The sequence below is a fragment of the Penicillium roqueforti genome, assembly GCF_015533775.1.
Source record: "Penicillium roqueforti strain LCP96 04111 chromosome Unknown scaffold_05, whole genome shotgun sequence".
In the NCBI taxonomy this organism is placed as follows: Eukaryota; Fungi; Ascomycota; class Eurotiomycetes; order Eurotiales; family Aspergillaceae; genus Penicillium; species Penicillium roqueforti.
The window spans coordinates 1,690-140,975 of record NW_024067569.1 but is presented as its reverse complement, the minus strand read 5'-3'; the positions used below and the strand labels follow the sequence as shown (position 1 = coordinate 140,975).

Sequence of the window (139,286 nt, the reverse complement as noted above, 5' to 3'; positions counted from 1 at the left end):
CTATGGCGACGCGAAGCTTTGTTTGACCAACAAGCCGTGGAAATGAAAGCATTAAGTTATGTGGCTTATGTATCAACATGGCTATGAAGACGATCGAAGGGATGACAACCGTTTTATCGAGGGTATGATCCGTCTAGTAGTCTCCGAGGGTACCCGAATAGTTGCCCGTAAACATCCGTATTGAAGAGGGGACCCTGCCACGGGGACAGGGGCACCGACAGCCCTGCCTGCAAAACAGGTGTGAGAGCAGAGTATTCACTGGGAGTATTAGGTTGCTAGAGAGGAGAACACCATGGGGTGACTACCGAGAAGAGAGGTGGAAAGGTGTCTGCGTTGCTATCTATGCCTCGGGAGTGCTTTTATATCACATAGCCGCTTAGTCATCCTGCTCTGGGAACCCCCACTGCAATATAAAGTGCAGGTACCTGATTGGCCCAAGGGGCCATATGAAAAAATCAATAGACATTGGGACGAGGTGTCAAGGCCTAAGCGGGACGAAAAGGCATACACACGAGTAACTAGTCAGGGGCAGACATCTTAGTATCTTCAAAACTGCAGTGGGGGTTTCCAGAGTAGGATGACTAATCGGCCATGTGATATGAAAGCACCTCCGAGGCATAGATAGCAATGCAGACACTAGACACCAGACACCAGACACCTTCACTTCCCAGTAGTCACCCCATGATGTTCTCCTCTCTAGCACCCTACTACTCCCAGTGAATACTCTGCTCTCACACCTGTTTTGCAGGCAGGGCTGTCGGTGCCTCTCAGGGGTCCCCTCTTCAATATGTAAATTAATAAAAAGTATGCTAAGTCCTCTTTCTGTAGAACTTGCTGAAAATAATTGATATCTCAGACCCCGTTTCTGTAACTTTCATTGCAATTTCAGACAAATATAGTAAACTAAGGAGAGGTCATTCAGTCTAAACTCCCGAACTGATGCCCAAATCTCTATAAAATGCCCTCAAATCGGGTTGTCGACCAAGGAATTCTGCCATTGTCGTGTTCTCATTTTGACTGCCTCCTTTTTCTAGAGCCAAGTGCCTGAATCGTCTCATTGGGGTGTGATTCAATGGATTTGTTTGGAAATAGGATTGAAATATATCGACCGAATAAATTCGCGAGCTGGAAAGTGTTAATATGAGCAAAATCATAGACTTGAAAGCCAGCGAGACCAAATATCTTACTATATGTATCCGTAATACCTAGCATCATAGCCTGAGACAAGATGACCGAAGTTTGCGTATCCATGCCCCCAGTCATCCTTTTCATCGCGCACACAGGAGCTATTCAAACCAACGACTTGGCGCTGGAGGCGATTGTACAGCTTTGAGATGGAGGTGGTGTTAAGGGCTTCTGAATCGCCGATTTGATGCACTGCCATGTCAAAGGTTGCGAAATGGATTTGTTGCAAGGTTGAGAGGACGCGATGTGATCTTTTTGCGTTAATGAAATTTTGGAGCAATGAGAATGGAGATATCGATGATGTAGAGGTATTGACATTGTTATTATGCGTAGGTCGGGTGGTGGAAGGAGACAAAAGAGAAGGCGAGCTGATAGAATGCAGTATGGACTCTTCCCAACACCAGCTTTCGAGTAATAGGCTAGGGATCTCGACAAAGTCCCTCGCCACCCTAGTGCCATGGAAACGAGAGAACGTGGTTTTTGACACCAAGTTGTGAACAGCATGTCCAAATTCATGGAATAGAGCAATCAGATCATCGAATTGTAGATTGGCTTGGTTGCTGATGGTAGGTCTTGCAAAATTACTGAGGATTGCAGTAACAGGATACCACCTGGTTCCGTTTGCGAAAGTGAAGCCAGGCTGGAGGAGAAAGTTGGCGACACGACCACCGAACTTTCCTGCCCTCGAAAAGAGATCTAGATAGAGATAACCCAGAAAGGGCTCTGTACAGTTGACTGCGTCACTGTCATCCCAAACTGCGAATAATCGGACGTCCTCATGCCAGACAATCCCATTCCGATCTTTCGACTCGGTTATCCCTTCAAATCTGATTCCGAATAGCCTTGCTACCATCTGCATAACACGCCGTAGAACATGTTCTAAAGGGAAGTACGCCGATACCAGTGCGTCAATATTGGTGTGAGCATCTTTGTTCGCTTGCAAGCGGCTGTAGAAGTGGTGGTCCCATAACTGATAAGAGTCACTAAAGGTCTCTGACATTTCCTCCAGATGAATCCGTTTGACCTCCTTCAAAAAGGCAATCTCTTCCTGTCCGGCAGCATTGAGATCTTGCTTCAGGGCCCAGAGCAATTTATCCACATCGCGGAACGATCTCACCATATTGCCTACCAAGGCACCGTCTGCATGATTCTGAAATCCTGCTATCCTGGCCGCATCATTGCGTAAATTGACAATTTCTGCAAATATTGCCGCATTCTCGTGATTCTTGTTCTCATTTGCCACGTACACCCTCTCCCGTGTGTGTGATCCCGTCGCAGATCGCAGCACAAGCGAGACCTCCGCTCGTCCCAAGGGTATCTTGAACAAATTATCACCTTTAGAATCCGATTCCAACTTCCAGATGGAAAGCCACTCATCCGATACACCTTCCAGCTCTGCTCTGCTAAATTCCAGCGTCGGTGGTGGATGCTTCAGATTCTCCTCATACGCATATTGGAGTTCGCTGAGCCGTGTCTGAATTTGGTTATATTTTGTCTGTTCTGATGGGTTCAGATGAAGACCATGTTGTCGAAAACATCTCAACCGATCATCAAGAAAATGCTGCTGCTCTGGGAGGAGGGTCTGTCCCCTTTGCGCTACAGCGGAGACGAGTCTGAAGATGCCGCTATGTTGGCAAGATTGCCTTTCGAAGCTCTCTATCATCTTCATGGACTCAATAGAAGCGTTGTGCACATATGTGTTGCTCGTCACGGACTTATAGAATCCAACAATATGGTATCTGAGTCCGCACAGATTTTCAAGGTTTGCTATGGGCAGCAAGACGTTCTCGAACGTGGCTTTCGTTTCATTGACATCTTGTTCAAGGGAATTATATAATTCTCTGCTCGTCTCAATACAATATTGAATGTCTTCCATGATGGATGATGGGGTTCCTAGAAAGGAAGGTGGCGCCTGTGGCGGCCTGCATTGCACATTTGCTGACGGCTCATGGAATGGAGTGGAATTCTTGGAATCGGATATTGCTTCACCTGCAGACGCTTTGGCAAGTTCGGATGATAGGGTTGAAAATTCTTCGGCCCAAATATAGAATAGAGCGGTGGTTAGAAATATTATGCCGCCGAAGAAGATGAACGAGACGCGAAGCGGCGGAGCCATTAGACTGAGTTGTGAACGACAAGAAGATATGGTTCATGGCAAATAGGAATGAATATAGGGGTCTTCATTTGATTGTGAGCATCTGTGTTCAAATGTTTTGCTTAGACTGTCACATCATAGGCTCCCGAGGTCGGGCCAGACTAATGCATGATTACATCCTTAGTGCCCCATAGGGTAATCAACCTTGGAAGTTGCATGAATGATTACCCGTAATCAAGTAACACCAGTTGACGGAAATATATAGTACGACAAATGTAAGGCTACCTTCGGTGGTGACTAAGTAAAACTAACGGGTTGACGAATTGTAGCGCGTAGGGTCGTTTTGGCCTAATTGAGGCTCGAAGAAAAGTAAGGATTTCTGAATTACCATTGCAGAGAGCTTAATAATCCGCCAGCCTTAACTAACTAGATTGGCAAAATGGAGCTTTTGGCGCCATAGAAGTTCACACATCACTACTTTTTGGGGTGGTAATATATGAATCTTTCATGTTCATGGGGTCATCGGGCCTGGTATTGTTACGAGCCAATTCGATTCAGAAGAAAAAAGTGCAATTCAAACCAAATTCTAAGTACGAAGAAGAAAGGAAAAAGAGAAACTATCTGAGTGCGCGTTCTCCCCTTCTTATACTCTTGCGTTTGTCTCGTTTAATTCCTGTTTGTCAGTTTGGGAAGGTACGAGGGCGTGGTCGTTCCTTCCTCGTTTGGCAAGTACGATCCTTCCCAGATCGTCACAGTTATTCCGTCCCGGCAAGGGTGTAAACCGATGCCCAAAAGCGGTCTAAATTGAGGCCAAAAATCAGGCATTAAGGCCTCATTTAGGCCAAAACGACCCTATGGGATAGTTGACTAACTAACTAGTTAACTAGTTACCCGCCATCCTATCTACTAGTTTGTCATCCAAGGACTAGTTTCAAGTTAGTCAAGTCTACATCGTAACTAGTTGACTTTAAAAAAAGGAATAATTTTCGCATAAGGCAAAGCACGAAGAGACTGAAAGCAACCAGATTGAAATTTCAAGAAAGTAGAAAAAAGTAAAAGGTACTGGGGTAACCAAATTTACCCTACGCTTGCTCCACAAGAAGGGTTGTAGAGATGTAAGATCTCAAGGAAAGAACGCCTGCAGTCCGAGCATCCAAGTATATCTTCCGGTCCAAGTATGCCAGAGTCTGGTCAATCGCCCAAAAAATGAACAAGCTAGTCGATATGTAGGTCTCAACAGCATCACATCGGGTGATCGATTCACCAAGATCCGTAAGCAACTGAGAAAATGACCGAAGCTCGTCCCTCGGTTCAGAAATTTGGTAGGGATACTGTTCAGCTGCTTCTTGTAGATGCCCCGCAACTAGAACCGCACAGTTTTTCAAGACGGATGGCCTCATGATGTCCAATGGCGTAAATTCATAGCCTACAACATCAAGAAACCATTTCTCAAGGCGATTATATATGGTATCCCGCGTGAGACAAAATATGTGCTTGCGAGCAGGCTTCCGGATTTCTTCCCGGCCGTCTTGATAGAGCTTCAGGTCTAAAAGCCCATGTTTATCGTATGACATGACGTTCGTCAGTCGATTCAGCAGGCATGATTTTTCCATCCGATTTTGATCAGAAGTCAAGAAACAACCCCGATCAAACTTGACGGAGGTGGTTGAGGGCGCGCTGATAACAGCCTGTTTCCATCGGCCAAATGCTTCGCCGCTGAGAGTGAGCCTCGATGCATCCAGCAATTTGGACATGTGACCATGACTAGAAATCTCTAGGATTTTTTTCTGAATCACGGAGGCCTCTCTCGCGAGTACTGCCACAAATTCGGAATTGGAATTATTCTCCCAACGACCTAAGATCATATCGAATATAGAACTTTGCCGACCTGCGTCTCCTTCTTGGACGGGGAGCAAGGAACCGGGACTGTCGGATATGAGATGAAACGCCGCAATAATGCAACTGCGAGCGCTCCCATACTTAGTCCGATAGCGATGGTGAACCAAAGAACCAGCACTGAATGCAACCGTTATCGGCTGGTCTGGGTATTGTACTTCAACAACACATGGGCTTTGATTGTATACGCGCTTCTGAAACCCAAAGACGTTTTCCAAGGAAGTTTCTGTCAAGAATACACTGTCGTTTTCTGTCGACCAAGGTCTACCGACTTCATCTAGGCGGATGCGGCGATTGCCGAGATGTGTCCCGGGAATATAAGTGAAGTTCTGGCCCGTCGGGCCTCTGGGAACTCCCTTTTTCCACCCGACAAGAACCTTGAACTCATGTCGGAATGGAGTGTTGTCAATGTGAAGCATGTTGTCTTGGGCATTGACTGAGATTGGTTGGGTGTCTTTTCCTCGCACATCAGTCATTCTGATCGCACCGCCCATCGTATATGCAATCAGAGCAACCAAAAGTGGGTGAATGAACGCGTCATTATAGATCTTGTTCTTCAAAAAGCTTGGATGTTGGGAGAGATTGAGGAACGAATGTAAGAACGCCTCACTGCCGGATGTCGCCATCGCTTGCGTGTAGTCCCCAATCAAGGTAGTGAATCGTGCTTTGTCAATGAGACCAGCAAATACAGCACATCCCTCGGTTTTCAGAACCTCAACTAGCTTTAGAAAGGCACTGGTAGTGCGGGGGTCGTCCCAGGCACCAGACAACTCGTGGATGAGTTTCTGTCGGAAAGCTTCATTTTCTTCCTCGTTGTGGTGCTTTCTGTACTTGTTTGTTTCGAGGCTCACAGCAGGACTAGGTGGCGCCTGGGCAAGATGCTGAGCAACTAGATTTTGAGGGTCGATACTAGGTTTGATTTGAAAATGCAGAGGAAAGGTGTTGTCGTGTGTGGTACCGTTTGTAGTCTCATCAAACACTCCAGTTGTCGATTGGTGATAACCATATGGGTGTTGGTGCTTCCAAGTTGCCTCCATGATGAAAACGAATGAGATAGTGTTTGTTTGTGAACTTTGGCTAGTTGGAGATTCCGCCTCTTCTGTCCGTATATGTAAGTGCTTCTCGTCATGTAAAACCGTAATAAACACGTGGGTGTAAGCTGATTACTCGGTGGAGAGACAGTCAGCTCCCGAGATTGTTACCTGCATAGATGATTATCAGGTAATCAAAGTAAGCAGAAAAAAAAGTGCTGCCATGACGATATGATCGCATAACGTGATTTGAGTCTGACAATGCATCTTTTTATATCATTGAGTTTTCTATAGGAACTTGAACCCGCTTAGGAGAATTCTACGCCCTGACATAATCGGTTTTTCCACCTGTTCCTTTACAATATGTTCTCGAATCAAGAATATGTTCAGTTGAGAATGGAGATACCAGCAGAAGACTGTGATCAAGACGACAAATGTTCGGTCACCCGGCACAGAATACTCAGGGACTGGTGGAAGATTCTCATTCTGGTCACAGCAACTTCTAGCCTGATTTCATTTGGTTCTTTCTCTCTCCTCGGATACCATATGGGAAAAGCCTCCAGGTCCAATGATTGGCAACATCTCTCCAACATTCAATGTGGCACCACGTTATCTGAAGCTCAAGAGCTAGGATGCGAGTTTGACCTCGTCACCAACAACTGGATGCCAAAGCAATGCGCGGATCCCGATACAACCAGAGAGTTTCGCGAGTGGGTGGCTAACAATGCACGCCTTCACCAGTCGTGGCCTTACTACCTTGATGGCAAAGGAGAAAGGCAAATCGCCTCAGAAGAAGATATGTCCAAAATGATCGGCCAGCGACTATACACAACCACGGAGAACCACTTGGGACATTGCACTTTTCTCATGCGCCGATTGCACCGCTTCATAAACAACGGTGCCAGTATTATATCGCAAATCAACCTAAATCATACGATTCACTGTTCCTCTGCAATTTTGCAGGCGATTGGTAGTCCTGATTGTGATGATCGTGGCAAGATTACATCGGGATTCGATGTGGGCATTGGTGGATGTTAGAGTGTGCAGCATATGGGATCCACATTGCGAATGTATTCTGTGAAGGATGCTATCCTTCTATCACAGGAATCCGTAGCTGAGCTGGTAATGGTACGCAAGCTTATCATGCATAGTTATTATTATTCTCTTTTTCGGGGCCAAGGCTGAAACAATGATCTCCATGTATGTAATTCAAAGACATAAATATTTAATCCGAGTGATTACCACCGAGGTCAGGATCCAGAATTCCCTCACTAAATCCATGGAGTTCCTCGGGCCTCCCGTCTGCCATCCACACTGTAGTGTCTACTCCCGGTCTCAATTCTTTCCGCAGGGTGTTGAGTCTGTGAGAAATAGCGATGGTGGTGTGCCCTTGATTCGTAAAATAATCTCTCAACATTTCCTGCATCTTGATATCCGTTTCGAGGTCCAAAGATGAGCTGGCTTCATCCAGGAGGACGATTGGCTTTCGTTGGCTAATCACGGGGTCAGGATTCTGAGTTGATGACTGGACCCTTAGTAACGCCTGTGTGAAGGCGAGCATCTGCATTTGGCCCGTAGAAACGGGCGCAAAACTAGCCAGCGGTTGGTCGAGGAACCCTGGGTTTGTGGTATCCAGAACAATCCCGTTCGTTGTCCTTCCCAGGAAGGTGTCTCGGAGCTCTGAACGAGATGCCTTTGACCAAAGTCCAGTCTTTGAAAGCATCTCGAGAATGGTATCATCTTGATGTTGATTGTAGGGATCGAGATTGAATCGAAGGCTTGCGTCGGGAAGTATGAAAGGGTCCTGAGGTAAAGCAACAAAGCAGCGTCGCCGTACAACATGTACTGGCAAGCGAGTGATATCCACGCCATCAACCTCAATTGTTCCAGTCTGGGGCCTTAATAACTGCAGCAGCGTAAGAAGGAGACTGCTTTTCCCACTGCGACCAGTGATTAAAAATTTCCAGTCAGCTTCGAAAAAGGAGAGTGATCAAGAGCTTATCGCGACAACTTTAAAGTACCTTCCAGTTCGACCACACAGAATGACACCTGACCCACCCCGAATGTCCATATTCACCTCACGAAGGACGGGCACATGGGAACTGCAAAGAATCTTGTCAGTCTTCGGTCTGCTATGTCCTTGTAAGTGAGACTAACTTATAGCCTGCTGATACGTGTTTTATTTTCACGGAACCCATATTTGGCCACTCGGGAGAGGGCTCTAAGCAGTCCCAGGATTTATCTTCCGAGGGGGTGTCTTCATCAACAGATCGCAGCCGTGAAACTGCGCCAAGGGAGGTCTCGAGGGTTGTCCAATTCTCAACCAGGCGAAGCAATGTTGTGTTTGCAGCAATAACCATGTTCAGCGCAATGCCCATGTCAGCACCTGTGGCTGTGCTTCGAAATATCACTGCCGAGGCAATTAAAATCACAGCAATCCCTGCAATTAACAAATCTAGAACTACATTGAGCCACCTCTGCAAACAAAGCAGAAGATACAATGGCCTCTGTGAGATATCGAGTTTCTCGACGTTATTGATCGCAAATCTTTCTTCCCATCCAAAGCCACGAATTGTAGCAATTCCTTCAACCTGGTCAGGAATTAGCACTAGTCAGAGTAGGGCCCGGTATCTTCTGCGTACTGTCTCTAGGAAACTTGTATAAAGTTTTTCCTTTGACTCTAGGTCAATGAAACGCAATTGCCGAGAGGTTCTGAGATATGTTTGTTGAATGAAGTATACACAAATAGTGCAGAGCGGTAAAGTCATTGCTATGGTGGGCTGAGCCACAAATAGGACGATAGACTGCATGATAAGCTTGAAGATCTCTGGCACCTCATGTTTAGCATGAGAAAGTGGCTGGCACATGTGGTACTGGACATACGGTTGCTGAGATTTGCGAAGGCTGAAGGCATTTCCTTGTCGACCAATTGAATATCTTGACCGAATCTGGAGTATTTGCAATTTAGTAAATCTGCCATCGTATGAAATTAATTTGCCAGACCTATTCAATATGGTACCAATATCAAAGGTCGAAAAGTATGAAAGCGGTGCACTATTCCAATATCAGTGAATTGCTGAGGAGGCTATTTTTGAAACATACTTCATTATTTTGCCGAGAAGTCGAGAATGCAGAGTAGAACCGGATCGTGGAGCGATGACTATATGTGTTGACCTTTAAATCCGGTTCAGTCAGACAGCTGGATTGACAGAAGAGAGGTAGACAAACCACATGGTCCCGTTGGTCGCTATCCAAGCCATTAGGGATAGTAAGAAATAAATCAGAATATACAACGTTGAGTTTGCATTGTCGGATTCAGTCCACCACTTGAGAATGTACTGTGCGAAAGTAAGACAGAATGCATATATCGCAGTGCAGGTTGCCATGAGCAACATATTTGAGATGCCGGCCGAACCAAAATAATAGCCTTAATTTTGCGTCAGATATTTTCAGCGTAGGACTAGAGGTAGAACTTACCGTAGACTGCCAAATCCCCGGTTCTCCTTAATTTATCGGCAGCGGCATCATCTATCTGTGTTCCGTCTCTCTGTGATTTTACCGCAATTTCTGATTTATCAGCCTCTGATGTACGTTGTAGAACATGGCTCGTCCTCATCTCTGGCTTTGTCTGAAGGGTAAAATCAGAGGAGCTCTGGACTTGTACTTTCCCTTCATTGAGCAAAATTATCGTATCGGCCAGGTGGTAGTACTGAGCTAAGCCATGTCAGAAGGATAAGTCACGGACAATGAAAGGGGCCGAACGCACTGCCACGAGTGATGAGAAAGACGGTGCTTTTCATTTTGCGCAAAATCCCTTCAGGACCAAGCAAAGCATGAAAAATTTGACTCTCGACTGCTGCATCAATGGGACTAAACGGATCATCCAATACCATAGTACGGCAGCGAGAGTAAACTGCACGGGCAAGAGCCTCCAATAACCTTCTTAGTGGTTTGATCACTGGATGGTCTGAAGAAGCCAGAACTTACAATGCGAGATTTTTGCCCCCCAGAAACATTAATACCACCACTTCCGACCCACGTCATATCTCCGTCGACCAGCGATTCTAAATCGGCAACGAGACGGCAGGCTTGGATGACAGTCTGGTACCAGTCCGCATCAAATTTGCTTGATTGTCCGCAAATGACATCCCGGATGGAGGCATTAGGAAGCCAGACAGAAGAGCTGCAATATGCTATTCTATCATGCGAAATAGTAATCCTGCCCTCAGTGGGATTTATTTCCCCGAGAATTGTCAATGCCAGGGCTGATTTCCCACTACCAATGGGCCCTGAGCATATGCCAATCGAACCTTCGGTCATCTGAAGGTGAACATGCTGGAGGACTTGATGTGAGCTAGAGAGCTGTATGCTGACATTTTCCAATGTAAATGCCAGTTGAGGACCAGGTTGTGGTTTGTCTTTTGGCCTGGAGGTGAACACACGCTCATCTTTTAATGATCCCTGGGTCAAGTAGCTTTGTATTCTTTCGAAGTTTGCCAAAGATGCAATCACACGAGGTACTATCGTCATGACCATATTGGCTGGGTGAGTGACTAGACCTAGGAGAGCGATCGAGGTGAAGACAATATCCGCATTTGGGGCATCATTTTCACTGCGAGAAACTGCAAACAGCACCAAAGTCAGAACCGGGGAGAATATTCCTAGCGCATTAGCTAAAGAGATGGACGAATAGTCAGCTTCAATATATTGGCTAGAGATTTCGTGGCCATGAACACCTAGGAATAACAGAGTCGAAAAGAATTGTTGGTCTTACCGCTGGCGTTGTATGCTACCATAATCCATCGCAATCTTATCGACTTCGCAATCTCTCGAGCTCTTAAATTGGAGACAAGGAAGCTAGTGGCCTGATCGAGACCTAGAATCTTCATACTTTTGATACCCCGGAGGACCGAGGCAAGCATTGAAAGGCGATCCTGAGTTGCAACACTCCAATCCTTTTGTTTTGCCTGAAGATGTTTTGCGACATATGCGCTCATTTGTGAACACCCTAGAGTTAGTTAGCGTTTGTCTGGATCACTGGTGTCTGGTGTGTGACTATATCATACCAAATATAATCAGCAGGGGTAGTAGTGCAAACCATCCAAGTTGTCTTCCAAGGAGCGCGGTTCCGACCAATACTTCCACGACTTGCGCCCAAGTCTCATGGAGCATTTCTGCAGAAGTGTCAAGGCTGTCAACATCTGCACTCATAAGTGTTAAGGCATTTCCGTCATGTATAGGAGAGCTTGCGGCCCTAAGTGACCTAGCATGAAGAAGGCTAATAAGAGCCCCACGCGCCATAATCTGCAGTCGGTTGAGCTTGTGTCGATATACCGATGTGGAAATCTATATAATCTCGTTAGATATCATGATTCGAAGTGGCTCCTTAGAAGACCTACTGCTAGACCGCAATATATGATAGTGGTTAGCACGATAAGCCAATATCCCGAATCAGTGCTCTCGTGTTGAGGACCGTCAATCCGCACAAAAGTCATAGCAATCTTAATCAGAGTCGGCTGTGAGTACCGAAAAACTATCAAGAATAAACGCGGTATGATAGGTGATAGACACTCTACCCGAAAACAATCAAAGAGAACACAAGGCAAGGTGAATTTGGTCTCTGGCTTTGCTGGACAAAGCGTTAATGACCTCATTATTCCAACATTGTGGTAGGCGATACTTACATCTCTGTGTCCAAGCCCGTACGAGCCGTTTCCGTAAGATCCTCGAGGATAGAGCTCGGTCGACTTTTGGTAGGTCATCTTGTGTCAAAAGCTCATGGTAACCCTCCTTGAGAATAGGGTTGATCCACCAAAACAGCGCACGGCCAACAATTCCTGTAAGTTCCTCGGGCGCAAGATGTTTATAGCGAGGCTTTAGTATTGCGAGCTTGTTTCGAAGCTCCACTACTAGTAGGCTGAACTCCAGCACCAATCTTATGCTCAGGAGCATTAGGCCTGCAGTTCTGAGATCGCCCGATGGTATGGTCAGGGCAATGAGATCCTTGACAGAACACAGGGCCACGTATAGAGTGACCGGACTAGATGGCCGCACAGTCCTGCGGTGCTCAAAGAATGACAATATAAAAAGCTCGAAAGTAGCGAAGGTTGATGCGAATAATGGAGCCTGGGAATTGAAATCATCTGAGAGGTTTGTTATTTCGATGAGGGAAATGATTTGGGTAATGGTAAGCCCCAGGACTAGGATCTATTGACTCCAGGCAGATGCATTAGCAAATCCGAAGAAATTTTTGTAGAAAGAAGAAGTGATATCTGACTGTTTTGATATGGCCTTGAAGATTAGGAACCACCTTGGTAGCTGAACCGCGTAGATCCCACAACTGCAAAGACGCGTAGAGCACGAAGGTCACTGATACCAACAATGAGTACAGATTGAGCCAGACAGACATGGTTTCGAGGAACTATGTTGCGTGTAAGATCGATTTCAGTGGATTGCAGAGTTGTGAGTTTATGTTTCTTCGACACATAATTAGAGCTTCTCTTGTCACCGCCATTTTTTTGTCTTACAGAGGATTGTAATCGTGGCTTCTGAGCTAGGCCGCATGATTACGCGCTAGATAAATTACTCGGTCCCACAAAGTACAAAGAGACCCCTGCTAAGATGACGCAATATCGGGCGTTAATTTGTAGTTGGAGCCTTGGAATGTGCATTTTCCAGGTACATAGATGTTTCCCACCATTGCGAAGGGTATAGCGGCCAGGGGTCGGATGCAATGTTTTATTATGCGTTGATGCCTGAAGTAGGCCTTATTTTTAACTCCCTTTACACCGCTCTATACAGTACTGTAAATGAAGCTATTCATACTATACAAATTCCTGTCTTCACCGAATTTCAGGCAGTGAGAGCAACGCAGACACCTTCCACTTCTCTTCTTGGTAGTCACCCTATGGTGTTCTCCTCTCTAGCACCCTACTACTCCCAGTGACGACTCTGATTTCACACCTGTTTCGGAGGCAGGGCTATCGGTGCCCTTGTTGTCCTCGTTGCAGGGTCCCCTCTTCACTATGTAGATTTGCTCAGTTGAGGGGGGTCTATAGCATGTTCAAAAAGTTTTTGACATCTCATAATGATTCTGAAATGAAGTGTTAGAATAAAAGCACGACGCTCTATAATTAGCGCCTCAATGTGACAATTCATTCATGTGTATCCCGTACACTTGAATTCATTCCTCGGCTATTCTACATTATGGAACAAATATTACTTGTGGCCAAGATCATTTCTTACAACGTCTGCTTTGTATTATTTATCAAATACCCCAGCGAAGTTCTCGCTAATGTATCGCAAGGCGTCCGCACGATAAGTATCCTGAATAGTCAACCCAACGTTTACTTCGTCGAATACCAATGTGTCCCTGTTCACTGACTCATACTTAGGCCAATTATAAACACCTTGCTTTAATCCCGCATTTGGATCTAAAGTCGTGATAAAGCCAGCCCACATCGTACCCATCAAGCTCGACATTTCGTAGTAACCAGGCCCCTTTCCATGGAATGAATTCCCGTCAAACCCCAGTCCATCAAGATTCTGAAAAATAGGGGCAATCTCAGCACCATGAGGAACGCCTACCCGAGAGTCACGCTGCCAGGCTGGTGTCGCATTGAAGATAAAGTTAAAACAAGTGGCAGAAGTTGAGAAACTCTCGCAAACCAGCCGTTGCGCTGCGTTCATTTCGATGTCTCCAATAACTGTTTTCACTCTTTCAAAAGTATCCTTGTCGGAAATAGAGCCTATGGGAGGTTCGAGAGTCTCTGCGACGCCACTTTCCGGGTAATAGCTTAAAAGTCTTTCGCTGACTGAGCTGGGGTAGCCGCTATCTTCTGCCAGTGGCCGTTGGATTAGAGTTGAATTCAAACTGGGATATAAGAATTCAAGAAACTGGTCGAAATATTGATCGAAAAAAAGAAAGAGACTTCTGTGATACATACCAGTTAAAAAGATGGCCAAGTCTTTCCATGTGGATATTTGAGGCGGGATCCATGTTGCGGCTTCACTGGAGACAATTCCACTGAGGATGGGAACTGGTACATATCGTCTCTCTGTTATTGCTAAGCTCCCATATCCTTCAACAAAGTTTCCATCTAGAGTTGGAATGGCAAAACTGGCCATCATCTGGCTGTTAGCCTGTGCAGAGTCATTGAAGGCTGCATCTATATCATTGAGTGGAATATGCCTTAAGCATTCCAAAGAATTCTCCACGTCTTTGCAATTGGAGGCCACTGAGAGCCTCTGATACATTTCTTCCGGGGTGAACGATGAATAAGATGTCTTCACAATTGGACCTCCACTTTGCATAATGGCTGCTCGGAACAAGCCATCATCGCGTCCACCGTATGCAGTGAGATGGAGGCCAACAGAGTCAGCACCGGAGCTGCCTCCCCAGATTGTCACCCGACTTTTGTCTCCTCCAAAAGCTTCGATATTTTCTTGAACCCAGTGCAGGGCTAATCTTTGGTCGTGTAATCCCAGATTTGTGTTACGGGTACCTTTGATTTGGTCCCCAGAGATGAACCCCCATATCGATGACCGATAGTTGAATGAAACTCCAATAAACGAAAGATTCTCCTCGGCCGCATGTGATATCAAGTATGACAAATTATACCTGCCGTCGCCTGATCCTCCCCCATGGCGCCCTCCCCCGTATATAAATACACCAACAGGCAAAAGCCCTTGCTTATAGCTCGAAGGGCGGACAACGTTCAATGTGAGACAATCTTCCGATTTCTTGAATTGTTCTTGGTGGTCCTACGTTGTGAATAATGTCAGATATGAAGAACGCGTGTCGGATGTGACTCACTCCGTATCCAATGCAATGAGGCCCATATTCAAGTGCAGGTTGAATATGATTCCACGAGACGTTGATAGAACGAGGATAATGGAATCGCAGGTCTCCGATAGGTGCCTGAGCATAAGGCATACCAAGAAAAATATCTTGATCAAACCGAAAGTTGTGGGTTCCCGCAAAAGTCCCATTCCGGGTTTTTGCAAGAGGCTCATGGTGGGGATTTTCCCTATGAGTGTCGAAGAATTCGGGGACAAACCACAAAGCCGACGCTAGGACTACCAGAAAAAGAAGAGATACAGATATTGAAATCCTTTGTTGACAAATGTGGTTTTTTCGCCTTTCGGGGGCCTGCATGGCGCTGCGTTCCGATTCTAATGGCCCGTATTCAATCATTTCGCATGGGTTTCGAGGGTAACAGAGGAAATATCCAGTCTACCGTTGTCAACGAGCAAGAGCCAAGGATTTCCAAGAGTATTCTAGCATGAGATGGGTGCTTATTTTGTGTCTCATGCTTGTGACTTAATCAAGCCAAGGGTAAGCAAGGCGAGAAGTGGACGCCAAGCCTGGCGATTACATTCGAACTGACCAGGACCCACAGTAATCATCTTTCCTATTTGGGGGATATTTGACATTCTTTGGTGTAGTAAATCATTCAAAAGCCACGGCACGGTCGTTGGTAGCTCTCACTAATGCCACCATCGATTAAAAATCTCCCCTTTTTATAAAAAATGATCAACATCAGAATACCAATGCTCATGACATCATCGTGGGAGAGGCAAGGATCAGTGATTCGGGTTTCGTAGGTAACCGAAATGTGTCATTGAAAATATATCTAATGTTTGAATGAATAGCATGTGGCTATTTCTGAGTGTATCCGTTGTGCTATCGAACAAGTGGCTAGTAACCGATATGAACTTTAGTAAGGCAAATCCATCTAGTCCCGACTTTTAATGACAAATAATTGACCAGAATTTCCAGCATATCGTAAGATTGCTTTATACTATTTCATGTTTTGTGTCAATACTAAGATCATGATACAGCGGCATTCCTAGCTACCTCCCATATGCTATTTGGCACCATAGCGATAAGTGTCTTGAATGGTTTGAGGCCGACGTCTTCGCTTGTTGTCACTGATATGACATTGCGCAAATACGCATCAATCATCATCCCCGTGGCAGTGGCATTGAACACGAGCATCATCTGTGGCAATGAAGCCGTTGCTTATATTAGCATTACAATGATTCAAATTCTCAAGGGGCTTTCACCTGTCACAGTCTATATGATGTCTTTGTTTCTTGGTATTACCCAATTCAGCAGAATGATCACCACTACACTGCTTCTTATCTCGCTTGGAATTTTTCTTGCATCTTTTCAGTCTGTCCAAACAGATCTTTACGGCATCTCAGCGCAATTAATTGGAATTGTCTCTGACTCATCCCGACTTGTACTAATGCAAAAAATATTCACCTCGCACCCATTCACATTTGACCCACCAACCTTATTCTATCACCTCGCACCATTTTGTGCACTCTTAGGGGCTATCATCACAGCCTTTACCTCATTTCCAACTACTTTGGAGCTTCAGAATGTATGGGCAATGCTACTCCTAAATTGCACCCTTACCTCGATGCTGAACCTGGCTGGACTTTTTGTTGTAAGTAAGATCATCTTTCGGTACAGGATGTGGCTGATGTTTGCTCAGATACAGAAGACTTCGTCTCTCACCCTCAGTCTCTGCGGCATCTCGAAAGATATCTTTCTCATAACAGCGACCACACTGATTTGGAAAACCGAAATCAAAACTTTAGAGATCATAGGTTACATGATGGCAATAATAGGCCTGGTTTTATACCAGAAGTGCAGTAGCTAGCCAGCAGTCGAAGACAGCTCATTACGATAGGAATAAATTTGTTCATTTTTTTCCTGTATTTTAGATTATTGGTTTTCAACAGAGTTGTTCCGAAGGCCCTGTGCCTAACTAACGTAATCGGTAAACGAGTGGGCCATGTAAACGAGTGGCGTGACATGTGAAATGTAAATAGACATCGGCAAAGCCCAGCATGGGCCCAAGATTTCAGCCCATAGCCCAACCCACATGGGCTATGGGCCCAGCTCCCCTAGGCCCAGCCCAGCCCATAGCCCAGTGGGCTAAGCCCATAAACCTATAATGGGCCTATTTTAGCCCATTTTTGTATTTTATATAGGTCTTGGCGCTCATAAGTCAGATTATATAAGATTAATAAATTACAGGTTTTTATCACTTGTTTTAGTCTGGTAAAAAACATGATTACCTTACCAATTCATCTAATCTATCTATCTATAAATGCCAAAAATGATGCTATTCCTAGATCACCTGACTAGTTTATCTAATCTACGCACAAATACTAAAAAAAATGATCTATCCATAAATATTAAAAATGAAGCTATTCCCAGATCACCTTACCAATTCGTCTGATCTCTGTATAATGCAAATTCGTCTGATCTCTGTATAATATAAAATCGTCTGATCTCTGTATAATGCAAATTGGTCTGATTAATTTAACTACTACCAATAATTGTAAAGGTATACGTTATGTAGGTATACGGCCTATCAACTGGGTAAGATATAAAGGGCTTTGTAGAGGGAATACAATATATTAATAATATACCAAGACTAATTCTTACTAGTCTCAGAGGGGCCCCTAGGAGGTCCTAAACTATAAGGAAATCTATCTACCTATATTTATATAATAAACCCCTTATAGATTAATATCGAAATAGATATATAATATTATAGATATTCCTTTCTAAGCCTATATAGGTTTATATATATTTCCCTCTTATATAGACTTTTATCTATTATAATTATCTCCCCTTCCCTATATAGATATCTATATCTATATATAAATAGAAATATTAAAGGATAAAAAGATAAAGAATTAGGGAGATATTAGGGAGTTTCTATAATAAAGAAAGTAAAGTAATAGATATATTAAAGAAGATAAGGTAGTATATAATAATTTAAAGAGAAGGTAATTAATAAGATATATACTCTATATTTTATATTTCTTTTAAAAGGATAGCTATATAATTATTATATTTCTTTAAGACTAATAATATATAGATATATATTATCTTTTTAGTAGAAAGATATTATATAGACTCCTAGAATTTACTTCTAATCCTATACTAATTCTCTATTAGAATATATATATTTTATAAAGACTATATTCTATAGGATATTAATATTTTTCTATAATATAAAAAATATCTAAAATAGTTTTTTATATAGGATTTCTAATAATAGGGAATTTAAAGAAATATAAATTTAGCCTCTATAGCTATATTCTTTATAGATATTTATATAAAGAAATATACTTATAATAGCTATTATTTAAGATATAATTATATTTCTTTAATAGATTTATAGTAAGTAATTATAGTTATAATATAATTACTACTCTTTTCCTTCTATTTTTCTATAATCTTTAAATCCCTTCTTCTAATTATTTTACCTATATAATAATACTAAATCCTTAGTATAATAGTAAAGACTACTAATTTAAAGGGAATATATTAGAAAACTATTATAAACCCTATTTTTTATTAATAGGCCTAGTATCTTTTATATATATAAGTATCTAACTAAGATTAGGGTAAAGATAAGGATAATTATCGTTTCCCTTTAATAATCTAATACTATATCGATATACTATATAGTAAATCTTATATATATTATTCGAAAGTATACTATATATATAATTTAATATATCTTTTTAACTACTTTAGCTATATTCTAATAGAACTTATACTAACCTTAGAACTAGGTTCCTACTAATATTAAGAGGAATTATTTCTAATTACTAGTAATTCTTTCCTAAGTAAAGTAATTTTAATTAATAATTAGAGGATCCCTTAGAGTAGCTATAAATATATTAGATAAAGATAATAAAGAAATATAGTTTCTTTTCCCTTTTAAGTTTATTAAAGTAATTATAAATATAGTTTATAATCTAGTTATAGCTTTTAATATCCTTATAAAAGTATATTATAGAAACTATAGTTTAAATAGGATATATATTCCTACTATAAATATTAAGATAAATCTAGTCTTCCCTATAATAGTTTTACTAATATTTCTTCTTAATCTATTTATAATAATTATATAGCCTTTATTACTAAATATCTTATAAGTAATTAAGATACTTATACTACTATTTATCCCTAGGATATCTTTATAATATAGGCTTTAGAATAACCTTAATTTATAAATTTAGAGGAATTACTTATTATTTAAATAGATACTATAATTTTATTCTAATAAACTTACTTTAAGATAGTAGAATTACTTAATAATCTAGATATAGAGGTAATACTTAAGGAATATATAACTATCTTTCCTTATAGTAATTAAATACTATAGCTATAATAATTTAATAGTAGCCTAATATAGATATTATTTAGGTTAATTTCTTTTATATCTTTTATACCTTTTTATATTTTATAATAAGCTTTAGTATATTAGTTATTATACTCTTTAGGATCTATTAGTTATATTTAGAAGACTAACCCTACTATTTAACTAAATAATATAATTTATCTTTAAAAATATAGTTATTCTTAATCTCTTTAATCTCCTATTTATTATTATCTATTAATTCTAGTAATAGTAGTTATTTTAATTCCCTTTCTTTTTATTTTTATAATTAAAAGAAGGAAATAAGGAAAATATTATAAATTATAATATATTTATCTAAGAGTAGGAGGTAGTATACCTACTTTCTAATATATTCTAAAATTCTAAATAGTCTAATCTATTAAAGAGATAGCTTTTTAATAATTTCTTCTTTTAACTATAGGTTTTTAGTAAATAAGGTTATAAGGTTATTTTTCTTAAAGGATATTATTTAATAGTATTTATTATACTAATTTACCTATACTTTAGTAGCTTTTTACTATAATATCTATAGCTTCCTATATAGTTTATTTAGTTTTTTAAATCTATATAGTATAATTAGTACCTCTCTTTTAATATAGGTATTCCTACTATAAATTTAGAAGTTAGGATTAAAACCTAGGAATACCTAGAATAAAGATATACTAGTAGTTATATTAACTATATTATTATAAGTATATTTAGCTAAATAAAGAAATATTAACTATAATTTCTATTACTTATTAATAAAATACTTTAGATAGTATTTAAGGGTTTAGTTTATCCTTTCTATTTAACTATTAGTTTATAGGTAAAATACTATTAAATACTAGAGTTTAACTTTAGAGAGATAATATAGTTTTAACTAAAACCTACTTATAAAGATAGATCCTTAGTTAGATATAATACTATTAGATAGTCTATATCTTAGTTTAATCTTTTAATAGAATAGTTTAACTAATTCTATAGTATCTATTATAGTTAAAACTAGGAAGAAAAGGTACTACTTTAAGAAATAATCTATAATAATTAGAATAGTATCTACTATCTAACCTTTTTAGATTAATTAAAGTAATCCTATAATAAAATCTATTAATAACTTAGTAAATAGCCTAAATAGAATTAGTAATAATTTAAGCTTATTATAGGGTTAATACCTTAATACTTATATAGTTTAATAGACTTTATAAGACTTAATATATTTTTTAATATCTTCTTATATATTTACCTAATAGTAGTTATATTTTAGTAGTTCCTCTATTTTTATATAGCTAAAATACCTTATAAGAGGTTTATTATAATATAATTATAAAAGCTTTATATATAGGCCTTCTTTTTTAAATATATATATATATTTCTAATACTATAGTAATCTAATTATATTAATTTCCTAATCTTTTAAACCTAGTTTTTAGGCTAAAATATCCCTTTTTTAGTAGATTATTTCTTAGTCTTTTTATTAAAGCCTAATAACCTATTAGAAAATATCTTTAATATTTATACTAATAGATTAAATAACTATCCTTATAGTATCTTTAATACTAAATAGTATATCTAGATTATTATAGAGTTTTCTCTATTTAGACTAATTATTTAATTCTATACTAATATATTTTATATTTATCCTTATAGGTATATTAGATCTAGGACTTTCTTATATAGCCTTAGGCTTTAATCTAAATTATAAGTTATATTTATTTAATATATACTCTAAGTTATATTTCCTTAGATTATACTCTAGATCTATATCTAGATCTTTTATCCTTATAATTCTTTAGATTATAAGAGTAATAGTATCTTTAATCTAACTTTAGATTAGAAGCCTTTTATCTATAATTTAATTTTAAATTAGGATTATTAATTCTATTCCTAAAGCTATTTACTTAGAATTTAGAATTCTAGATAGCTTATCTATAGGGTTTATCTTACTTAACCTATATTTTATAATAAAGTTAAAAGATATAAGAAATATATACTAATATACTTATCTTCTATTAAGTTTTTATTAGATTATAAATATATATAAATTAATATAATTAAAAAGAACTTTAATAATATACTTACTATTATTAAAGTAGTATCTCTAATATTAAAAGGAATATATAATAGTAAATAGTTCTTAATCTAATATTATATAGTTTAATTCTATACCTAAGAACTTTCTTAACTAAAAGGTAATTAGATACTATTATCCTTCTAGATCTAATTATAAGAGAATACTTCCTATTCCTTTATTTAAGATATTAGTTTCTAATTAAATAGATTACTTAGGATTAAAATAATAAAGGAAAGATATAGATTTAAATATCTCTTTTAGGTTATAAAATACTACTAATTTACTACTAATTAGTATAACTTAGCCTAATTTCTTTCTATTTTTACTCTCTTTTAATATAGATATTAGAGATAAGGAAATATATAAATATCCTTTAATAAAATACTAATAGAAATTATAGAATCCTAAAAATACTTAGATATTATAGTAACTTTAAGGCTCTTTTTATTCTTAAATAATTTAGATATAATCTAGGTCTATTTTTACCTTATCTCTATTTATAATAAAGCCTAGGAATTTAACTTCTCTTTAATAGAAAGTATATTTAGAAGGTTTAATATAGAGCTCTACTTTTCTTAGTTACTTAAAAACCTATTATAGTACTCTAATATAGCTTTTATAATTAAGTATAAATACTAAGATATTATCTAGATATACTATATAAATAATATCGACTAGTTTACCTAATATTATATAAATATAGCTTTAAAAAGTAGCTAGTATATTTAATAAACTAAATAATATAACTATATATTTAAAATAACTATATCTAATATAGAAAGCTATCTTTTATTTATTACCTTCTTATAGTTAAATCTAGTAGTATATATTCTTAATATTAACTTTACTAAAGTATTTTACTTTAAAAAGATAATCTAGGATTTCTAAAATAAAGGGTAATAGGTAGTAATTCTTAATTATAATATAATTAAGACTTTAATAGTCTATATAAAGATATAGACCTCTATCTTTCTTTAATATAAAAAGGATCGGTATACCTATAGGACTTTTTAATAGTTAGATTTACTTCTTTTTAATATTATCTATAAGGTAAGCCTATAATTCTTTAAACTCTATCTTAGAGAGAGGATAGATTAATCTATAAAGAGGGATTTTACCTTCTTTAGTCTTAATTATATAGTTAAATAACTTAGTTTATAGGAAAGTTCCTACTTTTTTATAATTAAATATATTATAATATACCTTTAATTTAGGTAGAATCTTAGAGATATTAAGATAAAGATAGTTATTATCTTTATCTAATAACTAGATTTCTTCTAGTATTTTAACTAAGGTATAAATAATAGTTATATTCTATAATACTTTTATAAACTTATATAGATTTATTAACTTAAAAGCCTTAATCTTAAACTACTAGTAATCTATACTTAGTTATAGAATAATATTAAATTTATTAATAAATATCCTAAATAAGAATATAGGGCTTCTTTCTAAATATAGGTCTCTTTTAATACTAATATATAGCTATTTTATAACTTTTTTAGTATTCCTAAAATCTTTAATAGTAAATTTAACCTAGTATATACTATATATATATAGCCTTTCTAAGGTAATTCTTTTTAATAATAGAGAGAATAATAGGATAAAAGGAAGTTTTTAATTATAAGCAAATTCTTTATTAATTATATTATATTCTATACTAGTATTAAAGTCTATATATATTTTATTACTATTTTTAAGGATAATTAGTATATATAAGTATATAGTAGTCTTAATAAATAGATATTAAGCTAAAGTATTAGGATTTACTCTAGCTCTTTTACTTTTCCTAATACTTAGGATTTACTTTCTTTTATTATTTAGACTAATATTTAGATAATAGCTTTCTAAGGATATTTATTTATCTAGTAATTCTTATCTCTATAAAGGAAATATATCTCTATTATAATAGCTTTAGTACTATTTCCTTAGTCTATTATTAAAGTAGTATTTATTCCTAAGGTATTTAATTTTATATTTTAGTATTCCCTATATCTATAATCCCTATATTAATCCCTTCCTCTTCTATAATTATCTCTATATCTTTCTCTAAAAGTAGTTAGATTAGTAGTAAAAGAGCTAGATTAGGATTAGTTTAAGGTTATTTTAGTAGGGTTTTCTTTTTATTTCTTAAATTAAGACTACTATAATTAGTCCTTTCTTTTAAAAGGTAGAAAATAGATATAAAATAAGATAGATACTAATTTTAATATTTTACCTCTAGTCTTTAGTAAAATACTATTACTAGATATAATTATTATATCTCTAAAAGGTTTCTATAATTTTATAAAAAAGGTTTATACTTTTTACTTCTTAATAGTTTCTAATAGGTAATATTCTAATAATTTAAAGTAGGTTTTAAAGATACCTAGGTCTTAGTATAAGTATATCTCTACCTTATTAAATAAAACTAAGATATTTATAATAATATTATAGGAATTTTAGAATAAAGTCTTAGTTTAATCCTTAAATACTTCCTAGTTCCTTATATCTCTAGGATTATTTTACTTATAAATTATCTATTTTCTTTTATAATCTATATAAAGGAAATTTATAGTAGCTAAAACCTTTTATTTTCCTAAAATATATTTTTTTAGAACTTCTTTAAAAAGGGTATTAAAGTTATTTAACTAGTTTTCTCTATTTTTAATACTATAGTTCTTTTTAAATATTATAATATCTCTTTTAATCTTATCTTTCTAATTATATTTACTTTCTAATATTAAATTACCTTTATTTCTAAGTTAGTTTAACTCCTTTTTTCTTTAATAATTCTCTAGCTTTCTTTAGTTTACTTTAATAAATTCTTTAGTAATAATAAGTCTCTTTTAAAATACTACTTTAGCTTTAAAGACCTAGATTCTTTCTTAGATAAATTAGGTAGTTTCTATAATTACTTTAAGAGGATTAATTAGATTTTCCTAGGTCTAGGATTCTATTCGTTTAGTTCTAATAGTTATAAAAGTAGTTCCTATTTTATTTCCTAATTAAGGCTAATTCTTAGAGAGTTTAGTATTTCCCTAGGATTACCGATAGGTTAAGAGAGCTATTATATCTTAGGTAGTTAAAAAAGAAGAATTAGAATTATTAAGATATATATTATATAGGTATATAGCCTATTAACTAGGTAAGATATAAAGGGCTTTTTAGAGGGAATATAATATATTAATAATATACTAAGACTAATTCTTATTAGTCTTAGAGGGGCCCCTAGGGGGTCCTAAACTATAAGGAAATCTATCTACCTATATTCATATAACAAATCCCTTACAGATCGATATCAAAATAGATATATAATAATATAGATATTCCTTCCTAAGCCTATATAGGTTTTCATATATTTCCCTCTTATATAGACCTTTATCTATTATAATCTATTAAAGGAATATAATTATATCTTAAATAATAGCTATTATAAGTATATTTCTTTATATAAATACCTATAAAGAATATAGCTATAGAGGCTAAATTTATACCTCTTAAATCCCCTACTACTAAAAACCCTATATAAGAAGCTATTCCTAAACGTTTTCTATATTATAGAAAAATATTAATATCCTATAGAACATAGTCTTTATAAAAACGTATACATTTTAATAGAGAATTAGTATAGGATCGAAAGCGAATTCTAGAAGTCTGTATAATAACTCCCTATAGAGAAGATAACGTATACCTATATATTATTAGTCTTAAAGAAATATAATACTTATATAGCCACCCTTTTAAAAGAAGTATAAAATACAGAATATATACCTTATCGGTTACCTCCTCTTTAAATTATTATATACTACCTTATTTTCTTTAATATATCTACTACTTTACTTTCTTTATTATAGAAACTCCCTGATATCTTCCTGATTCTTTATCCTTTTATCCTTTAACGTTTCTATTTATATATAGATAAGGATATCCGTATAGGGAAGGGAAGATAATTATAATAGATAAAGGTCTATATAAGAGGGAAATATATAAAAACCTATATAGGCTTAGGAAGGAATATCTATATTATTATATATCTATTTCGATATCGATCTGTAAGGGGTTCGTTATATGAATATAGGTAGATAGATTTCCTTATAGTTTAGGACCCCCTAGGGGCCCCTCCGAGACTAGTAAGAATTAGTCTTGGTATATTATCAATATATTATATTCCCTCTAAAAAGCCCTTTGTATCTTACCCAGTTGATAGGCTGTATACCTGTATAATATATACCTTTATATAATATGATAGTAGCAATTTTCGTATATCAGTAGCATTTCTCTTATAGGATATCTATATAAAAATAGAGGAGGATAGTATTAGTAAGTAAAAGCTAAGTAATATACCCTAAGGATTAATATTAGATAGACTACTTAGGTTTAATAACTATATTTATATCCTAAAAGAGACTATAATCTTATATAAAATTATAAAGATATATTATAATAACCCCTAGGGAGACTATTATACTAATAAATATATCCTTAAAGCTATTTAGTATAAGTTCTATTAGTATAGAATTATAAAGGATATAAGGGAGTATATATATAATTATATAAATTATTAATATAATTTAGTATATAAGTATAAGCTATATAGATTATTATAGCTATTACTAGTACCTAAGAGGCCTAGTAAGTAGTTTAATATAGATTTTATTATTAAAATATCTCTATTATAGTAGAATAGTAAGGTATATAATATAGTACTAGTCCTAATAGATATATTTATAAAGTATATCCTTTATCTTCCTTATATAAAAGAAATTAATATACTTAAGTTAATAGATTTATTATATAAATATATAATCCTAATCTTTAGTATATTAAAGAACCTAATAAGTAATAGGAATAGTCTTTTTATTAGCTAATTTTAGTTAACCTTCTACTTTCTCCTTATAGTTAAATACTAGTTATTTACTATATTCTACCCTTAAATTAATAAATAGACTAAATATTAAAACTAGATATTAGAGTACTTCTTATAGTTATATATTAATTAGAAATAAGATAATTAGGTATACTAGCTCCTTATTATAATATTTATATATAATATAATAACTTATAGTATAACTAGAAAGTTATTATATAAAGTATTAATAGGATATAACCTATCTATCTAAAATAGTATTAAAGAGTACCTTAAAGAATATTATATAGATATTATATAAAGGGTATAAGAAATCTAAGAGATAAAGAACTTTATAAAAGAGTGACTTTCTAAAGTAAAAGAATTAATAAAGTACTATATAGATAAATACTATATAGATAAATCCTTTAAAGTTAATAATTAGGTTTATCTTAAGAATAAGAATATAGAAATAAGTAGGCTAAGTAAGAAATTAGATTATAAAATATTAAGTCTATTCCTAATCCTTAAGAAAGTTAGTATATAAGTATATAAGCTATATCTATTCCCCTATTTTAGATTACTATACCTAATATACTATATATTAGTATTAGAATTATATTATAGTAATACTTTAATTAATAATAATACTCTTAAACTAATTAAGATTAATAATTAGGTAGAGTATAAGATTAAATATATCTTATTCTATTAAAGTAAGAAAAATAAGTCCTATTTAGTTAAGTAATATAGCTATAATAATATTAAAGTAACCTAGGAACTATAGTCTATAGTTAAGGATACTAAGGCCTTTAATAACTATAAGGCTAGGTTAACTATAATAGTAAAAATATTAAAGAAAAATAGGACTAAGAATATATACCTAAAATATAAGAAGCTTTAATTATAGATTAAAATTTAGTACTATATTTCCTATATTTATATATAGGTATAGGTAGGGTTATTATATCTAATTAGACTTAAATATTAATAGAGTAATATTAAAAATATAATAGAGTAGTAAAATAGACTCTATACTTAGGGTATCTTAAGAAGTAAGGGCTAAGTTTATAAGGATAAATAAAGTATTATTAGGTATATTTATATTAGGAACTATACTTTTCTCTATAATATTAATAGGAATATTAAAGAATTCCTTAACTTTAGAGATTTTCCCTATATTCTCTATAATTCCTAAGGCTCTAATAACTTTAGTAATTATTATAATTTCTATAGCTTTTATAATAGTAGTAACCTTTTTAACCTTATTAGCTATATAGGTTAAATACTTAATATTCTACTTAATAATATATATTTAGGGTATATAAGTATATATAGGTAATATATTAAGAGTAATATAAGTAATAGACTAAACTTTAGAAAGAAGCTATACTATTATTAATAATAAATTCCTTCCTATAATAATATAGTTAAAACTTATAGGAATATAACTATATTTTATAGAAGAGTAGTAAGTATATTTAGTATAACCTATAAGGGTCTTATACTTATAGTCTAGGTAGCTTTATAACTAGAAAAAGTACTATTAATAAGGTAATAAGCCTTTAATAAGCTTAAGGGTTCCTAAGTATAGAGGTAGAGTTATAGGCCTATAGCCTACTAAAAGATAATATTATACCTATAGATATAGAGACTTATCTTTCTTAGAGAAGGATAGTATAGGATAATAATATACTATTACTATTTTATAAATATAGTTAATATATAAATATAAAAATAAGGCTATTTTCTATAAAGAAGGGATAGATATAATATTAAAATTTCTCAGTATATTATATAGAATATAATACCACTAAATCTAAAGATATATCTACTATATTTACTAGCTAATAGTAGTACCTTAATTAGAATAATATTATTTTAATAGAAGTATAATTAGATATCGGTAAAGCCTACCTGGCCTATAGCCTAGCCTAGCCTAGCCTACTAATAGGCTAGGCTTTAGGCTGACTTCTTTAGCCTATACTAAATTATAGGCTAATACCCTAGGCCTATAGCCTATAATAGGGGCCTATATAGGCCTTATATAATATAAATAGGCCTTTAGTATATAGATATATAACTAATATATTTCTAACCTATATTATTATATATCCTAGTTATAGCTAGAATATTAGGAAAATTTAAAGAAGGGAGTAAAAATTAAGAAGATAGTACTATTAATATATTTTAATAATATATATAATTATTATCAACCCTACTCTTATACTTCCTCTAAGATATATAAAATAGAGTAATAGACTCTAGTAAATCTAGCTAAACTCCCTTTATCTTATTATTACTATTACTACGTCTTAACAAAAAACATTTGTGCAGAGGCGGCCATTTCTGGCCTCAAAGGGGGCCGAAAGTGGCCTCCTCGGCACAGTTCTTCCGCACACGCACTTTCGATCCCAGAGCCACGCGCTCCTCGCCCGCCCCTTGTAACGTGCACCGTCACGTTCTTGTTCGGGTCATGTTGGTACCTGGGCGCGTGGCTCCCCTTCCCCTGCCCTCGAGCCCCGCTCCTGCTTTCCATCGACTTCTACCCACCTCCGGGCCTGCTCCTTGAGCGCTACCATGACACCTCCGTTTTGTGAGGTCGCCAAAAATGGCACACTCCATCCCAGGCTCATTGGTCGCTGGGGCAATGGGGTCCATGACTATAAAGCTGCCAACAGACCCTCCTCACTCTCCTACCCAGCCCTCCTCTCACCTATCCTTTGCCAGTCCTTCCCTCAGCGCGTGCCTCACAGTCGTTCGTCATCCCCGTTGATTTGTCTACCTGCCTGGAGCGGCTTCGCGCACATCTTAGTTTCCCCAGACGCAGCATGAGCGACGTTGCAGATCTATCCTCTGCGACCGACAGTGACACTTCCGGGGTGTCTTTCCAGCCTGATATCGATGCGACCGATGACTCCGATTCTGGGCAAGCCTCAAATTCAACCGAGCTGACAACTCCGGAACCCACCTGTCTTCCTGACAATTGTAGCAGGCCTTCCACCCGTCCAAAACGACCCGTGCGTCGTCCAGCGGACGCTGGTGTTCTGCCCGATTTCAGCGATGACCCTGATGACGACACGGACGAGGACATTGCAAACGTACCACTTGATTATGGGCGCTCAGAACAAACCAAGGTTCGGGGTCGACGAATAGAAAAGCGCTGGGACAAGTGAGCATTTATTCAGACCTACGCAATGGGGAGGCGAGTACTGATGTGAGGCGTAGGTACTGCCGAGTGAAGGCTGCTCAGGCTGGTGCGCTGTTGAAATGGGATGACCCAGTGGAGGCACTGCGCGAGGTTACTCCTAATGACGTGCATCGTTTTTTCAACTACTGCATGAAGCTGAAGTATGGCGAAGGCGGTCGTCATCTGAAGGGAACATCGAAAGCGAGCGCCCTGAAAGCTGATTGGAAAGGATTTCGGGGTTACTATCGGAGAATTACACGGACCAGGATAACTGCCGAAGATAGCGAAGAGATCAATGCGGTAAGTTAATCCTCTTAGTCTGACGCTCTGAGCTGACTGGGTTCTAGGGCATTCGGAAACTCGTCGATAAATTCGACCTCGATACACAAGAACGGGGCAAGGAGCCGGTGTACGTCCAAGACTTGACTGAATTGAACGAGACGATTCTCCGAACTCAGGAAAGACGATTTCATTTTGGATACGAGCGAATCCAGCTCTGTCTCTTCAACATGCTCGGTATTTATACCGTGAACCGTCTGCATGCTCTTCTTTCGCTACAGTTCCACCATCTACGTTTCTCCGTACAAGATAATCCGGACGGGGGCCCTCCCGTACTTTTGGTGGAGATCAAATCGGAGCATACAAAGCGATTTCTCGGAACTTCCCAAATGTATGTATCGTGCGTTGAACCCGGGCAATGATGATCCCAATATTAACACTACTTCTTAGTAACAATTTTCCTTTCCCTGAAATCATCAACGATCCGTCGCTTGTCTTCAGCCCTCATACATTCATATTCGGTATACTTCTTTGGCTCCAAGCCTTCGAAGTCCCTACGCTTTCCTCCATGGAGCGCCTTCGAAAGCTGTTCGTCCAAGGTGGCCGACAACAGATGGAACTACCATTGAAGCGCGAAGTCGAAGGCTATTATGTCTTCTGCAAGACAGACGTAATCAATGGACGTCCAGTTCTTCAATAGAACCAGCCGATAACCGATGGCGCCATGTCTAGGCGTCTAAGAAATCTAGGGGAGATTCACGGCCTCCTTCAGTCAATGTTCGCCCATCGTTTTCGCTATAGAGGGGGAAAGATGTTAAACGAAAGCAGCGCGGTCAGCGAAGCACAGCAAAATCTGATCATAAAACACGCTGACACCCGCACTTTCTTGAATCATTATCTTCCACAACACATCGACACCGATATGCAGAACGTTATAAACGGCCGCGAATCTAACAAGTCTCTGATGCGCGCGATCACCCGGATGAGTAGGTGGATTGACAAGAGACGCCCTCGGCATCTTACTTCGGAGCAACGAGCGTCCCTTCGCGAACATCCAGAATATGTCGAGGCCACTCGGCGAATGAAAGAGCAAGCCGAGGAGTGCAAATGCGATCCCAGTGCAGCGATGCAATCGCGATTAGAGAAATTGAAACGCGAAACCTCTAATACATTCGGCCGGTTGGAAAGAGCACTGAGACGGAAGGTGCGCCATGAGTTCGACCGCAAACAGGCCATCATAGACATTGAGCGACAGCTCTCAGGGGCTGCTGTTGATGACGAAGAGGCGAAGAAGGTACTTCAAGTCGAAGACCAGATGCTACCGGAGCAGATTGATCTTCTAGAGAAATTATTCACATGGCCTACCTCTCAATCCCTGGAGGCGGAGTGGCAAAGAAGGAACGCTGCCGTGGCTACGATCTCCCGATACTGTGGTTTCCTTGAAGGTGGACCATTGCGTGGGCGACGTAAACGGGCTGCACCAAGTGACGGGTTCGATGAAGAACAGACCAGCGTGTTACCAGAGCCAGCCAAGAAGAGTTGCAGCTCTCCGGAGCCTTCGCAGCAGGATATTCTTCTTGTGAAAGCCGGAAACTACATCAAAAAGGCAAAGAAGCCTCGGCGATGTTTTCAATGTTATGGTGACACCGAACTTCCCATTCATCGCCGCACGCAGAAATATAGCGAATATAAGTCGACTCTACGACACTTTCGAGAGAAGCACTTGCAGGATCGAAGGTGTCATATGTGTGACGAAGATCTACTACATGAGATGCATCTTCGCAGGCATGCAGAAGAGGTTCATCGCCTCAGCACTGAACGGAATTACTACACCAAAGAAGATACGGGATCGGACATTGATACCGATTAATTGGGAGGCTTGCAGGTGTTCTGTCAAATTGAAGTACTCTATTTTGTCTTTGCTTAAGAATCAACCTCGGATCTGGATAATATTTTCCGTGATAGTGCTCCATTTTCCAACTTCTTCAACTGGAGATAAGTTCTGTTTGATATATACTCGTCGCATTAGAAAACCCCTTATAGCAATTTTAGCCTTCCTATCTACAGCAGCATTCATGGACGTAAAAGAACAGACCCATAATACGATAGGTTTTGGAGACAACGACAGCGCCCGACGCCGAAGAGTAGTGAGCATGTCTAGGTTCATAATATCAACAGGCTATTTAATGTTTCCCTTTTTACGTTATTGAGAAGCGGTCTTCCTGGATTTGATAACTTACCTGCTTTGTTCAGTATGTACACACGAGACAATAATAACAAGCCTTGATGGCAGAAAATCTGAATCAGAAGGCTCGAGGGGTCGCAGTTTCAAACCGCCAAATACCCGTGTCCAATTAGCCTTCCGGAGAACCACAAGTTCCCCACTATCGTGTGGCCGAGGGTCTACTTGGAGTTCAAGGATACTTTCAAGTTCGCGGTTTAGAACAAGCTCATTCAAAACCACTGTCCTGGTCTGGTCTTCCAGTAGCCTTGCTGCCTGAGGCTTCACGAATTCTCATCTTCTATAATTCCCATCCTTGTTCAGTTCCACGTGCTCAATTATTATACACACGGTCATGGAGCCATACCCATAAAACGATAGTCTTGCTGTTGTCCGAGTGTAGCTGGGAATGTTTCCAAAAGGCTGGGACAGACTATGGATCAATTGATCGATCGATTGGTATGGGGTTTCATAGATCCCAGTCTAGTTCCACGAAAGTGTCAAGGATATACATCAAGCACACGGAACGGATGGAGATATGATCTGCGCGGGACCCACATGGTGTATATGAGTTCCCCTGAACGCGAGGAAGCTACCTTTCTTTTGCTTCCTCGCACTACGTCTTGTATCTAGAGTCAACTATAGTTGTTCCTAATATCGATTACTCATCTTGAGACACTATCCACCCCTATGTATACGTGAGACCCTCACAGAAAGCAGCATCTATTCCAGGAACGCAGCATCTATTCCCAGGAACGTAGCTGATGGTCTGGAGATCCGTTAACTCCTGGGAACTCATATGTTGGCCCTGGGAGTCTTTCCACCACAGCATATGTTTATTGCTACTCAAGCTAAGAACACAAGTTCGTAGATGTAGACTAACCAGCTAACCACGATACTCCAGTTTACGTATTAGGGAATGAGGCGGAGTATGATATCATCGAACTCTCTATGGAAACAAACGAATTTAACGCTGTAGTACGCACTACATTACGGTATCATTATCAATACCTCCCTCGCACTGGCATCCTCTGCAGTTGAAGTTCGAGAAGAACATTCTCATCAACTTTTTTTTAAGAACCGCAATAGCAATTGCCGGCAAATCCGTCAGAATTGCGATACTCTCATCATTGTTCAGGTATTCTTGGGCGTGGCATGAAATTGCCTTGATTATGGCATCCCGAAGCTCAGTCTCGAGAGGTGGAAGAGTGACCCAGATCTCTCGCACAACAAATGGATGTCTCTGGGCATTTTTGTCAATTCAGTTGATGAGACGAGTTCTTGCAAGCTGTTTTAGGGGCGCAATGTCAAATTTGTCCGCTGCCATAAAAACTCCGAGGTTGTTCCACAAAACTGCGTGGGAATCTTTAACTTCGCCCGAAACAGACTTTTTGTCCTCAATGTCTGGAATGCCCGTGTCATCATAATCTCGAATATAAAGAAAAGTAACCAACTCGTTGAATGGTTGCTAACTCATCATCAGGTAGGTCGATTTGCGATGAAGCAGCCTCCTTACGACAATGTTACTCATGGCCGCCAACCTTGGCTTAGACGGACACTATTTACCTTGAATCCTCCTTTGACTCAGCATCGAAAAATGATGACTGGCAACAGACTATGGCGCGGTGTACTGCGAACTTACGGCCTTCGCATGATATCGTTAGGTCGGAGTACCTACCTGATTCCAGGAGGCTTTGCAAGAGTGGTTGAAGATCTGGAAACCCTATATTAAATGGAAGTAGATAAAATAACATGAGTTAGACAACGTACCGGGCAACTATCATCCGATGGTTTTAATTGCCCAGCTATCCGTATTCCTCGAAGGTATAGACGTCATCACCACGACACCACGACCCCGCGTGTAACGTAAGTGGAAATTCCGGCGTGTCGTGGCCAGATGATGCCATGTGTGCTTCCTTGCCGTTCCGATTTACGTTACTGTTCCGCTCGCTCTGGCCTTTCGATGCACACATAACGGAAGAAGCTAGAAGGCTCGAGGGGTTGCAGTTCCAAAACCGCCAAATACCCGTGTCCAATCAGCCTTCCGGAGAACCACAAGTTCCCCGCTATCTTGTGGTCGAGGGCACTCGTGAAGTTAAGAATACTTTGAAGTTCGAGGTTCAGAACAACCAGATCCAAAACCTCGGCCCTGGCCCTTCCAGTGGGTGGCAACAAAAGCGGTCGCAAGAATAGCGGCATCCAAGGCCGCAAGATCAAGGAAAAGGAAAACCGAAAACTTCAAGAAGAACCAGACCCACGCCCAGTCACGGACCAAGCAGGGCGCACCCAGTTGCAGCAAAGTAGGAATCAGGCATCCCAAGCGCCCGAGAAATACTAAGTTCTCAAAAAAGCCAAGATATGCCAACCACCCACCCAATGGTTGGAAATATCTTAAATGTAGAACATGGTATCCTTGATGCTCTCGGATACACGACCACCACTTTCGCCGGCCACACTACCCGTCGGAGTCGCAGAGGGAGTCGGGTCGAACAGATCACTCATGTAGCAGCGAGCACGGGTGCAGACGAGATCGGCGTAGTAGGCAGGCGGACAGAGATGTGAAATGCAGGTCCTTCGATAATGATGGATAGTGGGAAGGCGTTTTGAGGCTGTGCAAATCTGGCAGGATGGCGACCACTCAATCAAAAGCCTCCCACTGGGCGCGAAAAGACGTGGCTGATTTAAGGTTGATTTTTGCGTAACCATAATATGCGATTAAGACAACTCCTTAACAGGCCCCAACTCTTTATCCCCCCATTGATTGGAGTCCGCAAACACAGCAAACATATGGAGTTCCCTGTTATCCTCGTCTCTGTAGAATAGAACGAAGTCCATCGTTGTGAAACAGCGACGAATGAGTATCAGCCAGCCCTTCGCGGGGAATTGGTCCAATGTGAGAGATTTTTGCGTTCTTTTGAGTTCCTTGGCGACACGATGTCTTGGCGGCGAAGGTCGTGACTGGCCAAGCATTTGCCAAGCCACTAAAACCCGCGAAAACATCGCATTACACGCGCTCCGCACTCCTGAGGCGATGAAAGAATGAAAAAGACTGAAGTTGAAAAAAAAAGGAGGGAGGGGGGGGGGAGGGGGGGAAATTGGATATGTTCGAAGGTTCTCGACTCTCAATTCTTGCCTCTCTAGGTTCCTCTCATCATTGGCTTAACGCCAAATTCCCTCAGTAATCTAAAATATAGTGACAGAAATCAAGGTAAGGCGAGCGTACTGGTAACATTCACAGTGGTAAGATTCTCTAACTAAAATGACACTGCCCGGATTTGACAATTTGGTTGGACATAATTAATAAACAAAACGCATAGTCAATCAGTCACATGTTTCAGCCGTAAAAAGACCGGGTAATCAATGTAACACCTTGTTTCTTGACATATAGTTAAGCCCATTTGCCGAGCAGTGCCATGAGTCCTGCACCAAGGCAGAGCAAAACAAATGCCGAACAAACGGTGCAAGGAGAAGCCCGACGCATATATGAGCTGAACAGGAACTCGCGCGCTATTAATTCAATAAGGCCAGTGTAAATAAGGATGCCTGCCGAGATAGCATCAAAAACGCCGTTGATTATCAGTGTCGTCCGACCACTAGGTGGGTAGGTATTGCGCACTCCCAAGCCAACTGCGATGGCAATGGGGGTAGTCAGACCATAAACTACGCCCAGAACGTAAGGCGTCCACCCCCTGGAAGTCGGCCATGGAATCATGGCGAGGCGAGATCCCAGACCTAGTCCCTCGAATGTCTGGTGGAAGGTGAGAACGATATAGAGCGTGGTGAATTCAGAGCCCGCAACTGCGAGTGTCAGGCCTATGAATATCGAATGGAAGATAATTCCAAATTCCAAAATGAAAACCCCGATAAGCTGGGCTGCATAGTCATCCACGAATGCGAAGTTGCCTTCAGCCATCTCTGCCTCTTGGTGCTCCTGGGGACGGCTCAAATTGTCTTCAATCGGCAGGTGACTCTTAGCCTGATCCCAACCACCAAAGTTATCAACGCCGCGAAGGCACCGACTTCCGTTATGGACGATGTCGTTCTGTTGACTCAAGTCGAGATATGAATGGCGCATAATCATCAATTCCACCAAGAACATGGTAACAATGGTCATGAGAATGATGCCCTCCACCCAGGGATACCCCGAGATAGGACCAGTCAAGCAGTCATCCCTTAGAGCCTCTTCCGCTGGAGCAAGCAAATGAATAAAAGCAGTTGCAAGGATGACACCAGAGCCAAAATATTTGGCTATAAAAAAGGCCCAGTGTGTGATTCGCTCCCACTTAGCACCCACTGCCCTCGAACGTATCACTAGCACAGGGAAAACTGCTGCTATCATCGAGCCAGCCATGATGACGAAAATAGATGAAACACGGAGGCTCAGTCGACCGTTATACTCATTTCCGGTTTCACAGGTATCAGTAATGTCGCCGGTATCCCGCTGGAGGAGAGAGCGTAACAGTTCCGCGTCCATCCTGATAAGGAAATATTTTGAGGATTAAGTTCCAACACGGGCAAAGATGGGATTGAATGACTTGAAAGAAAATTCTGCAGTGATACGCGCACTGAAATCGGACTTGTTTGCGACAGTGCACCAGAAAGAGTTGATAGAAAATTTTATAATAACTGTCTTTAGTCCTCTTTTAAATATGCCATCGTCCACCAAGGTCCTCGCTTCGCAAGAAGGATGAGTTACTCGAGGTTTTTTTTTTTTTTTTTGGCAAGAGTCTATGAAGGCTTGGTCAAGGAGGTGGACGTCGGTAAAAGAGAGGCAGGCTCATAGGTAGGCATATGATTGGACAAAGGGCTAGAGACTATGGATTCCATATTAAACTTCGCCAAGAGGCGCTAAAATCCGCGAAAACACCGCATAGAATGAATGTCCTTGACCGTATAATCCTCTGCCTTTGCTTCCTACGATTGCAAGAACATTTGATCACCCTCAGAGACATCGAACTCTTCATAATTATCTTTTTCCACCAAATGCCAGGCTTTGCATTCCAGCTCCGCGCAATATGCACCCTTCTTGCAGTACAAGCTGCTCTTGGTTCCCTACGAACGTTCAACTTCACCGTTCATAGCGCCCAGCGCAGCCCAGGTTTGCAGATTGATTCCTTGCCTTCGTCAGACGCTAATCTTAGTTACCGATAGATGGGTACTTCCGTGAAGTCTACGTAATCAATGGACAGCAGCCCGGTCCGATGATTGAAGTTGACGAAGGGGATGATGTGGAGGTGTTCGTTCGCAATGAGTTGCCAGTTAGCACTACTATCCATTGGCATGGTATGTTATCGTCAGAGTATACGTGGCGGCTTAACTAAGCACATTAATCCAGGGATACTACAGCGTGGAACGCCAGACATGGATGGGGTCCCAGGAGTAACACAGGTGCGCACTACTACCTTCTATCACCCTTCAAGCACTGAAGACAGTCGTCACTAACCTGGGTCTGTAGCACCAAATACCACCTGGAGGAAATTTTACGTACAGATTTTCCGTGAAAGACGAGTATGGGTTCTACTGGTATCATTCGCATTTCCGCGCATACTACAACGATGCTATACGGGGCCCACTCATGATCCGACCAGCACCCTCTCGTCGTCGACCGTTTGAAGACATGGCTGCAAGCAGAGTTGAGCGTGAACAGCTGCTACAGGCTGAGAGGGATGCGGTATCTATCCTCCTGAATGACTGGACACACGATCTGTCGGACACAATCTTTAGCCGGTACCTCGAAACAGGTGCCTTCCCCAACTGTGTTGACAGTATTCTGGCCAATGGCCTGGGAAGGGTAGAATGCCTGCCAAAGTATATGCTCGATGCAGGCCCGGGGTTGGGCCTGACGGACGAAGTCAATGCCACACACCACAACCCTACTGCGACAATGGCCACATCGGTAATGCAAATGCCAACGATGGCGAGAAGAATGGAAGATCCCGCCGATGACAACCCCCACGGCCAGATGTCCATGCCTCCAATGAGCACAACCAACCCGTCAGAGTCAACCATGTCCACAACGGGCGGGATGACTATGCCCAGCTCAGACACCATGGGCGAGTCCGACACCATGGGCGAGTCAATGAGGTTGGGCCCTCGGGGCTGCATGCCACCTATGATGTTCAGGCAGGGATACGATATCAACTCGCTGCCATCAGAGACATGTGTGAACACAACATCACAACAGTTAGTGGTCAACGCAAATGTATCTCAAGGATGGCTTGCCCTCAACCTTGTGAATTCTGGAGCTGTTAGCAACCTTAAGGTCTCTCTTGACAGTCATTCAATGCATGTCTATGCTGCAGACGGACTCTATGTGACCCTGCAGGAGGTTAAGGTAAGATATCGTCTTTCCATGGTTATTAAACTACCTTCCTCTAACCTTGACAGGTTCTTGAAATCGCTCTCGGCCAACGATATTCTGTGATGATAAAGCTTGACCAGCCTGCCGGCAACTACTACCTTCGATTCGCTACTTATCCGAATGGTGATATGCAGCAGGTCTTGGAAGGCCAGGCAATAGTGTCCTATAATGTCAGTGGATCAAAGCTTCTAATCCCACATCGCTGCTATTAACACACTGGGTAGACCACCGGAAACGATACACAGGATATCTCGGTTGATCCAATGTCTGTTTGGATGTTGACTAACGGATCCGCTACACAAGGGGCCAATGAACTGGTAGAATCACGTCTGGCACCGTTTGAGGGTAATAGACCTCCCACTACAGTTGCCGATGTCACTCGGTTCTTCAATATCAATCAGACCGGCATTGTCACCTGGGTTGTGGACCAGTATCCGTATACTGAACCAACGATCCCAATCATCTACGGTAACAGGTCAGATGGATGGAATTCGAACACCACCCTCCATTTACCGACGAATTCGACCGTCGATATCGTTATGAATGTGGCAAATTCCTCGATGGATACGGTGTGACCCCCTACGCTACTTTTTACCGCGCACGTACAGTCGCTGACATGTATTAGATGGGCCATCCAATGCACCTTCATGGCCATAAATTCTGGGTTCTAGGTTCTGGCAGTGGCTCATTCCCTTACCAGTCGGTCGCAGAAGCGCCGTCGTCCCTTATTAACCTCGACGACCCTCCGTACAGGGATACCGCGAATTTACCACCATCAGGATGGCTAGCAATTCGGTGAGTTTAAACCTAACCTGCAAGCAAAAATTTGTCAAGCCTAATGGCTAATCATGCAATAGCTATATCACCGATAACCCGGGCGCATGGATACTTCATTGCCATATCCAGTGGCATATTGTGGTCTGTCAACTCCCCTTTTCACTCTCTCCATTGGCGGGCAATCGCTTACGTTTGTCTATATAGTCTGGAATGGCGCTGGTCTTAGTAGAGGGCGAAGATCAGCTCGATAGTTTGATCCGGCAAGGTAATAACTCAGATCCAACTACACCAGCCATATCCGGGACTGCACCGTCATATATTGCAAACTTTTTTGGAATTTTAGTCGCTCTCGGTACTGTGCTGAATGCACTGGTCGTGTTTTCATAGTGTGCCGCTGATTGCAACTCTCCGTCTTTATGTTTTCTTGGCTAGATCTGCTTCTATCCACGCACAATATAAGTGAAGTATGCTCTACTGGCAGCGCATGTTTACGGGTTCATTAGATACTTGATGCATTATAGGAATATGCGTACAACAGCAGCCTTCCTAACTAAACTGGTTTAATCTCCTATCATCTGAAATCCTGTAAAGAGTGAAATCCGGTTCCCCAATGGCTATTTTCGAAGTCAATTTGCCGCAGGAGCAAAGCTCGGCAGATTTGCTTCATCACTGCTGAACGCTTCCGGCAAAATGGTTGTACATGCGTTCCCTGTAATTGTCGATTGATACCATTCTTCCCACTAATTCCTATTTATGTCTATCACTTTTCTCTCTTCGGCGGTTTCTGGAACTGCCAAGACATGGGACTGTGGTACTTTGGCGTATTTTAGCGTGGCGGTGCTTATCGATGAAGAGTTTCGGGAACCAGCACCAAATCTAAAAGTGCACTAGCCAATGACTTCCTCGAATACCCAATTACTGTCGTCCTCAGCCATTGAAAGGGACTCAACGTTCTCCTCGTGGACAACCTGGTGATCAGTGACGGACGTATTGAGGATGGTATCACGTTTTGCGAGGGCCCAGTACTCCAGGGTGGAGAAAGGGAGTACCGGAGTAAATGTATTATGTATTTTACGCACTAATCGCGCATAGAGAGCAAGTAGGCAAACGGGAAGGTTCTTGATGATTGGCCAAAGTACCTAGGTGGGTTTATATTTGAGTTTACCATCAAAGCTGAGAATGACCGCGACCGCTACGACGTAATTCTACGCACTAAGCGCGCATCAATAACGAAGGCGCAGATATTTTGTTTGAGCTAATCAATAGGTAACCCAAATATGGAGCTCCTTGGTATCCATGATTAATGACCCGGGCATGTGGAAAGCTATGTCCAGTGGCGAATGGCACTGATCGGACGTGTATATTAATTCTGAATGTACCCTCGCTTCCTTGGGTTAACTGGCCCGTGTCTTGCCATTGCGCTAGCGGATCATTATGTCGGTGGCTCGCGGGCAGTTATAAGGTCTAAAACTGAACACTATAAGTCCGGACTGATCGAGGAGCCTTAAGCTGTGGATACGAGTGATAAGCTACCGTTTTTAACTACTACTTATATTACATAGCTGGCTGTAGTATCTATAAAACAACCTAAAAGCTAGAACATAATCCATCTCGGTGCTTGAACCAATCAGAAAGACAGCCAGCCATATTTACATTAGTGCGTAAAATTACGTCATACAGTTGCTCGAACGCTAGCGCTTATCAGGAATTCTGGACAGCACAATCATCGTGCACTACATGGTCTTGCCACATCGAACCGAGTAAGTAATTCGTGCGTAAAGACAGCGGAGTGTACAAGTGCACTACTAGGACATCATCGGAGTAAGGGGCAATAGGTGACTATCCCTTTTGAAGTACTGATACCTGACCAACGATAACTATGACACTGACGATTACAACCTATATGCAGGAACAAGTTTTGTGACGTCGCTTCGCGTATTGTGAAACTGCCCTACATTGCCATGTTTGCTGAACTGTAGGCAAACTTTTCGTACCTGCCGAATCCCGCAAAGTACAACTTGGCAGAAGTGTGGCCAACCAATACCCACTCTTGAAAACATTCAAACTTGTGGTGTGCGTATAGCCTCTCGTCACTGAGCGCCGCAATGTTGCTTGATGGAGAAAAATGGGCTTGTGAAGCTTGCGTGCGGGGTCACCGCGTCAGCAATTGTCACCACCATGGTAAGTCGAAGATGGAATGTGCGTGCAACTTATCCAGTGAACCGAAAACTGATCTTTGAATTGACCGGCCTTTGATTCGTATCGGGAAAAAAGGGCGACCAATCACTCAATGTGCTCACTGTCGCGGTCTACGCGAGTCACACACTACTCACATAAAGTGCGAGTGTGGTAAGAACGTTTACGATGAGGACAACTTTCAATACGCTGGTGAGCAACACCTCAGAAGTGAGCACCCCAGCGGCAATAACTCAACTCGATATTCATAAAATTCGATAGGGAATAATCATCAACGATGTGGCTGCATTCATGGACAGCGCTGCATCTGTGCGCTAAAGAAAGAGCGTACTCCATATCCTGCCCCAAGGGTGGAACGGCCTCGGTCCCAGCCTGCTTCCATGTCGAAGCTCGTGAGGACCCCGTCGGATCGACAAGCTAGGGGTTACGCTTACTTTCCCCAGGATAATAGTAATAAGCTTAACGCTGAACCCAACGACATGTTGTCAGCCTCCGGGATGCCGTACCCTGCTTTACTATCGAACGTTGTTTGTTCGTCATCCGACAACGGCTTTCACTCTGGAAACAGACTTTTCCCGGCGCAGGCTGCACTTTTGAATAATGAAACCTCCTACAGTGGCTTCGGCAATTCAACAAAGCGCCAAAGTGTCCTGTCAAATGCGAACCTAGCCTGGCCTGGAGATCCTTCGCCACAGTTCTGGAACATATCGCAACATTCTTATCTTCAACAAGGTGTTCCACAGTTTGGCTCCTTTCCTATGGTACCTTTGCCTGATCTAGGGAACTCGGACGGAACCTCCGCATTCCTTCCTTCGGTCTTACCCAGCTTTGATAAGATTCCTGCTGAGTTGGCTAAGACGGACGTCACTCCTGCGGCATTGTCGCCAGTGCTCTCCACGAGTACCACGAGTACAACCAATGTGGCTTCCCAGCAGACACATGAAGAAAATTTGTTGAATCTCCCTGTTGATGTGTATGACTCGGCTGGTCTCGGTACTCTCTCAGATGACTGGACAGACTTTCCGAGTGGCACGTATGACCCCACCCTTCGCACTGCTACCGACATACAACCTCCCTACACCAGTTTTGATGTTGGGACCTATAGCTTGGGGTTGCCGACGCTCTCGTCTAGTGATAATACTGTACTTAATTGTTCTGATGAAGTTTTCGGTCCCGAAAATATCCAGAATGATCCGCATAATCTTCATAGTGTGAGCTTACAGATTGGGAGTGGAAGCCAATTTGGATTTACACCGCGATAACGACCGAATGGCCTCGCTGTATTGGAATGGTCCTTGGACTCGGATCGGATATCAATTTGACGTGACAAGCCTCAACAGTGAAGAGTATCCAATAAATGTGTCCCCTATTCATGAGGGCGGTATCTTAGGAGACGTCTCGGTTATTGTGGCACAGATTGGTCCGTCAATTGTGACACTAGCATTTCAATCACTGTGTTTTCACGTCCCCCAATCTCAACGAAAGTTATCACCTATGTCGGAGACATAAAAGGTGCTCTTTCGAACCCTAATCACTTGACGTATGAATTCATGCAGGTTTTTGACTGACAGTATATTATATAATCAGGGAGGTGTGGCCCGACGATGCAGAAACTTGTGTCCAGTCACTGTAGGTCGCCTTCCGGTCGACCTTTGAGATTGCGAAACTCGATGATGGCACGGAGGACATCACGTTTACCTTGAAGGTCTTTCAGGTAGAAAAGTTCGATATCGCGATAGCAGACCGAGTCTGGAAGATCTTTCAAGGAAATGTGCTTTGGAAGGTCACTCTGGAAGGTGTCATCCCGTTTGCGTTTACCCAAAACTGGATTACCAGGCGATGTGTCTTGAGGAAGCAAGACACCAGGTCGCGTACCTGTAATGGCGGACCAGAGCTGGACTGTAGCAAACTGAACAATCATGCTCCCGTGACGAAAAAATCTCGAATGGGCCCAGTGATGCCGGTAAATCACACCAAAAGCATCCACATCTGGAGTATTTTTGTCCTTTATTCGTCGGGGAATTTTGCGCTCGGCTGGGGAAACACCTGCGAGAAACTTCAATGTAAGCATACTCTGTTTAGGGACATACAGGATATAACTTACTCGTCGTATCTGTTGACGGGTATCCTTACCGACGCGGCGACGGGCGAATAGCTCGAAGTATTGATAAAGGCGGCGCCAGTATTCATCATATGAATAAATAAGTAGTTTCTTTCGTGATGTTTTGAACATCCAATCAAAAAAGTTCGTGTAGATCGTCTGGTCCTCTAAAAGAAGGAAGTCCACATAATCTTCGTTCGATTGAATGTAATACCTATTCTCATATATTATTCCCAGCCATAAGACTTTTCCCAACCAAGTGAGCACTCACTTCCGGCAATAACGTTCGACGACAGCGATACCTTCTAAGGTCTTTGGCTTAAAGTTTAGAGGGAGCCATCTAAGACTGCGAAAATGTTCCAGTCTAGCTCGAGTTTCCTCGCAAAGAATGGGATCGGTCCAGTATTGGTACCCATCAGTTTGAGCCGGATATACAGGCGTAGGTGCCATGTAGGAGATCAGATACAAGAACTAGGGTGGAAAGTTTGCATTGTGGGAAACGACAACGCCGAGGTCGGCTCGAGGCGTGGGCAACGAGGATGAGAGAATGGCAGGTGCAAGGACACCGGAAGGGAGGGAAGGCAAAGCATCTTATAGGCGCTCAAATGGACTGGACGAAAAGGGAGGGGACTTAAATTTAGCTGAAGGGGAGCCATTTTCGACGTCGTTTTGGTCGCCAGTGGAAACGAGGGGAACAACTGTGTAAGTCCAGCGTCTACATCAGGACCGGAGGATGACTAAAAGTGCTGGGCGGGTGCAGAATAGTGGTGTTACAGGACAGTGGGCGGTCAAGGAGCGGCTGGGGCATCCAAAGTTACGGGTGGAAAGGCAGCCGTTCAGCCGTTCTGGCCTCAAAAGCGGTCATTTTCGGCGTCAATCCCACAGGTCCCCATATTCTAGTTGTAAATTCTAGATCAGCTGCATCGCCAATACAGTTACGAGACAAAGCATTGTATTTCAATAAGCGTAAGTCCTGGTATTAAGACCCATAACAGGGATATTGATAGTCAGGGATTATTCCTAATATAGACTAGGGTCTTTTGGCGGAAGGTTAGAGAATCTCTCGAAGAGTGTAGGTGGGTGCGCCAGTTTCGGGACGCACTGTACAGTACATGGACCAATGACCGACTGTACAGGCCTGTGAAAAGGTATCCTGCATATCGTTCGCGAGGGGACAGGTAGAGAGAACGCCGGTACCAATCTGTGACTGAATATCTCTTAATTGTTGTGGAGCGAAAATGACGGGACGGGCCGAGACACGAACCCCTGAACCGCCTGACCGCGACGAACACGAAAATTCACCACCCCGATTACTGAGACCGAGGCGCTCCACCAGACCGCCTAACAATTATGCCCAGGAGCAAGAACTCGATATCGAACAAAGCAACGCGCGTTCTCAGCGGAAGAAGACCCAGGGCAAGCCAGTGGCCCAGCGTGAAGCGGTAGCCTCGGAATCATCAACAGAGAGCGAGGACCCGAACGCGTCGGAACTGTTGAAGGAACTTGTCAAACTCAGGAAGGAGATCAGACAGCGAGACGAATTACATAAGGAAGAGCTTCAAAAAGTCAAAGAAGAATTTACCGCCCTCAAAGAAGAGTTTAGCGCCGCCCTTGCAGAAGTTCGGCACGAGCTACAGACCCTGGCAGATAGACCCGCGACCCCTCAACCCCACCCCGAGTCGTGCTCCCCGAACAACCATGATGCGATTCTCCGCGAGATTCAATCTTTACGTGAGGAAATCAGCGCCCCCGCTCCCACGAGTTCCCCGTCCTATGCAGATGTCGCGCGCACTCCCCCAACCAGTTACCCAAGCAACATACGGACCCTGTCAACGCTGAACACGACACCGACCACCTTCACCGAAACTTTGTACTGCACGATAGACACCTCGAAGATGACCGAAAGTGAAAACGAGAGGAAATCTGCAGGCTCAATCAGGGCCACAATCGAGAAAGAGGTCCGAACGATGGATGATCACACTCACTGGCGCTATCGCGCGGTTACTGTCAGTCCAAGAGACCCCAACCGGATTAGGATCGTATGTCGCGATAAAGCCGAGCACCAGCTGGTCAAGAAAGTGGCGGAAGAAAAGATCGGAACGGGAGCCCGGGTGCTCCGGGACGAGCTATACCCGCTTAAGGTCGATAGCGTCAAGAAGTCTGCAGTACTGGATGAAAACCATGACATGCTGGTAGGAGCAGCCGCAGCCCTGGGTGAGGAAAATGAAACTACAGTCGCCAGGATAACGTGGCTTAGCAGTAAGGAGGCCGCGAAGCCATATAGGTCAATGGTCGTGTACCTCACCAAGGGTAGTGACGCGCAGAGGCTATTAGCCGACGGATACTTCCACGTTAGAAGGGAATCCAGGACAACTAGCGTCTTTAAATATCGGCCACAACCGATGCAATGTTACAACTGCCAGGAGATTGGTTATAAGGCATTCCAATATAAGAAGACCCAGAAATGCGCAAAATACGCCACGGAGGGCCATCATTATAGTCGCTGTGATCAAGAGGTCCCAAAGTATATTCCATACGGTGGGCCACATGAATCGTTTAGCAAGAATTGCCAGAAGCTCTACCCACCACGCCATGAATAAGAAACTTCGAATGATCCAATTGAATGTGAGGAAGTAGGGTGCCGTGTATGAAAGCTTAATGAACGACAAACAAACTAAGGACGTAGTGGTGTTAGCGATTTAGGAACCCTAGGCAAGGAGGATTTAGGGACAACTCTTGACCACCCCGATAGGACACCACAAATGGACGAAGATAGTTCCCTCCACCTAGAGGGAAGGCAGATAGGCGATCCGAAGCATACTTTGGATAAATAAGGACGTGGAAGCGGAGCAAGTGCGGATAGAGTCGCCGGATCTAACAGCGGCCGTGATTCGGCTTCCCAAACGACTGATTTTTATAGCATCAGTTTACGTAGAAGGCGGGGAAGTCTCTGCGTTGATCGACGCATGTGATCACCTTAGAAAGGCTATCATAAAGGTACGGCGAGACACGGGCGCTGTGGTAGACATCATTATTATAGGAGACTTCAACCGCCATAATCAACTCTAGGGCAGGGACGAGGTATCCTTCGGAAGACAGGGCGAAGCAGACCCGACCATTAACCTTATGAATAAATTCGCTCTCAGTAGCTTACTCAAACGAGGCACAAAAACATGGCATAGCGAAGGACAGTATGGGGACTACAAGTCTACAATTGACCTCGTCCTAGCCTCCGACAATTTAGCAGACCTAATGACCAAGTATGTAATACACGGGACTAAGCACAGCTCCGATCACCGGACGATCGAGACTATATTCGATACACCGTGGTCAGCCCCGAAGCATCAGGAACGACTTCGTCTGAAGAACGCGCCATAGAAAGAGATTAATACTAGAATCGCGAGCACCCTGGCCACCACTCCATCGGAAGGCACAGTGTAGCAGAAAACCGACCGACTGATATCCGCAGTCTCAGATATAGTGTATACCTTAACTCCAAGAGCGAAACCATCGCGACACGCGAAGCGGTAGTGGACAACCGACCTAACACAACTCCGTCACATATACACATACTAGCGCAATCGGGCTCGCTCAGAGCGATGGGCGGGGCGGAAAATACCTAAGCTCGAAAAGATGGCCCAAGATACGGTAAAGCAATACCATGATACCATCCGTAAGCAAAAGAAAAAGCACTGGAATAAGTTTCTCGCAGACAACGAGAATATCTAGAAAGCCGCTAAGTACCTGGAATCGGGAGAAGACGCAGCATTCGGGAAGCTACCACAACTTATCAGAGCAGATAGGACCACCACCGCTAACTATAAGGAGCAAGCAGAAGAGCTGTTATCCAAGTTCTTTCCCCCTCTGCCAGACGGGATTAAAGACGAGGGGACGAGACCATAGAGAGAACCAGTGAGGATACCCACGGTTGGCATAGAAGAGATCGAAAGATAGCTTTTTACTGCTAAATCATAGAAGGTACCGGGTAAAGACGGTCTACCGGCGGTAGTTTAGAAGATGACATAGCCGACTGTCAAGTATAGGGTTCTCGATTTATTCCAGGCGTCATTAGGAGAAGGCACGTTACCGATATAATAGAGATACGCGAAGATCATACCGCTTAAGAAGCCGAATAAAGAGGATTACACCATTACGAAGGCGTGGAGGCCAATTTCACTCCTAGCGACATTAGGCAAGATACTCGAATCAGTAGTTGCAGAGAGGATTTCACACACGGTGGAAACGTACGGATTACTCCCTACCAGCTACTTCGGTACCCGAAAGCAGCGATCCGCGGAGCAAGCGCTAGTGCTTCTTCAAGAGCAGATCTACGTAGCATAGCGTGGCCGACGAGTATTGAGCTTAATCAGCTTCGATATGAAAGGGGCCTACAACGGAGTGTGCAAGAAACGATTGATCCAGAGGATAAAAGCGCGAGGTATACCAGATGACTTGCTACGGTAGGTTAAGGCATTCTGCTCTAAGCGAACAGCGACCATCCAAATCAACGGGCAACTTTCTAAGGCTCGAAGATTGCCACAAGCTGGCCTCCCCTAGGGCTCACCCCTGTCTCCTATCCTGTTCCTATTTTTCAACGCAGATCTTATATAACGGTAGATTGACAGCCAAGGCGGTGCGGTTACTTTCGTGGATGATTTTACCGCATAGGTAACCGGACCAACCGCGTAGAGTAACCGGGAAGAAATCGAAGCAATTATCAATAAAGCGCTCGACTAGGAAAGGAGAAGCGGGGCGACCTTTGAGGCTAAGAAGACAGCTATCATACATTTCGCTCCCAAGATATATAAATCAGACCATAAGTCGTTTATCATCAAGGGGCAGACAGTTGTGCCCAAAGACCACGTCAAGATCCTGGGTTTGTTAATAGACACAAGACTGAAATACAAGGAATATATTGCGAGGGCCGCATCCAAGGGCCTAGAGGCAGCGATAGAGCTTCGGCAACTTCGGGGCCTCTCCCTAGCAACAGCGCGGCAGTTATTTACATCAACGGTGGCGCCGGTTATAGACTACGCCTCCAATATCTGGATACACGCGTGTAAGGACAAGGCCATGGGGCCGATCAATCGAGTCTAAAGAGTTAGAACACAAGCCATTATAGGGACGTTCCTCACGGTCGCGACCAGCATAGCGGAGGCAGAGGCCCACATTGCCACCGCACAACACCGATTCTAGAGACAGGCCGTGAAAATGTAGACGGATATACATACGCTACCTAAAACTAACCCTCTCCGCAGGGGTACAGACCAGATCAGAAAGTTCAGACGATATCATCGCTCGCCACTATACCACATAGCGGACGCGCTTAAGCACATCGACCTAGAGACACTAGAAATAATCAACCCGTTCACATTGGCCCCATACGATGAACGCGTGCAGATCAATGTTAATAGACAAGATAAGCCTCAGACTGAAGCGGGCGGACTAATGCAGATCGCGGTCAGCAGCTCGGCACAGAATGAGCTAGTAGGATTTGGAGTCGCAATCGAGAAACAACCTCCTCGAAATCGGAAATTAAAGTTCAAAACCTTTTCCGTCACATTGGGCGCGCAAGCAGAGCAAAACCCGTTCTCTACAGAGCTGGCAGCCATAGCACACATATTAAAAATAGTAGTGGGAATCAAAGACTACAAGATTACGTTACTCACAAGCAACAAGGCGGCGGCGTTCACGCTAAGGAACCCTCGACGACAGTCTGGCCAGGAATTTGTTTGCCAGATATACAAGCTGATAAGCAGGATGCGGAGGAATGGAAACAGCATCAAATTCCACTAGATCCCTACTACCGCAGACAACAAGCTATTAGGTCTGGCTAAAGAACAGGCCAGAACTGCAATATAAGAAGATACTCTCCCACAAGAACGCGTTCCGAGGATGAAGTCGACAACATTAAATATCGCACGGTCCCAAGCAGTCCCTAGCAATAAGCTGCGAGAGAACGTAGGAAGACACGCAAAACGAGTAGATGCCGCACTGCCAGGCAAACACACCCGGTAGTTATATGATCGCCTAACGTGGAAAGAAGCGACCGTACTGGCCCAACTCCGAACCGGCATAGCTAGACTTAATAGATATCTTAATCAGATTAATATAGCAGAGACCGATAAATACGATTGCGGATAAGCAAGAGAGACCGTGGAGCACTTCCTCTTCCGATATCGGAAGTAGACGGCGCACCGAACGGAAATGTTATAATACACCCAGACTTACCGAGGAAATATATCCTTCTTCCTGGGAGGAAAATAGCCTTCTGATGATCAGAAGTGGACGCTAAACCTAGAGGCAGTACGGGCCTCTATACGTTTCGCCATTGCGACGGGCCGACTCGAGGCCACTTGAACATATCAACGAACAGAACTCCCCACCCCATTCTTCCGACCCTACTCACCCACCACCTCGTGCTACAAACGGTAGACGCGCTTCAACTGCCGAAGATAGGATGTTGAACACTTGAAGAAGCGCCTTCAAGCCAGTCTACTAACTAATACTAACCCATAGGGTCCAACTATGAGATTGAAAGCTGAGAAGTCAATGCCGAAGGAAATACTGTATGGGCTCCAATGAGACACGGCGTATGCCTAAACATGCATGTACTGATAGATTAGTGATAGTTGCCCTTTCGGCTCAGCCGCCGGGCGTTAATGAATTGTGTGTGTGTACAGTACATGCAACGTTTAGACGGAAAGCTACTCAGTACTCGGATGATCCACTACCTCAAAATATTGGCATAACTTGGCTCCACCTGTGGTGGACATTCTGCCCGGGCCTGTGGATATGCACATATTTGATGTGTTGAATATTGATCACTGTCTTATATACGTTCAGCTCCTTTTCTTAGCTCTTTTCACCTGGGGCTTCCAATACGGCATGGGGCCATTGAACGGCACTCTGGTTATACAAATCAACGACACCCGAAAAACATTCAAAGTTTGAGCTCACGTTCAAAGGCACTATTTAATGTTGCCATATAATCTATTTAAACCTTTCAAAATCCACGCGAACCAACGCCAAGCAGGTTGTAGCTAAATTATTTCATGAATAGGGATTGCTTTCTTCACGTTTTCGACCCAGCGCCGAATGTCTTCTACGAAACGTCGAGCAATGCCCATCTTTATTCCCTTGCCGATGAAAAATCCTGGGTCTTGATCCTTGTAGACCTGCTCAAGGTCAAGACCATCCTCGAGCATCAAGTCACAGACTTGTCGAAATGCAGCCTTGAGAGTGTCATCAGTGACATTTGACACCTGCCACTCACTATATTCTCTGACGGCTTCGTCTCTAGATCCAGGGATCTCGAGCGGGCTTGAAGACTTCAAGTCAACAGCTTGGGCAGCCGAAATGTCAGATCCAGAGACCGAAGACTGCGAAGGCAGGACATTGATATTAATAGGAGGATACGGTACTCCATTTCCGATGATATGTCCACCTTTGCGATGGCTCTTCTCCAGTCTCTGCTGCTCTTCTATGAATAATTCCTCGTGTACCGTTTCCGGCACATCCTTGTGACCGTCCAAGATACCACCTTTTTCGACGTAGGTGACTAGGCGTCTCAAATAATGAGTTTTCAGTTGATAGTGCTTTTTTCCCCACTGGATCCACCCAGCAATAGGGGCCCCCAGGGCATGTCGACGAAGCGTATCGCATAAGATTATAAACGCTGCGCCAGACTGGCTTTTGTCCCGAGGTATCCTCCTCCGCATCCAGCTGGGCATCTCTTTCATCGAGCATCCTGCTTGTGACAGAGGATTTTCCTCTTTTCTCCACTTTCCGACTAACGGCTGCAGGGGAATGACGATTGTCTACATAGTTGAAACAGATTTTCAGTGTGAGTTCCTTACCACTGGAGAACAGACCCGACCACATCAGGAGCTGCTTTTCGATGGTATTCCAAATGATTTCGGTGTCGTCAAATCGTTTAGTCAGATTGCGCTGTGTGCGATCATTCACTGAAACGACAATGGCAGTGTCATCAGCTCTTACCATGCGATGGCGGGCAATTTTACGCCGAAGGACCTTCTCTAGCTTAGCTTCTTCTCTAAGAACAGCTGCCAGTAGGCACTAGGAGCCAAAACGAGGTCTTCCTCCGTGTCCTTAGACACCTCCCGGTTGTTAACGGCCACTCGCCACTCTATACGGTAGTGAATACAGGTCGGCGGGTCCTGGTTGTAATCTCTTCCATCCTCCCATTCGGACAACTGGAGCAGCCTGAGAGTATCTGGTTGTGACTGATTCTCAAGCCCACCAGGCGAGGAGGGACTGTAGTTGGACCGCGTTGCGTAGGGACTGCCAATGTATCCAGGGGTTGGAGCGTACAGCGAATTGTGTTCCCATGGCTCAAACACTTCGGGTTGAGATATGGAACCGACGTGATATGGGCTCTGCGACATCTCTACACACGATTACAGCCTTGAAAGACCCATGTCAGCTTCTCCGGGTACAGTATACGCTGATAACGAACGAAAATCGCAGTAGATTAACAGGAATCATGGAAACAAGAAGCATGTTTTCCTACCGGGTTACCTCTCTATGGTACCACCGCAGCCTTCTATTGGGTATCAAACGATTGTAGGCGAAGGCTGCCTGTAATGAGTAGACCGACAAGTGGGAGAGTGGGAGATGAATCTTGCCAGAATGTTTAGGATTCATCTTTTGTTTGGTTTGTTTGCATGAAAGATTCGAATTGATTCTACAGGAATTTACGGTACTAAAACAATGACTTATTTAATATTACCGACGAATACAATACCGTCCTACAGGGATTACAGGGGGAGGTCTAAAATTAGATTAGCGTGTTTTGAGTCAGGGTTTGGGAATGGATTCGAGAGAGTGTAGTGGTAAAGCTGATTTCGAATATTGCTGTATTGTGCGCAGCTGTACGCATGGAGAGGACGACTGTACCTTTCCTACACAATTGGATCGACTGTACAGCGCGAGCGACGTTGTGATTAAGATTATTCTGATATAAAACTGCGACGTTGTGTACCGAGCGGGAACTAACCCCCTGACCGATGGCGGACCCACATGCGGGAGGGCCCGAGAGCCCTCCCACAAACACTCAAGAAAGCACCGACGGCTTCACTAGGGAAGACCTCGCAACCAGAACCACCGTCGAGAACCGGAAGCGAACCCGGAGTGGAGATGCCTTCAGTCCTTCGGATCCAGCCGGTCGAATCACCACCAAGGAGGTGTGGAAACTGATCGGCATACTAAAAGACGTCATCCACCATCAAACCGCGACCATCGCAGCAACCTAACAGGAACTCCAGGAGGTCAAGCACAACCAGCATGTTCTCCAGGAACAGAACGAGAAGCTATACGATAAGGTAAAGGCGCTGCAGACACAAATCGAGACCAACCCCCCGGCGACAGCAACCAAGACCTAGGCCGCCGTCGCGGCGGAGGGCAGCAATAGCGCCTCCCTGGTGAACCCCTAACGACCCGAGAGAGACCAGGATTACGTCAGAATCAGTACCTAGAGGACCTTTGTAGACCCACAAGATAACGATAGTAGCGATAGAAACACGTTCGGACAATATCTCCCCGTCGATACCACCAACAGCTATATTCGTACCGCGTTGCAGAGCGATACTGCGACCCAAGATACCCAAGTAGCCGGTATCGGCACTACCAAAACCGGCTATATTATTCGATTTAAGAACACGGAATCAGCCGAGATAGCCCACAGAAACACAGAGTGGCTATACAAGCTAGGCAATAATATAAGGCTAGTGAAGCTACAATTCAGGGTTATTGTATACCGGACCCCTACAGAGGAATTTAATATTAAGACAGGGGTCGCCTAGGTAACAGAGAAAATCATCGCGGAAAACGACCAAGCGGATCACAGCTTCTATATTAAGGAACTAGCTTAGATAAAAGCGAAGGATAAGACCCTAGGGAAGTTCACGTTACTAGGAATCTAGTTCGATTCCCCAGAGGGAGTGGAATATATGCTTCGAAAAGGGTTCCTTATCAGCGGACAACTCATCACCAGTATTAAACGACGCGAAATCAAGAAGAAGAGGTGCTTCCGGTACCAACGGTTCGGTCACCTAGCGTGGTTATATAAGGAAATACCATAATACAGACATTATATAGGATAATACGAGCGGGAGCGATACCCGCCTGGAGTAAGAGCCCGGTATCTAGATTATAGTGGTAAACACCCTATAGGCGATTGAGAGTGCCTAATACTATTAACCTCTAACCCTACTAGATGCTAGAGAAGAACCTCTGTATCCTACAGTTAAATATAATGAAATTAGGACTAAGGATAGAGGTACTAATTAACAATCCCTAGAGCCTAGATCTAGATATTCTACTAATCTAGGAACTATCTATTACTACCTACCGAACGTATATCAACCACAGCGCCTAGCGTTTATACCGACCTATAACTCTAACTAACACCGTTCGATTTTATAGCTTACTCTATATTAATCGAAGAATTTCTACCTTATCATATCGCTAACTACTATACAACTACCTAGATATCGCAGCCATTAAGATCTAGACAGCCGATTCCTAAACGCTGGTATTTTCAGTCTATATACCTCTAGTACCACTTTTCACAGGTAATAACTTATCAGTATTACTAGCCCTTATAACGATATAAAACTCTATTATAAGCGCCATATAAAATAAGCAGTGCGCGATAAGTATTATTATTTCTAGTGATTTCAACCGATACCATCTAATATAGGGCAATAACTATATCGCTCCTAGATTTATTAAAGATACTAGCGACCTAATCGATTTCTTCTAAGCCTATAACCTCTATAGTTATCTCCCTTAAGGGACAGCGACTTACTAAGCATTTAATAACCCTAGACAGAACTCGACCATTAACTAGACGGTAACAGATAACCTAGACTTACTTATCAAATACTATCTATATCACAAAAACTATAGATCTAACCACTGTACTACCTATTTAGAATAGAACCTTCAACCCTAGAGTAGGCTAAATACTAAAGTAAGGAAGGCATATAAGTACATAGACTAGACTAGGATCGGCAAGGAAGTAGCCTAATAGATAAACCTATAGAAGTAGATTAAGACCCAGCTAATACTCGACTAGGTAGTAGAAAACCTTATAGTAGTAACGGCCTAGGCAGTCGACTAGTTCACACCTAATATATACCCTATACCATACTCTAAGCGATGGTTTACACTAGATCTTAAGACCTAATAAGTTAAAGTCAACTAACTGCGAAGGAGGTAGTAGGTAAACTGCGCTAAGCTAAGAAGAGAGTATACTAATACCATAGCTACCTTCGAAGCTATATAGTAGAAATAACGAGTATAGATAAGGACTATCGAAAAAGCTAAGTCCTCACACTAGAAGCAGTTCCTAGATAAAGCTAGTAAAAGGAAGCTCTGGAAGGCTACGACATACATAAAGCCCTAAGAGACATAGGATTACATCCTAGCACTGCAAGTAGGCTCAGAGGAGTACACCTAAAATAAAGAGAAAGCGAAGACATTCCTAGATACATTCTTCCCTGCCATAAGTCCACCCGAGTTTAACCTACCTACTATACCGGCGACAGAACTCCTGTAGTACCTAATCACAGAACTAGAGATTAAGTAATCACTAAAAGCAGCTAAAGGGAATACAGTACCTAGGGAAGATACCTTACCGATACTAGTTTAGAAGAAGCTTTAGGGGTATCTTAAGGCCTTTATTATTAGTATCTTCACAGCGAGTATAGAGCTAGGGCACCATCCAAGACAGTAGAGGAATACAAAAATTATTATCCTACGAAAACTAGGCCAGCCTGATTACTCAAAACCTAGTACCTACCGCCCAATCTCACTTCTTAATACACTTGGCAAGCTCCTAGAGGCAGTGATAGCCCAACAGTTATCCTATCTAGCGGAGAAACACAGCCTACTACCAAACAGCTAGTTCGGCAGACAGCCGGGTAGGACCACCGAGTAAGCCCTACTAGTGCTATCCAGTACAATCGATAAAGCCTAGTATAAGCATAAGGTAGTGACCCTAATTGCCTTCGACCTTAAAGGTACCTTTAACAGAGTAAATAAGATAAGCCTAGATACGTCGCTATAGGCAAGACAGATCCCAATTATGGCCAGAAAATAGATTACAAGCTTTATAAGCGACCGGTATACTAGTATTAGGTTTAATAACTTCTGCTCTAAGACTACTCTACTATTGAATGCTAGGCTAGCTTAAGGATCACCACTTTCCCCCATCTTATTTACATTCTTTAACGCCAACCTAGTCGACCAGCCCATCGACTCCTAGGGAGGTACATCGGCATTCATTAACAACTACTTCCAATAGAGAGTAGGGGGCTCAGTTCAAGAAAATTTAACTAAGATACAGTCCAAGGATATCCCTCATATCGAAAAGTAGGCACAGAGAACTAGATCCTACTTCGCGGTAGAGAAAACCAAGCTTATCTACCTCACTAGAAAGAGGGGAGAGCATATAGAAGGACAAATTATCTTCAATAGGACCGACGTTAAGCTATCGCCTACAGCCAAATTACTAGGAGTAGTATTCGACCAGGGACTTCGCTAGAAGGAATATATCCAGTAGGCTATCAAGCGCGCTACCAAGACCACAATCGCCTTAAGTAGACTACAACACTTACGCCTAGAGCAGATATAACAGCTCTACCAAGCATATATCGCGCCTATAGTTAACTACATATCGACGGTCTAGCATAACCCACTTAGGGACAAAGTTTATACCCAATACTTAAACATAGTCTAGAGAACCGTGCTAATCAGAACCCTATCGGTGTTTAGGACGGTAGCAACCGCGACCCTAGAGGTTAAAGCCTATATACTTCCTATATACCTTCGCCTTCGCCACCGAGCGTAGCGTATAATTACAAGACTATACACTCTACCTTGCAACCATCCCATTTAGAGTACTCTATTAAGAGCCTAGAACCGTAGGAATAATATCGGATTATACACCCACTTCCTATTAGCAGAAGCGCTAAAGACTATAGACATTAATAGGCTTAATGAACTAGAGACGATTAACCTACACCCGCTACCACTGTGGCGAAAGGATGCCTTCACAGAGATTAAGCTTAAACCCAACCGAGAGATAGCGAGAGGAAGGGCGGCATCCATAAAGGACACGTCAGATATCGTCGTCTACTCAGACGCCTCCGGGCATAAGGGTTATCTAGGAGCCGCTATCGTCGCCCTCAACGATAAGGATAAGGTAATAGAATCTTAATAGGTACAAGTAGGGTCGATAGAATAGTGGTCGGTTTATATAGCGGAACTTATAGGGATCTTCTACACAGTTAGTATAACATTTAAATTAGCTCACTAACGTGTAATCGTTAGAAACCAAAGGCAAGTAATAGTAACAATCCTTTATAATAGCAGATCCGCTTTATAAGTAACCCAGAACGTAAGAAATAGATTAGGGCAACAAATCATCTATACAATCCTCTAAGTAGCTACCGAGGTTCAAGTAAGGTATATAGCCCTCCACCTCTAGTAGATACTAGGATATTGTAGAAACGTTAGGAATAAGGCAGCGGATCGACTTACTAAAGAAGCCGCGCAACTGGGCAAAACCTATCCTTTCCAGCCGCTACTAACAAGAGAGAACGCCTTCCTCTACGGCAAGATCCATACTCAGTAGGAGTAGGAGTAGAATTCAAGCACTAAAGGCGCGTACCTACAGAAGGTAGACGGCGCGCTACTAGCGAGGCACACTAGAAAACTATACAGGAACCTACCTAGGAACCGAGCATATTTACTCACTCAGCTACGCACAGGCCACAACTGGTTATCTACCTACGCCAAGAGACTCGGCTTCCGTGACAATAATCGATACGAGTGTAGCGCGCAGGAGACGGTCAACCACGTATTACTAGAATGTCCAAATCTACGAGACTTACGGACAGAATTAAGAAGAAATGTCGGGGACGCGATAAATAGCGTGTCGAGTCTGCTAGGAGGCTTAAACGAAGGTAAGAGAGGTGAGCCAGACACTGTCTCAAGGGCGAAGACGGTTCAGGCCGTATTGGACTTCGCCGAGGCATCACAGCGGTTTCGCAGTCGTGCGCCACAAGGGAAGCCTAACAACGGGAGCGGCAATGGGCCAGGGTAGGCCGTGACGAGGCGCTAAGTTCCTGTCAGAAAGTGGATCACTCTATATGTACATTATCCATGATTTATAGTTGTTGTATCCTGCATATCGTTCGCGAGGGGACAGGGTAAATGAATTCTACTACTACTACTACTACTACTGCTGCTGCTGTATTGTGCGGAGCGGTCGCTACTGTATATTCTCGGGTACTGTACATGTCCAACCTGGACATAGAGGTAGTATTCGGACCGGTCGCTACTGTATCGGGGGGGCTACTGTACTCCATTGAGTGGTCGCTACTGTAGAGAACAAGGCGCGTCTGTACCTGCGGAGACCATGGGGATGACCACGAGAAGCCAGCGGGTGGGGCTGGACCCTCAGCTTCCAGAGCCCCCAGCCCGTCGCCCATCTCCCATCCTCGAAGCCGCAAACCCCGCAATCTCACCCGAATACCCCAACGTTGAGGACTTTTCTCTCACCGAGGATGATTCTCACGATAAGGATTACTTTCTCGTCTCAATCACCTACGACTACTCCACCATCACAGCCCGAGCTCGTTCGTTCCAAGGAATAGTGCTTGCTGGGGCCACTCCGCTCCAACTAGCCCAGAATGGCTTCTATTACCGACCTTCAGGAGTTAGCAATATGGCATGCTGTTTTGCCTGCCAATCGACCAAGCACTTATCCACCTTCCAATGCACCCCGTTCGAGGAAGTGCAACAACTACACGAGGAAGACTGCATATGGCAGATAATCTCGTGCGATTTAAAACACCACCTCGGAACTCCTAACAGACCCCCCTCCCTTAACCACCGCATTCTCCTCCCCTAAACGGTCAACTCCTACCGCCGATTCCAGTACACAAACTACAGACGACTCCAGTACAAAGACTCAAACTCAATCCACGCCGATTACATCTACTATAGCGAAGGAACGGTTGAACACTAACCTGGACTGCCGTTCCAATCCGCTACCCGCCATAATAGACCCAGAGCCTCAACAACCTCCAACAGCCCACTCTCCCCAGCCTCATCAAACGATACCGTCTATCACTTTCTCGCCCCAAAACCAACAAACAACGTATGCTTCCGTCCTCCAGCGACCTGTCACATCTATACCGCAACCGACTCCTCCAGTACAAGAACCTTTTCTTCCCGCCAACCCCATACTCACAATTGAAGATCTTCATCTTCGTTTTCACAATAAACCGTCACCGTTCCATCTCGAGAATAAGACAAGCTAACGCTCAATCAAACGAACTCGGAACAAAACTGCATCTGTCACTCAGTCACTGTCCAGATTCTTAGCCTCTGCTTTGCCCGCATTCTCGCGGTTCCTAACAGAGATACAGCCAAAACCGGATACTTCGTATCCGTCTCATCCGCAATTCCACTATAGCCGCGCCATAAGGGCAGCCTAACAATGGAAACGGCAATTGGCCACGATAGGCCGTGACGAGGCTCTAAGTTCATGTCAGAAAGTGGATCAATCTATATGTACATACCCGGATATATAGTCGTCGTATACTGCATATCGCTTTGCGAGGGGTCAGTGTAAATGAATACTACTACTACTACTACTGCTGCTGCTGCTGCTGCTGTATTGTGCGGCCCATGCATGGCCGTTTTTTATAGAATCACCCGAACCACGACGAATACCATGACCTTTCCGCAACCTCTGTACGATACTCCGTAGTGGTGTATGCACGTGACTCTGCTGGCTTGTAGATTGATTGGCTATTGATGGCGAGTTTGTGGCATCCAGCCTCGCTTCTCTAGATAATTGGGAGATAACAAGCCAGGCCACGGATCCTTTCCTCCATAGAACATATTACTGTAGCCAACGATGTAGAGAAGTGAATCTGACAAATGAATACAACCACTTCGAGGGGTACGGTATAAGTTCCCGCGTAAAGCTAATGGATCAGAGAAACCAATGTATGATTGGGGATTGGGTACTCTGGGTATCTTTCTCCACCTTGGAGTAGCATGGCTGACGTTCACTTCATCATAAGCTCGTCCTTGGTGCAGCGACCTCATCTGTTCGCATCCTAAGGGACGAAATCAACCCATAGAAGCTTCTGGAGCATTGGTTGTCATAGTCGCAGCTGTATTGGCCGTTTTCGATTATGTACAACTGGAAGCAAACCAATAAGGACTTTGTTGCTTTAGGGTGGAGAAATGAGTAACTAAAAGCCAATTGTATTCCTGCTACAATACCATCATGCCATTGGCCAGCTGTTACTCCTTTCTCCACCTTGGGGTAACGAGCTCTCCAGACGTCGAAAAAAGAGCGGGGCTGTAGGCTTAACACTTAATACTTTTTCCCTCTTCTCGTATTTGGTCAGGCCATGCCATGCCAGATTGATACTCCTGGTCGAAAGGGCCAGCAAGTATCATGCACAAAACCGGACCAGTGGGTATAGTACCCAGGTCCGTTTCAGTCAAGAAGTTTGTGGCATTTGATTGGAGAGTCCTGGCTTCCTCTACTTGCCGGACCCTCTAGTCTGGCCGGACCCTCTAGTCTTGCTGGACTCCCTAGTCTTGCTGGACTCTAGAGACTCTTGCTGGACTCTCTACTCTTGCTGGACTCTCACTGTAGGCTATAAATCATGTCGTGCCCCAGAAACAAGGCCCTTCATAGCCATAGATCTTATGGGCTACCGTGCAAATTAGCTGGCCCGGCAACAGCTGCAATACTTTAGAGGACCTAGGCACGCTATTAGTTGTTGTCAGGGTTATACATGAAGTATACAGGATGAATGGAGACTTGAATTACGGGATCCATATTATGCATATGAGTTCCCCTTGAACACGAAGAAGGCTGTCTCTTTTGCTTCCTCACGCTACGTTTTGGTATCTAGAGTCAACTATAGTTGTTCTTACTGTAATATCGATTGTTCATCTCGAGACACTATTCACCTCTTTACATACATCAGACCCTCACAATTGTTCCTAGAAGTAGTAACCCAAGCTCCCAGGATGCCACCTCTCGCTCCCCGGAGCTATATAGTCCACCCCCGGGAGCTGTAGACCCTCTATAATTCCTACTCCTGGGAGCAATCAATAGCGTTCCTGAGAACCATGCCATGGATCCTGGGGTCGAATATGATCCTAGAAACGTGAGGGTCTCACAACATAAAATGTGGGATCTGTGATCAATATTAGGAATACAAATTGAAATGCGTGTAATAAGTGTGGGCAATAGAAAGAAGAGGTGATTAACTGGGCAAAAATATCGTGTAAAGACACCGCTTGAAGAGGAATGATGTTGAACGATATATTAATAGAAACGGTTACTTAAGAGTTGACTCAACGACGATTTCCACGACATATACTGTATCAGTAGAATAAACGAAACATCATCGACTAGCCGATGAATGGAGAAAACATGAGGGTCAACGGGCAAGCAAACTTGTAGCTGGTGATTAAACCGACTATTTGGTTGTCTTAGAAATCTGAGTACAGCATGGTCGACAATAACAAATAAACGGATTCATTCATTTTCTTGTTAGATATAGTGAAAGAAGTAGGGTGTTTATTGAATATTATTGGCCAGACAGCAGTCTCCACTCTAAACCACGCGCATTTCCTAATACCCAGACACCCCCCAAGTCTACAGCAAGAATTTATTTCACCCTGCTACCCAAGTAAGATGTCCTCTTGGCATGCCCACTTTCTTGCCATATTCCCAAGGCCTCCGATCCAAGTCCCCTTCCTGTCCTAGTACCTTGCTTACAGTATTATTTTGTGAAAATAAAAATAAAATAAAAATAGAATAAAAAAGGCTCTAAAGGCCAAAACCTCAGGCTAGCTACGCTGTGTGCAGTTGACCAAATTTTCCAAAGCAGACATTCATTGTTTACGGTTGGCTCTCAAAATCAGACCAAGACTTGATGCGTTCTTCGGACACCATTAATTGCTTTGAAAGAACCAAGCTCCCTCCCTTTTGTGCTAGGCGTTAAAATGGGCGTGGCAATAAATTTGTTAGGCACATTTTACGTTCATCACCTGTTGGAGTGACCGTTTCGGAGTTTTGCTGGTCATAAACTCGGAACCCGCAGTTTCTGGAACGCGGATTCCTCGATCGCCTCTAGGTGTGGTTTTCAACGCAAATTCGTTGCCTGCTGTGAACACATCACAGTTTCAGGTGTTCGTTGTTCATAAACTCTAAAGATCACGGTTTCTAGAGCATCACTCCTTTTCAACGCGAAATCCCATAAACATGAAGAGGGCCGTTGTTTTTGTACCTTTTGTAGCCTTAAGAATCCCTGAGAGCCACTTAGTCTATACCTACGACTATTTAGTGACCTGTTTCCTTCAGTCTTTTCCAACAGTAACGCGTCTCTTCATATGGCTTCCGCATCTACCACCCGGTCCAATCGATCTACATCGGTCAGAAAGTCCAAGCGCCAGAAACAAGGCCGTCGAAAATCAAGCCTTATGAAAAAAGCGGCCGAATACAGCAAGATGTGCGATGCTGATGTCTGTGTGGGCATACGCCTTCGGGAAACCGGCCAAGTATTTATCTTATCAGCAGATGCTTCGGGATTTTGGGCTTTCCTTGGCTCGCAACTAGTATGTCTCCAACTATGTCTCTGATGAAAAGTCGACTGACCTATCAAGAACTCCTACTATCCAGCCCCGAGACTAGTAACCGAGCAGGATCTGGAGCTAGTTGATAAAGATACACCGGAGCAACGTACATGAAGTCATGGCAGCACTTCCATCAGACTAGAAACTTTGCAATTAATTCAGCGACTTAAAACTACCATTTATGGCTTTTTTTCTAATAGTTCAAGTTACTGAGCGTAAAGCACGATAAGTTGTGGTTCCGACGTGGATTGATTCTCAATACGCAAGAGTTCTCTATACATAGTAGGTTCTGAAGTCGGTCACAGCTACTTATCGGCCCGAGGAATTAAGGGAATCTAGATAGCCTATGTGGTCGGTTTATCGCGCGTGTACAATTCACTGTCGTAGAGACAAGGCGATTTCTATATGTATGAATAAGCCCGTATATGCATTGATGGGAAGCTCTCGTGAGGTTTGCAGAAAAACTTTACACTGTGAGCTTCAGTAACGTTGCATGGATTCTATTAATTATTATGGAGAACTGTTATTGGCCAACATAGTACGAGAAGGCGGGTTGGATTGGGGGCCTGGGAAATATGGCATAAAAGTGGACATGTCACGGACTTGTCTAAGAGAAAAACTAACTTGGGTAGCAGGGTGAAATAAATTCTTGCCGTAGACTTGGGGGGTGTCTGGGTATTAGGAAATGCGCGTGGTTTAGAGTGGAGACTGCTGTCTGGCCAATAGTATTCAATAAACACCCTACTTCTTTCACTGCGCTTAACAAGGACATGAGTGAACGATTTCGTTTATTTCGACCAGGCTGTACTCAGATTTCTGAGACAACTGACTAGTTGGTTTAATCACCTGCTGCAAGTTTGCTTGCCCGTTGACCTCATGTTTTCTCTATTCATCGGCTAGTCGATGATGTTCCATTTTATTCTACTAATATATGTCGTGGAAATCGTCGTTGAGTCAACTCACCAAGTAACCGTTTCATTTTACCGTTCATCAATATCATTCCTCTTCAAACGGTGTCTTTACACGATATTTTTGCCCAGTTAATCACCTCTTCTTTCTATTGCCCACACTTATTACACGCATTTCAATTTGTATTCCTATTGATTACTTATTCCGGAGCCCACGTTTTATGTCGCGAGACCTCTCACGTTCCTAGGATCATATTCGAATCCAGGATCTATGGCATGGTTCCTAGGAACGCTATTGATTGCTCCCAGGAGTAGGAATCATAGTTGTCAAGGATATAGATGAAGCATGCGGAACGGATGGAGATATGATCCGCACGGGACCCACATGATGTACATGGGTTCCCCTGAACGCGAGGAAGCTACCTTTCTTTTGCTTCCTCGCGCTACGTCTTGCATCTAGAGTCAACTATAGTTGTTCTTAATATTGATTATTCATCTTGAAACACTATCCACCTTTATGTATACGTGAGACCCTCACAATAGTTCCCTGAGACCTCCAGCTCCCGGGGGTGAACTGTATAGCTCCAGGGAACGAGGGGTGGTATCCTAGGAGCTTGGATCCTACTTCTAGGAACAATCTATAGCGTGCCTAGGAGCATAGAAACTAGGACCAGATATCATCTCTAACTGATCCAGACCTCACTGAATTTTAGATCAAGAAGGCGAACCAAACGCCACCGCTGTATGAGGCGCAGGAATATATGTATTTAGTTTTGAGTCTTGTCTAGAAATATGAAGTCCGACTTATGACCTTTGTACGAACATGAGCTATGTAGTTACAGGAGAAACGTCTCAGGACAGTTTACCACCCGAGAGGCATCTCTTAATTCAGCATATGTAATGTAGAAAGAATTTTATGTGTTTCACTATAAGAAGGCGATCACGACAATACTATCCCAAGAATCATGATAACTTGAAAAGAAGGTATTAAGAGCCTTGTTTTAAGAGCGGGATCCTCTTGTGACGATCCTCTTGAGAGCAATACGTTCACGTGAGATATTACCGAAGAGCACAAGCCTTACAAGAGGCTATACGTCATAGTTCCACCAAGTATTCTAATCCAATCAAAGGAGCCTCCACGTTATAATAATCCATATATCATATTCGGCCCCTTGTAAGGTCTAGCCTACGAAATTCGTCTTCCCTGCCTATTACCATTGCTTATAGACTGGTCGTACAATGACCCAGTCATACAAGAGTTTGTATTTATTCCGCCAAGATAATATAGCTACTCCAAGGTGGGGAAAGGAGTAGCGATGAACCAATCAAATAAGTTCGGCCAGATTTATCTTTAAACCACATGTTTCCTGAGTCACAAAATTTCACAGCCCTCGCGAATTATTGTTGTAGTCTTTTTTGAGCTCTGTTTCAGCGCTACGCGGAGATTCTCGAGAAGTTGGACGAGCAAAGCACCATCTTGCTGGACACAATCCTGCATTTGTAAAATAGTTTCCGGCGATCGTCACCATCTTCCTTCATTCTTCACGTTCTCGATCCGATGTCCAATAGAAATCCGGTTAGCCTACTGAGCATGGTTCTCTACGACGCTGTTGCAGCCTCCTATAAGACGTCAATCAAGTGTAGCCGAAGGCTGCATATAAGGGGCAGACCAAAATGCAAGAGAGTGGACATGGATGGATTTTGCCAGGCTGTTATAATTCTTTCTTTCTTTGTTCTATTTGCATGGAAAATTTGGATGTATTTTACACAATATTACGGTATTATAACAAAGGCTCATTGTCGCTACCAGCGAATGCGAGACAGCCCTACGGTGATTATCAGTGGGTTAAAATTAGATTCGCGTTTCTCGAGTCAGTTTTGGGAATAAATCGCAAGTGTAGGAAGTACTGTATTTCGGGGTAGGCGGGGAAGATTGTGAATTATGTTGTCATGGTTCCACCTCTTGGGACTGAGAGACGTAATTATCGTGGTACTGGCTGCCGCTTATATCTACGCGATCAAAAGCCCTAGAGGTCTGTCAGCGAAGTGGGTGGGGTGCTACCAGCAGTGATTAGACACGCCCAATAATATAGCGACGAAAGGGAGTAAAGCCATGGGAAGCATAAAAATGAACCATATTGGCCTGCCGGGTTACTTCCTCTACAGCAGTAGCAGAGTCTCCGACATGAAAGAGATGTAGACTGGCCGGGGAAGAAAAGGAAAAAAGGAAGATGGCTTAGATCAAGCTAGATTTCCGGATCTCCCCACCTATTTAAATATCTTCTAGAACATTCGAAGGTAATTTACAATAACCGATTAGACAGGAAAGCCTGACACGTTCATCCGAGAAACTCTAGCAACGGGAAAGGAAAATATCGTTGGAGATTATTCTTGGCAGCTTTGGGGTAGCTAAACATGGTCTCAAGGGCAGCATGGGTGTTGGACCAGAATCTCAGATATCGGGATAGGAGGGACTTACCAGAGAGTAGGGACTTACCAGAGAGTAGGGACACACTGGAGAGTAGCCTTCAGGGCGCAAAGCGAGGCTCGCTGAAATCAAAAATAGTGACTCTCGTTTCATCGAAGGGTTCTGTGGAGGCTGTACACTTGTGGGGAAGACATCGAAATGTATAATTCAGATTGTTGATTGTCGAAAAAGCTAATACTGAAGAAAGCTATGTAATACGGAGGAACTCCAATATCCTTGCTAACACATGTTACCTAGGGCAGATTGTATAAGGATGATATCCCGTACGCGTTCCGGCAGGGATACATGGTTCGAGATAGGTGGAGCATTGAGCCGCGAAGCAGCCATTCTGATCGAGAACGCCCTGCAATATTAGCTGATTTCGGATGTATAAGCGGACAGTCTTTGTGCTTACAGAAAAGAAGGGCCGCTTGATATACCCTGGTCTCTGCTTGATAAATCACTACGTCAGTCATTAAGCCTATGAAAAAATAATAATAGACCCACTCATATACGGGAGTCTTCAATCATGGAACGCGAAAAGACCACGATATTCAAAGTACTACACGAAAATCGGTCCTTTGTGTGTTGAACCTATAAAGGCAGACCCCGCATAAATGGAAGGGCAACAATTACTGGTGTTATTTGCGGTCATCAAATAGGTGCGGTAACGTGAAACGACCGTACTTGTAACGTTATTGACATATTGCCCGCTATACCTTTTACGTGTCTGCAACGTCACTACAGCATACTTTCAGCACTAGCAAATCCTTGAACCGTCGGGCATCATGTTGATACACGATAAAATATAACGGTTAGGAGTTGACCGAATCATTGATACCCTACTAAAAGTTAAAAGGTCAACCAACGGGCAAGAGAAGATTTGCAAAACAATTGATTGTCACAGAAATCTGACTACAAAAAGAATAAAAAACCAATTAACTCATTTATCTTTCAATAAACGTGGTGAAAGAAATAAGGTGTTTATTATGTATGATTGGCTAGGGAACATACTCCACTCATCAAGTGAATTTCCTAATACCCAGGCAACCCCCCAAAGTCTGGTGTAAGAATTATTTCATCCTACCAACCTAGAAAAAATCCTCCATAGCATGCCAACTTTTATGCCAGATTCCACAGGCATCAAATCCAAGCCAGTAGTTCCCCCTACAGTACGGAAGGGGGCTGAGATTTGAGGTAGAGTGCCGCTTGGCTAATAATATTCAATGATTAGGCCTTCTTTCTGTTGCCGCTCTTATTGCCCGCGTTCTAAAATTTGTATTTCTAAAATTGGTTATAGCTATGTATTCTAGACCCCCTTACTAGGACTCTCATTCCTAGGATCTATAGTATGGTTCCTAGGCACGCTCTTGGTCGCTCCTAGGGATCAGACTTAGAGTTGCTCGAGGACACGAGGTGTTTCTGGGATCACTTGATCCGTGCCTAGGAGCGCGTCTGGCGTTCCTGGGCTGTGGTTGGTTCCGGGGAACTCGATCGGCATTCCCGGGAGCCCCACATCTTGTTCCTAGGGTTCATGGGTCCAAGTCCTGTCAGGTCGTACGACCATGGCCCATGATCCTGGCGAGCCCTCTGGCTGCCAACTGGCGTCCCTCCTAGTCCCAGGCCTGGAGATGTGCGTCCGTGGTTAGGGAGCTGCGACCGCAAGGCCTTGGTTCTAGGCCCCGTGATCCAGAACAGTTGACTCAAGGCGAATTACCGACAGCCGTGGACGCAGGTCCACATTGGACGTACGTCCACGGCTCCTAATCTAGGTGGGTTTTGTAACTGTCAACTGGCGGCCACCCTGGCTTAGTGACCATAAGGGTCCTCGGTCTTCTGACTACGGTTTATATGGGTCACAGGGTAGTGAGTCCCTATTCTCCAGTGTGTCCCTACGTAAATCACCTTCTCTTTGCAAGTTCCTGGAAAGACGTGAATTATTCCTAGCTATCAAGGAAATACATGAAGCATACAGGGTGAATCAAGATATGATCCGCGGGACCCACATGGTGGGGTTCCCCTGAACGCGAGAAGCATATCTCGTTTGCTTTCTCGAGCTACGTCTTCTATCTAGAGTCCACTATAGTTGTTCTTTATATCTATGTATACGTGAGACCCTCACACTAGATGTGACCGTTTATGGATGCTTGGGTTTTACCACTACGCCATCTGGCCAAAAGGCACAATGTTTGGTCAGCGACCAAACACCCAAGCTACTCGATCTCTGACACCCACCTCTGGGAATCATTTGTTAATTCTGGGGAGCCCTCGTGATCCCAGGAATCGTACTCAGGGGATTAGGAACGGATGTAAAAAGTGTGGGTGACCCCACTGATCCACCGGCACCGATCTTGCTAAACGCTAAAGTCCAGGGAACACACTCTAGTTCTTGGGGGCTATACAGTCCATTCCCAGGAGCGGTAGGTCCTCTGGGTATGTCAAGGATATACATTAAGCAGTCCATTTCACTGTGCGCATTTTCTTTGTTACCACATTCACATTTGACATGCGTTGATCGAGACTTTCGAAGGCCTCGGCAATGCGCGCATTGCGAGACTGGGCGCCCTTTCTTTTTGATATGCAGCAGGGGATTATCTGCCTCGTATCAGCCTCGGACCATACACAGTGGACGAAAAGCGGAAGCCGAGAGTGACGTACCGCTGTGCTGGCAGCTGTTTGCACGATCGCCTCGAACACAGGCCCTGCACGCCCACTTCTCTCCTTGAATCAGCATCGCCGATTCACTGGGACAACAATATCCAAATAGGCAAACGAGGAACAGAGGGATCGTAGGAGTTAACAATATGGGAAGTAAAACAGAGAGTTGTAAAGCAGTGGCAAAGACAGGATGAATTGGATGGTTTTTAAGATGGATGGAGGTCATCGGCGGCTGAAGAACCGGTGGAGACGATGTGGTAAAGTTCCAATGGCGTAATGAAGCACCAGCCACCAGCCAATTGTGGCGATACAAGGATGGGACAGGGAGGGCATGGACATGGGGCACGCAATTATCTGCATGACTTCGCGGTGGACCTATCATATTATTGTTTCCCTTGCTATCTTGCATGCTTGCCACGCGTCGCGCTCCTCACACCGTCCGTTTGCTAGTTATCTATGGCCTCGATCACACTTGTTGAGTGTGATAAGAATCCAAGAGCAACCCATAACTAGGTAGCTAGCTTAGGGAGATTCCAGGACCTGATCTACAGCTCATCATTTTCAGTGGACATGAGTTTTGCCAAGCAAGATGATTACACCACCATTACCTAAAGCACAGACCCATTTTTATGATTTTACTGCACTAAATACCTATCCAGGTTGAGCGCCCATGGAACACGGGCAAGTCTCGCGAACCTGGTTGTGTGTGAACTCCTCCAGACCAACCAACTCAGCGACCGTGTAAAGACTCGGTAACAAGGAGCCTAGAAGGACAGGCTTTCTAGACGGCGGTGCTTGGGCTTCATGTCATTGGGTACGAGATAGCCGGTTGCGGCTGCAGCGTGAAATACGGAGAAATTATTGGCCACTTATCACCCTAGCATCGCTGGCCCCATCAGTAAACTCGGCTTCGTATTGATCGACACGCCACAACCAATGAAAACCAAGCGATCCTAATAGTATCTCATTATCTCATTATTGATGATTTGCACGTGACCCACGCAATTTCGTGACTCTCGGTGGCACCTGTGTATGAACAGCCACTCAAGTAGTTTGACTATCGCCGGGGTCATAACAGCCAATCCAGGTTGTCCAACTACGCCTTTCAGGTCTTCTTTCGTGACTTTAGCAAGAACCCGTTCAAGTGTGCATTAAACGCCAAGGTCCAAGTTCCACAGTCTAAAGCCAAAGCAAAAGTAAAAAAAAAGTCTGTTTTCGAGGAACTCAATCATCCGATCTGAAACCGACCAGTGGCAGTCGAGCCTTCATCAAAAGACTGCTGGATACGACACTGACACTGCTCAATGCCATCGCGAGGCTGGACCAGACTGGATCCAACCGGACATGGCTGCCGTTGCTGACGATTGGGTAAAACACTCCCGCAGCGACTGGCACGGCAATGCAGTTGTAAACCAGCGCCCAGACGAAGTTAAACTTGATCCGGCGGAAAACGACGCGGCTTAGATCGATGAGCGTCAGGAGAGAAGAGAGACGAGAAGACACGAGGACAAACTCTGCAGCCGAGATCGCAATGTCCGACCCTGAACCAATTGCAATGCCGACGTCGGCCGCGGTTAGCGCAGGCGAATCGTTAACCCCATCACCAACCATCGCGACAAGTGCCCGGGCGGAGCCTGTTTCCTTCTGTAGGGTGTTCTGGAGATATCGAATCTTTTCTGCCTTTTGCTCGGGCAGAATACCGGCAAGGATGTTCTCTGGCGGGATTCCGACCATGCTGCCCACCGCATGCGCGGTCGTCGGGTTATCTCCTGATATCATCCACACCGCGATACCCCGATCCTGGATAGCCTTGATGGTCCCCTTGGCCTCGATCCGGATGGGGTCGGCTACTGCCAACATGATGGAGAGCTTCCAGGGGACTATTTCGGTGGCTGATTGCTCCGGGCGGATTCTGTGCCCTACCAGGACCACAGACTTGGCCTGGCGCTTCCAGGCGCTCAATTTTTCGGCACTGGCCGAAGGGATGACGATTCCGTGATCTTGCATCAAGGCCTCATTGCCCACGATGACTTCCAGGACAGATGAGACCCGATTGCGAGCGCCGAATGAGCCTTTCATACCCTTTCCTGGTATTTCATCCACCATAATCGCTTTGAGGACCGGTGCTAGCTTGGAGGCGGTAAAAATCACAACCGCCTTAGCAATCGGGTGATTGCTGTTCTGTTCGAGCTCCATAACGGCGCCCCAAAGATCATCGACGCCTGCGCTATGTGTTACCTCATGATCAGTGATAGAAGGTTCGCCGCCCTTGGTAATGGTGCCGGTCTTATCGAAGACGATGCAGTCAAGCTGGCTGGCCTCCTGGAAGGCTTCACCCCCACCTTTGACGAGGATCCCATGCTGAGCCGCGAGACCACCACCGACAAAAAGGGCCGTCGGCGCTGCGAGTCCGATACCACAGGGGCACGCGACAACAAAAACTGAGATGGCGAATTGCAACGACCAGAAACCCCAGCCTCCCGGAGTGTTGGCCTTCCAGGAGTCGGGCAACCGGCTGGAGACACCAAGGCCTAGCCAAATCACCCAGTCCAACACCGCGATGAGGGTGATGACGGGAACAAAAAACCCCGTAATCAAGTCTGCCGTGCGCTCGATTGGCGCTCGACGGACCTGCCCCTGGCGAACGGTGTTGATGATCTGATCCAACATCGAGTCGCCTGAAAGATGGGTGACACGGACCAAGACCGGGTTTGCCTGGTTGACTGTTCCCGAAAAAACTTCGTCTCCAATGGACTTGGAGACCGGTCTTGATTCCCCAGTCAGACTCGACTCATCAAACTGTGACTCTCCGTTGATCACCGTTCCGTCATACGGAGGTGAGGCACCGTTCGCCACCCGCACCACATCTCCGAACTCCAGTTGGTCGATTGGAACTGTGCTGGAATTCGCAGAGGCGGAGAGGCTACCCGCTCCGGCCGTGTCCACAAGTGTGGCCTCTGTCGGGCGCAGCTTGCCCAGGAGGCTAACTGCATTTCCCGCTTTGGCTTTGCTGTAGGCCTCGAGCAACCGGCCGATCAGTAGGAACATGGTCAAAAAAACAACCGCATCGAAGTACGAGCCGGTATGAGAAGCTTTGGGGCTACCGTGTGGCTGCGAGGCATTGATGGCCAGGATAGCGATGGAGGAGAAGTAGGCGATGCTAGTGCCCAGTGACATAAGCATATCCATACTTCCAAAGCGATAGAATCTACGCAAGATAGGAGTTTTGCTTCCGGGTCGCCAGAGCGCCTTGAGCTCGGTGAGCATGCGGCGGTGGAAAATGTCTGCAGCGAAGAAATAGACAGGACTCGACGTGATGAAGAGCGCCCACTCAGAGCGTGATGCTTCACCTGACCACATAGGCTCCTCGAGGTAAATCCGACCGGGATTGTCGTTGTTGACCAGGGACATATACACCACACCGATGATAAAAGTCGGGATGGCAGCTAGCACGGCCAAAATCAACCGGCGAGCGATATGCCATTGATGCCGGCGATGCATCGCCTGAGAGCGTTCCTCAAGGCTCGGAGGGTGGTACACTGAAACGGTAAAGGCTTTATCGATATCGGCAATCGTGCTCATGATATGTCGGATGGTAAATTTTGGCGCCTCAGGCAGATAGCTCACAGTAATCTTCGGCTGTGTCTTGCTAGGAGGCGCGGTCACTTTTAATCTGTCCGAGTAGACGGCGAGGGCATCGAGAATCCGCTGTGGACAGCGTGGACAGTGCATCCCCTCCACCTGGATGGTCACCGACCGCTTCGAGCTGGGTTGACTAGATGTGGCTCTGCTCTCGACGTCGCCGAGGGTGGCCGTGTAACCAAGGCTGTTGATAATGCCAGGAATCTCGTCCAGGTGGTCCTTCCCTTGGAACTCCACCATCGCACTAGCGGAGATGAGGTTCACATCCACTGTGGTGATCCACCCGTACTGTTTCAGCGTGTCGGTCACTTTCCCGACGCAGGAGCTACAGGTCATGCCTTGGATGACGTACGAAGCTCGCCACGTGTCTTCCAGTCCGGACGCACTCGATGGCTGCTGGAGTCGGATCTCCTCACATTCGATCAACTCCGTGGTATAACCCGTTTCCCTAACCGTCTCGAGCAACTCATCTATGTGCGACTTATCCAGGAGCATGACAACGGCACTGTTCGTCAAGAGATTGACGTCGGCCGATTGTACCCACGGTCGAGTTTGCAAGACCCCGGTGATCTTGCTCACACAGGAGCTGCATGACATCCCACTGACGGACAATGTGACTCGCGCCCGAGTGTCGATGAGGTGGTCATCCATAACGGACACGAGCGCTTCTTCTTTTGTCTGACCGACGTGTCGACCGAGCTGATCTTTTTTGTCGGCGACTGCTTCCTTGTGAACGGTAGAGGACGTCTTCGACGACAGCATATCGAGCTGTGCGGAACATGCGTCGCATTTTGAGAGGTGCAATTCGGACTGAGCAAGGACGTCGTGTTCGAGCTCGCCACGGGAGCTTCTTCTTTGAGCTTCTGCGGCGTTGGCCTCGATATCACCCTCGCTGGCATCGGGAATAACACTGTCAACCTCGAAGGCAACATCCTCTAGAGCGCGTACGATGCGGTCGGCGCTAAGCGTAACGGAGTGCACGATTTCGATCTCATGTCGAAGAATAGATGTCGAAATGGAAAAAGGAGGCGGCTTTAGAGCTGAAAGAGTCTCCTCGACGTTTGTCACGCACGACGGGCAGTGCAAATTGTTGACTAAGATGGTGGTCAGCCTCGACTGAGGCAGCGACAACTTATCACTCGGAGCCATCTCCGGCGGATAGACGAGAGTGTGAGAGAGACCAAAGATACATAAGGTGGTTGTCCGATCTGCGGAGAACAGCTAGCTTTTATAGATCTCGAGCCTTGGTTCAGGATTGGACAGGGTGACTGATTTCGAACGTTCTAGGGTCTGCAAATGTATTACAACTTCCACCACGCTACCGCACTAATCGCGCATGTTCCTAGGTTCGCCACTGCTTGCCAGAGATGACAGGTGCTGATTCGAGATCCATGAAGAGTTGGATGCGTTATTTGTGCGGCTGAGCCAACGGCGGGAAGAAAGCTAAATCGAGGCGCCACTTCACCACGATCTTACCTTAGAGCGGGGGGCAACGCATACAGAAAAAGGTAATATGGCGAAAATAACGCACTTCAGGCCATAGTAAAAAAAGACATATCATGAAACCTCAAAATTAAAATTACCATCTCATTTTTAGTATTCAATATGTCGTGTCAAAGTTGTGATTTCCCTGACGACAAAAGTCTCTCCGCACGCGCCTTTTGATTAACTTCGACAGTTATACCCAGGTCTGCTTATTGTCCAGTTCGTGTTGTTGGTTACACCAGTATGCTCATTCATTTGTCATGGACGCTTACCAATGTATACCTTGATACCGTCCCTGATTTTGTTGTCTTTGCTGGCGCAGTCACTGCAGCTAGCATACTGATATTGCACTTTTTTAGTTTTAGTTTTATTTTTATTTTTATTTTGGCCGTCTCGATCTTGATCCTCGCGTGGAGCACCCGGCGAGAAGGCTTCAGTCGTAAAAATATCCGCCGGCCGATGGTCTGTGCTTTTTGCGCAATATCACCAACGGGTTCAGTCTTCCGATAAAGCGCCATAGCTGCCACTGGTTTACTCCGTTGGCTTCCTACGAACGACTCGAGCCGAAATAGAGGTGGATATGAGCATCCTTGAGAGCATCCAATTCCGTTCTAGGAGCTTGCAGCGATCATCCAGGAGCCAAGATGATGTATAGATCATTGCCAAAGAACATACGCAATGATTGGTCCCACCTAGCTTATGTGGGTTTTCCTAGGCGCCTGAGCGCCTTTGCATTCCTCGCGATGTGTTTTGTCTTGTATCTAGTATCTAGAAGCCCCTAGCGACACCTTGGTGATTATCTTTATCCAAGGACATGCTCCGAACTTCGATATTTCACTTACCCTACGTTCAGGGTGCGTCAATCAATCTCTGCCCCCAAAAAGAGCCAGGTATACAATGAGAGAGGACGTACATCAAATTTCTTCCTTTAGTTGGGAGTGCAAACAGTGACTGAAATGGGAGCGTCACAATTTCATCGACTTGTCTGTGCCACAATAACTGAAACATCACCTAAAATACCGCTCTCCTGAATAGGGGACATATTCACAGTGTACTCTTCACAGTTGAGGTTCGCCATATCAAACTGATTATGAGTCCGAGTCCATGGACCATTCCAATACAGCGAGACTATTTGACCGTCGATATCGTGGTATAAATCCAAAGTGCCTTCGACCCCCACTCTGTAAGTTGCGCTGCCACAGAATGATATTGTTCTGTTCTCATCATGTGGAATCATTATTTGATTCACGTCTTCGGGAGACAAAAGCTTAGCGATATCGCTTTTTTCGTACGGTTGACCACTTCCCGAGTAAAGTTAGTCCAATTTCAGTCTCTGAATGGTAATATTTCTCAAATACCAGGCTATGACGGTGGTCTTGATGACAATGTTGCCCTTAGGAAGATCGTTCTGGACGCTGATGGAAAGACGCTGTGTGACATGATGTTCCATCTTCGAGGATTTGAACTAATACTCTCATGTAGAGTGTACTTGTCAAAATAGAAACTCGCAATAAGAAAAAGTTTCAGAACTAATATACACGTCCGAGTGCCTTTCGCCACCTGGCACGTTGGGTTCTGGGCTGTCTCTGCTTTCTGCGTTACGCGTAAGAGACATCAATATTCCAAGGAACTTAAAAGACCAGGCCAACCGTTCTGAAGGCCAAGCATCCATATCCAATGCGATCGTTAACTTTTTGACAATTCGATTGCGGGCCCACTTCGGTCATTTGACCAATCCACATTCTCCTATGCGCGATTAGTGCGTAAAATTATGTCATAGTTTACCAACAGGCCAACTTTGCGCCATGTCCCTGACATCGAGCAGTGCCAAGACCGCGCTAAAATCCGCGAAAATATCGCAGTCTCGTGGCTGTACGGAGGTGACGGATATAATAATGGCGACGTTTTCGCCCCCACAAGGGATTAAAGCGTGCCTTTCTACAGTAGCTCCTCCTTATCTGCCAAAGATGTCCGTTTGCCGGACTTCGTACGCCATTTGGCTTGCACTTTGTTACTTTGTGTCTCATTCAAATGCTATTCTCCGTACATACAACTTGACGGTGCATAATGACGTTAAAGCTCCGGGTACGTGGACCATGAGCGCCAAACATGGGACTTTCAGAGCTAATTCCTAAATAGATGGTGTCAGCCGCGAAGTCTTTCTGATCAATGGTCAGCTACCGGGGCCCCTAATCGAGGCAGACGAAGGCGACGATCTGGAAATCTTTGTCAAGAACGACCTCCCCGTTGATACTTCTCTTCACTGGCACGGTAAGTCACTTCCATGAGGAAACATTTTTTTTATTAGAACCAGTGATCACTGATTGTGCCATAACAGGGATTTTGCAAAGGGGTAGTCCCGATATGGATGGAGTGCCTGGTGTCACGCAGGTCAGTCCTTAAATATTTGACGGTAATTTACATCCTTGTTGCTGATTCTAGACCATAGTATCCCATACCTCCTGGCGGTAACTTCACCTACAGATTCTCGATCAAAGATCAGTATGGCTTCTTCTGGTATCATTCCCACGTTAGAGCATACTACAATGACGGCATAAGAGGGCCACTCTTGATACGACCATCTCCCCAAAGACTGCGGCCATTTGAAAAGCTTGCTCATAGCCCACACGAGCGTGATATCATTCTGCAGACGGAGAGGGACGCTACATCCATTCTTTTGAGTGACTGGACACATGAACTTTCGGACACCATTTACGCTCGATACTTTGAGACAGGCGCTTTTCCAAATTGCGTCGACAGCATCCTTGCCAATGGATTCGGGAGGGTTGAGTGTTTACCGGAGAATATGCTCCAGGCAGGACCCAATATGGGATATGAAGATATGAACCAGCGTTCTTCATCAATGATGGCAATGTCAATGGCGAAACGAATGGACATGGACATGGACATGAGCACGGACGCATCCGCCACATCTTCTCAGATGTCAACAGGTACGATGGCTATGGATACGACCGTGGATATGACTATGTCTAGCACTTCTATGTCCGCAATGCCGATGTCAGCTACAATGACGATGTCGGACATGTCACCGTCCATGACTTCATTGAGTCCCCGTGGCTGTATGCCGCCAATGATGTTTAGGCAAGGCTACAATGTCAGTTCACTCCCACCTGAGACCTGCACCAATACTTCGTCGTCCTTGCTCACCATCCCTGCGGATCACACGAGTGGTTGGCTCGCGCTGAATCTGGTCAACTCCGGTGCAGTCAGCAAGTTACATGTCTCTCTGGATGCACACTCTATGTTTGTCTATGCTGCCGACGGATTGTATGTGGAAATACAGGAGGTGAAGGTGAGCATACCTTTGAAGAGTATCCGTTATATCCCCCAGCCTGGGCTCACCACATGTCATTTTAGGTCCTGGAAATAGAGATCGGCCAACGGTACTCAGTGATGATTCGACTTGATCAGAAACCGGGGAATTACTATCTCAGATTCGCATCATACCCCAATGGTGACATGCAACAAGTGCTTGAAGGGCAAGCTATTGTGTCCTATAACGTAAGAAAATCGGCAAGCAAGTCGCGACCATATCATGCCCGTGCTGACTTTTCGTTTTCATTTTGCAGATGAGCATGATGAGCAGCAGAACCCCAATGAACGTCACGGTCGATCCCTCAACCATTTGGATGTTGACCAACGGATCAGCCAAACCTGATACCAGCGTACTTAATCCTCAGTTGCTTTCTCCCTTCGCGCCTGTCAACCCTCCCTCAGCACCAGCAGATCAGACATACACTTTCACAATTAATCAGACCGACATTGTGACATGGGTAGTGAATGACGCCTCATACTCTGAGCCAAAAATACCAATCATCCAGGGCAACGTATCAGACGGTTGGCAGGCGAATACAACCATCCATGTGCCGTCTAACTCAACGATTGATATTATTATGAGAATTGCAAACGATTCGATGGATACGGTAAGTCTGTTGGATTAGTGATTCCAACGACCTTTCTATGATGTGGACAGCTGGAACTAATGGGGGATAAACTCACCGCAGATGAGCCATCCCATGCACCTACACGGCCACACTTTCTGGGTGCTTGGGTCCGGTACCGGCTCTTTCCCGTATGATTCCGCGACGGACGCCCCAGAATCCCTAATAAATCTTCGAAATCCTCCTTATCGTGACACAACTAATCTTCCTCCGTCAGGATGGGCCGTGATCCGGTAAATCACCTGAATATTCTACTGGCAAGACAATAGCTTACCTTTTCTTAAAAACAGATATGTTACGGATAATCCCGGCGCGTGGATCTTTCACTGCCATATCCAGTGGCACATGGTGGTGAGTACAAATGGCTAGACGGTCGTATCCTAAATAATCGCAAAAATCTTGGTCTTGCTAACATTACATTATTTTCCTTCACAAGAGCGGCATGGCACTTGTCCTTGTTGAAGGACCGGATCAATTTCCCGCCCTGATTGGTCAGTCTAATAATGGTACCCCTCCTGCTACGTCAGCGGCGCCGATGCGTCGTATCAGCTCTCGTCAGACTGCTTTGACTGCTGCTGCTGCCAGTCTCATGATGTTGGGATGAGTCCGGAATATTAGATACAGCAGAATCTCTTTTTTGTCGATATTTTAAGTTGAGCGGTGCGAGAATCGGCCAGTTACCTTCCTTCAAGTATGCAAGGTACGTGGGTTTTGCCATCGAGCTGCTAGTATCTGGCGGTTTTTCTTAGTGCGTTATCGCAGTAGATTATGCTGTTTATATGTTGGTGTCACAATCTGAAAACATCTGAAAACAGTCAAACACGCAGGGCCTGAATCGTACTATAAGATCACTGGTCTACATAAAGTGGGCTAGTTTACAGAGACCTCGATGTGGGACTTCGACGAAATTGTTCATGTTTAACTCCTCTGCGAGTTAGGTTCTGATCGAGAGTTTCCATGGACTGGCTCTTTGGCCGTAGTGATCAATAGAGGGGTAAAAACAGAACCAGCCGAAGAAACGATCATGACCATCGACAATACTCCTCGAGTCTCAAGGTAGAATGGCACCACAAATTAAAAGCTTGGCACCCAAATCAAAAACCCATCGTCCAAGTCATGTCCCTCATGTCTCGAAGAGGCCTTCAAAGGCTAGTACAGCTTGTTTTGGATGTCGAAGACGGAAAGCCAAAGTAGGTACCATTTCCCCAGATGGAGAGTATGACTCACAGCCCCTCCAAAAAAATAGTTCTATGGAGGGATACCCTGCGTGTCGTGCAACCGAGAGTGTGCGCCTTGTATTATGAACGAAGAGAGCGATGGTCGGCGAAAACTCTCGTACAAACGAAGAATTGCTTCACTAGAACATGACCGCGCTTTGCTTATGCGCTTGATGGAAAGTCTTCGCACCCATGATCAATCGGAAGCCGACAGAATTGTCAGAGCAATCCGCAACGGGGCATCGTTAGCTGAGATGGATTTGGTTCTCACTGCAGGCTCTGGATTGTGCGAACCTCGACGAACGCTAGAATTCAAGGTCGGCAATTTAGACACACGGGAATCGGAAAGTGGGACATCAGGCGCGCGCCAGACTTATTTGGATCTAAATCAGCTATGTGTGTAGCAGTCACGTTATGCGATATGCCGACGTATCATCTATAGACCCGGTTTCATGCAGTATTCGTAAGGTAATTGCGACAGTATGAATAAGCCCGTAGGTGAACAACTACGTCTCAGGCAACGACAGGAGCCTGAGTGGTAGCTGGGTTAGGCATAAGCTCGATTAGTCAACGTATTGATAAAATGTAATTGGCTGCAAGTGATCAACGAGAATTTCGAGCGAGGTGGTTAACGCAACAATAGCACGTGACAGAACAAAAACGTCATAGACCTTTGGTCGGGGGATTCATAAGAATTGCAGTTCAGGTAGACAACCATCGAGTAATTGGAAAGTCCTTCTGAGAACACTGGACTACCTCTTAAAATGCAATCAGGGGGCAAGGAACCATATCCTGAAGTAGGGCCTTTCCACACCCACCCAACCCTGGAGCAAAGACGCTAATAATATTCCCTCAGCCATTGTCGGAAAGTGAGAAACGTCACTTGAGCAAGTACGGAAAACGGCCGCGTGGAGGCTTACTGGGTGAAAAGTCCAAGGTACTTAAAATGTGATTTATTGTGAGTGTGCTGACAATCGGAAGGAACGGACGTACTTTGACTCCGGCGACTTTGCTTTTTCCGCCGCTCATCGAGTGACCGATCTCGACGCTATTCAAACAGGCAGAGCGCATCCCCACCGGGACAATATTTCGCACCCTTCTTCCACTATCCCGGCTACCAGCAACGTTGACAAGAAAGCCAACGAGGATATGCATAGGAGGGAACCAAGTCCCAAAAGAAGTCTTCTCCATAGGCAAACGAATGAAGACCCCACAGACGAGGATAATCTCTTCTCTTTCGAAGATTGAAACCAAATCGTCACAGCAATATAAATCGATATGTGGTTCAGCAGAACAGCCAAATAGGGACAATACGACAATTCCTAGGTGAAAGCTTATTGTGGAGAAAGAAGAGCCAGTCGACCAATGATACAACCCCTGGGAGCTGTAGGTCCTATGGAAATTCTCCAAGTATAGGCTTGCGACGATCAAAGATATTGCAAGCCTCTTGATTGGATTGTGTGTTTTGCAGGGTCATGTTATGCTACTCCAAGGTGGAGAAAGGAGTGAGAGAGAACCAATCACCCATTATGTTGCCACCCGCAACAAACTAGCTCATTTGCACGGTCGCCCATAGGATCCGTGGCTATGAAGCACATTGTTTTCTGGGGCACGACGTGAGATATGACTTTCGCATGCTGGGTGCTACCCACTGGCCCGTTTCAGTAACGAAGTTTGCGGCATTTGATTGGGGAGTCCTTGCTTGACTCCCTAGTCCTGGACCGCCTAGTCGTGCTCGACACTCCCTGCCCTCTTTCCTTGGAAGCCATATTTTCTTACTACAGTACAATTATGACTTCTTTTTTTTCCCTTATTATTGGTCGCAAAAATCCACCTAGTCATGATCTTTTCCAAATACTATTGAATGGAAAACTCGGCTTCCATCGGAATCCGCATGTTCCCTGATGATCCTCTAGGTTCTCACATTTGTAGACCCATAGATTATCCATTAGTCACTATGATTATCTGACGTTCCAGAGAGAAATCAAGCTACCTTCTAACGTGCTGATGGAAACCCGGTCGGAACAATCGCGGGGTCGAAGCCAGCGCGGGTTCGTAATAGATTCGGCAACGAGGAAATGCACACTTGCATGTACGCTTAGTCGACTGTGGCGTCACATAGCCGGAGAATAAGTATTCCAGAGGAGAAGAATAGGATGAATACTGTTCTATGCCAAAACCATTGTGGCATCTTGTTCGCACGGCTACGGCTGAAGGTCACCGTAGACATCATACCTAGCAAACGGAAATGCAACCTATTTAAAGTGTATGAGGAGAAAAATATGTAAAGAATTTCATTGCTAATAATCATTGGGTACCATCCTCATCTACTCCCTTTCAGTCATAAGAGCTATCAGCATTGCTGAAGCCTTTTCCACAGCTTAACAGTTATCCCTTGGTTGAATTTCCACCTAAAAAAGACTTCCCAGTAGAGATGGCTTTGGTAATATTGCTCGAGAGAAACTGGAAGGCCTTAAAAAAACTTATCGGTCTTAAAGTTGTGTCAGAAAAGATAGGATTTACCAACCAACCGAGCCTCATGACGATGGAAGGAACAGTGATGTTGTTCATGCATGCAAGCGCAGGGTAATTTTGTGATGTGTACTCGAGTATGTGGCTTTGGAGTACGTGAGTCATGGCATGCAGATGTGAAATAGTCAAGCTAGCACGTGTCGTCCAGGCTATGGCCGCATCACTGAGACTGCTACAAGCTCTGAAATCTCTGTTCCTAGACCACCGAAGACTGTTTCACAATGTAGAAAAGAGATTAGCCGCGGAGGAGGGCGGCAAGGACCATCACCGAATTGAAGGCGACTGCGGGGACCCACTACTTACAGCACAGCTGATAAGCCAATGAAATCGATATTCACTGAGGCAGCGTGACTGTCTTGGCTGAGAACCCCCTGGTCGCCTCTAGACTGTCTCAAGGTCTAGGCTTAGAATGATTGGACTAGGAAATACTACGAAGAGCCAGCTCATATAGCGTGTAGCGCGGGAGCGGAGAGACTAGGACTGGGGTGTTCGGCCACGACTAAAGAGTAGTGCAGGACTAGCAAGGACCACTCGCCAATTAAATACCGCAAACTTTGTGATTGAAATGGACCAGTGGGCAGCTGCCTGTCCTGACGACTGCGACGCACTCGGTTCTAACCGCTGTGGAAAAAGGTCTATTCATCGTACCTTGGAAGTAAACACATGGATTTTTGTAGCATATATTTGCATTACAGGACAAAAGATAACATGTAATTATTCATGAATTGTCACTGGCTGGACTTCTTTGCTCGTATTTCTTTGTCTGGAACGGAACGCATCTAAGATTCCTTGAAAAAGCAAAGGGAGCCCCAACAGCAGACCATTAGTTAGTAGCAGATTCGAGAAAGCCTCTTTTGGCATTTGCAGGTGACGAATGCAAATGGTATTGTTCTTGTTGAGCAGCTGCGCGAACAATAGGATCAAATGGCATGATGTGCTTGGCGGCTTTGACGGAGACTCGCCACGAGATGCACGGCTCCGTCGCATTGTCACCATGGAATGCCTCCCAGCGAAGGCACACGTTTGCGTTACCGCCTGGTTCAGATACCTGCATCTGATTCAGCGCCCCAGTGACCTGAGAATAGTCAAGCCACAAATTCTCAGCGGGACCAGAGATACCGTGGGTGACATTGAAATCCTCCGACAAACGGATGGTGCCAGCAAATATACCTAGGAAGTCTCCCTCGCATATCGGCACAATAGAAGAGACGAATAGAGTCTCGTCATCCTTGGGCAGAAGAGTGATGAATGCGGACTTGTCTGACCCACCTTCGTATACCGATTCATCACCGTGTGGTATGCCAAGAATATCAGTCGAGATAGACTTTGAGCTGCGTTGCCTGAATATTTCTTCTTCAGCGTTGACGGCCCACTCGTTTGAAGCATTATTCCACGAGGGCTCTGGCACTTTCAGTCGTTCTAGCACTTGAAGGTTGCTGAGGTAGCTAAGACGCTTCGAGTCTCCTGTTTTCAATTTGGTAATCCGCATTTCCAATTGTTCGATATGAGATCGATACTCGTTTTCCCATCTCAAAACTTTATCCACGAGTGGAGTTTCCGATGTCTTGGAATAGCCCCTGCAGAAACTGTCGAATTCTTTTGTACGGTAGAGGAGAATTTTGTCAACGCCAGCCTCACGCATATCGAATATGTTTTTCCAGAAAATGCGGTACTGTCGCTGGTTTTCTGCACCCACGCTATACCCAGTGTCCTCCATGAATTTCTTTGTGGCAGCTTTTTCCGTCATGGTGAATCCATCAGCCGGGCCCTTGGCGGGTGGCAGCGTGGCAGGGTCGATCAGCGCCGCGCACTTGAGAATGATTGGCCAGAAGATAGTTTCGTTGTATCTTGTCTGTATTGCTCTGCCCGTAGTTAGAGCAGTGTCCCTTCGAATGGCGTGAATTGCCTGCTCATAATTGTATCGAGAGACATCTTTGACATGCTCCCGCATCCTCTCGAGCCTAGTTGTTGCCAGGGCCATGCAGTCGCGCTGCCCATATTGTGCGATATCAGAGTTGCATTTGACACATTGCATCAATATTGTTGTTATGACCTTCATCTCGAAGGCTGAGTCTAGGTGTAATGGCAAAGAGCTGTCACGGGGATTCGGCACACACGAAGATTCGGCGTCGTCGACTTCGGACTAGACATGAACTATGTATCCATTAGACTTCCTTCAATCTGGAGGACAAAATAACATACCGTTGTTTGTATTTCTGGCGAAATTGATTCCTCATCAGCTACTGACGCTCCGGGAGGTTGATCTATCAACTCCGACTTGTCGCTTCTTTTCCTCTTCTTTTTCTTCTTTTCCGTGCTGGCCATATCGCTGTAGGTTGTTGGACCGTCCTTTCCTGTCTGTTTCATAAGTCGATAGGACCCGCGAGTTTCATGTGGTGGAGTCGGAGGGGTTTCTATAGTCGCTTCCTTAGCCTGAGAAATAGGCTCGGTCGCACCTCCAGCAATCACGAGTCGAGCTTTGTAAACTAAAGCGACCGTTAATGATCCTTTCTCTCAGACGTTGGCGGGGGCTAACTCACCATGATCGGCAGCGTGGGCGATAACCAGATTAAGGTGCTCCTCACTGTCCTCAATTCCGCAAATTGTGAATAGCTCTCGTATCTTCTGGGCTGTCAGGCTCAAAATGGCTTTATCCATGGCGGGCGATGATGATGGCAAAAGACTAAGACTACGTCTTGTCAATGAAGGCAGAAACCCTTCTGGAACGTTCGGGGCAACGGTTGCCCTCTGGCTGGGGGGAGGGAAGAATGAGCCAATCAAATCAACCACAGGCGAGGCTCACAAAAATAGCATCAACCAGGCCAGGCAAGACTTGACCGGGATTGACCCCCTCTTTTTGTTGTGTCTCTGTCGGCCATTGCATATCAAAAACAAATCAAACCATACAACTTTGTAAATGGTTCTTTCCGTAACCTTCACTGTCAGGATAGGTGCAACGCCCATCTGGTATGTGACTTACGCGCAAGGACAGGACAGAGCTTTAGGGAATATTGGTATCTGCCCCTGAATTTTCGAATCATATCCCCAGGCGTCTCTCCGTATAGTTTATTCCGAAAATGGGACTGTTCACGATGCGCCAACACACTGACCGCAGGAATGAATGGCCGGATGACATAAATTGAAGCCGATGCATGGTTGCACGATATTCCAGACTGAGCAATATCCCAATCATGTGCGATGTCGGTCGGATGTGGTGAGGAGTCGGTTTTTCGTAGAAATCGAGGCTCGACTCAAGACGTTGAGGTAAACATTTCGGGTGTGTTCAGGACACGGGTGAGCGTCCATGAATATGAGTAACTCTGGTGAACTCGTGGTTGCATCCGAGTCAACTGTTGAACAGTTGAACCGGAAATGGTAAAGGTTGGTTATGTTGATCATCTAAAAGTGGTGATGAAAAGCAATAAACGGATGGCAGGTGAGAGACGCCACCTCCTGGACAAGAGTACGGTGGTCAATTACTGCCATTGGCCGAATACACCCACGCTTCCTGGGCCCCGCACACATCACGTGTATCTCCTAAACCTTAAGAGTCACGCTCCAAGTTAACTGCGTGAAATCGTTTAGGCCTCAGTGGTCGGTCGATTTTATGCCACGTATTCAAGGACAGCTATTTAGTTAACTAAAAAAAATTGCTTTCCACGATAACTGCACCGCAGAATAAATGAGGGTAGAGTAATAGCGTGCAAGGAGCTGTAAACGAGTGTTAAAGGCCAATCAAATGCTGGTGAAAGGATAACGGTCAACGGCCAAGAGTAGGTTTACAGCTGGTGATTAACCAATTGAATTGATTGTCCCTCAGCAATCTGACTACAAAACGGTCGAAAAGAATAACAAAGCGATTAATTCATTTTCTTTTAAACGCAGTGAAAGAAATAGGGAGTTTATTGAGTATGATTGGCTAGGGGACACCCCCCACTATTAATCACGCGAAGTTCCTAATACCCAGGCGCCCCCAAGTCTGTTGCAAGAATTATTTCATCCTGTCTACCTAAAAGAATCCTCCTGTGTCCACTTTGTGCCAGATTCTCCAGGCATCAGACCCAAGCTCTTCTTGTACCTTTTTTGTTGGCTCAGCTACCAAGTTCATTTGTGACGGAAAATTCAGAAATAGAAACGCTAAGTTCTCCACATGATGTATTTCTCTATATTATTTCGGGAGTGAGACTCATGTTCCTGGGATCATATCCGGCCCTAGGATCCATAGCATAGCTTGTCAGAGATCGAGCATATATAGTAGCTTGGGTGTTTGGTCGCTGACCAAACATTGTGCCTTTTTGGCCAGATGGCGTAGTGGTAAAACCCAAGCACCCATGAACCGTCACATAGCTCCTAGGCACGCTCTTGGTCGCTCCTAGGAATCAGACTTATCGTTCCTAGAGGACCTATAGTTCCCGGGATTGGGTAATATAGCTCCGGGGAACGAGGAGGGGGCTTTCCGAGCTTTAGTGCGTTTAGTGAGATCAGCGCTGATGGATCATGAATTCCAGGAGCATGAGGGCTTCGGAATTAACAAATAATTCCTGGAATGTATGAACTCAATTGGACCGCACATCTTGAAGATTAATCTATTAGTGATCATACGGATCAAGCAGGATAGCTTGTGATAATGTCTACAATGTATTTTTCGACTCGTCTTCCAGTACTCCTTCTTCAGTTATATGGTATAAACAATCTATTTTGATATAATATAGGTCAAAGAGCGTCTAAAACCCACCTTCCAATTGAGGAGTTTTCGCTGAGCTAAAAGCTTTCATTAAACGTAACTGGGGCTACTATGAAGCAGATCCTGATCAAGGATTTGATGCCTTCCTCGCATGGTGTATTGATATTGTCGGTGCAAAAGAAGAAAGCGCTAAAGGTCATTTTCGACACGCAGGCTTGAAGATTGAAGAAATATTAGAAAGGTCCTAGATGCAGCCTTGGTTGAAATCGATTTCCCGCGCAGACTCTCCACAGAACAGACCGCTTGTCGTGGGCCATTTACTCATTAAACCAAGGGTCATCTAGAACTTGTCTAGCTGACGCCCTTGCTGACGGTTCAAACTGCAATAACTTTCCGATGATTTGCCCCAGCCTCGTGATATCTTCTCTGGTGAGATCGGGACTCCGTGGGCCATCAAAGTACACTTCTTCTAGCCATTCCTGCAAGTTGGGCCCGTACTTTCTATGATTCTGCCGTCTCCTGCGTTCACACGCATACGCTGTACTGTAAGAAGAGACTAATCAAACCCAACGTGGCCGAAGTAGTGACAGCGTCGTTCCAGCGAGAATACAAAATAGTTATATAATTACTTCTTCAGCGGTGAGAATGAAGCTGAGAATGGAACGGATTGAGTTGAGGCTTCCTTGGAGGAGTCTTCTCTAACATGAGGCAGATTATCGATAACGACAGGATTGCAGCATTCTGCGATTGCGATTCGAAACTGAATATGACAGATGTCGCGTTCCATCTTCAAAGCGACGATTCCAGTTAGGCATAAACGAGAGTTTGTGGGACTTCAGTGGTGGTCACTCGTGCAATAATGGTGCTCTGTGCCTAGAACTTCGACCAGCGCAGAAGCAGCGCAGCAGCAATGACTGGCAACACACTCACCAACTCTCCCAGTCCCGCAAACTCTGGGGGAATTCTGGCATTGACAAAAGCACCCGCAGCGAGAAGGACTGCAAAGGTATTGTATACGAAGCTCCATATAAAGTTGAACTTGATGCGGTTGACAGATTTCCGACTGGCGTCCATCATGGTGGGGATACCAGCCAGAAAAGGCCGCATGAGAACCACGTCCGCGGCGGATTGCGCGACATCTGTGCCTTCGTTCATGTGGACGCCAATCGTAGCCTGTGCGAGAGCAACAGCATCGTTCGTGCCGTCACCGCAGAAAACAACAACCGGTTCCTTACGATCTATGCGAGTACGGAGGAGTGTCTGGATATAGTCCTTCTTGTCGGCGGGCGAGCTTCGAGAACGCACTTGACCGCCAGGAATGCTAAGCTTGGACGCCAAAGACCGAACAGCTCCGTCATCGTCGCCAGAAACGACATGTACCGAGACGCCACGCCTGTGTAAGGTCTCAATCGTTCCCGCAGCGTCAGGTCGAAGCTCATCTTCAAGACCATAGACCGCCTGTAACGCATTGTCGATAGTAAAGCAGAAGACAGTGTACCCTTGAGCAAGCATTGGCTGAACAACTTCATTTTCCGATAAATTCAGCCAGCGAGAATTGCCTGCTCGAAGTTTCCGGCCACCAAAGGTGGTTTCAACACCTTTGCCAGTAAGGCTCTTGGGCTCAGGAACAGTCGAAGCCGTAACTCCGGCATCCTTGAGGTGAGCAGCCACAGAAACTGAGACTGGATGTCGGTTGTTCTCGATGAGGCCTAGAAGAAGCGGGAGCTTGTCCACGTTGGCGCACTCCGTCGTTACGACAGAAAGCTTTCCCCGAGTCAAGGTCCCAGTCTTGTCAAACACGACGTGCGACGTCTTATGAGCCACTTCAATAGCATCTGATGACTTGAAGATGATACCTCTTTCCGCCGCGACTCCGCTGGCAATCACAATGACCATAGGAACAGCCAGTCCAATGGCGCAGGGGCAAGAAACAATGAGGACAGTAATGGCATAGGTGATGGCCTGAATTGTAGCTTCGGATCCATCATATCCACGAACAGTCATGCCTACTGCAACCCAGATGACGAACGTGATGATTGTCAATGCCAGCACAACCGGGACGAAGTAGGACGCTACCCGGTCTGCGAGATCCTGCAGCTTAGGTTTCGACAGTTTGGCCTCATCGACCATCGCAGCAATGGCATTGATAGTGTTATCGCTAGGCAAGCGGTTCAGTCGAACAGTCATAACTCCAGAGCCATTGACAGACCCAGCAACCACCACAGACTTGGGATATTTCTCTACTGGTCTAGATTCACCAGTGAGCATAGACTCGTCAACCTCAGACGACCCATTGATGACAGTGCCGTCTGTCGGGATTCTGGTGTCAGGGAGAACTTTGAAGGTGTCGCCGTATTGAAGAAGTCGGGCGTCAATCTCACGTTCCGTTCCGCTCTTTTGGTCGACAAGGATAGCTGTCGATGCCTGAAGTGACCGGATAGAAATAGATTCAACAGCTCTCTGACGAGCGAGAGCGGCAACCCATCGACCAACCATGATCAAGGTGACTAAGAGAGTGCTCGTTTCAAAGAATTGACCAGTCGAAAGGGGCTGCTCTGCAATGAGGTACCCAAAGGAGACCACCGAGAATATGTAGGCAGCACTGGTGCTCAAGACGATCAAGAGGTCCATCTCGATAACCCTCGAGAAAATGAGAGCCTTCAGGGCCTTAGGATAGAAAGGCCCTGCTATGACAACTTGAACAATCGTGGCCAATGTGAGTGAAGCCGATGAATATGCCACCTCCCCGTCAGGAAGCGAAGCCCATGCCATGACTAGGACCGGAATCGTTAAGACAGCGGAGAGAAGCGTCATGTATCCGACATGACGAACATGCTTGCTGCCAGCCTCCAGCGAAGGGTCGCCACGTGGAGGAGCAAGTTCAATTGGCGGACCCCAAATCTTGGAGAGTTCTCGAGCTCCCACGATATTCGGATCAAACGCAACTCGCACAGTCTGCTTGTCTACAGGTGCCATGTCGAGAACTCCGTCCGGCCACGTCTGACTAATGAAATTCGAGGGCTCATCAGGGACAATAAGATCTAGGCTAGATCCCTGGTTCTGGACTCTTTTGCACTTAAATTCAGTGGTTCGCTCCAGATGTTTCATGACTTCCTCAACTGAGCTAAGGCGCAGATCAATGTTGAACTCGGCTCGTGAGAGAACCAGACTGGTTTTCAGGTCTTTGACGGCGGGGAGAGTATCCAAGGTTCGGCTAAGCTTTGTCTCGCAACCAGTACAAGTCATGCCAGAAATGCTGAGGACAACATGTTCCTTGCCGGTACTCTGATTCTCTATGTCGGTGATAGCCTGAATCGAGGCTTCCTCAATCTCTAAACCAGGGTCGGGCACAGCAGAAGAGCAGCAAGCATCAGTGCAAGAGCCTTGGGGGTTGGCCGGCTGCTTTTCTGTGCAGCGAGAATCTGCGCAACTAACGATATCCTGCTTCGGTGGCTTACAGCAAGAGCCAGAGGAGGCGGCGTTAGGTAGCTGTTTGCTAATCGTGTTCTTAGCTGTTCCACAAAAAGACCCTGCACACCCACTAGTTAGAGGTTCAACAACGGATCCGACCTTCGAACAGCATAGGTCCGCATAAACGCTCTTGGTGTTATTGTCTTTGACACGCTGGTCTCTGGGACAGCAAGATCCGGGGCAGCTGACATCGGGCTTTTCGAGGGAGTAGCAAGACTTGGCACAGTTATCCTTAACTAATGGAGCCGTGGTGGGAGTGTCCTCAGAGCAGCACGGCTCCGGGCACTTGCTTTTGACAGGAGGCTCTTTGGCGGGCTTGTCCTTCGAACACAAAGCGACAACACAGGCATGGGCGGACGCCTTCTCGACAGACCTGGTGCTTTCACGAGAGCCCCTTCGCAGGCGAGAACGGTTCTGCGCGGCCTGGTCCTTGGTGACTGAGCCGTTGCTGCAGGAATTCAGTGAAATGCGAAAGGAGCGAGCAGACGACTTCTTAGAGCACTGCTTCCCGTCCAGTGACTGTCGGTCGCGAATTTCACAGCAGGTTTCCTGGCCAAGAGCAATAAGAGCGCGGCAGATACATCCCAGAGCCTGTAGAGTAGCGCCGTAGCGGTCGAGGGCAGAGAGACTATGTTGGTTGCATGCCTTGTGGTCGGTAGCTCCACCGCAAGCTGAAAGGGAGTTAGCAATCTTTGAATGCCATTCTCAAAGGGCGGACACTCACTGTTTGGCTGACTGTTTGGGCCGGGGGCAGCCATAGCACTCATCTCGCATTCCCGCATAGCCAAGCGGTCAAGGCAAGACGTGTCGCAGCATGGGCTGACTTTGCCACGGCAGCAGTCAGGCGCGTCGGTATGATTCTCGGATTTGTTGTCCGCACATTTTTCAGGAGAGCAGCAATCATCCAGTTTTTCCGGGGCGGGCGTTTTCTGACCCGGGGCCGGGGTGTGCTCAGTGTCGTCGCTATCGCAGCAAGAATCCTGGCAACTGCTCGGCTTCTCACTTGGAGCCGCGAGTGCCGTAACATTGGGCTCAGGGGCCGGAGTCGGTAGGCCGCAATAGTCGCCTTCCATCGTTGAAGTCAGCGTTCGCTTTCAGTCCAATTTGTGTGAATTTGAGGTGTTGGTCAAGTTGAGTTTTCGGAAATCGTATCAGCCTGTCGGTTTCCCCTTGGACATGCCAGCACGTGAATGGTTCGAGTCCCCCTGGCCAATCACATCCACGGCGGCTACCTAGCGTTGGAGATTGACGATACCAGCCTCCTCAACTGTTTGTCTTTGGGCTATGGGCTTAATCGGCCGCCTGTAAACCTTTTCATGCACATTGACAAATCGAGTTTTTCGGATTCTGTTAGAAATGGTATCGATAGTTATGCTGGCGTGCGCTCGATACTTGGACGAGATCGTGGGAGTGGGGTTTATCTTTGAAGAAGCAGTGCATGTGACCACGGCAGTCCAACCACAAATACGCTGACTAATATGGGGTAGTACAACCGGGCCTAGCTGCCATCTGGGAGATCCTATGATCCGAAATACCGTTTAAATCCCGTATTGCGACCGTTGTAATTCGGTATTTCATTATACTACAGATTCCTACAACAATCGAGTAAACACGGTATTATAAGGAATCGGTATTATTTTTCAAAATACGTATTCTAAGTTAAATACCGCATTTAGTAGTATTCTTTTCTAAAGCTAGGTATTTAAACGGTATTTAAACGGTATTTAAAGGTATTTTCTACTAAAAATAATAACGCTGCCTATCTAACCTTAGTTGGAATAGTAGTTAACCTTTTAGCTAAAGGGATCACGTGATATCACGTGGCCGTCTCCACGACCTATTCTAAGGGTAACCTTTAATTTAACTAGGCGGACGTCTATATTACGTATGTATATTTACTATAGAAATCTAGTATTAAAGGTACGACAAGCTTCAGCCCTCCAATGCGCGGATCATTCTGGATATTACGGATAACCAGCCGATTCTGCAATATAGCAGGAATGAAACGACCAAGGGGAGTGAGTGACCCTCCTCGAAATTCCACCCCAGTGGTAGTCTCTTCGTCTCTTGCGCTTTCGTCAGATAAATAAGTTATGGCGCTAGCGGGGTGAGACTCACAGTGGTATGCCTTCGGTAGAGTATTCTTGCCAACAAATGAAGAAAGCACGGCTTAGGTTGGCCATTGGGACGCCAGATGGGTTAAATTCTGGGTTAACATCGATAATTCCAATGTTGAAGAATGAAAGTGAGGGCATTCCGGCAAGCCTGTTTTGTGTTGAGAGATTTTGCTAAATTATAGGGCTCGAGGAAGAGGCCTTATAGAGTAAATGAAAGATAAAGTTGTTTGGGGAACTATAGGTGCAGAGCGAGGAGAACTATATATATTCAAGCTGTCGGTGGACGACAGGTCTAGGCAACGCCGCGAGATTTAGGGTGATTGGAATTAATTCTTTCTTTCCTCAAAACCATTATGTACAATACCCGCTGACAGAATAGGTCGTTGATTATTTTAGTGCCTCACGCGTGATAACCGGCCGTTGGATTACGAACTGGTAGAGAGGCCTTTTGAGGATTTAGTATTTTCCGGCTCATTTACAGCAGGTTTAGTCAGCCTATAGGGGCCGGCAGCAATTAAGGTCGTTTGCTCTAGGTCCTCATTTATTTTCCACTCGATTTTCGGTCCAAACAAAAAAAAAAGCTTGTGTGTGTAGCTTTGTAGAAGCAATCGAAGCGAGATAGATGACAAGCACTTCATGGAACCAATTTGTCAAACAGATTCAAATCATGTAGACGAGTATGTGGTAACATCATCAATGGAGAGGTTTCGAGCTTAAGCTGGTGCTTCTTTATTCAAACCAGGAGGCTATAAAGGGGCATATTTCTACTGTCCCAGGTGGCCATCAACTGCGCCTGGTCATTACCAAAGATTTAGCCATGGTAAGTACCCGCGCCTCTCGCTTGTGACGATGATATGCTCACCTTAGAAGCCTGCCGCGATTCCCGTCCAATTCCTATACGGGCCGGCAGAAATTTCTTTGAAGGCAATGCTCTTGTTGAGAATTGAATCTCCGTATCTCAGGGAATGGACGCCCTCGGAAACTCCCAGCCAAGACGCGAGGATACTGCTAGATGCCTGCAAGACTTTGAGAAGCAGAAGGTCCCAGGAACTATGCCCCGATGGAAACACCTCTCTCGAAAACGATTTATGCGTCTTAGTGGAGAATGTCCTACACGACCTTGGTTATAGTACTATTTTGATGCTAGCGCTGATAACTTGGCATTTTGGTGCTTCATCTTCAGAAGTGGGGCAGGACTTGATTATTTTTTTGAGACAACCTCACGATATTGGAGTGAGGCGAATACTTCAAGATAGATCCCAAAGGTTTATGTGCGAAACGGCCCCTTCAAACTTTGACTTTTTGCTTGTCTGAAATTGAGCCCCATCAAGTGATCAGTGCAGGTGCAAAATATGAATTGAATTATACGTGGGTTGATCAAATGTATCCGAGTTTTTCTAGGCTGTTACCAATGTCTTGGAGAGAGTCATTATACCAGTCGTTCAAACCCTCGTGTATCTCATATCCCAAAATAGCTGCCAAGTCTCGCCTTTTTTCATACTCCTGCAGGTATTTTGAGTGTAGGTGCTGGTAACAAAGAGCTTTCTTCAAGTCAGGGTCCGTTGCCGGTTGTTGCAAGACAATTGGGTCATCGCTGCTTAAGGGAATGAATTTTATAATCCCATATTTCCTCCGAACCCGTAAAATACCAGACTCAAGCACCGCAAGATCCACTAGAAATGCATTCTTTGTACAGCCATGCTCGTCCTGGGCTTGATGCTGAGCACCAAGCTCTTGGAGAGGAACGGCATCAACAACCACATCGTCGAGGCCATTTCTCTTGATGTCTTTCATAAGTTGAGTTATATCGTGAGAAAACAAAATCCGCACAGTCTTGTTGGGTTAGGTCTCGGTGGTCAATGTGGGGGGAAGGGCAGCTTACGTGCAAGCGAATCGGCGCTGAATCTCTGGTAGAAACACCATTATCGGGCTCGGTGCCTTTCGTGGATTCATGCATGTTACTTCGATTGGGATCTGGGCCTCCAAATAAATGCGTTTCGCGCGAGTTGCCCGGGGAAAAGAAAAAAGAAGATATGCAGTTCGAAAAAACCCAACGAACTCTATGTAGGCTCAAGCAGACCATGGTCTTGCAATCGTGAAATCCTGGTCAATGATTCGGATAAACCTGAGAAACAGTAGTTTATATCATGATGATCCAGCAGACTTGTCATTTCTTTTGCATATGCCACTGATTACAGGTCTAGGACAGTGAAAGTTAGTTTCAACCAAAATTTCAAAATTAATGAGAAACAGCCTTCTAAAAATTTGAGCGATGCCCGAGATATTGTGCGAAATAATTAGTGGGCTCTCTTTGATCCATTCTTTTGGGCGGTCTCGAAAGTCCGAAGGCGCTAGTATCATACTCCGTCCACGTATTTTGAGTCTATTTTTCGCTTCTCTGACGTTGCTAATGCGCATGTGAGCTCATGCGGTGGGCATATACTGCGCCCAATCATTCTTGTTAGTAGATTTTGTATTGACTCTCCTTCCCCGCTATCTCCTCAGAGGACTGAATCATCTATTCTACATCGTACTGTCATCTTTGAATGGCTTCGTTTGTCCATGAGATGGAATCCAGCAATGCTATCCACTACGTCGCCGGTTTGGAGAGGCACATTTATCACCTTCAGCGGATACTGAGAGAATGGACGCCTTACATCCCACAGCATGTCCTCGTGCGATCTCAAATTCCACTCGAAACCACACCATCCCATCTTCTCCAGCCTCCCAGCTCCCAAACCCTTTCAGTGACTCAGCGTAAAAGGGTTTCGCTATCAGGTTCATCTCGATCGGAAGATACGTGGATGAAGCCATTAGAAAGTTTCATCAACAAGATTCCTTGCGCAGAAAAGTGGTCTGGAGCCGTATCTTCCTCTTTCCCTCGAATTTCCGTTTTGGATTCATTATTCCAAAGCGAAGGTTGCCTACGAGACAGTGATTCCCCAACATCAGCTATCCCTTCTCGGCATTCAGACATCATCCAAACTCTTGGGGCTTTTGCTTCGCTCGCACAAAAATGCGCCAACAATGCGAAGTGGGCGAGATTGATGTCATCCTACCAGAATTTCTTGTTAAGTGCGCTTTGCCATGTTGCGTGTTGTCTTGGTGTGGATCCAAATTCGGTGAACAAGATGATGAGATGTATTTCAAAAGGCGGAGCCAACCATCTTCAGGAACTTCGGCATGGTGCGGCTTGGGGGGTCGAGGCAATTGACCGCCTTCAAACTGAGAGCGGTTGGGATATCAGAAGTGGTGATATATTGTTTTACTGTCAGGCTTCCTTGCCAATTGGGTTCATACGGAGCTGACAAATGAATATAGTTACCCCGACCTTTACTTCATTGAGGTACTGGGCGAAAGCAACCAAATCGATACCCATATTTACCACCCGTCTGAAAGAAGACCAATATAAGAAAAGCCCAGAGAGTTTGCACTCAAACCATCTCTCTGTTCCGTGCATCATCAAATGCATATTTGGCAAAAGTGTCCAGTACGTCTACGAACCGTTTCGCTTGTCGCTTTTTACTTACAGTTAGCCTAGACTCTCCGACGTGTGTAATGTTCTACACTGCAATTTTGATATTGCTCTGGAATCGTTTGCAAAATGGTACCTAGATCCATTTGGTTCAGATGCCATGGATGAACTGGAAAGACAAAGGCTCTTCTTTCCCGTGCATCAGTTTTCCCTGGACAGGCAAGCTGACTTTGGGGTTGAATCCCAAACGGAAAGGGACTCGCAGCCCGCAAGAGACTTATTGCACGAAGCGCGGAAAAGACGTCGCGTTGGCAGCGGGACCAATTTAAATCTAGACGGCCCGTCTCTCAATCCAATTCTGTCGGCCAATGTACAACTACAGACAACCTCTGAGGAAGATCCCAATCGTTCCATTCCAAATCTATCGGGTGAGCCTTCCGGGCAATGAGATCCATCAACATGATGCTGACTCCCACAGACCAGGAGAGAGCTTCCCTGAGCAGGAATCCAAACCCTGAGGGTTTCCCACATCAAGTGACATGTGACCATCGACTGCGGCTTGTTAGTCCAGATCCGCAATATACAGTCCACGGGCGTCAGACAGCATGTTCGCTCCCCCAAATTCACCAAGATGACTCACGTAGGTCATCGACAATGATGAATGATCACTACAGACCAGGAGGTCAAGTGGGCATTGTCAGACAAACAATATCTCCTGCTATCCTCCAATTAGAACCATCACCAAGCTTTACAGACCATCAATCTCCCCTACACTTTCGACGAGCTGCCATAGGATCTCTCGAACGGGATTTGCCCACCTCCAGTGGAATTCGAGGGTCCGCGATCAGCGAAATGCTCAATGTCTCGAATGCAGCAGTCTGTGATGAAGTGATTCTTCCACCGATAGGAAGGACTGGCGTGGCTAACGGATTGCATGGCAATTTGGCAACGAGCGATGGCTCTCAGGAGCTACATTCTCAATTCACTCCATCGAACCAAAGTTTCGTTGGCGGATATCCGTCACAGTATTCTACGGCTGGCCAAGGTGCTCAATATGCAGGGGTCGGTGAGCCGCAAGTCGTTGACACATCACTCTGCTCTCATAATATGTTGTCTTCATTGCTATTTGAGGAACAAGAAGGCCCGCATATCGATGCCGAGCCCCAGAGAGTTGACACATCCCTTCGGTCGCATTACATGCTGCATGATCTTCTAGACCAGTTTGAACAATCACGACAACAGCCTGATTCCGACATAACCTACCAAACGCAATTCACTGTCTAGCAACAACAAATGAAGAGAATCAGTATGTGCAAGATTCGATCACGCAGTCATGCCAAGTGATATAGACTTTCCAACGCTTCCCTAATCGAATCGCCGCATTCACTCCCTAGCCATAGTTGTCATATATTCATTTTTTCTTTGTTGCGCTGGAAACATAAATGCAGTCCATAGGCGGGTGTATGACATCTTCGTTGCATACACGGGTTATTGATCCCAGTGGTAGAGGGCGTCCTTGTCCGACTCGCGGAGTCCCCGAAAGAACGATGAGATCGCCAGAGCCTGCTTTGCTCTTGAATTGAGATGATGCCTCGGTTCTCCATGCAGAATATTCAAATCCCTATAGCTCTAGTGGTCAGCCTGCTGCATAACGTACTGTTTGTTGCAGAAGATACCTCTTCGTAAACCCCACTGTCAACTAAAAGAGTCCAAACCCGCCGTCCCAACTCACGGTCGTTGCATGAGGATACACCTTTCGCAAATGCTTCAAAAGATGCAGTACTGAACCATTGTGAGAATGCTTTTCGTCGACCTTCATCGATGGAAGAGCATGTCGTTTCGTCAGGCGGCATCGCTTATCCGAGGATAAAGGTAAATGCGTCTCAAAGGGGCAAGTTCAGCTGATCGGATCCTGTAGATGCATAGTTACTATAATCAGTTTCTCCCTTGATTTATCGCCTCTTTCCACTTACTGAATGTGGTGGAACCATCGCGGGGAATATTTTATATTATCGTTTCCTGGTCAGCGCCCAACGCATAACCCCTCATCACGTGCCATTTTGTATTATCATGTGATTAATAGCACCATTATTTAAAAGCTCCGTATGATCTCACCTCTGCTAAAGTGAGAAGAATCCAAACTCCTATTCCTCTAGCCTTCACGGTGATGATGGCTGGTTTCCACTTCACTGAACAAAAGTTGGGCAATGATCTTGTCTCGTCTATTTCTAGTCTTCTCGACTCAATAAATGTCCCAAACCTTCTCTGGGGCAACTATCTACTCACTGTTTATGGAGTTCCCACGATTGTGGATGTCAGTATTGTCTCGATTGGCCGGAGCATCCACTAATGTTCTAACAGGAAGCAGCTTTTGTTATTCCGGATGATCTCACCCAGGTCGCATTCTCTTCACTCATGAGTGCTGGGTTTTTACCCTGTAACCAAAGCTCGGGCTGTCCGCATTCAGATACCTTACGAGTCCCACCGGCATTCAAGCACCTGCATATTAATGATGAGCTTGTGGTCTCGCTTTATCGGAAATCTGATGTGCTATGGGAGTTTGAAGATCTAAGGTACTTGCCTGAGAAAAATCCAGATATCATGATTGCGTCGGACGATCGACTCCCGTCGGCATCTCTAGGTCGTGGCCGAGGACGCTTCTCGTCGCATCCTTGTACCGTGAAACTCCCTTGTGCTGTGAGATATTGCGAGGCCCTGATTCTGTTGCTTTGCCGTGACTACGATTCTTCTTACGAGACTTATTGGTTGGCTATTCTGAGCTATATGTTGGAGTATGTCGACGGTACGGACATTTTGGATGAAAACAAGCTGCAAGAAGGTTACAGAAAGTTTTACCATGCCCTCAAACAGGGAGATCCTGAGATGTATTCAATGCTGGATGAGCTCCGACTCAGCTTGATTGAAGAGCGTCGCCTCCCAATGATAAATGATTAACAAGACCGGGCTAATACCTCAATCTCCAATCGAAATAAACATAATTTGGCCACTCAAACTCTAGATTTCAACCGTCTTCTCACAATCAAATCCTTCAGACTGAGTGAAGTAATAACCTCTTTGGTTTGAGGTCACTGTTTTCCCAGTTTTCAAGTCTTGGAAGTCACAATTGAAATGCGTGTGGCCAAAAGCCCAAAGTTTGACAACCCCATTTTCCCAACAAGGCTCGCTTGATAGGTCGGTCATGAAAGCTGAGGAGATTTTGCTGTTCCTATGTCTGGGATCGACAACCATAGCGTGGGTTGATGGGCAGAAATGAGTAAACACGACAACCTTACGATCAGGCTCCGAGCGCGAAATATGTTCAATTTCTTGGTTCAGCCACACTAGATCGGCATGGTGCGCATCTTGATGGGCTTCGATGGTCCAATCATCAATGTAATAGAAGTCATTCAGACCGAAATTAACGCTTTCTTTTTGTGCTTGGGCCACCCGCGAGAACAAAGTACATCCGAGGACGGTGATCCCAGGTGAAATGTCGTAGCGCGTTTGATCGAGAATGACAAGTTTACCGAGCGTCTCGCTGGATCCTCGAGTGTCGTCAATTCTCGTTTTGAACTTGTTGACGGCGGATTTTGTCTCAGACCAGCTGCTGTGATACGCTTCGTGATTACCCATCACCAAAAAAACGATGCGGAACACTTCCAGCTGCCTACGCAGGAAGTGGAACAAGCCTTCGTCTTTGACATAGCCAATGTCGCCGAGTAGGGCTAAATATGGTGCCTTGGGGTTGACTTCGAAGACGTCATATGCAGCAGGAGATTCCAGGTGCAGGTCAGAAATAATCTGGAACATCATATCGTCCTTTGGCGTTCTATTTGTGGCAAAATTTGTTTCATGCTAGAAAGTGGTTGTCGGGGTTACGGGGTGGTCGGCGCTAAATGTCGCTGTTGGTGGTACCGTAGGTCACATGACTGTTTATAACCAAGAACCGATGTGCGGCTGGTCGCCCTGTGAGCGTATATATAAACTAAGTCTTAGGAACCAAAGCTAGCTCGTCAGGATCCTCTGGATAACTTCTAAATATTTGAGTCTCCATCTAGTTGCTTATAAAGCATTCGTTCATCTCTACCATGTCTACGCCGTCCTTTGCTGAACTGGAGGTCGCTGCTGGAGCAGTAATTGATATCCTCAAAACCATGCCTGAATTCTCGAACTCCAGAATAGCTGTCATCGGGGGCTTGGGTCTTTGGAATTATCTCCGACGCTATCGCACTACTGAGGTTCGATTTCATGATTTTATCTGCTTGAATATTCTCTGAATAATGTTTGAAATAGGATGTCGATTTCCTCATCACTGTTCAAGGAGCGCCCAAAGCAGTCAAGGACAGGCTGCTTGCTATGCCATCGAGTCAGTTCCAGCAACAGGCTCAACTCTTTTTTTACAAAGGAGTGGGCGGCAAGTCGATTCAAATTGACATCACTCCTGATTGGCAGGTAAGCTCGGTGACCAGTTTTCATTGCAAACAAAACATATACTTATGGTTTACAGTCTCCCTACGTTCCATCCGCCGCGGTGCCAATATCGGCAGCTCGATCAAACGCCTTGCCTTATATTTCCGAGCTTGATCTTCTCGTCTTCAAGATCAATTGTTGCGGTTTGCGACCCACGCCGGCCAAGAAGCTACGTGATGCAACCGATGCAAGGACATTGGCAGAAGATATGTGTTCCAGAGGATCTATTAATCTCACGCCTGCTCAAAAGAGTGCTGTTCTCCAGGGCTTAGATGATGTAGCCCAGCTCTCCAGAAGAGATAAGTCGTGGTGGATGGCAAAGTTGGCACTGTAATAGTGGTTGTCTGAGTATGGCTCGACGATGGGTCTGAATGGAACAAAGATCAGCAGCAATGATATGTAACGGTTGTAACCTGCGAACGGAGTCTTGCTAGCCCAATAAAGAGCCGATATGCTATGGTAACGACAAAGGTGTTCCTTCGTCCAATCAGCTGGCTGCATATTTCTGAAAGCCCGTTGGGGATACGCACGGACCTAGGACCTAAGTGGAGAAGGATATACGTAAATATTAAAACCACCTGAATTTTCCGCGCTGGCTACACTTCCCCCTCTCATTTCCTCTCCCTGACTTTCGAACTTGGCTAATATTCCTCTCCTCCTGTTAGGCCAGCGGGCTATGTAGGAGCGGTCATATAGATGGATGGGCTACGTAGGTATGGCCATGCTTTTCTAGATCGAAGCCTTCGTGGGTCGTGGGCGAGTGCCAGGTGGGGCCCATGGAGCAACGCCAAGAGGTAAGCACACGCCCTGTAGGGACAGCCATGGAGAAAATCCTTGAGGATCTGCAAGGCTAGAAGCAATGCGCAAAGGCGCAAATCTTCTTCACAGCTAGAGTTTGAGCAAAAGCGCATGTTAACGTTTATGTCTTTGCGCATGTAAGAGATTACTTATAAAATAAAAAGCCACAGGTGCACATCAGATCCATGTAATTTGGGTCTTTCTTGGAATCTGGCACGAAAATGATTGGGAGTTCCGAAACTTTCTGGGGAGTAGAAAAGGGGGTTCTTGCTTGGCGGAAGGTGCTCACCGGGTAATAATTCGGCCGGTCCGAAACTGAGTAATTGTACTCCATACTTGCAGGAGTTGCGCCTACAGACTTGCAAACTTAGTGCAGCTTCGCTTCAACACCACACCCCAATTGTTTGTGAGGGCCGAGGTAGTTGAGGGACTGCTGTCACGGCCTACCGTTGATTCTCAATTAATTGATGACAGTCCCTTGGTCAGATTAAATGAACTAGTCTAGGAGACATAAAGGCCTACCTAATTCTAAGTTCAACAAAGGTTAGTGGAGAAACGGAGGTGGTGATACTGTAGCAATTAAAATTCAAGTATTTAGATGTTTTAATATGAGGCCGTTGAAAGTGGTGATAAAAGTGGTGAGAAGGTCGTTTAGACGTTGTCCTCTCTATAGAAAAGTCGAGTTGATTGAATGATTGGTTAAACGTGAGGAAAAGCAATGGCGGGCGGTGAAATTGTGACCGAACTACCCGCCCAAGATTGGTCAGGTATTATAGCATAATTGGCTTAGGAAGCCTACAACTTGCAAATTGAGAGAAGTTCAAGTCGCAAGGTATATTGCATAATCTGATAAATATCATGCCAGAAATTGCTTCCCTCCTGTTTCCCTAAATCCCCAAGGGTGTCTGGGCATTAAACGCTGCACGTGATGAATCAATTATTGCTATTTCAGATAGACTGCATAATAGCAAACCTAATCAAGCCTAGCGGCACTCTGAACGACATTGAGAGAGACACTAACATCGTGGTATCTCTTATCTCCATCGCAAACCCTCGCAACAACAATCCTATTGTGGGTGGCTAGTTTCCTCCAAGAATATATACGGAGGAAACAAATAGAGCCAAAACACAGTTGTCGTTCCCCGAACGACACAGTCTGCTTATTGGTGCTCCTAGGGTATTACCTATCATTCCCGGAGCTATACAGTCCACTCCCGCGAGCTGGAGATCCTCTGGGAACTATGACTTGACTCCTAGAAACGACTAAGAGAGTGCCTAGGAGTTATGTTATGGATTCTGGGATTGTATTCGATCCCAGAAAAGTGAGGGTCCCACTCGCGAGATAAAAAGTGGGCTCTGGTATAGGTAATCAATAATTAGAATGCAAATTAAAATGCGGGCTAAGTGCAAAGACACCGGTTGAAGAGACATGATGTTGATGAACAATAAATAACCTGCAACCAACGGTTATTTGGGAGTTGACCGGAAGTACAATTAATATTAATAACGCCTTCCACTATAATCAGTATAGTAGAATGAACGAGAATAAACACATAGTTTATAAGACATCGACGAGTAGTATAATGCCTATCGTGGTGAGAAACGAGGGCTAACGCTTGCAGCTGTTGATTAAACGATCGGTTGTTAGAAATGTGAGGGTTAAAACAAAATTAAATAATTCATTTTCTTTTTAAATAACTGAAAGAAGTAGGGTGTTTATTGAATATCATTGGCTAGATAACTGTCTCCACTCCAAATCAGCGCATTTTCCTAATACCTAGGCACCCCCCAAGTTTACAGCAAAAAATTCATTTCACCTAGGTTAGAGATGTCCTAGGCAAGCCCGGTGCCAAGCCTATTTCTGCCATATCTTCCAGATAGTTTTCCAACCTTCACGAGAGCTTCTTATTAATTCGTGTACTGACTTTTCCATACCTCTAGAAGCCACTTTGTCTCCACCACGATTGAATTACGTACCCGATAAGCTGACTACACAGGCTATCTACTTTCCCCTATCCTCAGGCCTACTAGGAGTCGTGAATGTCTTCGGAATTTACAGCGAACTCTTGAGTACCCTCTGGAACCACAAATCATCGTGCTTTACCCTCAGGGCCTCAGTGACTTCGAATCCATTGCGATAATGACTGTTTCAGGTCATGGACCGAGGATATGGCAAAAAATAATTGATTGCATAGTTCTGGTCTGGTGGAAGTTTCGCTTGGTCGTACAACTTCATGTATGTTGTTCAGGTTCAGGTGTATCTTTATCAACCTGCTCCAGATCCTGATCTGTTACTAGCTTTGGGGCTGGATGGTAGAGGTTGGCTTTCCCAAAAAAAAGGTCGAGGAGCCGGTCAACAATACTATATTAACGCATCAAGCTGAGGCCTAGTTATGCTATAATTTTCTTTGTGACAGCTAACCGATGTGTAAACATTGGGTGTCTCCGACGAGAAACGGTCAACTGCACTGTGGGGTTAAAGCAACGGATTTTTTATTTTTTATTTTTTTATTTTGTATTTATTGATTTCACAATTGGCATCCCTCAAATTCAGGAGGTAAAGATCTGATTACTCTTCTGGACTCGGATTTCTGAGCTAGCTAATTGTTTAATCACCAACTGCAAGTCTACTCTTAGCCTTTGACCCTCATGTTCTCACCACTCATCGGCTAATCAATGACGTTTCGTTCATTCTACTATTATCATGGAAAACATCGTTGAAAGTACAAATTTGGCCAACTGTCTTTCTGTTGCCTAGTATTCTATAGCCATCCTGTGTTCCTAAATCTGTTGCTCTTTCCATCTGAATCTAGAATATCGAACATGGGAGTCTGTATTACCGAATTTGGGTTAGCGTCACTCTGAACCACAGGAATAGAGACGCTAAGAGAATTAAGCATTAGTGAGTGGTAGCCAACGATGGATCAGGGAATTTTGAGGCATATGATGAGAAGCTATTTGGCTCAACTTTTTGAGGTCGATGGATCTTAGGGAAGATGAGGAGATGGTTGATCTACCAGATAAGACATGTCTCCGTTCAGAATATTATGCATACGTGCTGATATTCCCTCAATTCTAAAAAAAAGTGCGGTCTAGGATATAACCCCTGGGGTATTTACACAAGCTTCAAGTGATGATAATGAAGGTCTTTTTTGATGTGAGTGGTTATCTCTTCGGCATTTTTGATAGATTTATGCGGGCTCCTTGGTTCTATGGTACACTTTGCCATCAACCTGCTCAAAACTGCTGATACTGTCAGAGACCACCAGGACCAAGCAAGGCTTGTCCCTATAAATACCTCGTAGACGTCGGCCCTCCAAGTATTTTTTTATCTAATGATCATTGCAGGTTGTGTCAACGAACAAAGTTCAGCGACTCGTGCAGAGATCCTATTCCTTACAAGGCCTTAACTGCCCAGATAAGTCAGGTACGTCTTTTTACTTTCCCATGAAGTCCCCTGGAATGATTGTATGATGTCTAACCGCAAAGCCTAGAGCATACCGAAGCGTGTTTTGTCAAACAGACGGACAGCGAGAGGTAAGCTTATTCTCTCTATTTTGAAAGAACTTCGCTGACTACTAGCTTTATTGTGCACCTTCCTCACAGCGAAATGACGTAACATAGTTGTCGTTCGAAGTAAACGGCTGCCATAGGAGGGCAGAATGAGGGCCTCGCGAATGATGCAATTGAGATAGTGATCTCGCTGTGGTGACTGTGCATGAAGAGGATTTTGCAGGCGGGCCGAATTTATATATGCACTGACGAGGCAAATCTAGGTGCCATCGAAACAGCGTATATTTGGAAACAGAGGCTCTGAATCAACGGCCAAAGTGCCTTGTCGGCGTGGGCCGTATTGTAAAATGTAGGGGTCCAATCAATGGTGTTCAACTCTCTGTATTGCTGTATCGACTTTCCTAACAATTTATATGGGCCGCCGATTACTAATCTAAAATTACAAAATGCATAGGATCAATGGATCCTCCGGTATGCCGGTATGCCAGTGCATCTACTCCGACACACCCCCTCAGCGGGCCCAGTATGCATACTGAGGTCGCTGCACTTCATACATTGGCATGCTGCATGATCCATTCTCTTCCCCAATTCCTAGGCTATAAGATAGCCTATATCCACCATCCTTAGCAGTCGTACGAAGTTCTCATGCTTCTGTCGGGATAGCAGCTTTGTGAGGCCATCGGCAACCATGCTCGCCGTCGCCACCCAGCGTACCATGATACGTCCTGCTCTGACTTCCTATCTCAGCCAGTGGTGGTGTATATCCACATGTCGTAGCTTCGTTTCGAAGGCTACATCCTCGCTTGTCAAGAGGCTGATCGTCCTCTCATTATCACAGTCAATGGTTAGGTGATGAGACGGGGTAAATGCTAGGTTGTTAAGCAGCCGCCGCCACCATTGAACCTGCTTCCCGGCCTCGGATAGGCCTAGCAGTTCTGCTTCCGTGGTTGACGTTGTCACAGTGGGTTGCTTGCTGGCTTTCCAGTCAACTGGACCGCCGTATGCCTGGCAGATATATCCAGCTGAACTCCTTCTGTTAGGGTGGTCCCCGTACGAAGCATCGCTTGCAAATTGCACCGAGTCCATTCCTGTACTGGCTGCTCCGGCACTATATTCAATAGCCAGATTCCGGGTGGTGTAGAGATAGGTGATGACTCGATCAGCTGCCTACTAGTGCTAGGGACCTAGATTTGTGAGGAACTGCGCAAGCCGAGCGGTGGCTTTTGCAGCGTCCGGTCTGGTGATTGTGGTGGCATATCCTACAGATCCAACCTTCTGTTGGTATAAATGGATCTCTCTCGGCGTAGCCGTACCCTAGTAGGGTGTCAATTCGTCAACTGGCAGTGGTGTATAGACAGGTGGACGGTCTGTCAGATTGTATCGGGTAGCAATGCTCGTCACATAGCTATCCTGACAGAGCCAAAGCTTCTTCTGCTGTCTATCTCGGACGATCCGGATATTAAGAAACCATGCCGCTTCTCCATGATCTGTTAGCTCCCAGTGTGCTTCCAGGTCTCGCTCCAGCTGCTGTGCTTGCGCTTTAGCAGTACAGTGACTAGCGATCAGGATATCGTCCACATAGAAGAAAACCAGCAAGCCCTATCCCATAAAGACGTAGGGGTCTTCCGGCATCTGTTGTAACCCTAGCTTGCGTAGTACACTTGCTGCTTCTCGTTACTATAGCCTCGGTGAGATCCGCAGTCCGTACAAAGCACGGCGTAGCTTCCAGCACTTGCCTAGGGTCTGGAACCCTTCTGGCATATAGGTGTACGTCTCCTTCTCATCTAGCTTGCTATTTAGGAATGCAGTGACAGCATCCCGCTGTCGCAAATCCAGATCAAAAGCAGCCACTAGTGCGAAGATCATCCTTGCTGTCCTTGCTGCTAGTGTAGCAGCCCTTTTCTCTTCGTGAGAAATGGTTCCAAGATCTCCTCGTACGCAGATACGAGCCTTCAGTTTTAATAGGTAACCGTCCTAGTCAAATTTGTATGAGAAAACCTATAGTAGAGGGAGGATCTGCTTCCCTCTGTCCCTTAGTCTGTCGATGATTTCAAAAGTTTCCTTTTCAGATAGCGAATTGATCTCTTTCCTCATTGCTACGAGGAAGCCTTCCTGAAATGGGTGATTTATAACATCCTTCCAATGCTTCGGCGGTGGAGGAAGATCATCTCGATGACGACGACTGTCCGGTTTCTCTACGTATAAACCAGCGGCAAAGGCATGGAGTAGAGCCGGGGGCTCTTCATCCCGTACTATAGTGGTTGTTGCATATGCAAAATCGTCATCTCTTCTTGCTCTGCGTGTTCGTCTTCCACTTAGTATGTTGCCGGTGTCAATGTCACTAACTATCTCTCTGCTTGGTGCTAGCAGCTCAGACTGTAGCTGCCTTTCGAGCTCATCTTCTATAGGATTAGGAGTAGGTTCGTGCTGAGCCTAATCTTCGTACTGGGTCTGGTCTTGATGCGCTGGATCTTCTTGATCAGCCTATATATCCACCCCCTGACTAGAGCTAGTATTCGCTTCTTCTTCCTGTTCTTGTGGCGGGGTTATCGGCAATGGTGGTAGATCCTGATCCTCCGGAAATACACCTGGTGGTGCTATACGCGCCGATGGATGACTAGATGTTGGCCAGTATACTTCTTCTCTCACCCCCTAACTCGGGGTAGTCTCTCGTTGAGCACTTGCTTTACTAGTTGCTTCTTGAATCACTTCCTGAGAAGTATCTTGCGCTTGTTGAGGACTCCCCTGTGCTTGCTGAGGATTATCTTGCTGGGAATCATGCTACTGGGGATCATCCCGATCCTACATGCCCTGACTTTCCTCCATCGTACTAGTCTGTTGACCAGTGATTTCATAGTTGATCACCTAGGTGATCTCTTCAGCTGTGAGTTCTTGCGGTTGCTTCACTAGCGGTAGTGGGATCGGCTTATACTGGTCGTACTCAGGTGTGTACTTCCGGGTTTCATCAATGACTGCATCCCTTATATGCTTCACCTTTCCACTATGCGGAAACCAGATCTTCCAGATATTCGAGGCACGGTACCCTACCAGGAAGCCAATCTCTGCTCGAGGGTGCATCTTATCAGACTATACTTGATTCTCAATCCTACAGTACGCCATGCTCCCGTATAGCCTGACATTTGACAGGTTAGTCTTCGGTATCACCGGTGCAAATTCCTTCCTAACTTCTTCCCACGGAACCACCCAGCGGTTCTCGGTAGCGATATACGACGGCGTACGATTCAATAACCATACGGCGGCGCTTGCAAATTCTGGCCATAGGTCCTTAGGAAGCTTCCCTTCGAGAGCGAGCATACGCATGCGGGTGATGATCATCCCGCCAGATCTCTCAGCATACCCATTCATTTCTGAGTGTCCAGGAGGAGTATGATATACTAAGATACCATCAGCCGTTAGGCTGTACTCCGCTGCTCTGCCTGCTGCGGCTTCATTATCGTAGTGGAAAGCCTTGATCGGCAGCTTCCACTGATTCCTTGCTAGCTGTACGAACTCCTTTATCGCAAGCTGGCATTCCGGTTTGACTTCATGTGTCATGATCCAATGGAACCTCGGTCCTTCTAGATAGAAGTGAGATATCCAGCGATGTCTGTTGTACGCCGGTGGCAGTTGAATTAGATCAAAGTGCACCCTTCCAAATCGTCCAAAGGATCTTCCGACTGGCCGTCGTGATATCTGCCTCGGAGCACTTCCTGTCTTACAGATTTGACATAGAGATTGCTGCTCCGTCGACTTCTTATCTTCAAGAACGACGCCGTCTACCATGCTAGCAAGCTTTGCTATAGTACGTGGTTCAACGTGGGCTAGGCGCCGATGCCATAATTCGGAGGAAGCCTTTGATTCCTGCGGCTTCACTAAGTTCAGTACGCCTGCCTGGGTGGCATATGCCTGCTGCGGAGGAGCTTCGCCAGGCTTATCAAAAAGCCAGAGGTTAAAGTGATCCCAAAAGTGTACACTAACGACAGGCCTATCATTAGGATCCCGTATGCAATTCGTCTTTTGACACCAAAGGCCACCTTTCTTCCTTAGCATCGCGTATGATACTAGATTTGTATGGAATCCAGGTGAGTATAGAGCATCACTCAATGTGATCTCCATCCTTCCCTTCACCGGGTGTCTTCCTATCAGGCGAACTGTACCCCTACCGAGCATCTTTGTGGTGCTGTCTCCAGTTGAAACTTCCATATCGTCCGGGGTGAAGTCAACAAATAAGCTCCTATCATTACAGATATGCGTACTCGATCCAGTGTCGAGAATCCATCGATCATGAAGAGAGGGCTCGTCGCTTTTTGCTACAGATAGCACATGCTTACTAATCTGTACGGCTTCATGCTTTTGGTAGGTGGTAGCAAAGCTAACCTGGTTAGCATATTCCGCCTTTAGCTGAGCTTCAGCAACCACTTTGTCGACCCATTGCTTCCAAGCGAGGTCCTTTGCTAACTTCTTCTTCGCTTTCTCTAGCGTACGCTCATTAAGAGTGTATCCCTCCGGTCGAATTGCTTCATTCATGATATAGCAAGTGGCAACCTTATGCCTCGGGTGGGAGCTGCCACAGGGACAGCGTCTCTTTTCAAATGGGAGCTTCTCTTGCTTCATTTCCGGTTTCGCTTCTTGGTGTCCTTGCCAGGTTGAAAATGCACCTTTTGGAGCATTAGTTAAGGTCACAGTTTGGACACCTATCTCACGATTCATAGCGCGGAATGATTCGAGAAGATCTCGAGTATCGTACACCTTCTTGTCCATAACAATCTCCTAGTATTTCCCTTGCCACCAGATAGGGAGCACCTCTTTCACAGCGTGTAAGAAGTCCCTATTTGCATCTCCATCATTAATGCCAAGACTGACAGCTTGCTCTCTTAGTGTGTTCCACTGTTAAAGCCATTCCTCGATGTCTCCTATCGGCTTCTGCATTGCAAAGACCTTCCACTTCATACGGATTTCTTCTTCGTACGCAGTCGATCGGGCAAAGCGAGACTTCAGATACACAAGCCTATCATACAGAGTACGATATGCAACTAGAGAGAGATGGTGGATTGGATCAAGGTATGTGAGGATATATTCATTTACATCGCTCAGTCCTTTTGCCTGCTTTTCCCACCTTATGTACTTCACTTTGTACACATCCATACGGTCTCGCCAGATCCTTCGGTCCCTCTCATCGCCTTCCTCGGGGTATTCGGGTTCCGCCGGTTCTTAGAGAGGCTCAGGTCGTTTATTAGCGAGATCGGTTGTCGTGGTGAGGTCTGGATTGCATAGATCCCATACGTTCTTTTGTACGGCATATAGCTGCACCTTTGCAAACCAGGTGAACCACTACGGCGAGTCCTTCAGTTTTTCGCCCTTCATGGCGGAGAGGATTGATGCTGCCTCCATTACTGGATTCAGGGGTAGCTTTGTACAGCTTCAGAATAGCTTCAGGGGTCGCGAGACACTTCTAGCAGCGTGCTAGATACTGTATTCCAACTATAGTAGTCTCATTCAGTGCGAACCGGGCTCATAACTGTCGGCGTGGGCCGTATTGTAAAATGTAGGGGTCCAATCAATGGTGTTCAACTCTCTGTATTGCTGTATCGACTTTCCTAACAATTTATATGGGCCGCCGATTACTAATCTAAAATTACAAAATGCATAGGATCAATGGATCCTCCGGTATGCCGGTATGCCAGTGCATCTACTCCGACATGCCTTATATGCCTGAGGCACCAATCGAATCTGCAGTCAAGGGGTGAGTAAGCTGGATCCCTCCGTGACAGTCCGTTCCCCTCGCCAAACAGCAGGCGGCCTACTCTGTTAACTTCATTCGATTATCTGCTGGATACTTTTATAAACAAGGGATCGAGGAAACAATTGCTGAATTACGATGTCAGCCTGAAGAATAACAAAGGCTCCGAGAAGCAGCAGAGCGCAGCCAGGAGGAAGAACGGCGACTCCAACCCACACCGTATTGGCATTCTCTATCGCCGTCACATCTCTGTCTAGAGCGATCCGAGTTGAGTCGGATGGACCCTCATGACTCAGGGCGAGGCGACTGACCCAGTGAACTGACTTTGCCCCCAGCGCATAGTCCCTTTGAAACCAGAGAAAATCCAATTTTTTGGTGAGTGCTGAGGCCTCCCTTTTGTCCAGGAAGGGGATATTATGTCATACTTTGAGATGCTAAAATTAACTAGTTAGTTAACCAATAGAAACCTTGCGTCATTTGCCGGGAAATACTTCTACCGGAAACCGTGATCGGCTGACATCAGCCTCCTGGATCAAGCATCCACCAATCGAGACCTGTCGCGATTGTCTCAAGCTATTTCCCCCTCGGACAGATCGATGGCCGACAACAACTCCCCAGATTACAAGGCTCTCTTTCTGCAGGCGGAAAAGAGACGCAAAGAGGCCGAAGAGCAACAAAGACAGGCCGAAGAGCGACAGAAGCAGGCCGAAGATGAAGGAAGACGAGAGAAAAGGAGGCGGGAGCAGGAAGAGGAGAGACGGAAGCAAGCCGAAGATGAAGGCAGACAGGAGAAAGAGAGACGAGAACAACTTCAAAAGCTCAGCCGACCGACCACTTTCGTGGAATTCTTACGCCATTCGCATGACCTGCTCTCCCGACCGCTGAGAGTCGAGATACCATCTCGCTCGATAACTGGCAAAATACCCCTTCCCACTGGGAAATATTACCCAATACGATTAGAACACTAGACCAACTGCTCAGCACTGCAGTCGGAGCTTTTCAGGTCCGTCTACAACTATCTCCAGTTAATACCAGGAGGCGCTCCGCGTTTATTTTCATCCTTATATAAGCTAGAAGGATTAGGCCGACGACTTGGTCGCAAGCCTATAAGTAGCGAGTAAGAACTTAAGGCCTATAAGCGGTTCGCTGTAGAAGAGCATATTAACGATATAATAACGGAGTTATACAAGATACCCGCTACTTATAATGAGCTCGGCCTCGGAGATAGCATCCAGTTTAGCAATTATATAAATTCCTTAAACGATAACGGTACTATTAAAGTAGATATAACTTAACCGTTAAGTATATACTACCTAAGACCTAACCAATTCTATATCTATTGTATCGACCGCAATACTACTACTCTCCTTATATCAGTTAAGTATAAGCTACCTTATAAGCTTTCTATCGCTACCCTTCGTATAGGGCTCTGACCAATAGACTTATAGAAGGATATAGTTAGATTAAATAAAATACTAATAAACCAGAAAGCGAAGCTAAGGTATAATACAGAGCGACTTATCTATTCTGCTCTTATCTAGGAGTATTATATAATAATCTAGGAAGGGCTCGAGTACTCCTATATAACTAATAGGATTACCTAGGTCCTCCTCTATATTTAATAAAACAATCCTAGTATACTCTACTACTTTCTATATAATCCTAACAGTAAAGTAAATATAGAAATAGAAGCTACCTTTATAAATAGTTCTATTATAAGAATACTATATTTATATCTAATAGTATTCTACTTACCTATATAAGGTTAGGAGTAGAGGAATTCCATACAATCAGATATTCTAATATAGAAAACTAGTTTTAATTACACTTACTCTTATATTCCCGAAGACAAATTCCTATAACTTTCCCTTAACTCTAACAGTACTACCCCAGAATTTCTAAGCCTAGATTCTAGTTTAACTTATAAACCATTATTATCTCTACTAGATTCCTCTAAATCAATAGCTTATTAAGTATCTACTAGATCTTAAGTTAGCTATACCCTATCCGATATAAGATATCGCTTACAGTTGTTATAATCGCTAGACCCCGATTCGAAACTAGTAATATATTATAAACGAACCTTTAGCTAAGTTCTATCTTCTCTATCTACCTAACGCGTAGCTTAACAAAGAGATATATATAATAATAAAGGACTAGAAAGCTAGTCCTACTACCGCGAAGCGCAATTTTATACCTAGCGATACTTACTTAGACTATAGTCTAGCGGTATTCTAGATAACTACTATCTAAATATAATATACTATCGTCGAAATAAAGACAATCTTTATTATCTAATTACCTCAGAAGATTTAGTATATTTACTAAAGGTATAACTAGACAAAAACATTAATAGATATATACCCCTTAGAGGTTATAGGGCTTATAGTATACTATTCAAACTTATATATATTATATATAGCTACACTGTTATCGGAAAAGGAACCATATCGGGATTGTAGAAAGATATCTCTTACGAAGTGTAAGTATACCAAATTTTACGTAAGGCTTAAGGGTCTGCTATGCCTATATTTCTAGGGACGATCGACCTAGTAAAAATTTATTTCCTTCATAGGGCTGGAGAGATTCGCTATATACTCGTAATAGGCTGGGGAGGCGAAAGTATAATATCAATAGAACTCACGCCTACCCTTCTCCAGGAGATATATAAGTCGAACAGAGAGATCAAAGCTTTAGGAATCATCCACGAAGACCTTCGGCGTGATAATATTCTGTGGAACGAAGAGCTTAGGCGGGCGTTGATCATCGACTTTCACCGCTCTACGTTGAAAAGTCGACCGACTTTGCAGCGACCACGAGCCGTAAAACGACGACTATGTCAACCAGAGATAGGAGATCCAAAACGTCTTCGTGTGACGTGAGCCAGTGTGCTTATTTTATTGGATTAGCAATACAACTATGCATGATAATGAAGCATGAAGCATTTCCGGCCGTATCCGCATGAATCAGTCAGAATTCTATCTATTATAATTCTTGATGCCCGCTTCTCCAACGCACCTACATGGCCTCTGGTGATATACGATTCTATATGCGTTGACAACCACGAATTGATCATCCAATTCTGGCTCTCGAACTTGACTTTTGTGTGATGCCATGAACCACATAAAAACCTTGATTCAACTATGAAGCTTCAGAACCGATATTATGGACTGTCGTGTACTAAGCGAAAATATTGCGATAAGCGCCCAACCGCTCGACAACCTCGAAAAACGAGATTATCAACATGACTTTCCCAGGTATGCTATTAGACATACATTCCATCAGCAGGCCTCTCTCTGCCAAACTCCTTTGAAAATTTCTTATTTGATTCGGCGGCTAACTTCAAGTATTTGTAGTTCACCCGGTTGACGTCAGCCTCAGCGAGAGCGTGTGCAATTGCTGCGACGTTTTTGATCTGGTTCATGATTGGTCAGCAAGTGAGATGTTCAGTGCCACTCGGACACCTACCTCTCGTCCGTTCAGAGCTAAAGACTCCAATCGTCGAAGTTCGTGCTCCTCAACAATGGCAGGTCCTTGCATCGTACATGCCTTGGACAGAAAAGTTGACCAGAGATCTCTGCGAAACTCTCTCGTTAAATTCTCATACTCAATGATCAAATGAATCCGGCTGAGAATTGCGTCATCAAACTGGATACCCCGATTGGAAGTCAAGAAAAGAATTCCTTGATAATATTCCAGCTTTCGGAGGAAAATGGTCACAAGGCGATTATGGGTATCGTGGTAAGATGTACGCTGCTCCATGAACGCGTCTGCCTCATCCAAGAGAAGCACGGCATTAAAGTGTTTGGCGATCTTGAATACTGTTTCAAGTTGTTGCTCAAGCGCATTGGAATCTCCGTGGTTGACAACAAGTTCGCCTGCAGATATCTGGAAAAATCAGTGACGCCAAAATCAGCCGAGCTGGATGGTTCATACCGAATAGAGGGGGAGCTTGAAATACTCCGAGGTTGCCTCAACCGTGAAAGTCTTTCCGACCCCCGGTGGGCCACTAGCACAAGTTAGGTTGGGAAGTCTTGATAGCATAGACGCTTTGCCGACATACTTCAGAAGAATGTTGAATCCTTGGCCCTTTCTATCAATTACGTCGTCGAATGGTACCGTCGGTATCATCCCCAGGCGGGTTTTCGCCAATGACAAGAGGATGGTCTTGGTCTCTGAAGAGATCTTTAGGCAGTCGAACGACTCCGGTGACTAATCCACGTCCCTAAGAGCACTAACTGCGCACTCCACTGGAATCACATTAGCCGGACACCAAACCATTGTCAGTCGTCTCACATACAGAACATTTTTTCCTTGAAGCTGAAACAGCAAACTGTTGGGCAGGAGACCAGTAAATCCGCCTCGCTCAGCTTTTGTGCATCCACACCGTCTCCTCGCATTTTCTCCTTCTCTCGCTTACGGTCCTCCATGAGCATTGCACCAATGTCAATGACTGCAATGCTATTCTTGTCTTTTACCCCTATGTCGCGGAGTGACGGTCGGGAGTAGTTTGGCTGCATTTCATGGAAAAATGCGGCGTCCACTGCCACTCGGCTGTTGATGTTGATTTTGAAAATCTTCCCCTTGTTCATAAAGAATGCACTGCCTTTACAGTGCTGAATGTGTGAGCCTGCCAACCCCAGAAACTTTTGGCCTCTCTCGACCAAGTGTTTCTGGATTTGCTCGTGACTCGGATGGTGGCGGAGAGGGTAAGCCGCAAGAGTCGCGATCGGCTTTGACCCCCGGAACTTTGGCACACGCAGAAAGATTCCGGTCTCACCGAACTTGACTCCGTCATAATCAAGGAATCGGCATTCGAGATTAAACCACGTCTCGTCATTTTGTGTTATCTCTTCACCTGCGTCGAATGTGACACATCGCGGCTCTTTTGTGCCAATGCATGTGGTATAAACATGGCAACCAGGCTTGAAAAGCGCCCAAAGAAGGTCATATGTAATATGGCCGTGTTGCAACATTGACTCGAGACGCTGTAAAGTAGAAGTATATTTGTGCTTGAGGTGCTCGATGAGTAAGAGGAGATGCTTCGCATGTGCCGACTCATGGTCCGAACTGCTATCCATGTTCTCTGCACATCTGTCGAGCTCTGGGAGGAAATGGAAAAGGACGTTTTGCTCGATCTAAATCCACGTCAGTGTGCTCCTTGATGATAATACTGTCTCAATTACCGATGGCTTGTCCTCCATCAGGCTAACGGCCTTGATGTCGTGCAACACGTCTCGCAGGATGTCGCGTAGGCCTTCCGACTTGATGTCTATGAATGACACTACCTCCTTGGACGTCCTGTCTGATCATACTATTAGTAGGTATTCGGTCCGGCAAGCAAAGGTGTCACATACCAACACGTTCACGGACAACGAATGCGTACTCAGCGTAGTCGTCCAGGTCATTGCTAGTCTCCGTTGGCTCGGCAATTCTGTATTTACATGCTTCTTTGTCCCAGCTAGACCCGTGTCAGCTATCTGAAAAAGTGGAAGGGGTGGTTGGCTGGTGGCTCATACACTTCCACAACTGTTTTGAATTGGGATTTTGATGCCCATTTCTCAAACGACTTGAAATCATCCGGTGTAGTACAGATCTGGCTTTCGATATCAATCTCGTCTATCGCCTGAACATTCTCTTGCTGTTCATTGCTGGCAGAAGAAGATCGAACAGGCTTAGTTGCCAGGGAGGGTTCAGCTGACCCACATTCATCGTGGGTGAGCTTGACCATCAACTGCTTCAGTCGAACCATGTCGAGGCCTGGTGGGGATTGGTCCTGGGAGACGGGAGTGTTTGGAGGTTCTTGGTCGGCAAGATCGAGCAGCGCGTTCTCAAGAAACTCACCAAAGAGAAGCATCAGATCCTTCAAGGTGGCAGGAGACATTGTCGACTCCTTCGTTGGGCTATCTGGTGGCGTCAAGCCTTGGTGACTATCAGGGGAAGTTTTTTTCAATGCCATATTGTGCGGTTAATGACTGAGACTAGAATTGGTTGTCGAAAAGGTTGTAAAATCGATTACAAAGGTTGATGTGAATATCAATGAAAGATTCATGGAACGGATGAAGTTGCTTTCTTTTATATCTCCGTCGCCCCCCTCTCAATCCTTGATCTGTTGATCCTGTGCAGAGGTACATGCTGCGAGTGTATGAAATTATATGCATGAGGGGTCTCACAAATGAGAATGATTGGCTTGGAAATTCTGCAAATAATAAATGGTAGATTGAGTGGAAGATTGAGTGGAAGATTGGGTGGAAGATTGAGTGGAAGATTGAGTGGAAGATTGAGTGGAAGATTGAGTGGAAGATTGAGTGGAAGTTTGAGTGGAAGATTGAGTGGCTTTGAAGGCTAGGCTAAGCGGAGCAAATTGTCAAGCTGAAAGAAAGCAGCCAAGAAACACATGAGGAGCGGACCGATAGTACGACAGACCTATAATTTGGCCTTGATTCACAGCGCTCACTGATTAGTTAGTGATGAATCTAGTTGATTAACTAATTAGAATCAATGTCAACTCTCAGCATCGATGGGCCGGGATGATCGATAAGGCCACGGGAGAATGTAATCCCGCTGCCCCTCCTTCCCCTGTCGCGCATGATTTATCGTCGGGCAGCAACTGCTCGGATATATTATTTACTCTTGACTATTGTCAGCTTTCATTTTCCCAGAGTGTGGGTGAAAATTCTGAAATCAAAAGTCATTTGAATGTTTTCTTGTCTAACCAGGCGCCTTGTCCCTTCCAGAACAAACCGAAACGACCGTCTCGAATAGTCAGCCGACTCCTCTGGCGTTGCTAACCCAGCAGCTCCGAAAGCTCACTCTGCGAAGAAGGCTTCTTGTTCTCAGCGGTACTTCATCTACCCAAACCACATATCGGTCAGCAGAGCAAACCACGATTCTCTCCTCTTGGTCTGGGTCGCTTCAGACCACAAAATACGCATTTCTTGATTATGTGCTCGGTCGCTTGATAATTTGAAATGTCAACCAATGTGTGTTGCTTCTATTGAACTGAATACTGGCACGTCTAATACGGGAGACCTTTAGGTCGGAGATGCAGCTCTCAGAGGCGAAGAGGAATATATTCGAGGGCATATATTCGATGGAGTGGATTATGAGAGGCACATTATTGGCAAGGGCACCCTTATCATGATCATTCCTCCCTCGGCCAGTGAGGAGGAGCCAAAAACACACAGGAATGTGGAAACAGAGATCAAAATTCCAGTTCCACCGAGGCACGAGGTCAAGGTACTAGATGCCCTAGTAATGATGACCACGTAGGTTTCAGTTTCAGCTTTTCGAGAAACTGCATACCAGCCCTCTGTCCAACTAACAGAGTGATGGATATATCTGCATTTGTATCCTCGGGTATGATCGTCGTGAAACAATCAGTTGTCTCTTCTCCTGCCGCTCTTTCCATCTTCCATTGCTGGCTGGTTTCGATCGCCTTGTACATCAGCTCTCCGAGTTGCGGAACGAGGTCCACTGATGCTTCCGAATACGTGAACGCCGGTTCTAGAATGTATTTAGCTTTTTGAATTGATTGTCTGAGTTTTTTTTGCTCACGTCTTCCATTGATCAATCCAGTTGGTCGAGGCCTCGACAACATGGCTGCTTGTTCGTACGTGTCAAACAATGTGTTGTCACTTGGTGCTTTTTCTGTTGGGATTTCTAGCTGCTGAAACCCCTCTGAGCCCGGATCTACGGCAATTAGCTTGATTTTCTGGCTTTGAACCAACACTCACGCTGTGTAGTATCTGGCAAATTACATTCAACAACAGCAAGCTCTCGTATAACAGTCCCAGAAAGCCGCGTATCAGTCTTTAAAATGCCCCCAAGTCGATCACGGTTTTGCTGGTTCATATTAGCGACAATGACTTGCCCCAATGCAACTGCACATAAGAGGACCGCATGAGCGCCGCAATCTTTCTGCAGGCTGCGTAAAAACAACTGATATTTTTGGCGCTTCCAGCTGTTGGTTTCTGTTTGTAAGATTGTGAGAGCAGCCCCAAGGCTTTTTTTCTCGCTCTTGGTAAGATACTCTCGTAGAGATAGACTCTCGGCTTTGTCAACGAGCCGTTTCAAAGCGTCCGTCGCACTGTACGGCTTTTGCGGTCTGACATATCGTTTTCCCCCCATGTTGAGAAAGCAGAAGAAACTGTGGAAGAGGGGTGGAAGAGGGGTGGAAGAGTGATGGAAGAGTGATGGAAGAGTGATGGAAGAGTGATGGAAGAATAGGTGGAAAAGTGAGTAGAACAAACTGCGGTTACAGCGCATTTGACCGCGTGTCAAGGATCATCAATCACACGAGCTTTTTCTATTGGCTATTTTGTAGAGTGTGCACGGCTCGCTTCCCTTTATCATATAATTGGTCATGAGGAGACAGCTACGGCATCTCGTCGCTTTAGGAGGACAGGACACTGCAGTATTTGCTGCAGTGATGACTGGGTTATCACTCACATAAGTGGGGCAGTCGTCCAAGATTTGCTTGAACAGAAAGACCGTGCAGCCGCACATAACCTCGGTCCACCAATCCCACGAGCACTGGGCGCGTAGAGCCGCAACCAGACCTGCTCCATGTTGCCCACAGTGGGCCAGGCGCTAAGAGAACACTTGCCATGCGCCGTTATGGGTGTAATATGGTTCACGGAATTGTTGGACAAAGTTGCCAACATGCAAACTGTCTTGCTTGGTCACTGAGAAACGCAAATGTTTGACCGTGACGTTTTCTGAGCGCTCAAGCCCCCCGGGAAGTCTACAAATACGTCCAAATTTCCCAATAATCTCCTTTCATCCCCATTGAGCTTCGAAATCCACGACAATTACATTCTTCTGGTACCGTATACATCCAACGACGTGGATTTATCGCACACCCGAGTTACATCTTATCTTTGAGTGAGTATCAATGATCATCACTAGACAAAAACCGCTTTAGCTGATATGGATGAAACTTACAGGCATCATGTGTCAGAAACTTATTGACACAATCGAGCATCTATGCAGACATCGAGTTGATTCTCCCGGGAGGATCAGGGAACTTAATGGCTGCAACAATTGCGGCATCATCCAGAAAACAGAGTACCTTGGCAAGACAACCAAAAGGGACCCATGCGATGACTGTATCGACAACGGTACTTATGTGAAGAGCAATGGGGTTTGGAAGAGGGCCTAGTGGGTTTCTGGAATTTGCAATCCTGGTAAAGATTAGTCTCACACAACTTCATAAATCTTATCTACATTTCCTAGCCCTTGCTGTCGAATTATCTTCTCGTGGAGTCTGAATCCTTAGGGAAACATATATATCACAATCACGATGATATAAAACCTCTCCAAATTCCCTAAAGAGGTTATAAATCACACAAAAATAATCAAACTATTAAAAAAGTTCCAATTAGACAGCCGTTGTTGAGATACCAAGTTGTAATTCATCGCATTTACTTTATGGTGTCTTCGGGGTGGACCACTCGGCAGTTGAATACGTTAACAACTAACCTAGCCAATTGAACCAATCAGAATTGATTATGTCACTGCGCCTCGCTGGTTAGCCAACTAGTTACTTTCTTGCTCCTATCCCTTCTCTCCTCCAAATATCCTCCAAATACTGCTGCTCCATCTCACGTCAACCTTTCAACCATGGATATCCAACGTCAGTTTCCAAGTGTTCATTGGATCTGGGGCGGAGGCATCTCTTTTGTTTATGAGGTCCACCCTCGCATCGTGGTCAAAGTCCCAAAGCCTGGGGAATTCGAGAGGGAACAATTTCAAAAAGAGCTCGAGATATATCAAGTATTCTCGCAAAATCCGCCTTGTCCCTCTATTGTGCAGTGTTTTCTCTTTTCTAGCAGTGGCATCTTCCTCGAATACATGAGAGGTGCGACCCCTATTGGCAGTTAAAAGGTTGTCTACTAATTTACTTCCTAGACATATCACTTTCTTCTAGGATACAAAAAAATCATACTCGGGACCAGCAAACTATGGTGGTTACTACAGTGGAAAAGTTGGAACCTCTACACCTACGAAAACAATGGATGAACGATCTTGCTCAAGCCGTCGCTTTCTTGGAATCCGTCAACCTCGCTCATGGTGATTTACGACCTGAGAATGTTCTACTTGATCGCAACCGATTAAAGCTATCCGATTTTGATTGTACGGCGAAAATTGGCACAAATTACGAAGCTTGCATGGCTCCGTATGGCCGAATACTCAATAATAACGAGTCAGACCAAGGGGAATGTGGAACTCCTGGCTTTCTTGGCCCTCGAACAGAACAGTTTGCCCTCGGTTCCTTGTACTATTTGATGAACTACGGCTTTGAAGTTTATGGAGATCGCTGTCTTGCCGAGGATCCTTACGAACATGGTCCTAAGGTCGTGGACTTACTACAGAACATGGAGTTTCCGAAATTGGATGGCAATCCCCTGATTGACAATATCATCGACAAATGTTGGCATAATAAATATGTCACCGTTTCAGATCTAGCCGCGCACACGAAAACACTTTTGAACGAAAGAACCGACGTGAAAGAAAGTAACGAAAACCGAAAGAAGGAAAGTAGCGAAGTGACCACCCTCGTCATACCAATTTTCAACGAACGATGGCGTATGATCATGGGTCGCATAATTCATGGGATATGTTATCGCCTTGGGGTGTGGTGGAGGTCGTTATTACAGAGTGTCCACGGCGACGCAACTATCATCGGGCGAGCCAGTGGCGACAATCGTGATTATGTGGATCAAAACTGCATGGAAGATGAATTTCTTGCGAGAAAGGAATTTTGTCAGGACCTGGAGAAACGTGGACTTCTTCACGCGCTTTCTTCTGGCGAGCCTGAGCAAATTGGATTCACTTTTGATTGGTATAGGCACAGCCTCTAGGGTTGAATAACCATACAAACTTCATAGGAATCTTGAGGTTTGCAGCGATGTCTTCCAACGTTTGCAGGTCGGTCCATGACCAAGAAATGTCACGCATCGCTAAGTTCAAGGCATCCAGATCTCTAGCGATTTCCATCTTCGTCATTCAATAGGGGAGCTTATCGCAACCCTGCTATATACATAATTCAAGACCCGTGATTTCCAGTCCTACGAGACCTAGAGGGTAGACCGCATGTCTCTTGTGGAGTCACGGCCACAGCTGCAGGATATGTAGCCCTTGCATTCCGACCTTGCCTGGGACTTCCAGTTCCTCGGTCCTTGAGCCTCGTACTATAGCGAACCTGGAGAGAACCCTTCGTCCTCCCAGGGAAATGTTTCACGATCCGACTCCACGGGAGACCTCGTTCTTCCTTCAGTTCAATCAACCGGTCGTCCTCATCGGGCAGGAAACGAGACGCACGCGCTGGTTGCTTTTTGCTGCTGGACTGCGTGGCGTGCCTCGTATTGTCTAAGTTTTTGTCGTAAGCGGGAACTTTGGTTGGCCCATGCGGACAAGAAGGTTGCCTATCTTCCTGAAAGGTGCACGAGTAGATAACTCTTGATAGAAACGTTTGCCGAGTGAGAAAGCCTCTGACGGGAATGGTTTGTATGTCCTGCAAACTTGTGGCAGGACGTGGATTTGCAATTTCCTGTTCCGGGGCCGGCGAGGAGAACACGCGATGCGGGCTTTCACGTCGAGCCTGAGCGGGCTGGATCTTCGTTGTAGTAGGTCGTCTCTGCCTTTTTGTTAGACGTGGCAACCTGGTGATGTCACCAACACCAGAATCGTTCCCGTCCGTATAGTCACTGTCGTCAGGATCATCGCTTTCAACAGTGCAAGCGGAATTTGCTCGATTTTGCCTTTTCCCTGTATAGCGTGTGGAGCGGGATCTAGTGGACCTTGTTATTGGGAGTCCACGGGACCGGGTTACAGGCACAACAACCGATACAGAGCACGACCTAGATAAATCTCTTGGTGGATCCTTTCCCTCTGATCTGGAAACTGCCTGCTTTTTTTGTTGCAGCATAGGCGAGATAGTGCTTGATAACGCTTCATCGTCAGGACAACAATTTGTTGAATGGATGTCGTTGCCGTCGCTCCGCACTTCCAGGTGGCTGTCGCGAGTTGCTGAAAGGTCCCTCGCGTCCAACTGGATGGAATGTGCCTCCGTGACCGGTAGAGGGCTTGATATTCTGTACTCTGCACCAGTTTCAGGACTCCACCTAAAAAGCCGCTGATTCGCAGGCTCTGGTTCATCTTCGGCTGGAACAGGTGTGCTGGGATTAGGCGATGGGGCCTGATCAGTTGAAACATTACCGGCCGCCACGATGTTGACGTCTGTCTCGCAGCCAAAAGCGGAAAGCTGGGTTTCATTGCGCTCAGTGGGTGTAGGATCTGTAGCCGTATGATAAGAAGCAATCTAGGAAAACACTATCACCAGACACCACTAACCTTGAAGGGGACACGGCTCGTTCGGTGAAACGGAGCCATCAGCTTCCATAGGACAAGTGGGTGCACTGGCTGCTGATGAAAGGTCTGTCCCGGGAGAGTCTGATGAGGCGGCGGTATCTTGCGGCGTAGTAGGGCCCTCTGAGAGGATCCTTGAATCGTTCGTAAAACGATCGTCGCTGTGGGAGGCTCCTTTTAAAATAAGAAGTCAGCACATTTCACTTATCTTCAACTTAACAATTAATGGCACCCAATGGGGGCCTGAGAAGCTAGAGGAGCCAGCAGGTGGGCAGATCACTTACCACCGTGTTGATCATGCAGTTCCTTTCTTTGGATGTCGTTGATGTCCTCTGCTTGAGTCTCTTCGGTGCCTCCAAAGCATAATTCGGGAGTCTCCTGGCTCCCAAATTCGGCCATTTCCAAGTTGGCTAATTCTTTATCAAAATCGTTCAGATGGGCGTCGCGATCACGACGCACAGATGACACAGCAGGAGAAGGACTCTGTCGACGAGGGTGACAAGTTTGCGGGGACTCGTGAGAAAGGCACGGGGGTCGCGGAGGTAGAGGATGCATCAGGACGGGCTGATTGGAAGGAGGGTGGGAAGAACCACGAGAAGAAGTAGTCAGATGTGGCGGTTTGCAAGGGGGCTTGGACATGGGGGCAGGGTGGTAATGGATGATGTTGTCCAGATCGATAGAGACCATGATTTGCACGAGAGACGGAGAGAATGAAGCGGTTGGAGCAAATAGAAGGGGGGTGGGGTGCACTGTGATCTGAAAATTTGGTTCTTTCGCTCTCACGGAGATTCTAAAGTATCTTGTATACTGAGATAAATAGAAGAGAGCTGGAAACACAAATTTAGCGTCCCTCTGCGTAGGAGGGAATCCAAGGACTCTTTATACGCGCCTCCCGGGTCACCCTCTCCCTTCTTTCAACTTCCACTTCCCATCCGGGGCGGTTGGGAAATTGGCCCAAGTGCTGCCCGTCCCCGGAGAGATGTGATACACCAACATTCAGAGCAAGAATGACCAAGGGGTCAGATGGCACGGCGCTACAACATGCGGCATTTTTCTAATTGGATAATATATAGCATCGTATCATCAGGTTTGACCCGGCCTGTCCGTCCATGTATCGATCAGCCTTGCTGCGCCTTGTTGAAAGTGGGCCAGAGTCAAACGATCGCCCTTGTAGAATAGCAGGGCGCGGCCGAAGGCGTCCATTCAAGTGAGCGGCCAATACCATCACGGTGTTTTAGGTTCCATTGCGGAGTTCTCCGAGGCTGCTGTACGAGGCAAAAGGCTCCGCAAACAAGTGAGACACCTGGTCATTCTGCGCCACGGCGTCAAGACGAGGAATCGGCGACAGAACACCAGCCAATGGCACACGAGTACGCCGATTAGACAGCGCACGAAAGAGCGAGAGTCGGATAACGTCGTATCGTAGGCGCATTTGTGCGCAAAGACGAGAGTCAATCCAGTCTTCTGGCCAACAGTTGGGCACTGTTGATGTCCATGATAGAGACGGAGACATACAGGCGAGGTGGTGGGAGCCGGCCAGCACGCACGTATCCAGAGGGCAAATCCTCTCTAGCAAAGTTTGCGGACCGGCAACTGTAGCTGAAACCCCCCCCCCCCAGGGCGATGGACCAGTAGACAGCGCCGCTGGCGCTCCAGCTTCAGCGGGTGGAGAAGGGGCACTGCTCCGTGTGTGAGGCAACCAGCTGAAACAGGGGGTCCAGTGCCGTGTGATCCGGAAATACGGTATCATTTCACGGCGGCGAGGTCGCTGGGCCCGGCCGGGCGAGAGGGAAGGGTAGCAGACGAGAGCGAGGACGTCGAGCGACGCACCGAGTTATATACTCGCGTCGGTGGGGCAGGTCGGCGGTGGAGGGAGGCCGACCCCGATTCGGGGAAGGCGTGGGCCGCTAAACCTTCCTTGGACGTGCTAAGCCTAAAAAAGATGAGATGGATCTCGATGCCATTTTGGGGCTAGTGCCGCGCCAAACCGCTTCTGGACAGACTAAACCCGAACGGGGCACCTGGGGGCCAACGCCAAACCCGATCCAGGGGGGCGCCGAATCCGGCCGCGCCGGCACAAATGCTTTTTGTACCCCTATCCCTACTAATTAGGGAGGAAGAAAATACCTCCTATACCCTATTACCTTTCCTTTCTTCCTCTTCTTTATTATTATTAATTAGATTATACTTACTATCCTCTAGAAAGTTAGTACTTTCCTCCTTCTTAACCTTAGCCTCTATTAGACTAAGTAATTACTATAATTCCTTTATCTTAGTATCCTTAATACTAAACTTAGTTATATAGTAGTATAGTATAAGTTCTTTAATTATCTTAGATTTTAGGTAACTATAGTAATAATAGTAAATATCTTATATAATATTAAAGAATTACTTAATATTAACTTTAGTTACTAATATTAAAAGGATATTATAGGTAAGTTATATAATTATAGGAAAATAAGTTTTATTCTCTTATTAGAACTATAGAGGCTTAATATTAATAAGGTCTAAAGATAGAAAGTAGTTAATATAGTATAGTAAAATAGTAGGGAAGACTAAGGTATAGTATATTACTATTAAGGTATTAGGTTACTTTATTAATAGTTAGTCTTATAGACTTCTACTTACTCTTTAGTAGTCTATATAGCCTAAAGCTAGTTAGTATTATAGTTAGTATATTAGCTAACCCTTAGCCTAAAGTAAGGTATTCTTAATAAGGTACTAATATATCTAAGAAGGATTTCTAATATTTATTATATTACTTAAGCTTTTAGTAGCTATTTAATTAAAAGAATTAAAGTTAACTATTAGAGACTAGTATTATTCTAATAGTAAAGAGATCTCCTTTATAATTAGTTATTTATATATAGTACTTACTTAGCTTTTTATAATTAGTAATAAGTATATTTAGTATTTCTAACTTCTATAAAGTATACTTCTATTTTAGTAGTATCTCTACTTAGTTAAAGTAATTAAAGAGGGTATTATAAATCTTAAAGGTAAGGTAGATAGTTACTTCCTTTATCTTTAAGAGTTCTATTATATAGTTATAGAAAGGCTAGGTAATTTATAGAAGGTAGTTAATTTAATACTATTTTAAATTACTAGAAAGTATCTCCTTATAATTATAATTAGTATAGAAAGATATAAAGAATAGGTATATTCTCTTTACCTAATAAAGTATTAAAAAGGTTAAGTTCTACTAGGTTACTATATCTTAGATTAGAATAATATATAGTCCCTTCCCTTCTTATAATTAAAGGAAGGTAGCCTAGTACTTTAGGCTAATATAGATATAGAAGGTAAGATTATAGATCTTTTTTAGTATCTTTAAGATTACTTATTTCTAATAATTACTATTTTCTTTTATATTCTTTAAATTCTTATTAGTTTAAACTAACTTAATAATATTATTTTTTAGTATAGCCTATAAGTAACCTAGGAGTTAGTTAAGAGAGAGCTAGATAATATAGGTAAGATAGGGTATTTAAAATACCTATATACTACTTAGGAGCCCTATCTAGGTAGCCTTAACTAGTATTATATTATTAGAAATATTATTAGTTATAATTTTAAATACCTAGTCTATAATCTTATATTTAGCTAGGGTTTTAAGAAAGATAATACTAAGATACTTTCTAGTATATATCTAGTAAAATAGCTTAAACCTAAGTAGAACCTTATAATATATCTAGCTACTATTAATAAAGTAGCCGGTAATTACTATAAATCCCTAATTATATAAGGATATCTAATAGTTTAATATAATTAAGATTTTTATATCCTTAAGTAGTATCCTAAGTACTAAGCTTATACTCTCTTAAATATAATTATATAGGTACTAGTATATTATTATAGTAAAAGGTATTTAGGGAAGGGATAGCGCTATATAAGCTATTTAGAAAAGATACTAAAAGAACTTACTCTTAATAAAGGAGAAGGGTAGTTAACCTATAGTAATAAATTAAAGTAGGGCCTTATCCTAGGTAGCCTCTAAATATTAGGCCTTAAGGGATATATAGTCCTATCGACCTAGATATATTAGTAATAGCTAAGGATTAGGTAGTTAAAAATATATTTCTTTTAGAAAAAATTAGCTAATTTCTCTTCTTATTCTTATTATATTTTAGGCCCTAAGGTAGGTCTATATCTTTAGGTACCTTAATATAGTTAATAAGCTATTATAGCCCTTTCTATTACTTAGAAAGTTTAGGTATTCTAAAATACTATAGTAGAACTTATACTAAACCTTTAGTATCCTATCTCTATTATAGGTAACCTAGTAGAAGTCTTACTATATAGGAGAGCTATAATTTATATCCTAATAGATACTACCTTTTTATCTATAGTCTATTTATAGCTACTATTTAACCTATATCTTATTTATTATTTTATTATATAGGATATAGTCTTTTCTCTAATTAAGGCTAATATAGGTAAAGTAGGATAAAGAGTCTCTAGGGATTATAGGGTAACTAGGCTTAGTATTAAAGGGCCTAGCTTATTTACTAAGTAGTAGGCTAAAGGAAGATAGGGTATAAGAGGACTCTACTTAAGAGATCTAGGGAGAGAAAGGGATATAGTCTATACTATAGGTTATATCTATATCCCTATTAGATTAGATACTTTAAAATATAGTACCTAGTATAATAGTAGAAAGTAAGGGGGTAATATAAGGAAACGGAGTAGTAAGAGGGGTAATATAGAGTATATATAAATAGAGAGAATAGGTATATATAATAAAAGACTAATTCTATTATAATTAGATAAAGAAGATTAAAGATTAACTAGTTACCCTATTAGCTAGTTACTTAGCCTAATTTAAATAAAGATATATAGGCTATATAATATAGGCTAAGAATCCTAAAAAGGCTAAGAGACCTATAATCTAAGAAAAAAACTTATTTATATAGGTCTTACTAGCTAGGGGCCTAATAGAAATTATAAGAATATATATACTACTTTTTAGACTAAGAGTTTTTTACTTAAAAAACTAGTAACTAGTTTTTTAGGTAAAAAACTTTAAATAGTAGTAGTAAAGTAGAAGTATAAAAGTAAACTACTTTTTAGGCTAAGAGTTTTTTACCTAAAAAACTAGTAATTAGTTTTTTAGATAAAAAACTTTAAGTAGTAGTAGTAAAGTAGAAGTATAAAAGTAAACTACTTCTTAGACTAAGAGTTTTTTTATCTAAATAACTAATTATTAGTTTTTTAGGTAAAAAAACTAGGAGTAGTAGCGGTAAGGTAGAAGTATTATTATAAAAGAAATTATTATAGTTACATTTATCTATAAAAAAAAGATATATCTAGTATCTATTAAAATTTACTAATATAGCCTTAATTATTAACTTCCTTAAATTCTCTATTAGCCTTACTACCCTCCCTCTCCCCCTTACCTATCTTAATATTAATACTAATATTATTATTAGGCTAATTATTACTACTATTACTATTACTACTATTAGTATTACTACTATTAGTATTACTACTATTAGTATTACTACTATTAGTATTACTACTATTAGTATTACTACTATTAGTATTATTACTATTAGTATTACTACTATTAGTAGTATTACTACTATTAATATTACTACTATTAGTATTACTACTACTAATATTACTACTATTAAGAAGGTACCTCTTATATCTCTAAAAGAATAAGTCCTTCCTATAAATATCCTTTTTAGTCTTAATAGTTAACTTAAATAGGTAAGTATACTCTAGCTATACCTCTTACCTCTAATTCTAAATATATATTACTATAGCGGCCTTATTAGGCCTAAAGAGTATATTAAGGTCCTTTATAATAGTTAGTATTATCTACTTAGACTACCTTATTAGATATTCTAAAATAGTAGAGGTAGTATAGAAGTAGGTAGTAGTAAGAAAGGTATATAGAATATATATATATTACTAACTTATTAGTCTAGAGAGTATCCTAGTAGTATTAAGGAGGTCTCTATATATAGCTAATACCTCCTTTTAGGACCTAGACTTAGGTATATTAAATATTAAGTAGTTATCCCTAATACCTATAAACTATAATAAGATAGTCCTTCTCTATCTAATTACTAGTCCTATTAAGTTATAAGGAAGGGTAGGAAGGGATAGGTAGATATTACCTACCTTATAGACTTACTTTTTCTAATTTATTTAGTACTAAGCTATATCCTCTAGTTACTATATCTTTAGGGTAATCCTATAGATAAAGCTATTAAGGACTTTAAATAGCTTTTAGCTAAATAGGTTTTCTAGATCCTTTATATAGATTTATAGATTATTCTATTAAGAAGTAATATAGTATTATATTTCTAATAGAATAATAGTATAATTACTATTATCTTTATTATTAAAGGAGACTAATTCCTATAGGATATTACTATCCCTATTAATAGTAATAAACTCCCTAATATTAATATTAATATATTAGAATAATATTCTCTTATTAGGTAGTATACTCTTTATATAGTATAGAAATATAATTAATTTCTATTAGTAATCTAGCTAAAAGAATATATAATAGGTATAGTATACTAGGTCTTATTAGATTAATTACTATATTAGGCTATACTATATACTTTATAGTTAACTAAAGTAGTACCTATAATATTTATTAAAATAGTACTTATATATATTAAATTCTTAATAGATTAATAATAGAATTCTATTAGGGTAAGTACTATTAAAGTCTTCCTTTAGCTATTTAAATAGCTATAGTAGTACTATACTACTATCTATAGTTATTTAGATATAGATAATATTAGGCTAAAATTAGTATCTAGATATAACCCTTTTATAAATACTCTTAAATAAAAGCTAGTATATAGTATTAAATAATATAACTATTAGGGATATAGGTTTTAGATTAAATTAGTAGATACTATATATTTCCTTTAGGTTTCTAGGATCTATACCTAATATAAACTAAATAGAGAACTTCCTCTAAAACTTATCTTATTAACTAAGATTATAGTAACTAAGTTAGATTTATTCTATTAACTCTTAAGGGCTCTTACTACTACTTTATATACCTAGTATATTAATAATCCCTTTAGTATATTTAAAATAGATATAACTAGTACTAAACCTTCTTTTAATTAGTTTTATAATTTTTATAAAAGTAACTAAGGCCTCCCTCTCTTTCTATATACTATCTTTTATAATTATTATATACTTATCTATTATTATCTCTATTATATAGTAGTTATATATTCTATTAATAGGTTAGCTTATTATTACTACTATTATAGTATTATTATTTAGTAGGATAGCTATAGTATTATTATTTAGTAAAATAGCTAAAGGTCTATCCTACCTACTCCCTCCTTCTTTTTATTAAGCCTTACTTATATTAAATCCTAGGGTACTTAATAGTAGTAGTAGAACTAGCTATTAGCTACTACCTCTACTAATTAATATATCGCTAATCTCTTTAAGATCCCTTCTACTCCTAGCTATATAATAGAACCTATTAATATTAAGCTAAAGACTATAATCTTAGAGATCCTTTATATAGAGTAGGGTTATTAATTTACTATATAGCCTAGAATAGGCCTACTATATATTAATTAGCTTAATATACTTATAATTCTTTTAGACCCTATTCTTAGAGGAAGAAATATATTAGGTAATCTTATTATTAATAGTAAGCCTTATATCCTAATAGTTTATTTTTACTATAATTAATTTATTAGCTAACTTAGCTATTAACTTTAATATAATATATCTAAAGAAAGCCTTAGTATCTTATATACCCTATAATATAGTTACTTTTTAATATACTTTATTAATATACTTTTAATTCTTTTAAATATACTACTAAACCTTAATTATACTAATCTACTATTATTAAAAATTAGTATAATCTTCCTATCCCTTTTATAGCTTCTATTTAATAATATAATCTAGAAGTATATAAATCTAATACTTAGTTAACTCTTTCCTCTTAACTAGGCTCTTAAGAACCTTAACTATTAGCCTATAGGCCTTAGCTCCCTCTCTCTATTATAGTATATAGAGTACCTTCTCTATTAATAATAGAGTCTATATATTAGTCTTTATATTAGTTTATATACTAGTCTCTATATTAGTCTATATACTAGTCTCTATATTAATTTATATTTTCTAGAATTAATTATAAGTAGGCTATAGTCTAAAGAATTTTAAATATAATTTATATTCTCTATAGTAGTACCTATATACCCTTTTATCTTAAAATAATTATATTTAGTATATAGATTAAACTATATACTATAGTTAATTATAGAATAGGATATATAAAGAAATATATATTAACTCTTTAAAATTAGTAGATAGCTTTATAGAGTAAAGAATATACTCTAAATCTAAAATATATACTATTAAGAATAGAAAAAAATAAAAGAAGTTTAATTTTAAAAGGTATATATTTAATAAGATTAAGATACCTTCTTAGCCTTATAAGGCCTCCCTTTTCTTTTAGATACTATTTTTAAATTATATTATAGGATTAGATATCTCTTAATTCTCCTAATAGTCTTTAATTAATATTTAGGTTAAAGGATTTAGTTATATAGGTATTATAATTTACTATAATATACCTAGTATACCTATATTACTAGCTATACTATAATATATATTTCTATATAGAGATTAGTCTATCTATAAAGTATTACTAAACTAGCCTTATTTTTTTATTCTTTCTAGAAATAATAAGTAACTAGCTATATTAAAAATTATTTTATAAATAAAAACTAAAATTTTAAGGCTACTAGGATATAAAAGGCTATCTTTTAATTAAGAAACTAAAATATATATAAGTAATAGTATACTATTCTACTAAGTAAGTATTTTTATATATACTAAGACCTATTATTTATATAAAAATAGGCCTAAATAGGCTACTAGTAGGCTTATAGGCTTAGCCTATTAGGCTATAGGCTAGGCTAGGCCTAGGGGAGCTAGGCCTATAGCCTATATAGGTTAGGCTGTAGGCCGAAATCTTAGGCCTATACTAGGCTTTGCCGATGTCTAAGTATAATAGAAATTTAATAGAAATATAAATTAGGTATACTTACTAAGTATATAAGATAGGGGGTTAAAGAAGAGAAGAAGATATTAGAGGTAATCTAAGTATATATATATATAGTATTTCCCTTTATCCTAACTATATTCTCTTACTAGTAAATAACTACTTAGCTATACCCTTATATATAGGAGATACCTAAGTTCTTAGGCTAACTAAGATACTATATTTATTAGAGATTATAGCTATCTAATTTCTTAGTATAGTTATATAACTATACTACTACCTTATTATATATACTATACCCTTTATTATACTATACCCTATATTTCGGAGTATTAATATTAGATACCTTTTCCTATATACCTTTTTACCCTTATTATAAGGTTTTTAGATATATAGGTTTTAATAGACTAAGCTACTCCCTTATTTTCTCCTATTCTAAGCCTATAGGGACTATATACTATAAGGAGGGGGATATTATTAGGACCCTAGTACTAAGAAGGCTAATACCTAAGGTATTATACCTATTAGGATATATAGGGAACTGTAGACTATATAGGAGCTATATATACTACCTATACAGCCCCCTTCTTATTATATAACCTATAACCTATATATTATCCTTATATACTACTTCTTAGGAGAAGTAGCTATTAGTTCTTTAATATACTACTATATATACTTTTATCTCTATTTCCTAATCCTCTATTATATACAGTATTCCCTTAGGTATTCTATACCTAGGGGTCTTATAATATAGCTATTTTAAATATATAATTATACTATTTAGTTTATTAAATATATTAACTACTTTCTAAAGCTATATTTATATAATATTAGGTAAACTAATCGATATTATTTATATAGTATATCTAGATAATATCTTAATATTTATACTTAATTATAAAAGCTATATTAGAGTATTATAATAGGGTTTTAAGTAATTAAGAAAAGTAGAGCTTTATATTAAACCTTCTAAATATACTTTCTATTAAAGGGAAGTTAAATTCCTAGGCTTTATTATAAATAGAGATAGGGTAAAAATAGACTTAGATTATATCTAAGTTATCTAAGAATAGGAAGAGCTTTAAAGCTATTATAATATCTAAGTATTCTAAGGATTTTATAATTTCTATTAGTATTTTATTAAAGGATATTTATATATTTCCTTATCCCTAATATCTATATTAAAAAGGAATAAAAATAGAAAGAAATTAGGCTAAGTTATATTAATTAATAATAAATTAATAGTATTTTATAACCTAAAAGAGGTATTTAAGTCTATATCTTTCCTTTACTATTTTAATCTTAAGTAACTTATTTAATTAGAAATTAATATCTTAAATAAAGGAATAGGAGGTATTTTCTTATAATTAGATTTAGAAAGATAATAGTACCTAGTTACCTTTTAGTTAAAAAAGTTCTTAAATATAAAATTAAATTATATAATATTAGATTAAGAACTATTTATTATTATATATTCTTTTTAATATTAGAGATATTACTTTAATAGTAATAAGTATACTATTAAAATTCTTTCTAATTATACTAATTTATATATATTTATAATCTAATAGAAACTTAATAGAAGATAAGTATATTAATATATATTTCTTATACCTTTTAACTTTATTATAAAGTATAGGTTAAGTAAGATAAATCCTATAAATAGATTATCTAAAATTCTAAATTCTAAGTAAATAACTTTAGGAATAGAATTAATAACCCTAATTTAAAATTAAATTATAGGTAAGAAGCTCTTAATCTAAAATTAGATTAAGGATATTATTACTCTTATAATCTAGGGAATTATAGGGATAAAAGATCTAGATATAGATCTAGAATATAATCTAAGAGAATATAACTTAGAATATATAGTAAATAAATATAACTTATAATTTAGATTAAAGCTTAAGGCTATATAGGAAAATCCTAGATTTAATATACTTATAGGGATAAATATAAAATATATTAGTATAGAATTAGATAATTAATTTAAATAAAGAAAACTCTATAATAATCTAGATATACTATTTAATATTAAGGATACTATAGGAATAGTTATTTAATCTATTAATATAGATATTAAAGATATTCTCTAATAGATTACTAAGCTTTAATAAAAAGACTAAGAAATAATCTATTAAAAAGGGGATATTTTAGCCTAAAAACTAGATCTAAAAGGCTAAGAAATTAATATAATTAGATTACTATAATATTAGAAGTATATATATATACCTAAAAAAGAAGGCCTATATATAAAGCTCTTATAATTATACTATAATAAATCTCTTATAAGGTATTTTAGCTATATAAAAATAGAGGAATTACTAAAATATAACTATTATTAGGTAAATATATAAGAAGATATTAAAAAATATATTAAATCTTATAAAGTTTATTAAATTATATAAGTACTAAGGTATTAACCCTATAATAAGCTTAAATTATTACTAATTCTATTTAGGCCTTTTACTAAGTTATTAATAGATTTTATTATAGGATTATTTTAATTAATCTAAAAAGATTAGATAGTAGATATTATTCTAGTTATTATAAATTACTTCTTAAAGTAGTATCTTTTCTTTCTAATTTTAACTATAATAGATATTATAGAATTAGTTAAGCTATTCTATTAAGAGATTAAACTAAGATATAGACTATTTAATAATATTATATCTAATTAAAGATCTATCTTTATAAGTAGGTTTTAGTTAAAACTATATTATCTTTCTAAAGTTAAACTCTAATATTTAATAGTATTTTACCTATAAATTAATAGTTAAATAAAAAGAATAAACTAAACCCTTAAATACTATCTAAGGTATTTTATTAATAAGTAATAAAAATTATAACTAGTACTTCTTTATTTAGCTAAATATACTTATAATAATATAGTTAATATAACTACTAGTATATCTCTATTCTAGATATTCCTAGATTTTAATCCTAATTTCTAAATTTATAATAAGAATACCTATATTAAAAGAAAGGTATTAATTATATTATATAGATTTAAAAAACTAAATAAATTATATAAAAAGCTATAGATATTATAATAAAAAGCTACTAAAATATAGGTAAATTAGTATAATAAATACTATTAAGTAATATCTTTTAAGAAAAATAACCTTATAACCTTATTTATTAAAAACTTATAGTTAAAAGAAGGAATTACTAAAAAACTATTTCCTTAATAGATTAGACTATTTAGAATTTTAGAATATATTAGAAAGTAGGTATACTACCTCCTATTCCTAAATAAATATATTATAATTTATAATATTTTCCCTATCTCTCTTTTCTAACTATAGGAATAAAAAGAAGGGAAATTAGAATAACTACTATTACTAGAACTAATAGATAATAATAAATAGGAGGTTAAAGAGATTAAAGATAACTATATTTTTAAGAATAAATTATATTATCTAATTAAATAGTAAGACTAGTCTTCTAAATATAATTAATAGATTTTAGAGAGTATAATAATTAATATATTAAAGTTTATTATAAAATATAAAAAGGTATAAAAGATATAAAAGAAATTAACTTAAATAGTATTTATATTAAGCTATTATTAAATTATTATAACTATAGTATCTAATTATTATAAGGAAAGATAGTTATATATTCCTTAAGTATTACTTTTATATTTAGATTATTAAATAATTCTACTACTTTAAAGTAAGTTTATTAGAATAAAATTATAGTATCTATTTAAATAGTAAGTAATTCCTTTAAATTTATAAGTTAGGATTACTTTAAGGCCTATATTATAAGGATATCCTAGGAATAAATAGTAGTATAAGTATCCTAGTTATCTATAAGATATTTAGTAATAAAGGTTATATAATTATTATAAATAGACTAAAAAGAAATATTAGTAAAATTATTATAAGAAAGACTAGATTTATCTTAATATTTATAATAGGAATATATATCTTATTTAAATTATAGTTCCTATAATATATTCTTATAAAGATATTAAAAGCTATAATTAGATTATAAACTATATTTATAACTATCTTAATAAATTTAAAAAAGAAAAGGAACTATATTTCTTTATTATTCTTATTTAATATACTTATAATTACTTTAAAGGTCTCTTTAATTATTAATTAAAATTACTCTATTTAAAAAAGAATTATTAGTAACTAGAAATAATTTCCTTTAATACTAATAGGAACCTAGTTTTAAGATTAATATAAGTACTATTAGAATATAACTAAAATAACTAAAAAGATATATTAAATTATATATATAATATACTTTTAAATAATATATATAAGATTTATTATATAATATATTAATATAGTATTAGATTACTAAAGAGAAATAATAATTATCCTTATCCTTACTTTAATCTTAGTTAAATACTTATATATATAAGAGATATTAGATCTACTAATAAAAAATAGGGTTTATAATAGTTTTCTAATATATTCCTTTTAAATTAGTAATCTTTACTATTATATTAAAGATTTAGTATTATTATATAAGTAAAATAATTAAAAGAAAGGGTTTAGAGATTATAGAAAAGTAGAAAGGAAAGGGTAATAATTATACTATAACTATAATTACTTACTATAAATCTATTAAAGGAATATAATTATATCTTAAATAATAGCTATTATAAGTATATTTCTTTATATAAATACTTATAAAGAATATAGCTATAGAGGCTAAATTTATACCTCTTTAAATCCCTTACTACTAAAAATCCTATATAAAAAGCTATTCTTAGATATTCTCTATACATAGTATTCAAAAAGTCTGTTCCCACTGCCCTACTTACTATCCCCCTAACAACCATCGTGGTTTTTTTTCTTCTTCCTATATACCCCCTAATGGCATTAACCAAGGATATCCTTAGTTTAGGTTGTATAAAATCAGGTAAGCTATCTATTACTTAGCGCTTAGCTATTATTTATACCTACTAGGCCGGTACTACCTAGTTAAAGCTAGCACTTAATTTTAGGTACTCCTACCGAACGATTTATAATACTTTAAAATAGTTTAAAGAATATAATACTGTTAAATCTCTCCCTTAAACTAGTTGCCTAAGGATCTTTAGTAATTGAACTCACTATTTACTTTTTATACTTACCCGCTGGCACCCCTTTTAGTCCTATAAAACGCTAAGTTATACTATACCTAGTTATCTATCTTACTCTACTATTATTAACATTTTAAGACTAACTAGTCTTCTAAAATATAGGATAAAAAGGAAGATTCTAATTAGAAAGGAATTAGCTTAATAATAATATTATTTTATTTAAAAATAGTACTCTAAGTAGTCTAGAAATAACGTTTAAAACTAGGTCTTCTCGGATAAGTATTCTATATAATAAATAATAAACTATAGACTATAATAGTATTAGCGCTTTTGGTTAGAGGGCTATAGAAAAGATCTTATAAATACTAAGGTATATATTAAAGATATTTTATAAATAGTTTAGGGTATAATCTAGTTAGAGAGTCAATTAGAGTTAATTATTATAAGGTAGGAGAATATTATTAACCTAGAATTAAAGAAGATAGGATATACTACTATTTCCTATATAGATACTCTTAAAGAAGGTCTACTTCTATTCTATCAACCCTACTCTATCTTTTAGTAAGATAATACTTAGATCTATACTACTAAAATTATATAGGAATAGTTTAAAACTTATAGGATATATATAGAGGAGTAACCGCTATACTTACTAGATTTAAACCCAATTAAACCTATATAGCGGTAGCTAAAGGTTAAACTTTTTAAGTTATTTCCTAAGCTAATATATATAAGAAGGTCTAAGGAGGATTAGATAGTATTTAAAAGGTATATAAAGATAGTATAGGATACTATTCTATAGTCGAAGATTGATTCATTAATTTTAAGTATAGGGTGTAGATATATAGTAGTACAGAAGGCAAAGGGGTATTATATAAAATATTAAATTTAAATTTTACCTAAGATTGGTATAGGGTTTAACCCTATTTAATTCGAAGTAAATTAAGTAAAGTATAGTGGTGCTATATATAGATATATAAAGATATATATTTTAATATTTATAGGTGAAAATATAGGTAGGAATAGACTTATTAAACCCTACTATATTATAGAAAAATATTAATATCCTATAGAATATAGTCTTTATAAAATATATATATTTTAGTAGAGAATTAGTATAAGATTAGAAGTAAATTCCTAAAGTCTATATAATACCTCTCTACTAAAAAGATAATATATATCTATATATTATTAGTTTTAAAGAAATATAATACTTATATAGCTACTATTACAACCCTAAGGGTTACTTACACAACTGGCCTATATGGGCTAACGTACTTGCTAAGTAAGCGCCAGGGGTATATATATACCGCGTATATAAGATTTAGAACCTTAGCGATTAGTCTACTAAATTATATAACCTACGCTAGGGACCTCTACTCTAATTTAAACCTCTATTTTTAGGATATACTAGTAACTAGTCCTAATATTCTAATCGCTTTATTTTATAAATTAGACCGCTAGAACCTATAAGATACCTTAAAATACCTATAGTAGAAGTTAGGTATTATAGGGAGATATACCCCTACCTACTAGCTAAGAAAACTAAATATAGGATTTATAAACCCCTACTAAGATAGGGACTATATCTACTAAAAGAACCGCTCCTATAGAAGAGGGGGCTACCTAACCGATAGAATCCTCTAATAAGGATATTAGAGAAAATAAAAGAAGGTTTATAGCTAAATAGCGAGACCTTAAGGCCCTTAAAAAATAGCTTATAATTACTAACTAGAAAGCTAAACTCTTACTATACCTTTATAATTAGAACCTTATAGCTATTACCTTAGAGAAGGAATTAAGTATACTATACCTACTATTACTTAAGGAAGATACTACCTAAGTATTAGAATCCCTAAACCCTATATTAAGAATACTAGTAATACCTTAACCTTTCCTAATAATAGTAGGGAACTATAATAATAATATAGGTATAATATAAAGTAGTAAAACCTCCTAAGTTAGGGAACTATAAAGCCTATCTAATATACTAATATTCTATAGTAAAACTATAGATAAGTAGAATATATTTAAGGTAAAATAAGAAATATTTTAGGTAAAATACCTATAATAGTTTACCTTAGATAAAGTAAGGATTATATAAGTAATAGAATTCCTCTTAAATAAGGTTACCTAGGGTTAGATATAATACTAAAAGAATAATCCTATAAAGTAGATTATATAGGATATATTCGAAACTTAGGCCTTAATCTAAGTTATAGACCTAATATAGTTATAATATAAAGTAAAAGCTAATTAGTAGTAAGCTATATAGAAGCTAGAATAGAGTATATATTAATATACCTAATACTTAATAAGGATCTATAACTATTTATACTCTATACTATTAAACTAGGTATATATTAACTACTTAAAGATAGGTATTTTAAGAGAGATCTAAACTAAAGCCTAATAGTAGGACCTACCTAAGATAGAGATCTATAATAAATAGGTAGCCTACCTTAGCTTTATAGAGAGCTAAATACCTTTATATACTATAAAGCTATAGGCTAAGTAGTACCTATATAGGTAGAATAGGAATATAGACTTAAAGGATAATAGTAAGAAGTTATTAGACTAAGGCTAGGAACTATCTATCTTATAGGATAGCTGAAAGAAGTAGTTATTATTCTCTAATAAGAGGAAGTAAAGCTAGGAAGTAAAATTAGATAATTAAGTAAAGGACTTATACTACTTATATAAGAAAGCTAGATATATTATAAGGGTTTATCTAAAAGCTAAGTAATTCTAGAAGAATAACTTAAAGGAACTAAAAAAATAGATAACCCTATACTATAGGCTACAGTAGTACTAGGAGTAACCCTTAGGGAGGATTAGTAGAAGGACTAAAGTATATTAATATATAATATACTTATTTTAGATATTTATAAGGGTATCCTAATAGAGATTACTAGAATTCTAATTAATAGTAGGACTACCTAGACCTTTATTAGCTAAAGATAGGTAAAGGAAAATCTAGAAGATATAAAAGGGATACCCTATCTAGTAAAGGTAATTAATAGGTATAAAATCTACTTATATAATAGCTAAGAGATTACTTTCTAGCTTATAGATAGTACTAGAAGATATAGTATTATAAAGATATATTATAAGGCTATTAATATATTAGGATATAATATAGTCTTAAGGATAGACTAACTCTATATAGTAAATCTAAATATTAACTAGAGTACTAGCTATTAGTTATATTATAAGGGTACCCTATTAGAAATAGAGATAGTCTTCTTAAAAGAGTTTAAGAAGGAACTATATCTATATAATATCTTTTATATACTTTATATTAGATTACTAGATCTATTAGAAGAAGGTAAATAGTTAGGAATTATATAGATAGATAACCTCTTACTATAAGTATATAGAGACTTTATAGATATCTTTAATAAGGCTTTAACTTTAATCCTATTAGAATATACTATATATAATTATACTATTAATCTAGAGCTAGGAAAGGTACCTCTATTTAGATTACTATACTTACTATTAAATATAGAGTTAGAAGTCCTATATATCTATATTAATAAGAACCTTAAGAGGGACTAGATCTAAT

At 42.3% G+C, this 139,286-nt stretch overlaps 36 protein-coding genes across 36 annotated transcripts; 16 read left to right on the top strand and 20 right to left on the bottom strand.

The window, feature by feature from the left end:
• Positions 1–1,186: 1,186 nt before the first annotated feature.
• On the bottom strand, positions 1,187–3,061 carry LCP9604111_3254 (M3 family metallopeptidase; the record flags this gene model as incomplete). The annotated part of the gene is made up of 1 exon (XM_039070822.1): positions 1,187–3,061. One exon carries the CDS (start codon positions 3,059–3,061, stop codon positions 1,187–1,189), a length of 1,875 nt encoding a protein of 624 aa, XP_038930521.1.
• A 1,301-nt stretch (positions 3,062–4,362) lies between these two features.
• On the bottom strand, positions 4,363–6,213 carry LCP9604111_3253 (uncharacterized protein; the record flags this gene model as incomplete). The annotated part of the gene is made up of 1 exon (XM_039070821.1): positions 4,363–6,213. One exon carries the CDS (start codon positions 6,211–6,213, stop codon positions 4,363–4,365), a length of 1,851 nt encoding a protein of 616 aa, XP_038930520.1.
• A 1,219-nt stretch (positions 6,214–7,432) lies between these two features.
• LCP9604111_3252 (uncharacterized protein) lies at positions 7,433–12,616 on the bottom strand (the record flags this gene model as incomplete). The annotated part of the gene is made up of 16 exons (XM_039070820.1): positions 7,433–8,147; positions 8,229–8,309; positions 8,365–8,798; positions 8,850–9,034; positions 9,091–9,155; positions 9,211–9,261; positions 9,310–9,381; positions 9,436–9,634; positions 9,685–9,921; positions 9,974–10,136; positions 10,195–10,880; positions 10,982–11,215; positions 11,274–11,553; positions 11,607–11,740; positions 11,892–12,414; positions 12,485–12,616. 16 exons carry the CDS (start codon positions 12,614–12,616, stop codon positions 7,433–7,435), a joined length of 4,191 nt encoding a protein of 1,396 aa, XP_038930519.1.
• Positions 12,617–13,467: 851 nt separating this feature from the next.
• LCP9604111_3251 (CAZyme family CE10) lies at positions 13,468–15,142 on the bottom strand (the record flags this gene model as incomplete). Its single annotated transcript, XM_039070819.1, has 3 exons — positions 13,468–14,045; positions 14,154–14,970; positions 15,023–15,142. The coding sequence occupies 3 exons, from the start codon at positions 15,140–15,142 to the stop codon at positions 13,468–13,470; spliced, it is 1,515 nt and encodes a 504-aa protein (XP_038930518.1).
• Positions 15,143–29,139: 13,997 nt separating this feature from the next.
• On the top strand, positions 29,140–30,477 carry LCP9604111_3250 (uncharacterized protein; the record flags this gene model as incomplete). The annotated part of the gene is made up of 4 exons (XM_039070818.1): positions 29,140–29,480; positions 29,537–29,798; positions 29,846–30,168; positions 30,228–30,477. The coding sequence occupies 4 exons, from the start codon at positions 29,140–29,142 to the stop codon at positions 30,475–30,477; spliced, it is 1,176 nt and encodes a 391-aa protein (XP_038930517.1).
• A 222-nt stretch (positions 30,478–30,699) lies between these two features.
• On the top strand, positions 30,700–31,647 carry LCP9604111_3249 (uncharacterized protein; the record flags this gene model as incomplete). Its single annotated transcript, XM_039070816.1, has 1 exon — positions 30,700–31,647. The coding sequence occupies one exon, from the start codon at positions 30,700–30,702 to the stop codon at positions 31,645–31,647; it is 948 nt and encodes a 315-aa protein (XP_038930516.1).
• A 293-nt stretch (positions 31,648–31,940) lies between these two features.
• On the bottom strand, positions 31,941–32,558 carry LCP9604111_3248 (uncharacterized protein; the record flags this gene model as incomplete). The annotated part of the gene is made up of 5 exons (XM_039070815.1): positions 31,941–31,971; positions 32,018–32,180; positions 32,242–32,299; positions 32,366–32,431; positions 32,511–32,558. The coding sequence occupies 5 exons, from the start codon at positions 32,556–32,558 to the stop codon at positions 31,941–31,943; spliced, it is 366 nt and encodes a 121-aa protein (XP_038930515.1).
• A 2,828-nt stretch (positions 32,559–35,386) lies between these two features.
• LCP9604111_3247 (uncharacterized protein) lies at positions 35,387–36,472 on the bottom strand (the record flags this gene model as incomplete). The annotated part of the gene is made up of 1 exon (XM_039070814.1): positions 35,387–36,472. One exon carries the CDS (start codon positions 36,470–36,472, stop codon positions 35,387–35,389), a length of 1,086 nt encoding a protein of 361 aa, XP_038930514.1.
• A 401-nt stretch (positions 36,473–36,873) lies between these two features.
• LCP9604111_3246 (uncharacterized protein) lies at positions 36,874–39,523 on the top strand (the record flags this gene model as incomplete). The annotated part of the gene is made up of 10 exons (XM_039070813.1): positions 36,874–37,096; positions 37,150–37,281; positions 37,334–37,386; positions 37,454–38,332; positions 38,386–38,529; positions 38,584–38,928; positions 38,985–39,154; positions 39,217–39,277; positions 39,341–39,401; positions 39,480–39,523. 10 exons carry the CDS (start codon positions 36,874–36,876, stop codon positions 39,521–39,523), a joined length of 2,112 nt encoding a protein of 703 aa, XP_038930513.1.
• Positions 39,524–40,873: 1,350 nt separating this feature from the next.
• Positions 40,874–42,594, top strand: LCP9604111_3245 (copper fist DNA-binding domain-containing protein; the record flags this gene model as incomplete). The annotated part of the gene is made up of 6 exons (XM_039070812.1): positions 40,874–40,896; positions 40,963–40,971; positions 41,046–41,111; positions 41,220–41,317; positions 41,411–41,542; positions 41,594–42,594. 6 exons carry the CDS (start codon positions 40,874–40,876, stop codon positions 42,592–42,594), a joined length of 1,329 nt encoding a protein of 442 aa, XP_038930512.1.
• A 362-nt stretch (positions 42,595–42,956) lies between these two features.
• LCP9604111_3244 (uncharacterized protein) lies at positions 42,957–43,565 on the bottom strand (the record flags this gene model as incomplete). The annotated part of the gene is made up of 2 exons (XM_039070811.1): positions 42,957–43,388; positions 43,437–43,565. 2 exons carry the CDS (start codon positions 43,563–43,565, stop codon positions 42,957–42,959), a joined length of 561 nt encoding a protein of 186 aa, XP_038930511.1.
• A 1,106-nt stretch (positions 43,566–44,671) lies between these two features.
• LCP9604111_3243 (uncharacterized protein) lies at positions 44,672–46,033 on the top strand (the record flags this gene model as incomplete). Its single annotated transcript, XM_039070810.1, has 1 exon — positions 44,672–46,033. The coding sequence occupies one exon, from the start codon at positions 44,672–44,674 to the stop codon at positions 46,031–46,033; it is 1,362 nt and encodes a 453-aa protein (XP_038930510.1).
• Positions 46,034–50,476: 4,443 nt separating this feature from the next.
• Positions 50,477–51,175, bottom strand: LCP9604111_3242 (uncharacterized protein; the record flags this gene model as incomplete). Its single annotated transcript, XM_039070809.1, has 1 exon — positions 50,477–51,175. One exon carries the CDS (start codon positions 51,173–51,175, stop codon positions 50,477–50,479), a length of 699 nt encoding a protein of 232 aa, XP_038930509.1.
• A 297-nt stretch (positions 51,176–51,472) lies between these two features.
• LCP9604111_3241 (uncharacterized protein) lies at positions 51,473–51,841 on the bottom strand (the record flags this gene model as incomplete). The annotated part of the gene is made up of 1 exon (XM_039070808.1): positions 51,473–51,841. One exon carries the CDS (start codon positions 51,839–51,841, stop codon positions 51,473–51,475), a length of 369 nt encoding a protein of 122 aa, XP_038930508.1.
• A 621-nt stretch (positions 51,842–52,462) lies between these two features.
• Positions 52,463–52,837, top strand: LCP9604111_3240 (uncharacterized protein; the record flags this gene model as incomplete). The annotated part of the gene is made up of 2 exons (XM_039070807.1): positions 52,463–52,639; positions 52,721–52,837. 2 exons carry the CDS (start codon positions 52,463–52,465, stop codon positions 52,835–52,837), a joined length of 294 nt encoding a protein of 97 aa, XP_038930507.1.
• Positions 52,838–57,882: 5,045 nt separating this feature from the next.
• Positions 57,883–58,377, top strand: LCP9604111_3239 (uncharacterized protein; the record flags this gene model as incomplete). The annotated part of the gene is made up of 1 exon (XM_039070805.1): positions 57,883–58,377. The coding sequence occupies one exon, from the start codon at positions 57,883–57,885 to the stop codon at positions 58,375–58,377; it is 495 nt and encodes a 164-aa protein (XP_038930506.1).
• An 8,532-nt stretch (positions 58,378–66,909) lies between these two features.
• On the bottom strand, positions 66,910–69,247 carry LCP9604111_3238 (uncharacterized protein; the record flags this gene model as incomplete). The annotated part of the gene is made up of 4 exons (XM_039070804.1): positions 66,910–67,041; positions 68,007–68,111; positions 68,175–68,229; positions 69,201–69,247. The coding sequence occupies 4 exons, from the start codon at positions 69,245–69,247 to the stop codon at positions 66,910–66,912; spliced, it is 339 nt and encodes a 112-aa protein (XP_038930505.1).
• A 151-nt stretch (positions 69,248–69,398) lies between these two features.
• On the bottom strand, positions 69,399–72,965 carry LCP9604111_3237 (heavy metal translocating P-type ATPase; the record flags this gene model as incomplete). Its single annotated transcript, XM_039070803.1, has 1 exon — positions 69,399–72,965. The coding sequence occupies one exon, from the start codon at positions 72,963–72,965 to the stop codon at positions 69,399–69,401; it is 3,567 nt and encodes a 1,188-aa protein (XP_038930504.1).
• A 1,309-nt stretch (positions 72,966–74,274) lies between these two features.
• Positions 74,275–74,751, bottom strand: LCP9604111_3236 (uncharacterized protein; the record flags this gene model as incomplete). The annotated part of the gene is made up of 2 exons (XM_039070802.1): positions 74,275–74,602; positions 74,660–74,751. The coding sequence occupies 2 exons, from the start codon at positions 74,749–74,751 to the stop codon at positions 74,275–74,277; spliced, it is 420 nt and encodes a 139-aa protein (XP_038930503.1).
• A 517-nt stretch (positions 74,752–75,268) lies between these two features.
• On the top strand, positions 75,269–77,867 carry LCP9604111_3235 (CAZyme family AA1; the record flags this gene model as incomplete). Its single annotated transcript, XM_039070801.1, has 9 exons — positions 75,269–75,386; positions 75,441–75,572; positions 75,640–75,692; positions 75,751–76,614; positions 76,680–76,823; positions 76,892–77,245; positions 77,327–77,496; positions 77,554–77,614; positions 77,700–77,867. The coding sequence occupies 9 exons, from the start codon at positions 75,269–75,271 to the stop codon at positions 77,865–77,867; spliced, it is 2,064 nt and encodes a 687-aa protein (XP_038930502.1).
• Positions 77,868–79,244: 1,377 nt separating this feature from the next.
• On the top strand, positions 79,245–79,728 carry LCP9604111_3234 (uncharacterized protein; the record flags this gene model as incomplete). The annotated part of the gene is made up of 3 exons (XM_039070800.1): positions 79,245–79,277; positions 79,337–79,417; positions 79,462–79,728. The coding sequence occupies 3 exons, from the start codon at positions 79,245–79,247 to the stop codon at positions 79,726–79,728; spliced, it is 381 nt and encodes a 126-aa protein (XP_038930501.1).
• Positions 79,729–81,835: 2,107 nt separating this feature from the next.
• Positions 81,836–83,670, bottom strand: LCP9604111_3233 (uncharacterized protein; the record flags this gene model as incomplete). Its single annotated transcript, XM_039070799.1, has 3 exons — positions 81,836–83,155; positions 83,215–83,498; positions 83,553–83,670. 3 exons carry the CDS (start codon positions 83,668–83,670, stop codon positions 81,836–81,838), a joined length of 1,722 nt encoding a protein of 573 aa, XP_038930500.1.
• A 2,899-nt stretch (positions 83,671–86,569) lies between these two features.
• On the bottom strand, positions 86,570–90,240 carry LCP9604111_3232 (cation-transporting P-type ATPase PCA1; the record flags this gene model as incomplete). The annotated part of the gene is made up of 2 exons (XM_039070798.1): positions 86,570–89,838; positions 89,892–90,240. 2 exons carry the CDS (start codon positions 90,238–90,240, stop codon positions 86,570–86,572), a joined length of 3,618 nt encoding a protein of 1,205 aa, XP_038930499.1.
• Positions 90,241–94,415: 4,175 nt separating this feature from the next.
• On the top strand, positions 94,416–96,043 carry LCP9604111_3231 (uncharacterized protein; the record flags this gene model as incomplete). The annotated part of the gene is made up of 4 exons (XM_039070797.1): positions 94,416–94,554; positions 94,606–94,774; positions 94,826–95,187; positions 95,238–96,043. The coding sequence occupies 4 exons, from the start codon at positions 94,416–94,418 to the stop codon at positions 96,041–96,043; spliced, it is 1,476 nt and encodes a 491-aa protein (XP_038930498.1).
• Positions 96,044–96,170: 127 nt separating this feature from the next.
• LCP9604111_3230 (uncharacterized protein) lies at positions 96,171–96,612 on the bottom strand (the record flags this gene model as incomplete). The annotated part of the gene is made up of 2 exons (XM_039070796.1): positions 96,171–96,380; positions 96,436–96,612. 2 exons carry the CDS (start codon positions 96,610–96,612, stop codon positions 96,171–96,173), a joined length of 387 nt encoding a protein of 128 aa, XP_038930497.1.
• Positions 96,613–96,929: 317 nt separating this feature from the next.
• Positions 96,930–97,714, top strand: LCP9604111_3229 (uncharacterized protein; the record flags this gene model as incomplete). Its single annotated transcript, XM_039070794.1, has 2 exons — positions 96,930–97,073; positions 97,121–97,714. The coding sequence occupies 2 exons, from the start codon at positions 96,930–96,932 to the stop codon at positions 97,712–97,714; spliced, it is 738 nt and encodes a 245-aa protein (XP_038930496.1).
• A 60-nt stretch (positions 97,715–97,774) lies between these two features.
• Positions 97,775–98,569, bottom strand: LCP9604111_3228 (uncharacterized protein; the record flags this gene model as incomplete). The annotated part of the gene is made up of 1 exon (XM_039070793.1): positions 97,775–98,569. The coding sequence occupies one exon, from the start codon at positions 98,567–98,569 to the stop codon at positions 97,775–97,777; it is 795 nt and encodes a 264-aa protein (XP_038930495.1).
• Positions 98,570–98,847: 278 nt separating this feature from the next.
• On the top strand, positions 98,848–99,563 carry LCP9604111_3227 (uncharacterized protein; the record flags this gene model as incomplete). The annotated part of the gene is made up of 3 exons (XM_039070792.1): positions 98,848–98,997; positions 99,053–99,211; positions 99,267–99,563. The coding sequence occupies 3 exons, from the start codon at positions 98,848–98,850 to the stop codon at positions 99,561–99,563; spliced, it is 606 nt and encodes a 201-aa protein (XP_038930494.1).
• Positions 99,564–106,627: 7,064 nt separating this feature from the next.
• Positions 106,628–108,250, bottom strand: LCP9604111_3226 (GAG-pre-integrase domain-containing protein; the record flags this gene model as incomplete). The annotated part of the gene is made up of 1 exon (XM_039070791.1): positions 106,628–108,250. One exon carries the CDS (start codon positions 108,248–108,250, stop codon positions 106,628–106,630), a length of 1,623 nt encoding a protein of 540 aa, XP_038930493.1.
• A 932-nt stretch (positions 108,251–109,182) lies between these two features.
• Positions 109,183–109,736, top strand: LCP9604111_3225 (uncharacterized protein; the record flags this gene model as incomplete). The annotated part of the gene is made up of 4 exons (XM_039070790.1): positions 109,183–109,283; positions 109,426–109,531; positions 109,616–109,655; positions 109,729–109,736. The coding sequence occupies 4 exons, from the start codon at positions 109,183–109,185 to the stop codon at positions 109,734–109,736; spliced, it is 255 nt and encodes an 84-aa protein (XP_038930492.1).
• Positions 109,737–109,876: 140 nt separating this feature from the next.
• On the top strand, positions 109,877–110,248 carry LCP9604111_3224 (uncharacterized protein; the record flags this gene model as incomplete). Its single annotated transcript, XM_039070789.1, has 1 exon — positions 109,877–110,248. The coding sequence occupies one exon, from the start codon at positions 109,877–109,879 to the stop codon at positions 110,246–110,248; it is 372 nt and encodes a 123-aa protein (XP_038930491.1).
• A 2,297-nt stretch (positions 110,249–112,545) lies between these two features.
• LCP9604111_3223 (ATP-binding protein) lies at positions 112,546–115,239 on the bottom strand (the record flags this gene model as incomplete). The annotated part of the gene is made up of 9 exons (XM_039070788.1): positions 112,546–112,695; positions 112,749–113,168; positions 113,217–113,289; positions 113,344–113,465; positions 113,520–113,530; positions 113,581–114,418; positions 114,467–114,585; positions 114,638–114,741; positions 114,800–115,239. The coding sequence occupies 9 exons, from the start codon at positions 115,237–115,239 to the stop codon at positions 112,546–112,548; spliced, it is 2,277 nt and encodes a 758-aa protein (XP_038930490.1).
• A 1,012-nt stretch (positions 115,240–116,251) lies between these two features.
• On the top strand, positions 116,252–116,552 carry LCP9604111_3222 (uncharacterized protein; the record flags this gene model as incomplete). Its single annotated transcript, XM_039070787.1, has 2 exons — positions 116,252–116,263; positions 116,319–116,552. 2 exons carry the CDS (start codon positions 116,252–116,254, stop codon positions 116,550–116,552), a joined length of 246 nt encoding a protein of 81 aa, XP_038930489.1.
• A 2,352-nt stretch (positions 116,553–118,904) lies between these two features.
• LCP9604111_3221 (uncharacterized protein) lies at positions 118,905–120,224 on the top strand (the record flags this gene model as incomplete). Its single annotated transcript, XM_039070786.1, has 3 exons — positions 118,905–119,142; positions 119,193–120,126; positions 120,173–120,224. The coding sequence occupies 3 exons, from the start codon at positions 118,905–118,907 to the stop codon at positions 120,222–120,224; spliced, it is 1,224 nt and encodes a 407-aa protein (XP_038930488.1).
• A 106-nt stretch (positions 120,225–120,330) lies between these two features.
• On the bottom strand, positions 120,331–122,339 carry LCP9604111_3220 (SANT/Myb-like DNA-binding domain-containing protein; the record flags this gene model as incomplete). Its single annotated transcript, XM_039070785.1, has 3 exons — positions 120,331–121,580; positions 121,638–121,826; positions 121,937–122,339. 3 exons carry the CDS (start codon positions 122,337–122,339, stop codon positions 120,331–120,333), a joined length of 1,842 nt encoding a protein of 613 aa, XP_038930487.1.
• Positions 122,340–122,886: 547 nt separating this feature from the next.
• On the bottom strand, positions 122,887–123,165 carry LCP9604111_3219 (uncharacterized protein; the record flags this gene model as incomplete). The annotated part of the gene is made up of 1 exon (XM_039070783.1): positions 122,887–123,165. The coding sequence occupies one exon, from the start codon at positions 123,163–123,165 to the stop codon at positions 122,887–122,889; it is 279 nt and encodes a 92-aa protein (XP_038930486.1).
• Positions 123,166–139,286: the final 16,121 nt, after the last annotated feature.